The 111743-nt window shown below is 48.0% G+C and overlaps 2 protein-coding genes across 3 annotated transcripts; both read left to right on the top strand.

Moving 5' to 3' along the window:
* Window positions 1–13910: 13910 nt before the first annotated feature.
* On the top strand, window positions 13911–26366 carry R3HDML (R3H domain containing like). Its single transcript, XM_073309244.1, has 5 exons — window positions 13911–14171; window positions 20662–20780; window positions 22066–22198; window positions 24212–24327; window positions 25656–26366. The coding sequence occupies exons 1-5, from the start codon at window positions 13911–13913 to the stop codon at window positions 25786–25788; spliced, it is 762 nt and encodes a 253-aa protein (XP_073165345.1). The 3' UTR covers window positions 25789–26366.
* Window positions 26367–31212: 4846 nt separating this feature from the next.
* HNF4A (hepatocyte nuclear factor 4 alpha) lies at window positions 31213–98363 on the top strand. Of its 2 annotated transcripts, none has more exons than XM_073309581.1 (10): window positions 31213–31280; window positions 74475–74649; window positions 77735–77829; window positions 81381–81487; window positions 85646–85801; window positions 90218–90305; window positions 91283–91438; window positions 92655–92891; window positions 94215–94337; window positions 96156–98363. In XM_073309581.1, the coding sequence occupies exons 1-10, from the start codon at window positions 31232–31234 to the stop codon at window positions 96296–96298; spliced, it is 1329 nt and encodes a 442-aa protein (XP_073165682.1). In that variant the 5' UTR covers window positions 31213–31231; the 3' UTR covers window positions 96299–98363. The 2 variants fall into 2 exon arrangements, with proteins under 2 accessions (XP_073165682.1, XP_073165681.1); XM_073309580.1 differs by lacking the exon at window positions 31213–31280 and adding an exon at window positions 65141–65386.
* Window positions 98364–111743: the final 13380 nt, after the last annotated feature.

A 111743-nucleotide genomic window follows, 5' to 3' on the forward strand; every position in this document is an offset into this window, starting at 1 on the left:
ATGCACTGAGATCATCACAAATCAAAGTCACTGGGCTAAAAAAGTAAATTGTTAGCAAACAGTAAATGGACGATTGACTCTTATGACTTGTGTTGTGAGTAGCTCCCAGGTTATTTATGAAATGAATTCCTAAATGTAGACTTGTTATCATAAAAAATATCTTTGAAGAAATTACAGTCCACGACATTCCACCCTCACAGATATTTATTTCTTGAAACCTCAGAAAAATTTCTCACTCTTCAAAGCTTCCAATTATATCTTAGTGCCTGGGTGGATACAATATGCTCCACAGCCTCCTTAATATCAAAATATGGCTTATGGAGACTACAATACCCAGCACACTGTGCTGCCTCTTGATCTGATCCACATTGCCCAGAGCCAGAACATTGCGTGGAACCTGCTGTTTCCACAGACTAGCCCCTGTATTAAAGTCACTTCTAATACAGACATTACAACTAAGATTAATGCAGGCAGAAACTTACAAACATTATGTAAAGCAGATGCATCCCTGGGGATTCTGGCAGATTGGGAGTGTTGCTCTGAGATCGGCAATGTGTGGGCACTTCTGCTAGAGTAAGGATCCCAAACTCAATGGTTGTTGCTTTATTCCACCAAGGCCCCAATCCTGCAAGGTGCTGAGCTCCCTCAGCTGAAGATCCACTGAGCTCAGTGGCAGTTGAGAGTACTCATCCCTTTACAGGCCAGAACCCAAGCCAGGAGTTGGTCTACTGCACAAGACCAAAGGAACAGAAGGAAACATTTTCAGTACTTGGGTGCCAGCTCTGCCTTTGAGAACGGCTTTAGTAGCCACGCTTTGTGCAAACACAAGAGAGCTCCAAAACCCCTTTGTGAAGTTCTCATCAAGCCCCCCTCAGGTGGCCATAAACACACACACAGACTCACTGCAGAGTCCTCAATGGCAGCACTAACTATAAACCAGAAAAGGACTTTCTCACATTTATTTTGAGGTTTTCTCATGCTCTAGCAAATATGTGAGCAGAAATGACATGGTTACAGGAGAACGTTTTACCTGATCTTAGAGGCAATAGCAGTCTCCTGAGCTACTCCAAAGGCATGTAAAAATGGCTCTAACAATGTAGGATTTGCCACACAAGATCAGACCATTTGGTCCCTCCAGTCCAATATCCTGCCTCTGGCACTGGCAACAATGCACAGCTCTGGTATCTGTTTTTATGGTAACAGCTATGGCCTGGGCTTTTGAAATGGTAACATCATTAATTACATTAGGTGTGGAGAGTCTTAGCTTGGAAACATTAGTAAATGCTTTCAAACCCTTAGATGAAGAGACAGCAGAGAATAGCAAAGTATTATTCATTTATTTAGGTAATTACCCTCAGTTACTAGATACACCTGATCCTTTCTTCATTTAACAAAACCCCTTGAGGTTTGAGGAACACATTAGCCAAGGCCTTATCTAAATTAGGATTTGGAAGGTGCTAGCTAGCATGTATTAACTAGCATGTGTTAACAGCCTAGTGGAGACAAGGTAGTGTACTTTTAATGTGTTAAACTGGTTCCATTAAAGCCTAGGCACCTCCTAGACAAGTCTAGACCAAGCTCAAGGCTATCCTCTCTTTTGCTGCCTGTTCAAGTCCCTGTGCTCCCAGTTAGTCAGTATCTCAGCTGTTTTCCTTGATTCTGAAGGAATCCTTTATTCTGAAACCCACTCTGTTTCTACACCCCTCTGAGTATATCCCACAGAGGTGGGTGAAACCTTGGTGCCGAAGGTGCCTGAATAGATCACACCACTCACTATAACACACACACATTCTTCAACACCTATTTGGTCCAGTGAGAAGCATTCAGGGAAATAAATAAATGCTGTACACCAAAATAAACACCCTCCATGGAATTGGCTTGGGTAGAGAATAAAGGATAATAAGCACTTTCAGGGCAGATGCCCTCATTCTGTGCCAGGACACCTGGAATTCAGCAGTGTAACTGAACTACCGCACTTGGCAGCAAGGTCAACAATGTGTCTCCCGGGGAGCATGAATTACGACTGCCTCCAGTGCATAAAATGGTACCAGGAAGCAGACAGAGCTGGGAAGAGCATGACCATATAGGAGGGGATTTCAAATCGATCTCTGCTTTCAGTGCTGGAGCCAAGAGTGCGCTCAGATGGCAGAAAGAGCTTTTCGATTTTTTCCCCTCCGAATGACTTTTGGGGAGGTCCCCCCATTTTTTTCTAACGAACTAGCCATTGAGGTGGTGCTATGAGCCTTCTAGACATGTGAAGGTCAGGAGATGCCCTAGACATAATATTAATTAATTAATTAATTAAAAGTTGATAGGAGCCTGTTTATTAGTATTATTATCATTTATTGGTATGATAATAGTACCCAGGAACCTCTGTCATGAACCAGGAGCCCATTGTGCTACACACTGCACAACCATTGTACAGCCACAGAACCACAAGACAGTCCCTGGGTCTTTGCAGCTCAGTTTCAAATACTGTTTCCAGAATTGTGTCCATTGCTGCTGGCATCTCAGGGGCGGTGCACTAACAAGGAGATAAACAAATAGGAGCCCTTTGAAAGAAGTGTTATTAAAACCTCAGGGAAAATTACCAAATGGAAAAGAATCAAATTGATGTGGAAAGAAAAATTAGCGCCAAGTTTCTCAGAAAATCATACAGGTAAGAGATGGGAATGACCCTGATTCAGGAACCTAAATCTCATTGCCAAAAGAAATGTAAGCACTTAGGAGCCTAAATCACATTAACTGTCAGTGGGGACTTGGTTAGGCCTTGCAATACTGAGTGCTGCAACACCTTAATTCCTTTAAAAAGCTGGGCCTAAGTGACTCCCCTGAGGTCCCACCGGAAGTCTGTGGTATAGCACAGAGCTGACCGTGGGTCTTCCGAGTCCTAGATTAGTGCCCTAAACACTGGACCCACCCTTCTTTTTACTTGGTTCCAGGGTCCACTCAGAGGGTGCCTGAGAGCCTGAAAAAAATACAGAAAAAAAAGAATACAGGCCATTTCCCAGGCAGGCCTCTATTGTTCCCTCATAGGGAAAGCTGATGCTGGTCATGAGTGGAGAGTACCATAGGCTGGGGAGGGCTGTGCCTCCCCAAACAGCCAGGCATGGCTCTGCCCACATGCCACCCCCAAACCTCTTGCTTCTGCTCTGCGGCCTGGCTCCAGGATCTGGGGTGACGCCGGCTGCCCTCATGGCACTCTGGGGCTAGGGGCAGTGCTGCCCTCCCTCACGGCTTTCCAGGGCTGGAGGGACTGAGGTGGGGAGGTCGAAGGAACAGGGCCTCAGGCGGAAGGGGCAGGGCTGGGGGCTAGCCTTCCCCCCGCTGGCGGTTCACACGCTGCCCATGACACTGGTAAACAAAGTGCCAGCTCTTGCCAGGGCTGCAGGCATTAGCTGAGAACTGACAAACTCATAGCTGGAGACCAGGCCATTTCTCTTATGTTACTGTTGCTCAAAATAGGTATTAGTCTTACAAGAATGTAGTTAATGTTTAGGCTCTACAGAATGTTTGTAAGTTTCTGCCTGCATTAATCTTAGTTGTAATGTCTGTATTCCATGCTGTAAGGAAATATGTAAATTTTGCTTTATAACTTGAAAAATGTTTGCTCTAAACTTGTGAACTCATATTGTTGGTGTCCCCCTTCTACACCCTCCCCCCATTCAGAAGAACTATCAAAATCAGATGGGCCTTCAAAGGAACATCACAGACCCAATACAAAGGATTGGTGAACGACCCTGTCACACTTTGGAAATGCTATGTGCAAGAAAGATGGTCCTATAGACTTGGAGGCTGAATGAAGGAAATAAAAACAAAGACACAGGAAAATATGTCATCTCTTTGCTCTCTGAACTTGCATAGGGTCAGAGATTCTAAATTGAGGCAGAGATCTCCAGGGATTACCCCTGGGTCTGCTTTGAAAGACATCTTGAATTGACAGATTCCCACATCTCTGTCTTCTTTAGAAATCATAGATGGTAACTCATTTCTGTGTATATTTCTGCTTGCTTTAACCTGTAAATAACTCTCATGTCTTTTTCCTAGTTAATAAACCCGTAGACAGTTTATTACAGGACTTGCTACACATGTTGTCTTTGATGTAAAATCCAGGGTAACAATTGATCTGGGGTAAGTGACTGGTCTCTTGGGACTGGAAGCAACCTGAATATTTTGTGATTTTTTTGGTATAAGTGACCATTTGTCACTAAGTCCAGCTTGTCTGGGCGGCAAGATACACTGTAGAACCTAAGGGGACTGTCTGTGACTCCATGATAAGACTATTACAGTGATCCAGGAGTTCACATTTGTCACTGGCTTGGTGCAATCTAATTATAGAACACACCACCAGCTTGGGGTGTCTGCCCTGCTTTCGACAGCCTGCCCTGAGGTATCAGAGTAGCTGCCGTATTAGTCTGTATCCGCAAAAAGAAAAGGAGTACTTGTGGCACCTTAGAGACTAACCAATTTATTTGAGCATAAGCTTTTGTGAGCTACAGCTCACTTCATCGGTAGGCATTCACGGTCATGAGCCACTCTAGACAGTGTGACACAGCTGTAGAGAGGCTTTCTTAGAGCTGTAATAGGGGGAGGCCATAGGGTTGCCAGGTGTCCGGTTTTCGACCAGAACGCTCAGTTGAAAAGGGACCCTGGCGGCTCTGGTCAGTACTGCTGACCGGGCCATTAAAAGTCTGATTCGGAGTGTAGGCAGGCTCCCTACCCAGCTCTGTGCGACTCCTGGGAAGCTGCGAGCATGTCCCTTCGGCTTCTAGGCAGAGGGATGGCCACGGGGGCTCTGCACGCTGCCCCCGCCCCCAGTGCCAGCTCAGCAGCTCCCATTGGCCAGGAACTGCAGCTAATGAGAGCTGAGGGGGAGGTGCCTGCAGGCAGTGTGCAGAGCCATGTGGTCATGCCTCCACCTAGGAGCCAGAGGGAGATGCTGGCAGCTTCCCAGGAGCCACCTGAGGTAAGCATCGCCCAGAGCCTGCACCCCAAAACCCCTCCCACACCCCAACCCCCTGCCCCAGCCTGGAGCCCTCTCCTTCACCCCAAACCCCTCATTCCTGGCCCCACCCCAGAGCCTGCACCCCCAGCTGGAGCCTTCTCTCCCTCCCGCACCCAACTCCCTGCCCCAGCCTGGTGAAAATGAGGAAGTGAGCAAGAGTGGGGGAGAGCGAGTGATGGAGGGAGGGGGGAATGAAGTGAGTTGGGGCATGGTCTTGGAGAAGGGGCAGGGCAGGGGGCAGGGCAAGGGTGTTTGGCTTTCTGCAAATAGAAAGTTGGCCACCCAAGGAGGCCATATCAAATGCACCAGCAGCAATAGAACCTCATGGAGCTGGCCCCCATAATCACCCCTGCCGTCATCCACCACTTCCTAAAGCCCAGGGCAATGAGGGCTTGGTGTCTGCCAGATCTGGGGGGGGAGAGACAGGGAGCAGGGACTCTGTACCTGGAGAAGACATGCATCTGTGACCTGCGACCCAGCCAGTTTGCCCTATTTACTGCAAACCTTTCTCTTCTGTCTAGTGACTGCCTGGGCATGGTGCTAAATAGAATAACCTAGTGATAGTCCTGCCTTCCCTTCTCTGAGTCAGACCAGGAATCTAGGAGGGGCTTTCTCAAAATCTATGGCTGGCGTTGGGCACCATGCTGTGGCTTGCGTGATATATGGCTTAGTTTGGTGTGGAGGCCCCTTTGTCTGGAACGTGGTGTCCCAGACTTGATTCTCTCTGACAGCATAGCATATGTCCCATAAACCTTCCTCACTAGCCTGGCCAAGGTCTGACATTCTTCGCTCCCCAACCTCCAGGAGTTACAGACACCGCAGAGGTGAAATGTTCACTCCCCAACGGTCTGGTAGCACACAACCAGACCCTCATCAGTCTCTGCCAGCTGGCTATGAGCAGCAGAAACGTCAGCCAGGAGACAGAATTCCTGTCCGAATGGGTGAGGAGGCAGTGACCACTAACAGGCTTTGGAATGTGGTGAGGGGTCCGAAAATTCAGTGCAAATCAATAAATGAATCCTGAATAAATAATCCTGCAAGCTCTGGCAAACCAGCTCAGGACATCTTGGCTCACACTCATTCCAAAGGCTCCAGGAAAGTCTGGAGTGTCTCAATTTATGACACAGTCACCAATTGTTGCAGGAGAGACAGGCCTCAGTCTGTGAGACCTTCGTTTGTACTTTAACAATTTGTCCCACCAGCCTGCATCCCCAGGACATTTATTTATGTGTGAAAGGATTGAAGTGATTTGATTTTACTCAAAGGTATTTCACAGAAAACTCTTGGAAACTAAGGAGGAAATGTGTTTAAAAGAAAAATCCACATAAACAGGACAGGGCATCAAATGATGACCCCATAAGAAACTTCAGGGGACAACAAGATACAAGATCGCTTACTCGTTAGTCTGAGCCAGTTTTTTCTATAGCTCATCAGCACTTCAAGGCAAGGACTCTTGTATCTGTATGGCATGTTTTACCTATTGCCCTATACTGCACACATTGATGATTCTGTGGTAATAATAATAAGTGTTATAACTATGTACAAAGTTAGCCAAAGAAATCTGAGAATGGTAGATTTGGAAGCAGAATTAACAAACATGTATTACTTATTTTTAATATTTTAGGCAAAATTTCAAACCAGCATCTAAAATCTGAATAGTCACTTGTTTGCACATGCCAAATTTCCACATGTAAAGCAAGCAGCTAGACATGCAAATAACCATTTACATGAATCAATATGTATTTCTGTATGTGTAAATTATATAGACTCAGTTTCAGAGGGAAATATCACTGTATCATACCAGTGTATGATTTCATACTTTGGTTAAAACATTATTGGCTGTTGCCTCTCCAGCATAAACTTTGGCCTGGGTTTTTTACACCACTTCCTTTAGACCAAGATTGGAAAAAGGGATTGGGCATTGACAGGGATATCAAGAATATTCAGAGTTTTCCAAATTAACAAGTTTGGAAGGGCTATTTAACCTCAAGCTTCAGGGCCTAACACAATCTCTAATCATTGGAGATCAGGATGAGATCTAACAGGGAAGGCAGATCATCCCTTACCCATGTCTATGGGGGTTCTTAACCATTCTTCTGAAGCATCCGGTGCTGGCCACTGTCATTAGACAGGACACAGGAATAGATGGACCTGGGGTCTGTTCCTGTCTAGCAATTCCTGTGTCCTGTGTTATATCCTTGAATCATTAAGGGTAAAATCCTGGCTCTGCCAAAGTAAATTGGAGTTTTGCAATTGACTTAATTACAGCCGGGTTTCACCCTAGGTGTTACCCGTAGTCAGCAGTATTCAATGTTTTCCATTTCTAATTTCAGTGATTTGGGGTGAAATATGTACAGTGAGATGTATCCAGGGCCAAACCTGCAAAAGAAGGTCACCTAATGGAAACTGCATTTTAGCCAAATGTTGAACAAACTTTGGGGGTACTTTAAAGGAGCCACTTAAGACAGGTGATTACACATAGGAGCTCGCTGGATTTCAATATAACTGTGTGTGTTTTATTCCAGAACTGTTCAAAATTAACTTTAAATTAGTTAAATCTAAGTGACCTCACATTACAGAACTCTGGTAATTGCTGGCATTTACAGAGATTTTGCCCCACTGTCAGAAAACATCCCTGGTGTTCTGAGAAAAGAACCCTGCTTTAATCCATTGCTTTTGAAATTTTAGACCACTGGAGGGTTCTAGACGGAAAAAAACTCTTAAGAATCAAATAAACCCTTTTTTTCCTTCCTTCATTTCACAGGAGCTGGAGTTAATATCAGCATTCACATCAAAATGAGCCATTTTTCCAATTGGCAGGATTTTTATAGAGACACAGAATTTTAACAATTTCTGGACAAAGAGGTCTAATAAAGAAAGGGTATATTGTTTTACCCAACCAGAAAGAAATATTCTCTCTCCCTCACCTCTCCCCTTTGTCTCAAAATAAACAGAAGACATCTGCTGATTACTGAAATCTCTTCTTTCCTGTCACTGGAGCTTCTCATGAAGGTCTGAAATCAGCAGAACTAGGAGCAATGGTGTAGAAGTGACAAAGGGGAGCCTGAGATGTGAGAGTGAAAAGGAAACATGTCAGAGACGTTACGTAGGTAAGGCTGCTCCAGGATCTGATCCAAAACCCATTGAATTAAATAGAAGTCCCTCTCATCTACTCCAATGGGAGCTTTGTCTCAGCCGCCAGTTGTGTCCTGTCTGACATGCAGATTGTGAGCTCTCGAGGTCAGGTACTGTTGCCTTTGTTATTTGTCTGTGCAGTGCCTAGCACCATGGGACCTGGTTCCTTGATTGGTGTTCTTCAGTGATACCATAATCCAAACAAAGAATAATAATAATTTCCACTGATTTGATTGGACGTTAGATCAGGTTCCTAGTAATGGTCTCTCGAGCTTCCAGCTGCTACAGGGCAGCACTTAAACAAATGTGCATGGAACTGCCCACTTAGAAGACGTACCCCAGAAATTCTGGAGAAACAAGCCTAGTCCAGAGTGGTAGTGACTGGAAGATGCTCTGACCTGGTGTGGCTTAGTGACCTACCTGAAATGAGTGGGTGAGTCTCCGTCATCTGGTTCCTAGTGAGACAGGAGGCAACATCTCAGAACTCCTCTGTACTCGTGTTGGCAGAGCAGAGCTATGAAGTGAATGGGCCTTGGAGCCCAAGTTCCCTCCATTGCCCGAGGGGCACATTAGTGGGGGAAGTTGGAGGTGCTGTGGCTGAGGTTTTACATGCTTTGGAGATATACATTTTCTAGAACTGGCACCGGTGCCTTTCACTGGCAGCACTTCACTTTGAGGAGAAGGGCCAAATTCAGCCCTGGTGTGGGCAGATCAATCCCACTGACCTCATCCTCTTACACCAGGGCAGTTTTGATCTACGAGGATGCCCAAGATGGAGCCTCCCTGGCAATCCCACAGAGCAAGGATAAGCATTGCACAGTGCCATGTAGTAGCATGGGGATCAGTGGCTCATAAAGTCATTAGACAACTGGATGGAGAGAGAAAGAAAGAGAGAGAGAAAATCTTCAGACTCCATTGTGTATTATTATGTAGCGAGTTGCTATGTGTGTCAGCATTTAAACCATTGGTGCACATCTTGTCTGAGACAATGCTGTTAACCCAGTGATTTATCTCCTCTCTTTCTTTCCCTCCATGCTCATTAAACTGAGAATTCATTGGCGTGGCTGCTGAATCCAGTTGAATGCATGTGCCTTTTGGCTCTCCGTGAGGTCCTCTCTGCAGATACCGTATGCTTTGGCAGACAGGACAGTGTAGGCTGCAGGATATTACGCCTGGCAGAGACACAAAACCCTACCAGTTCCTGGAATTTAAATTGTCTATCAGAGTGCTGATTAAGCAACACTTTCAATCTGCACCCAAGAAAAAACCTGTAACTGTCTCTGAGCATAGGATTCTTTCACCGTTAGCTCACTTTATGGTAGTGGGAGCTGCAGCTGGTACACTCTCTCCAACCCATTCAATCTGTCAAATGTCAAACAGGGAGACACAAAACTCTTTTCTCAAATGCAAAAGTTTGCCTTTCACAGTGTTAGATGGGTGTTTGCTCCCTAGGTGAGGGGAGGGGGAGCTTTTTAAAGAAAACACTAATACCCCCACTCAACTATGTATCAGTATTTTCTCTGTATGCCAAAGCTACTTACGAATACTCTGGTGGCTGCTTCTGCCAGTCTGCCCAGTCCATGTCCCTCGCTTGCCCAATTCATGCCTTCCAATCTGTTCACTTCTTGCCTCATTGTTGCTCATGTTGAGCGGTCACTATCCCTCATTTCAGAAACCGGGGGCTGAAAAATATGGTCTCACCAACAAACAGTCGCACCACCAATGCCCAAGGATGGCACTGGCTATTTCATATTACCAAACAGGCAGCTCCAATCTAGAGCTGGCCATACTGAAGCAAAATAGCCACTGCAATTCCTGTTCTTAGAGTGCGCACAGACAGGCCACCCTCTCCTCCTGTCATCAAGATGGTTCTAATCAAGCTGGATGCAGCATTGTTTCCCTGCTCACAGCTCTCATCCACGTGGGATTTCAAAGGCGAGCAGGAGTCGTGCCCAAACATTGGCTGGGGGCTAAGGCTTAATTGCGACTGTGTGTTTACATACCCATTTATCATCAAAAGTAAATATGCCAAGCACAGTCTTTGCTGGGACTTGCATCTTCCTGCTGCATGAGATCACCAGCAAGGAAAGGCCTGCAGCAGATTAGCCTTAATCTCACCCAGTGTTTGCAGCGACTGAGTGCTTCAGGCTGCATTATACAGGGCTTGTGACCTCTGTTTGCCTCTCTGGCCACACACTGAACACTCCTGGTCTAGATACTAAACTCAACTGCAAGGAGGTTTCCAGAGCCATTTCCTTTGTGTCTGGAGCTGATTTGGAGGATGCATTTGAAATATGACATTAGTCCCGAGGAGAAGCTCATGGGGGAAGGTTTTTCTGCTGCCTCTCTGGCTACCTCTTTATTCCCTCCGCTGTGCAAGGAGCGAACAGGAGTGTGTGGTGTCGGTGGCCCATCCACCACACATCAGTGGTGCTCTCCATCCACCCCCAGGAGCGCCAGGCAGCTGGATTCACTTTTCACCAAAGCAGATGCCAGGAAAAGTCTCAGGGGACAATTTCATTAGACAGAGTCACACAGGAAGATTTGGGGGGCTGGAAAGGAGGACTGCATTTCCTTCACACATCAGACCCACTTTTGGGGCATCATTAGGCTCCATGTCCCATGCCCCTTCCTCCTGGCTGCTGTTTAACTTAAGTGGGGCTGTGGGTTTGTTAGGGGCCCCCTTCCCCACTTAATTTCTGTTGCTGTTCTCACTCCAGTCCAATCTCAGCCATTTACCACCATCTTCCTCTAGACTAGCTGACTCCAGTCCAAGCAGAGATGTCATCATTGATTCTGGTAGGCTCAGATCATCCTATACTGCCGGGGTGCTTCAACTTTGCCCAGTGTCTGGTTGCACCCAATGGTCTCTTACCCGGAACCCAACATGTACAGAATGAAGCTGCCCTCATCTTTCGTTCTGAGATGCGGGCCATCGAAGGCTACAGGTGAGGTCAAGATAGAGTAGTGATGCTGGGAAATGTGGGCTACATGGGCCACATCTTCCATGGAGAAGCCAAGTGTGTGAGGTGCATTGTAAAGTTCTGTGGGACACATGTAGCTGCAGGCTGCACTTCGGCTACCCCTGCCATATTGAAAGGCCTGTATTATTACCCATGACTTGGAGGTATGTGATATTGCATAGCCTTCGAGATCAACTATGGGGGCTGGAGACTGCCTCCTTGGATGGCCCACTGCAGTGAGATTCACTTCTGCTGCTAGAGACCTGGTGCCATCTATAGGGCGACAGCCAGCTTTTTGTGTGTGCCTTTGCTTAAATGGGTTTCTGAAACCTCTGCACCAATATCCACCTATACCTGTTCCCTTCTCAAGTCATTGTGATTCTGGCTGATTGGAGGAAGGGGAGGATGTAGCTCCTTCTATGAGATTTTGAAGCATTGTTAATTTATGCAATGCACCCCTGGTCCACTGATTGAATCATTAGCTTCCCCAGCTTGGGCCAGGTACTGATGGAGTGTGACGTGAACACTGATCCATGCCCCCCCCGAGGAAGCACTATTGGGGTCCATCTAGCCTATCCCAGGGGACAGTACGCTCTCATGTGCATGCCTGAGTCCATTCTTCAATGTCTCAAGCAACGGAGCGTCTACAGATCCCATTTTCCCCTGCACAGAATGGGCCAAATTTTCAGTCCCAGCTTCTGTTTTGCACACCCATGTCTGCATATGCACCTGCAAATCTGGGCACTCCCTCCTGTCCTGTTTGTGTGCACAGACCTGTACGTGTGTGCACGTCATACTTGTGCAAATGCCAAGGCTATGCAATAAAACGGGCTGCGTGTCTAGTTCGGTGGGCCTATTCAACTATGTGCAAAGCTGGCTGAACATGGAGTCCCCATACAATATGTACTGCACTGTCTGATAACGCCAACTCTGTGTGAAATAATAGCAACAAATCTCAACACAGTTCAAAAAATACAGCCTGATTCTGTATAAAGAGAAGAGGAAGAAAGCATGTCAAACTTTCCTGGCCTGTAGTAATTCATTCAGTCCCAGGGAACTGTTACCATTCACTCTGTTATAGGAAAGCATGTGTGAGGCTCTCAGACCTGATTTATAAAGTGGTTTCATCTAACTAAGATGGAGATCTAAACTCCTGTTAAGCTGGATGAATGTCAGGGTTCTGCAGAAAAAAGCCCTTTCCCTTCCACCTGGGACACCGTGATTAGGCCATTATCACTGGCATGGATTCATTTCCATCCTACCTCAAATCTATAATACACTCTGATCAGTACCTAGGAAGCAGCTGGCTCTGAACACCAGGGTGGCCAGAGAACAGCCCAGGAAAAGTGCTCTCCAACATGGCCCTGTCACTCATAGGGAGAGGTGGTTTGCCAAGGTAGCAGATTGGGATGCCCATTTGCTCAATTCAAGATAGAGTGCTCAGGCTGGAACTCACGGTCTCTTCTGGGCACCCTTCCACAGGAGTGAGGACAGAATGCTGCGTTCTGCTCCATTTCACACCAGTTACGGGGAGCCCTCAGATTCCCAGAGAGCTGCCAACAGGGTCGACTCACCAGGGCAAAATACATGCCCCTCTACCCCTTTCAAAATTAAGGCAAATTTACTACCAAAGTCCTTTGGAGGGAGGTGAGGTCTCTGGAAATGTCTATTGTTAGATGTCTCACAAGCACAGTACAAGGGTCCCACATGCATATTGCAGCTAAAGAGAAGCCATGTTTGACTCTGATAAAATAGGCCCCAGGATATTAATTTTATACTGTTGGCTGCCTTACCGGGTTCATAATACACACCACTCACAACAAGCAGAGAACTCGGCAAAGCTGGGCTGTGTGTACACAGGGAAAAGGCCATAAATTGCCTAGCAGAGCACTTTTCAAACTGTAGGACATTCCCCGGAGGAAGAGTTAAGAAGTAGATTTTGCGTCAGATGCTATCAAAGGCTCCTAGAACTTGGCTAGGTTAAATCTCTCTGCCACATGTGCCTGAGCAGGTTGTTTGCAAAGGTCAAGCTCCCAGTCTGTTGCTGCAGCAGCGAACATTTCTCAGCTGTTCTTGGCTCAGTCCTCAAGGTATGTAGTCTGGGAAATGTCCTCTCAGCTTCTTTGGGGAATGTCTTTCACTGATGGTAGAAGGTGCATTGACTAAAAAAAAGAAAGAGATTTTTTTAAATCTTGGTTTTGAAGTGGTTGATTTTGCTTCCCCAAAGAAAAAAATTATTTAGACTCTCTCACTGATCCTTTTAGAACTTGCCGTTTGTTTCTTTGTCTGAGTAAGAGTTCAGGTTTTTTGAGGGATTTGCTCAACGTACCAAAAGCCTGTGAAATCAGAGGGGCTGGAACCTTAAGCTAGCGTAGCATCATGTAATTCATTAGCCTGGGTTTGTGAAAAGCGAAAAATTTGGGGAAGTTTTTTCACTCAAATTAAAAAAAAAAAAAAACAACTTTCTGCAGATTTCACAGCTGGTCCCAGGGAATTCGCTCTTATATATAAGCAGGAAATCCAGCTTATGAAAGAGACTTTCTTTTTAAATGTAGTTTGCTTGTGGAAAAGCATCTGTCAGTGTTTTATTTTTGTTTTGTTTTTCAACCTGGAAAAACTATTTCCATGATCTTTGGGGAGGTGGAATTTTCATGTGAAATGCAAAAGTAAACGGTGCCTCTATTGTCTCCTTTTTTAGATACACAATCAGAAAGAAGAAAATTTGCCTTATTTTTTCATTTCTTTTTGTTTTGTTTCATTTGACAGTAGACAGTTGCAAAAAAAAATAAACAAAACAACAACCTAAAATGACTTTATTGCACATGCACCTGTATTTCACTGGCCTGGTCGTCTGGATTATACCAAAATCGAGCTCTTTTGTGCTGCCCAATGCCACCGAGCTCCTGTACCCCTCCAGCCACACACAGGCTGGCTTGGTGTCTGGCCTCGGGGTGCCAAGGAGTCGCCGAAAGCGATACATCTCTCCGCGGGACATGAGCGCTCTTTTGGACTACCACAACCAAGTGCGGGCACAGGTATCTCCATCAGCTGCCAACATGGAGTATATGGTGAGTTTTTGCCATGCTTCCTGAAGGGAGAAGGAATGATCGTGGGGTCAAGGGCAGGTTTAATGCCTTAGCACCATCTGCTGAGGAAGTGGGTACAAAGCAAAAACTGCAGAGCTGCAGAATGGAGCCCGTTACACCAGCAGAGCGGATGCCATGCTCCGGCACTGGCAATGTATTGTTGTGATCTGTTATTTCTCAGCAACAAGCTGTGTGCTAGGCACTGCACAGCAGCGTGCAGAGTCACAGCCCCGGTTCCAATGCGCTTCCTACCCAAAGTCAAACCTGACACAAGCAAGGGTCATCAAGAGCCTCACCAGGTGTGGGGAGGGGAGAGGGTGCAGGGAAGTTAAACCCACCCTGGGTGCTATTAAGTTGGGCTTCTTTTGTTTTCTACGATTACTTCTTGTGAGACAGCAGAGTATCTAGGAGGGACCTGAATGAGGAAGGGGAAGGGGGATCTAAAGCTCTTTAGTGAGTACAGAGCTTGCCTGTCACATGTTACGCCCAGCCAGGCAGTGCCCGTCGGTTCAGTACAGTGTATGCCAGCATTAGCCCCCAGTACTAGCAGTGCCCTCTGGATCCGTTTGTTCATCGAAGCTCCAGCTCTTGGTATATTTCTCCCTCTGGTCTACACACAATGTTGCACCCATTTAACTAAGGGTGTGATGCTAAAGCGATGCAGCTCTGTGTGTAAACACTATGACATTGGCTTATATCAGTTCAGCTTATGTCTGTAAGGTAACAGGTACAAATCAAACCAACACAGGCCAGGTTCACACAGAGTTATGCCAGGTCAGCATCCTCCTTTTAGTTAAACCAATGCAACCTCTGTGTTAGACAAGCCCTAATTAGTCAGCTGTTTCCACCCCGCTGCAGACTGTGGGCACCTGGAAGGGGGCGGGGGGGCTAGACCTGCAGACAGGGAGGGGCCCACTTGGTATAGAGCTTATTTCATAAAGGAAAAAGTGAAGAGCTAAGGGAGGAATCCTTATGTGAGTGGCTGAGCGCTGCATCAGCCGGTACCATGCAGCCTGCAGGGCCCCGTGGAGACAGCCTTTCTGAACTCAGTGAGCTCTTTGTTCATAATAATTGTAGTAGCTGCTATTTGCTGTCAGCAGAGAAGATGTGAGAAGATGAAAAGCTGCCACATCACATTGACTTCCCCAGCTAGCAGCTCTGAGTGCAGCGGTTGGGGCCGGGGAGGTGGTGAGTCCAATGAAGGTAACTAATATTTCACAGCATCTTCCGGGAAGCCCTGGCTTGCTTTCCTTATGCAATTCCTGGCACACTGATTGCTAACTCAGTAGCTAATGCTAACCGCTGAGTCTGTTGGTTTTGTGCCTTTTCTTTTCTTACTCATGTGTCCAAAAAAGGTCAGAGTAGAAACCTGCAGTAACTAAAAAGCATGAATAAAAAATAACCAGGGTTCTGATCCAAAGCCCATTGAAGTCTGTCCAGTGGGTGTCTGTCCACTGACTTCAGCGGGCTTTGGATTAGGCCCTTGAAGAGAAAAGTGCAGCTGTGTTTGCTTGAGAAACTCCAGCTGCTGACAGATACTCTGTAGGGAAAGCACCAAGCTCTAGGTTCCATTCAATGCTCTGGAGATGGGCACTGGGGATCTGCTGGAAAATCATCAACAACAGACAGAAAAGAGACCTCCTATGGGCCTGATTCTGCAGAGCGCTGGCATCTTTAACCCTCTGAAGTCAGTGGGAGTCAGCACCTCCCATGACCAGGCCTGTGCTTGGTTCCACTCTAGAATCCTGGCAAAACCAAACGTCGTCTGCTGCAAACCAGGAACTGACATACCCCCTAAAATGGAAAGAGAAGCCCTGTTTGTGTGCACCTAGGGAGATCTGCCCCAGGCCACTTCCACCAGTGCTGCCCAAACAACAACGCTATCTGCTGGGGTTATCTGCCCCATGTGGAAATGTACCATCCTTTCCCCGGGGGCCTGGCAAAGCAATTGTTGGTCATTTCTACTCCTGCTCGGCTTTGCTATTGTTAATGTTTGTTAAGTGCTGACAGCATGATTGGTGCTGTACATACACAGAAGAAGACCTGTCCTCAGCCTCCAGGGGCTTGCAGTCTAATTCACACACCATCCACACAGGTCTGACCCAGCAAGTGATGCCTGGAGATAACTAGAGGCCTAATTTGCAAAGGTGCTGAAGCACCTCCAGCTCCCATTGATATCAGCACTTCTGAGAATTAGGGCCCATTTTCTGAAGGTACAATAGGAGTCAGAGTTACAGAGATAAAAGGCACCTCACACCCAGCTCCAGAGCTAGAGCTTCCTGCTGTAGGTGTGTAACAGCATCCATCAGCTAAGTACCAGTATCACAACCACAGTCCCTTTGTTATTAACGGCTTAGAGCAGCTGTTTTCTTTGTCCTCACTCACCTTGAACTGCTTTGGAGACAAGCCCCAGTCATGTCTGGGAGAGAAAAGGAAAGGCACTGGTCTGATTTTGGAAGCTACTAGTTTAGGACAAGCATGTGTGAAGCACAGACTCCCACACAAGCAAGTTTGATCCAGTCTGAGAACCACACAAGCAGAACTATCGTGTATCCCTTATGTATCAACATCTAGAGGCCACCCATAATGCCCCTTTCTGTTGGAGCCAACTTATGTCCTTTACCCACTGGCACTGAGAGCTGACCCTTTGTGTGTCACCCACCTAGTGACACCCAGAATCAACCCACGGTATCCCCTACCCAGTGAAATCCAGAATTGGCCTATTGGGAATCTGTTGCCCAGTGGTGGCCAAAATTGGCTCACTCTGTAGCCTCTGCCCTGTGATCCTGATGGTGATTCTGAGATGTCTGAGGACAATGGGTGATATAGGAGCCTTCCTTCTGTTGTCTACCACAAGCTACAAGTTCAGTATTTCTTGTCACTCCCATCTTTTCTCCCTTTGGGGTTGGCTTCCTGCTTCCAGGCAGGAGGACCCATGTGCCCTAACTTGTAAGTCCCCTGCACTGGGTCCTGGATTTTCAGCTGTCCACACGTGTTATGGAGGCAATGACAGAAAATGAAGCTGGAACCACTGCTGCAGCCTGCATCGCAGAGCAGAGAGGAGAGCAGGGGTTCAGCTGTTAAAATCTCTGAGTCTCCGTTCAGTGCCCACCCAGCAAATGGCCATGCATGTCACTGCAATGGGGGAGGGGAGCTTTCATGGGCTTATTGCCTCTGAATTAGTGAAATGTTCGTAATGGTGTCAGAAACCAGCTGAATTTCCCCTGGTCCAAATTACAGGTGTGGGATGTATTGGGCTGTGGCATGTCTCCCTGGTACTCTTAAAAGTTGGCTGGACAAGGCACTGGAAAACGGTCTATAGGGCAGAACCCATGAGAAAGACTGCATGAGCTATATACCAGCTAGCTGGAGTCTCTGGGTATGTCTACACTGCAGTGTAACCCCGAGTAAATACAACTTGAGGTAACAGACCCTGGGTTTGTTAACCAAGTTCTTGAGCATCTACACTAGAGGTCGGCAACTTTTCAGAAGTGGGGTGCCAAGTCTTCATTTATTCACTTTAATTTAAGGTTTCGCATGCCAGTACTGCATTTTAACATTTTTTAGAAGGTCTCTCTCTATAAGTCTATATATTATATAAATAAACTATTGTCGTATGTAAAGTAAACAAGGTTTTTCAAAATGTTTAAGAAGCTTCATTTAAAACTAAATTAAAATGCTGATCTTACGCAGCCAGCCTGCTCAGCCTACTGCCGGCCTGGGGTTCCATTCACCTAGGCTGGCAGCGGGCTGAGTGGGGCCTGGGGCTGGGACCCCGGCTGGCAAGGGCCTGGCAGCCGGGACCCCAGACCGGCAGTGGGCTGAGCGGGGCCATCAGCCAGGACCCCAGACCAGCAGTGGGCTAAGCGGGGCAGTCAGCCGGGACCCCAGACAGGCAGTGGGCTGAGCGGCTCAGCCCGCTGCCACTCAGCTCGCTGCTGGTCTGGGATTCCATCCACCGGCTCCTGCCAGCCAAGGTCCCAGCTGCCGGCCCCACTCAGCCCGCTGCCAGTCCGGGACCCCGGCCCTGCCCACATAGAGTGGGTACCTATCGTCTCCCTGGTTCTAGCCCATTCTCTTCCTCTCTCTCTGCACTGAGATGAGGGTGGGAGTGCACTGAGTACAGGACTGGGGGTGAAGGAGCAGGCTGGGGGTGGGGTGTAGGGTCTGGCCAGGAGCTAAAATGAGGGAAGGGGCTCAGGGTTGGGGCAGGAGGTTTGGGTGTGGAGTGATTACCTGGGCTGCTCCCATTTGGTGCGAGGGGTGCAGGTGGGAATGTGGGGTGGGGGTGTAGGAGCTCCCGTTTGGTGCTCAGGGTGGGGGTGGGAATGTGGGGGTGCAAGAGTTAGGGTATGGGGGGTGTGGGGGCTGTGGGTGTGTGGGGGGTGCAGGAGTCAGGGCAGGGGGCTAGGGGCATGTGAGGAGGGTGCAGGAGTCAGGGCATGGGGTGTGGGGGGGCTGGGTATGTGTGGGGGATGCTGGAGTCAGGGCTGCGGTCGTGGGGGGTGCAGGGGTCAGGGCAGGGGGCTGGGGTGTGTGGGGGCTGCAGGGATCAGGGCAGAAGGCTGGGTGTGTGTGAGGGGAGTGCGGGGGTCAGGGCAGAGGGCTGGGGGGGTGGGCTAGGGTTGTGGGGGTGCTCACAGAGCGGCTCACAGCAGGGGGCTGGAGGGGATATGCCCTGATTCCACCCCCACTCCCCAAGGCCCTGTCCCCACCTCCTCTCCGCCTCCTCCCCGAAGCAGTGAGCGCACTCTGGCTCCGCTTCTCCCCCTCCCTCGCAAGGGCCATCAGCTGATGGGTGGTAGGGAGGGAGAGGAGGAGGGGCAGGAACCCAGCATGCTGCGGGAAGAGGCAGGGGAGGGGGAACTTGCCTGCCCTGCAGCAGCAGCCGGCAGAACCAAGCTTCTTCACCCTGCCCCCATGGGGGGGGGCAGAGAAGAGCGGGGTGGGGCAGGCAGGATTTTTAATGACATGCTGTTGCCTGCCGAGGTCCCGGCTGCCAGCCCCGTTCAGCCCGCTGCCGGCCTGGGTTCAGCAGCAGGCGGAGCTGGGCCAGCGGCTGGGACCTGGCAGGCAGCAGCATGCCATTAAAAATCGGCTTGCGTGCCGTCTTTGGCACCCTGCCATAGGTTGCCGACCCTTGATCTACACTCATTTGTAACTCCAGGTTAGGAACAGTTGAATTCTGGGTCCCAACCTGGGCCCAAGTCCAACCACCCATATCCCAGACTTCCAAGTGCTTCCCAAAATAAGGCCGTTCTAGCCCTTTGCTCATGGTGTAATGTGGGAAAACTTGACTGTCCAGAGGACAAAGAAAGTCAGCCAGCGGGATTGTGGAATATGATTGGCCGGCTTCCAACGCATGAGTCCAGTGCGGCTGTGTCTTCACTACAAAGCAATGGGAATTGAACCCGAGGTCCTGACTTGACTAATGCTCGGACCCTCCATGGGTGGGGGGTCCCAGGACCCTGATCTGAGACCTGGGTTAGTGAGATTTGTGTGTAGACAGAAGGGGGTTGGGCTTGAGCCTGAGTTTGAACCGTGGCCTTACACTGCAGTGTAGACACACCCTATGACTCTCTGACCAGCTGGTTTTTAGAAAACCTCCATCCTTTGGTTTTGCCCAAAGCTGAACATCAGGCAGGGTTTGTTGAAAAGTACCACAGACCAGGCCCATTATTTAGAAACACAGGTGAAATTCAGGGGCTTCAATCCCAAAGCTCAATCGGGGGAGGGGACCTGGACTCCTGACCCATGTGCCACAGAGCCCAGCAGAGCTAAAGGGTCACCAGACCTTCACATCAGGCCTGATGCAGACACTACTTAGGCTGTATTTCATGCTCTCAGATAAGATGGGGTACCTGACACTTTGTGATGGATGCTAGGAAACATTTTCAATCTGTGAGGGTGATTAGGCCTTAGGAGAGACAATAAAGGAGGTGGCTGAAGCAGCAACGCCGGGAGAGATGGTGATGATAACAATATAAAGATAGTACTTTGCCTTTCTATAGTGACATCCATTTGAGGATCTCAAGGCAACTTCCAAACACCAGGGAGTTTAGTCTCACAGTTGCCCTGCTCAGCATCTCCAGACCCATTCAACAGATAAAGCAAGTGAGGCACAGAGCAGGAAGTGACTTACTCAGTGTCACCCGGTGTGTCAATGGCAGAGCAGAGGACAGAGGACAGGCCTCCTGATGCCTAGTCCTGGGCTTTAGCTGCAAGCCCACTGCTCCTCTCCGAATGAGTACAAACACGAGTAGGAATGATGTAGGGAAGTGCCCTGCATAATGCAGTAACCTAAGGGTCCTTTCCAGGCCAGCTTTCTTGGATTCTAAGGTGGTTCCCCTGTACACATGTCATGGTTAAATGGTTCTCTTTCATTTTTTCAGGGAATGAGTCACTCTTTCCTGCTCTGGGCCGTAGCCTAATGACATATGTTGTTGCACCATTTCTTTTTTCCCTCACTTAGGTGTGGGACAAGAGACTAGCCAAGTCTGCTGAAGCCTGGGCCGTACAGTGCATATGGGACCATGGGCCGCCACAGCTGATGAGATACATTGGTCAGAACCTCTCCATTCACTCTGGCAGGTAAGTGATCCACAGCCGTGCTCTGATCATGCATGTTGCATCAAATGAGGTCAAAGTCCTCATTCTCTGCAGACACAGGAGGAACTGGGGAGTCTCGTTAGAACCCTGCCTAGAACAAAATTTGATCTATTTCTATGGACATCATTATTAGCAGCTTTGTTATTTAGGACCCGGTTGTCACCCCTAATTCACACTCAGTAGCACCTTGCTCCACTGAGAGCTAAATGAAAGAAAGCAGCAGGGGGAGTGAGGTGTAGTTCCAAGGGAGCAAGGGACAAGCCCAGGACAGACAAAACGAGTCTGGGCCAGGTTCACTGTTGCTCTAAGGAGGTGCAGCTGAATCCATCGCACAGGCAGTGAGTCTCAGTCACAGCCTAGAGAAAACGCTCCACCTTTGTTTGGGGAGGAGTGTGACTTACCACAGAATGGAATCTGAAGGGCACGTTTCAGCTTGATCTGCAGACCTTGAGCCACTCAGCTGTCGGTAGCAGAAAGAGTCCATTAATATTCAGAGAAACCCACTGGACCAGAGCCATGTTCCTGTTGGTGTTAGTGAAGAGATTTGTATTTAGAGCCTTTGCAGGATGCAACTGGAGCAGGGGATGGGCCATGAAGGAGAAAAGCTCTGGTTCAAAAACAAAACACTTTGGGTAAATTAGTGAATGTGGCAAGAAATGGAGATGAAAGCATCCAGAGATAAATGAGTCGATGTGTGAGTTGGATCAGTTGAGAAGTTTTCTCCTTGCTGGTTAAAGTCCCCTTTTATTTTGCACTGACAACACGCAGGGGGGTTTAATGGGAGTAAGGAGTGATTTAATGCAGCCAGAGGGGGCCAGATTTTTAGAGTCACTGTTGTATATGCCCCTGGCATGCACGAACACAGCTCACAATGCAGGAGAGCAAAATTATGCTGCCCCAGAGTCCTTAGCACCTGGAGAGACCCGGGGGAACTTGCACTCACATTTCAAACCCCTGTCCCTCTTGCTCTGTTCCCCGTTTCACTCACTATGAGCACAAAGGGGCCTCCTCCTCCTCCACTCTCTGATGTCACCTCCCAGCCCCTTGGGAACTCAGTTCCATTCTTGGTCCTTGAGGGAGCAAGGCGAGCACCTGCTCGCATGGCTCCAACACAGCTAAGGCAAAGCACCTCTCTAGCAAACATACATGAGTGCACCTGGGAGCAAGTCTCTGACAGGCCTGCCCTGTCAGGTCTCCTTGGGGTTTGCTTCCTTGGTCTGGGTAGTGTGGAGGAATAACAGGGGATAACATGTGTGATCTTCCACAGGTACCGGTCAGTTGTGGATCTTGTGAAATCTTGGTATTATGAGAAACAGCATTACTCCTTCCCCTACCCTCGTGAATGCAACCCCAGCTGCCCCTCCAAATGCAGTGGTTCTGTCTGCAGCCATTACACCCAGGTATGAAGCCAGAGTCATGTGAGGCAGGGTAGTGGTATTACTAAGTATGCTGACATGCCCAAACGAGGAGCTAGATGGTAATGTACCAGGATCAGATTGCTTTCTGTTGCACTGTGGGAGGTCTGGGCAATCCTCTTTTGTGTTGGCGGGATAGAATGCCCTGCAACTCTGTGTTTGTACGGCGCCTGACATAATGGGGTCCTGGCCCATGAGGAGGACTCCTAGCCGCTACAGTTTAGCAAAAAATCCCAGCAGACTTCCTGGGAAGCCAGTCCTTTTGACTGACCAAGGTTTGTGTTTTGTGGCAAAGGATGAGAGGCCTGAGGAAGGCAGGTTCAGGCATTGCTGAGCCTTCTGTAACACATCTGGATGGGGACTCAGTGAGCATCAGTGGTATTATCCTGCTGCTGCAGCTTCTTAGAGCAATGAGCCATATCACCTAAAGCAACCAGCAGAGTCCCTTGATCTGTCCCTTGCCAGGGCTGTCAGTCTGGCCCCCTTTGCTAGCGCTACATTCATTGCAAACAAGCACATTAAAAAACACACCGTCTAAACACCAGCTCTTTTCCTAGCAGCAGTGCCTGCATTTTCCACTGCTCCATCTGCCGGCCGGGGAGATGTTGTCTGTCGCAGCTGAGCTAGCTGGATGGAAGGAGGAGGACCAACTCTGGGAGGCTGTCTGGTTTAAATCATAAAGACAAGGCCAAAGGAAGGCAGGAGTTAGCATTCCTGACAGGCTGCCTGCCCTCAGCAGTATTGTCCTGGGATACCTTGCAGAGCATTTGCCAGCATGAGAGGCAGCTATTCACGGCGTTGTACGCCCAGCGCTGCTGCCCTGTAACACACACATTGCTTTGAGGTGGATCAGTTTGTTTACATCAAAGAGCTGTGGCTGTATCTGCAGAGAGGTTTCTCGCCACGTTCTGGAGCACAGACAGGAGATTTTGGCCAATGGGCTGGAATGCTCCTTTTTTATTTGGCCTCAGCTTCCCCTCTTTACACCAGTAGCCTCTCGAAGTCTCCAAAACGGGGGAGAGGGAAGCCCCTTCCTGCCTTGCTGATCATGAATCAGCTCCTTCACAACAGAGCGGCTATTTAGTGTGCAGAAATGTCTGGCTGCTCATGAAATACGGCTCCCTCATCCCCCAGAGCACATCCAGGAGGAGCGCCGCCAGCACAAGGTGGAAAATGTTCCTTTACTTCTATGGTTTGTGGCAAAGCATTTCTACCCTTTAATTAACAGTGCGCCGTATGGCTCACTGCTCTTCTCAGTCTGCTTGGCTCCTGGCAATCCCCAGGCCAGTGTTTCCATGGGTGTCTGCCACTTACACAGACTTTTCATCCCCTTTCCTCCTGACTTGTCTGAGAGCTTGAATATGGCTCAGTCCCCGTGCAGCTGTTGTTATTGTTGACACTTAAGCACCGTCTGGATAGTGGCTTTAGGGAATCTGGGAGTGAACTCGAAAAATAACAACTGCTTTTTATGAAGAGTTCAATTCAATGACCTGAGCAAGTTGGATGGTTTTCCTAGTTCTGATCAGTGTGTGAAGACGTCCATGCACAAGGCTCTCCCAATGGGATATGTATTCAAAAGGGCTGAGGCTGTACCCCTTTTTTGTGGGTACAATCCTGCAGTGCGGGCATTGCCAAGTCCTTGCTCTTCTGTTTGATGTGTACCTATAATTAGGGAAGCAAATACTCAGATTTGAGCAGCTCATTTCAACCTAAAGTGTGACAAGGCAGGTATCAATATTGCAGGCATGAATTGTGCCCACAGAAAGGAAGTCATTTGGCCGGAAAACTGGCCTTACAATCGGTCAGCAAAGCACAAGGCAGATGCAGCAGTAGGCATCCACCAAGACAATCAGGTGGGGGTGTTTTTATTCTCTGTAGAATAAACAGAGGTCCATTTGCCTCTGCTTGGCAGGCTCCATGGTTCTCCACCTCTGATGCTTCTGCTTTGGTGTAGGCCGCACAATCCTGATAGCTTCTGTTTGACTGTCTCTGATGCAGATGGTGTGGGCCTCCTCCAACAAAATTGGCTGTGCCATCAACACCTGCACCAACATGAACGTGTGGGGCACCACGTGGCAGCAGGCGGTGTATTTAGTGTGCAACTATGCCATCAAGTAAGTGAGCTAAGGAAAGGTTCTCCCTGACCACAGGCAACTTCAGAGAGAGGATGGGAGCTGGGGGTTAGTGAGCACTGCCTCCCCTCTCCCAACACACCTGCCTGATTTTGCCGTTCACATAACGAGCTTGCCCTGTGGATCAGGTTCCATCTCAGCCTGCTCTTGGTTTGCCTGAGGGACCCCTGCAGGAGGGGAGGCAAAATGGGAGCTGGGAATTCTCTCAGCCTTACCGGTGTGCTCACAAATACAGTGCCCCACCGTGTGTTGAACATCCTGGCTCGGCAGCAAATGAGTTGCCCCAGCCCAGCCAGGAGATAGCGTAACCCACACCCTTATTGCTCTCAGCCTTTGCTCAGTCTGGGCTCTCCTCTGGTGCCTGGATTAGCCCTAGAGAGTGTTTTCTTTTGCCTCAAAGGCGCTTAGGAAATACATGCATACAGAGTCCCCCTGGGGAAAGCCAGAGCTGCAAGCACTGACCATGATGCAAAACATTCTTGCTAATCAGCCTCAGGTAACTTTTTCCCTATGCAGCTGTGACTCCTTGGCACCAGCGGGGCTGGACATGAGCCATCCTACACTGGTATGCTGCTGGGACAGTGGAGATACCTTAGTAATTTGAGCGTGAGTTAGACTCAGTGTGTGTCCAGCTCCACCTTAGCCCAGTGATCCAGAGTTGAAACTCCTTCACCCCCCCATGTCAGTAAACAGATGCACACTCACACTGTTGCATGCACGCACGTGCAAACAGACACAGAGACACACTGACCAGATTGCACGTGCACAGGGCATTGTGATGCTTGTTTAGGACTCTATTACAGCGAGAGCCAAGACAGTGCAACATTCTGGCTTTATTCCTTCCTCCATGTGTATTGTCCTCTCCCATCAAGCACTCCCTGAAAATGGAGTTACCCTCCAGACAAACGTTCGATCAGACTCTAGCGCCCCCAACTGGGAAGTTATCTATCATAACAAGTGCTATTTGCAGTCACTTGTTTTATCACATGCATCGCCAGCTGAACAGACTTCCTGGCTGCTCATTGGGGATACAGAGCCCAGGATTCTTCTGCTTCAAAAGTACAGACCTCTCCCATTTTGAGGTAAAGAATCTCCCTGGGCTGCAATGGTATTACAGTTCATCGCACCTGTAGTCTACAGCACTAGAGGGCAACATGGTCAGACACTGTTGAACAGATGTGACTTTATCCAGTAGGGGGCAGTGTGGCCTGTGTGCACACATGCACGCACACACACACACACGTTCTCTGAGCACAAACAAGCACAATCCAGAGAGTGCTGCGGCTCCCATGCCATGCCTTCCTTTCCAGGGGCAACTGGATAGGAGAAGCTCCTTACAAGGTGGGGAGACCGTGCTCGGCCTGCCCACCCAGTTACGGTGGCGTCTGCAGCAACAACATGTGCTTCACAGGACTCAAATCCAACAAAGTGAGCTGGTTCTGAGGCTCCGCGAGCTCTTCCCGGCGGCTGGAGAAGCGGAGCTGCAGCTGGCGACAGAAGAGCGTGGGAAATGCCGTGTACAATGTTGTGTAAACTAGGAGAATTATTTATAACGGTGACATTCCAGGCTGCTTCCCCTGAACCCCTCAGCTGCATTTAGGAAGCTTTAGTCAGTAACGGCTCTGAAGAGCTGGCAGTGTCTTTCCCTATGGTTATTCTATTCTATCCCGGCTGTAGCCCATTCCCCTAATGCTGTGTAGGGAATGGCTGAGCTGTCACTTTGTCTCTGTGCTACACAGCTCCTGAGGGAGCGCGTGGGGTGGTGTTCCTCTGAGGGCAGTAGGTGCGGGTAGGTTCCCAGGGTAGCAGTCGTAGTGGGATGTCTGTCCTTTTCCCAGCTCTGTGGCGCCCCCTCCCCCCAGCTCACGAGTAAGGCAGATGATTGTTGTAAATAATGCTCAGGCTTTCCTCTGAGCGTCCCCCATCACTGAGGGTCCAGGGAAGAGCTGGGACTCGGGGCTGAGCAAGCAGTGGGGAGGACACTGCGCACCCACGGCCTCCCTTGTCAGTGGCTCCACATTCATTCCCCCCGCCAACAATCAGCCTCTTTGTCAGAACTTTACAATAAAAGTCTTGGGTCCGTCACCAGAAAACGCGCCCTTGCAACACAGAGCAAACCCCCTAGGCTTCGTTGTCCTCTTTGGAGCGAGATGCCATTTATCGTAGCCCAGATGGTGCTGGCAGCCCTGGCAGAGATACAGCTGTTCTTCCATGAGGGGAGGGCTGGGGGGGCCAGGGGCAGAGTATCTCCAGCCACACACATGCGGGGAAGCAAGCCACAAACCTGCAGCTGGGGCATTTCCTTTTGCTAACCCCCACCAGCCCTATTGCCAAAGGTGGCTGTTGCAGCTCCCATGTGGAAATGCTTGCGTAATTTGCTCCACCTTGTGAGGGAAGGAGGGTATTGCAGTGAGGTCAAATCACCCCTGAGTCAAAAGTGAGATTCTTTCCTGAAGTCTCTCATTGGGCTACTACAGCTAGATGGGGGAGAGGATAAGGGGCTGCTTTGCTGGGAAGAGAGCCCAGGAAGTCCACACAGAGTAGGCATAGTTTCTTGCTGGCTGGCATACCCCCCTCTGCCCTGCCCATGAATTTATCTGACCCAAAGGCCCAAATGCGTGAAATTGGCCAATTTGCCCATTTGGTTGGGTCAGGGAGGCATAGGCACCAACGCTGTGGGTTCTCCGGGGCTGGAGCACCCACGGGGAAAAAATTAGTGGGTGCTCTGCACCCACTGGCATCCAAGCTCCTTTTACCCCTGTCCCACCTCCTCCTCCTCCTCCTCCTCCCCCTCCCCTGAGCACACCATGTCCCCTGCTCCTCCGCCTACCACCCAGCATTTCCCGCCTCGCCGCCACCAAACATCTGTTTGGCAGCGTTAGCATGCTCCGGGAGGGAGGAGGAGGAGCAGAAATGTGGCACACTCGGGGAAGAGGTGGGACTGGGGCGCAGATTTGGGGAAGGAATTGGAGTGGAGTGGGGGTGGGAAGGGGCGGAGCCTCATGGAAGGGGTGGAGTGGGGGGCGGGAGCAGGGGGGGTCAAGCACCCACGGGAAACAGGGGAAGTCGGCACCTAGGGAGGTATCCTTGGTCTTCAGGTGGGACTCAAGCACAGCAGCAGGGGGTGCTGGGAGGGGCTGCAAGCACTTTGGGGGACAGGATTGGAATTCAAAACGACCTTGACAAATCGGAGCATTGGTCTGAAATCAACAAGATGAAATTTAATAAAGACAAGTGCAAAGTGCTGCAATTAGGAAGGAAACATCAACTGCACAACTACAAACTGAGGGACAACTGGCCAGGTGGCAGCACTGCTGAGAAGGAGCTGGGGGTTACAGTGGATCACATACTGAATATGAGCCAACTCTGTGCTGCTGTAGCTGAAAAGGCGAATACCATTCTGGGGGTGTATTAATAGGCGTGCCGTATGTAAGACCTGGGAGGTAATTGTCCCTCTCTACTCGGCAGTGGTGAGATCTCAGCTGGAGTGCTGTGCCCAGTTCTGAGTGCCGCACTTTAGGAAAGGTACGGACAAATTGGAGAGAGTCCATAGGAGAGCAACGAAAGTGATAAAAAGGTTTAAAAAACCTGACCTTTGAGGAAAGGTTAAAAAAACTGGGTATGTTTAGTCTTGAGGGCGTACTTAGACTGTGTGGGGACTTGATAACAATCTTCAGATATGTTAAGGGCTGTTTTAAAGAGGACAGTGATCAATTGTTCTCTGTGGCTGCTGAAGGTAAGACAAGAAGTAATCTGCAGCAAGGGAGGTTTAGGTTAGGTATTAGGAAAAACTTTCTAACTATTCAGGTTATTTAAGCTCTGGAACAGGCTTCCAAAGGAGGTTGTTGAATCCCCATCCCTGGAGGTTTTTAAGAACAGGGTGGACAAACTCCTATCAGGGATGGTCTAGGTTTACTTGGTCCTGCCTCAGCACAGGAGGCTGGACTTGCTGATTTCTCAAGGTCCCTTCCAGCCCTGCATTTCTGTGATTCTATGGGTGGGGATGAGGTTAGCTGGAATAGCTCCCTTGACCCGGGAGCAAGAATGGGCTCAAACATCTGAGATCTGGACACACGAAGGTGTGCTGTGCAGCATGGAGGACACGGCAGGACAATGATAGGAGGGAATCCAGTGGCACATTGCATGAACTCCCTGGCTTATCCACCTGGCAATGTGAGGGCAAATCCTAGGTCATCGGTGACATGAGTGTGGTGGGTCTCAGCCAGCTCAGATCAAGACCTCTCCTCTGTGAAGACACACCGCTGGTGGTGAGTGACTCTCCTCGAGTTGCTGCACAACTACTTCAGGCCTAAGGAAAAGTGTCTGGGCAGTGGCCACTGAAGGGCAGATAACGCTGATTCCCCCTGCTAAGCAGCAAACAAAGGGCAGTGCCTCTCTTATCTGCACTGACAATGGGAGGGTTCAGCCCAGCATTCAGTCTGGCTTACTCAGGAGGCTGTGGGGAAACCCTCTTATCTCAGCTCTCTGGTGAAAGACAGACAAGCCAGAAAGGAGCAGAGCGTCTCGTTTTCCCCTCTCTCCACTGGACTGGGGAAGCCCAGCAGGAGCATTTTGGGCCACCAGCCCCCACTCCCGTCCCCCTCCCCATGCTGCCATTCTGAAGAAAGGGAAGGGGGACAATAATGCAAAGCAAAGAAGGTAAAAGAACTCGGAGTCGTTGTATAGACCCCGTCCCCCTAAACTGCAGCCCCACATCCTCCATATCACACCCCTAACCCCATATTGTGGGGGCCTGCACATCACACAGCTCAGCCCCAAGCTGCTGGAGATGCTCTATCCCAGCCCAGCCCAGAGGGTCTGGGTAGAACCCTCTCTCCCAATAGATGGAGCCACTTCACATCACCCACCCCTGCCTGCACCGGCCTCCACATGACACACATCCCTGCCCCAAACAGGGCCCATCAGTATCAGACACTCCTGCCTCAAACTCAGAGGCCCCTCTATCCTGCCCCCACCTCAGACACACCATTCCCCAAACTGGTGGTGTCTGCCCGTCTCCCACACCTTGCCCTAGGCTGCTCGGCCCCTTCTGTCATTCCCCTCCCAGTGAGCTGGCGCTGGATGTGACTATGCTCAGAAAGTGAACAGCCTGAGTTTCCCCTCTCTGGCCCCTCCTCGTCTTGTGGCCCCCTGCAGAACTCTCCAGGTCATCACCATCGGCCAGCTCAGAGGTGTGGCTACCATAGCCTAGGAGCAGGAAATGAATCCTGTGGTGACTCTTGGTGCCTGGCTCCTGGCACGGGGCGGCTGTGGGGCTGTAGCACACTGGACTGAAGGGGACGCACAGATGAGCAGAAAGATGCTGGCGGTAGGTACAGATCAGAGATCATGCTGTTGATTTCTGCGGGGCAAGCACTTGTTATTCTGGCCTGCCATTTGACCCTTGGAGACTTGGGTGGTTATGGACTCAACCCTTTACTTGCAAGCTGATTGCTTTCTTAACCCAAGCCTGACTTCCCTATCTCCCCATCATCTCACCACTGCCACCAGCATCTACTATGCAGCAGCACCAAGCCTGGGTGTATTTGTGCAGCGAACACAGCCCTGCCAGGGTGATGCATCCATGCAAGATAACTTGGGTGCAGAACACTCAACTGCACCTTCCGAGGTGCAAAGTGAGGCGCTCCTGTGTGGAATGTATCCCAACAAGTCTGCTAGGAACCCACAGATACTGCACACAAGCCAGGTGACACAAGGTGCCCAGCAACTGGACACAAGGTGCCCAGCAACTGGTTACAAGGTGTAGCCCAAGGTCCAGTGTGCTTCAGCAGCAGCAGTGAGAACTACAAACTGCTGCAAGCTGGGTGAACTTCCTGGTCCCTGCAGGAATATACCCACTGCCCGCCCAGCAGAAAGTCTGAGCCTTGAAGCTGGGAGCAGGAGGCAAGGAAAGGGAAGGTGGCTCGTCTGGGGGGAAGGAACGGAGGTGAATACCCACGGGCGCCAACACAGAGCCCATGGAGGAACCCCCAAACTTTTACACAACCCCCAAAGTTTCCACCTCTAATTGGTGGTCACTGATTCTGTATTTGGGGAGAGTCTGACTTAGAGTTGTACATTTCCCTGCCCTGAGGTAACCGGCTAATGGGATAGTTCTGTGGTAGATGTGATTTGATTTGCACACACCTGCCTATAAACACAGCCATGTTTAAACACACCCTCATACACAGGACACACATTGGACACACGTCTTGCACCCCCTCCCATAAATGCACTTATGTGCATATGCACATTCACCCCGGCACAAATGCAAACACACATTTACACACACATTGCATATGCACCCCCTGCCCCCCCACACACATGCCTAGGGATGTGTCCCTGGGCACACATGCGTGTGGCATGCACCAGTCTCACCCATGTACACAGACACAGAGCCTTTGTTTTCTCTCTTTGTTTGGCAATGGCAATAAAAAGGGCTGTATCTCAGAGGCTGGGTTGGTTCTCCCCTCCCTTCCTCTTTCAGCGCTCCCAGCCAGCAGGGCTCTGCCATCAGCCCACTTTTCCACCACTGCCGGGGAGAGTAATGAGAGAACCCCCTGGCCCTGGACTCAGCCTGGCGTGAGTGGGAGCCCCAAAAGTGAGCAATAAAAGCCATGTTTGAGTTTCTAGCTTGGCTGCAGTTACTATAGCTACAACAGCAGCACCTTGCAGATTGGTTTCCATAAGAGCTTGGTTACTATTTAACATCTCCACCCACATTAGCCCTGATTAAGTGAATCAATAAGATAACAGGAGAGGCAGGTTTCCTCGCCCTCCCTCTCCACAACCCCTCCTGCCTTCACCTCGCTCCTTGTACATATATTTATTATTTTACGCATTCTGTTTTCTGGCCCGTGGTTCCTATAGAATTAGTCGACGAGACATGGTCAATGTAATCACCCAGCTAAGCGCTAAGATGGAGGCTTTGTACGGTGAGTATGTGGGTTATCATCTTCCTTGCTGCGACTCTTGGCTCCAGGCAGTCATTGCTCGTGGGAACAAATGTCAGGGAAGGTAGGAGGCTATGGGCTGGCAGTGTGTGTGGCAGTTACACTTCTGGGGCCCAATCCTTAGGGCCCTGCTCAGGCAAACTCCCACTGACTTGAAGAGGAGTTTTGCCTGAGAGAGGACCCCCAGGATTTGGGCCTTTATGGACAAGGATTTAGGGGGTAGGAGGAAGGTCTCCGAGCCTGGAAACTGGCATGGAGAAGAGAAGCAGGGTTCTTTCTGGAAGTCTCTTCCCTCTGCTTTGCGTGAGGCAGGAGGAATCTGTGTTATTGTCGTGCTCGGAGCAGCGCAGTCCAGCCGGAGGTGTCCCCTCCCTCACAAAACGTCAGCGTGCTCGGAACAGGGCCTGGGTTTCTGTCTGTGAGCCCCATTGATGTGACATGTTCATTGCACCAGTGGGAGAACAAATCAAAATGAAAGCCAGGCCCCGCTGTGCGTTGGGCAGCGCTTGGGTGGCGTGCGGCAGGTCAGTAACAATGCAGGCTTTCGTCACAACAAGGCCTGGTTTCCCCAATAACAGGCAGAGACGGCTGACCATTGAGAGGGGCTGGTTTGTTAGTATTGCCTAGTGAGAGGATTATAGGCTGCGGGCTTAGCCCACAAGGAGAAAATGGCATGAACGAGGCATACACCAGGAGGTGTGTTATTGGTTAGGAACACCTGGGTTCCATAGGAGAAGCCAAGAAGGCCCCATACTGTCCCTGCATGGCCGGGAGGGTGTGAGCCTACTTGTGCACACAAAACAGTTAGGAATGAGCAATTCCACATTATCCCCAGCACCAGGAAACTGTTTTGCTTTGCCAGATGCTAAATGCCAGGAGCTTCACTGTAAATAGAGGATGATGGTCACTTTCCTCCTTTGGATGCTGGTATCATTATTATTATTACTACCCCTTTTTGACCCAAGCGGTGTAGCTAAAATTCAGAGTCCTGTGGATTGTTTCCATTAGGAGAAGAAATTGATGACAGAGTCAGGTATTTCTTTAGTGCAGACCTGTTTATTTACAAAGAATGTACAACATTCTGTTACCCTGAACACAGCAGGAGCCAAACAACAGAGGACAGTTTCTTTACTCACAGTTCCAAGCCTCAGGTCGAAGCCCGCACTCTGCCCAAAAGCTCTTCTCTCTCTTCACTGTTTCTCAGGATCCCGCTCCCAGGGCTTCTGTGGCTGATTGGCTGTGGTTTTGGCTTTCAGCTCCTTCTCTCAGCTTCCCTGGTTTTTCTTGCTGCTTCTCTCACACATAGAGACACTCATAGCACTACCAATCAATACCCTGTGTTTGCTAAATTTTCTTTTCTGAGGCAACCCCTTGGGCCACATGGTTCAGCTTTTACTCAAGCCTTGTTTTGGGTGGAAGATTCTATTAGCTCAGCTCTCTACAAAGGAGGTCAATTGCTTTTTGACATTTATCCTGAATAAAAGACAGCTGTTACACCCACCAGCTTCCACGAGGTTTAACATTATTCATTCTGCAGCAGGGCCTAAGGGACCCAGTGTTTCTTTGTCAAAGCTGCCCAGGCCAAGGAAGGTGAAACAACCAGTTTGACTGCCAGTTGAGCCTGCCCATCCAGCCATCCTGCTTATTCCTTGTGGTTGCATGCGTACACAAGGAGCGTGGCACTAATAGCTGGTCTCTGGCCTGGCACTGGCTGGACACTGGCTCTGTCACTCTCCGGTTTGTCCCTGTTCTGTGGAAAACAGAAGCCTCCAGAGCTGTTCAGTCTGACATCTTGTGCCTGCCCTATAGTCACTATTAGGAACAAAGAGCCAGTGCACTCTGGCATGGGGTTGTTTTAAGATGCCCATATGCCAACAAACACCTGGAAGCTATTTATCAGGGTGGGATTTTGTCACACTCTTTTGACCAGCCTGGAACTGGATGCAAAGATGATCACTTAAATAGTCTCCAGATAGGTTTTCTCTAGACATGCACAGACCTCTCTCCAGGACCTTCTTATTGGACCCGGTCCTGAGTCGGTGCAAATCCATGTCACTCCGTTCGCTTCATGGAGCTATGGCAGTTTACGCCAGCTGAGGATCTGGCCTATTGTTACACTGCTGCTAGGATAAGTTAAATACCCTCAGTGAGATTGGTGGAGCAGGAGAACTGAAGACAACTCATAAAGTACGTTTAGGGGGTCTGGTCTGCTTGTCCGACTGTGAGTATCCTGTCCGGGCCTTGGTCTGTATGGCTGCAGTTTTCAATTGGTAAAAAGCCCAGCTGATTTCACAGAGCCGTAGAAGTCAGAGGACGGAAAGGATCTCTTGGGTAAAAGTGAGCTCTAAATTGGGTGATAAGTTTTGCATGAACAGTATTTTGTTGGTCAGCCATGCTTTTGAATGCCCAGTCCCGCTGCATAGGCAGATAGGGTCGTGGGATGTTCAGTGACCCAGTCTGTTCTGTGAGCAGCTCAAACAAATGCTTGGCACCTCCAGAAACAATGTGCACAAAGGGGCTGATCCTGCAAGGATTCTATCGATCTCAAGAGGGGAAAAGGGCACTGAGCACCCTGCAGGATCAGGCCCGAGCTCATGATGATTCTTGCTGGGCACACAGAACACTCAGTGCCCTCCAAACACCTCCGGAGACATGGCCCCTTCTCCCGAGGAGCTTTCACCCTGGCTCAGACACATGCAGAAGAGCTGGCCCCATACAGGGATGGCACAAGCCAGGGCCTGGGCTGGAATCTCAGAGGGGTTATCATCAAAACGCTTGACATGGCCGGTATGTTTGAGGAGGCAGGAGAGAGAGGTGCCCGGGGAGAAGCAGGGAGTTCCAGGCACAGGGGCAGCATGGGGGAAAGGTGCAAAGATGAGAGCAGCTGAAGGAAGCAAAAGGAATAGTTAGGAGTTGAGGGTGGATGGCACAAAGGAAACAAGGTGATAACGGATCCTTGGTCTGTCTTGTCTCTTTAAACCCTTTGGGCAGGGGCAGGTCTGTTACTATGCGCCCACCTCTAGGTCCTACTGCAACAACAATTCGTAACGTATGGCCATCTCATTGCCCACCCTCACCCTCCCAGCTAATGCAGGATCATTCTCCTGGTGCATCTGCCAATACAGCTTTATCCAGGCTAGTTTTCAATGATTCAGGCAATTTTCTCCCGCCACCTGCTCCTCATGAATGAATCCCCCCATCTGTTTTATCCAGCAGGGATCAAGCTGTGTGTTTCTAGCTGCAGAACAGGAAGGATTAGAGTGATTCTCTCATGGGGCCCTGGCTAGGAAGCTTGGAGGTGCAAGACACCCCCTTTTTGGGTCTCCCTGCACTCAAAACGTTTATGACACACATTTGACTTGGGATTCAGAGCTCTCTCCCATCCCGTAATGAGCAGGTCTTTGCCTTCATCCCTGCTTGGCTGATAGTATTGCAAACGGCTGAATGAGCTGTTAAATCACTTATTGATAAAGTCACTGTGTCCCCTTGCATCTGGCTTTAACATGGGCAGCAGTTTGCCAGCCTCAACTTATAGAAGATTTACTGGAAACTTTTAATCAAGCTGAGTCAAATATTGCTGCAGCTAATTTTCTCCTAGAATCCAGCCCCGATCAAAAGCAAATGAGAGGCCGAGAAGAGCTGGCAGGTTGCATGCAGGACACATGTGGAAGGAGAACGCTGCCATATCAGCTAGACTTAGGAAGAATTGCTCCACATCCCACCTGCAGGGTTGGTCTCCCCATCTGTTTCATGGATAAACAAAGGAGATCTCACAACAGACACTCGCTGTTTGAAAGTCTGTCACGGGAAAGACCTGCCAAGTCTAGCTGAGTCCGAGGCTTTTGAAAAAACAACAAAAAAGGAGCCTCCGAGACCACAGCAAGAGGAGCCAATGAATGCTGGCAGAAGAAGGGGAGCCCTCGTACACCGTTAGGTTAAAAAGTTATCCAAATACAAGCAGAGGAAGGTTTGGCTGAGAGCAGGGACCCAGGGAGTGTCTGGCATGAAATGGAGTTTGGGAAAAGGATTCTTTAGACGAAAGCTGGAATCTCAGTCCTGCATGGACACACTTCAAATGGAGCTTCAGGCTAGCCTTTATGATAGATAGATAGATCGATAGCTAGATAGATAATGACAGGTTTCAGAGGAACAGCCGTGTTAGTCTGTATTCGCAAAAAGAAAAGGAGTACTTGTGGCACCTTAGAGACATCTGATGAAGTGAGCTGTAGCTCACGAAAGCTCATGCTCAAATAAATTGGTTAGTCTCTAAGGTGCCACAAGTACTCCTTTTCTAGATAGATAATGTTCAAGTGGTGCAAAGTGCACAGGAACTGGCCAGAAATAGCCACTGAAGAATTGCCCCTGGGCAGGGGAACTCCTTCCCACTATAAAGCTGGTGAAGGTGGCATAGGTGCCTCCTGGAACAGCCACCTCTTCTTGTCCCCAGCACTGGGGGTTGGGTGAGGAAATGGGCGTGTTGGAGGGGGTGCAGCAGAACGGAGTGCACGACACTGAGTCTGTGCTGGTGCAACTTGGCCAGTGGCGTAAGTTGCGGCTGTTCCTTATCAGGGTGGCGCAGGATCTGGGAGCCCCAGCCAGCTTTCCGGCAGCCCACCCTCCGTGTTGTCCTAGGGGAGTTTGCATGCAGTGGAGATCTGGAGATCTTTTGGGTGACATTTTCAGGCTGTTGAAAGGTGCCTCACCCACAGCCTTGATCCCGTTTGTCCCCCAAACAGGGGCAGCACCGACAGCAGCCACGTGCACCAATATGCGCCGAATTGCTCCCCACGTCTTGAAGCAACGTCCTGCAGGATGAGAGGTGGGGTCAGCCTCCATGTCAGTCCCTGTGCTCCCTTTCTTTTGTCAATTGCAGTGGAATTGAGGAAAAATCCCACAGCAAAGTGTTCCGATAACATCAAAACATCTGGTTCAATCTTCTCGAAATGGAGCGTTTTGATTTTTCATTTCAAAACCACTTGTCAGACCAAAATTCAGTTTTTTATATAAACCTTTTTTTAAAATGTTTTAAAAGGCCAAAACTGGAGCAAAATGTTTTCGTTTTACGTAAACTAAATGTTTCAATCAACCCCAAATTATTTTTCCCCCCAGAATTTCATTTCGTAGGAGAATTCAAAGGTTTGTTTGTTTGTTTCCTTTCCATTTTGCAATGGCAAAAAATTCTAAATCAGAAAATTTCCCAAAATTCAAAATTTCCCCAAAAAACAAAATAGAAAATCTAGTTTCTGCCCAGCTGTATTTAAAAGACCCCAGTGATGCCTTGGCACCTCTATTTGGGGGCTGTTTGGTGGGGGGGCTGGCAAGGCATCCCCTGACTTTTCACAGAGTAGGGCACACTAGTTTTCCACATTCCAACTCTTCCATTTTATAGGCCATTCCTCAGAAATGGGTAATGCAGAGTTGGAAGGATTTGTCCAGCAGGGCTGATGAGAGAGGGGAGGGCAGAACAATTGTACCAGGGACCTGAGCTCAATGGGCCCCCCCAGAATATCTGTATTGTCTGTGTAATAAAGAGACATGGCAGGTGATTGGGCCCCAGGGAACATGATGTACCAGGGCCCCATATTTCTCTCGATGGGCCTGTCTGCACCTTCCTAACTGTAACTCAGGGGAAAGGGGTATGTGTTGAAAATACCTCTCCAGCCAGCATGGTGTCATCCTGCTGGTGCTGCTGGAGGTTTGTGGTAACAAGGAGGAATTGGAGGCTGTTGAGAGGGTAAGCAATGGAGAGATAGACTAAGAAGAGCGCTGGCTACCCTTATAGACAACGTATAGGTCAGGGATAGGGCAGAAGGCCCATCATTCTCTGGACAATGAAAAGGAGCCGGGGTCCTTACCGGGGTCCTTACCGGTGCTCCATTGCTAGGAGACGAGGGAGGAGCCAGACTAGTCCAGCCAAGGCCATTTCTTTGCATTTTTCCTCACAGGGCAGTAACTATTATCACAGCATCTCTCTGTCCTGAGAGTCAGCGTGGGCTAGTGGTTAGAGCAGGGATCTGCAACAGAAGTCAGGAGGCCTGGAGTCTGTTACTGATATCGCCACTGCTGAACTTGGCCATATCCATCTGTAATCTGGGTGTAATGCTAAGTGAAAGGCTGGGAGACCCTTATGTGAGAGGTTCTAGAGACTGCTAAGTATTATTAGGTTTGATAGTTGTGTCAAGGGTTTTCTTTTTCTTGTATCAAGGGGAGAGAGGAAGAACAAAGTGCTAATGATGTTGGCAATTACCCCTTTTGCAGTTGCTGGCTCAATAACTGTGCACAAGATTAGGCAAACAATTGCACGTGAATTTGAACACCTACATTTTAAAAAATATGGCTACTCTGATTATGATTGATTGTTGAGTGCATGAGCGACATTATGGTAGTGCCCTGAGGTCATGATGAAGATGTGGACCATCAGGTGCTATACAAATATAGGGGTGGATATGCTTCCTGCCCCAGATTGCTTATGATCCATTTCTTTTTTCATTCCAAAGAGTCAGCTGTCAAACTGGGAATGAGCACCCCAGGGTTTACATCTGTGACTGTCTGGGGCAGGATTTACCTGCCAGAAAACAGCTGAGTAAGGTGTCTTGCTACGTCAAGGAATAAGCAAAGCTACTTAAACACTAAACAAAGGGTAGTCCTTTACTTTAGCTGCCCTGGACATAGCTACCATGCTGTCCCTTGGAGCTCAGAGGCTCTTTATTCATGAAAACATCCACACCGTATAAGGAAATACCTGGGCGACGGAGCTGAGAACATGCAGCGCCTCTGTACAGGGACACAAGGAGAACTCATTAACTGCATTTGTAGGGTGCGTGGAGACCTTGAGATGAAAGGTGGGTTGTGTGCAGTTGACAATAGTGATACTGCCATGTTCTGAGCTAGTTCTACACAACTCCATGCCATTTTTATAAGGGGGTGAGAGAGCAAAGTATCCTGAGTCATAGACTGTGACATTTACCCCTGTGCTGAGGGCCAGCCTGAGGCCTGTGCAGCATTTAAAGTCCCATTTCAGGCCTACTTTGCGGTCTTCTTGTCTACACTTACCAGGGGTTCGACTTGCGGCCATCAATGCAGCAGTGGTCGATTTAGCAAGTCGAGTGAAGACCCACTAAATCAACCGCAAATCTCTCTCCCGTCGACTCCGGTACTCCACCAGAAGGAGAAGAGTAAGGGGAGTTGACAGGAGAGCATCTCCCATTGACATCATGTAGTGTTGACCCCGCAGTAAGTAGATCTAAGCTACGTTGACTTAAGTTATGCTACTAACGTAACTCAAATTGCGTCGCTTCGATCAACTTTCCCACGTAGTGTAGACAAAAGAGGATATCACCCTGAATCAGAAGAAATATCTTTTACTCCAGCAATGTCTGTTTTTAAGGGCAGGGCTGCACTACAGGGTTAAGTCGACCTAAGTTACACAACTCCAGCTATGTGAATAATGTCGCTGGAGTTGACGTAGCTTAGGTCGACTTATTGCGGTGTCTACACCATGCTAGGTCGACGGGAGAAACTCTCCCATCAACTTACCCTTGTGCTTCTCATTCCGGTGGAGTACTGGAGTTGACGGGAGAGTGATCTGCGGTCGATTTAGCAGGTCTTCACTAGACCCACTAGAGCAACCCTTGTTAGATTGATCGCCGCAGCATCAATCCACGGTAAGTGTAGACAAGCCCTAAGTCTCAGTGAGTTTCATTTGGAAGCAACAGCACTAAGTGGGTGGACAACGTGGCACGCTGATGGAAGTCCTAGTCAAATAGCTCTTTAAATATAAACTTAATAGCACTCAGCGTCTTCCCGAATGGTGGTCCCTCGGTGCACTTTACAATCTATACACAGAAATGCAGCCCACCTCCGGGACACAAGACAGCATAAGGCACAACAGCAGAGCAGAAATTTGTATTGCAAATATTTTTGCCTCCTAACAATAGCATTTCCCTATCCCCTTGGTGACTGTCTGGCTCCCGCTGATAGGCCTTGCTTGTACTGTAAGGCCCTGTCTACACTAGGGAATTTCTCTGCAAATGCTCCACCACTGGGGACACTGGCTTAGCACCATTCATGTTAGCAATGCTGGGACCTCTAGTGCAGCTGGATCCCCAGTTGCCAGTTTCATGTAACCCTGTTCAGAGCAGGCCTTATCAACATGGTGCTAAATGCTGGCAGTAGCCAGCAGGTCATCTATTTTGGGACTCTCATCATTGCTGGCACTGGTGGGTGGGTGGATGGAACCCATCTATCCTGTTTCCCTCTGCCTTTAAATGATGGGTCTCTAGTCTGCACTCGTATCCAGTACGCAGGAAAGTTCCTTCAGCCTCCATGTGTCCAGGCACTAATGGGGAACAGAATCACACTCTGTAAGCAAAAGTTACCCCTAAGTTATTAGGGAGTTTGGGTGGTTTGGGATATTGGGAATTGGGTACAAAGCTCTCCCCCATAGGTCAGCAATGTCAGCCAAGGCTGACAGTGATTGAAAGTCAGTTCAGTAGCATGTTTGAGATCAGCTGTCACCTGGAGCTCAAGTCCTGCCTCTAGTGGGCATGTGGCTGAAAAAAACCAACAATGCCAGTGACGGCACTTGTGGCCCTATTTGTCACACTAGCTGGCAGCTAGTCTGCTGCAAGGCCAAGGACTGAATGGTCAGGGAGACAAAACTCTCCTCTGGTGGTCCCAGTGGGTCCTGGAAGGGGGCACATTCTCAGGGTGGCACAAAGGAAGCTCACATTGCTGCTGCTTAGCCCTGCTTATTTTGTGGCTAGACAGAGGACTTCAGGCTGCATTACTGGCAGCCCAGCTGTGGTCTCAGGTCTGTAAATAAAGCTCACCAGCTGGACCAGGATGTGCTGCTTCGTGCCCTGCCACATCTCTGCTGTCTTTGTGTTGGTGCCGTGAATACCCCAATAGGCACCTCTCAGTGTATGTCTCTGTCAACTGTTGCCACACTCAGAACTGGGCAAATACTAGGGAAAAAATAGTGAATATTTTTGTTCAGGCTCCTTTTGTGTTTGCTTTCCTCAGATATTCTAGCAAACAAGTTTCCTGGCAGGAATGTCTGTGGAAACAGTGAATGTTGCAGAATATTCATGGAAGGCAAATTTCAGGTTTATGATTGCACCAGAAACTTGATTCGAAACAATACCCTGTCACCTACACATCCAACCAAACCAGCTGAGATTTTGAGTATCAACTCTTCTCAGGGAACTGCTTATGCACAAGCTTCAGCTCAAGAATTAGCCATAGAAAGTATTCAGCAAACCACTTCAGTAATAAAGAAATTTTAAAAACCTGTGATCTACTTTTAGATAATTTGCAAAGATTAAGAGAAGTGACTCCATGCAAAATGATTGACTTAGTGCTAGTTGAGAGGTTTCAGAGTAACAGCCGTGTTAGTCTGTATTCGCAAAAAGAAAAGGAGTACTTGTGGCACCTTAGAGACTAACCAATTTATTTGAGCATAAGCTTTCATGAGTTACAGCTCACTTCATCGGCTGCATACTGTGGAAAGTATAGAAGATCTTTTATACACACAAAGCATGAAAAAATGGGTGTTTACCACTACAAAAGGTTTTCTCTCCCCCCACCCCCCATCATGTGCCAGCAATGCCCCTCTGCCATGTACATTGGTCAAACTGGACAGTCTCTACGTAAAAGAATAAATGGACACAAATCAGATGTCAAGAATTATAACATTCATAAACCAGTCGGAGAACACTTCAATCTCTCTGGTCACGCGATTACAGACATGAAAGGTGCGATATTACAACAAAAAAACTTCAAAACCAGACTCCGGCGAGAGACTGTTGAATTGGAATTCATTTGCAAATTGGATACAATTAACTTAGGCTTGAATAGAGACTGGGAGTGGCTAAGTCATTATGCAAAGTAACCTATTTCCCCTTGTTTTTTCCTACCCCCCCCCCCCCGACGTTCTTGTTAAACCCTGGATTTGTGCTGGAAATGGCCCACCTTGATTATCATACACATTGTAAGGAGAGTGATCACTTTAGACAAGCTGGAGAGTGGGGTGGGGGGAGAGAAAACCTTTTGTAGTGGTAAACACCCATTTTTTCATGCTTTGTGTGTATAAAAGATCTTCTATACTTTCCACAGTATGCATCCGATGAAGTGAGCTGTAGCTCACGAAAGCTTATGCTCAAATAAATTTGTTAGTCTCTAAGGTGCCACAAATACTCCTTTTCTTTTAGTGCTAGTTGCTATGTAAAGGGCCATCTGCGGGGAATGGCCCCAGCAGCTCTGTATCTAAAATCATGAGCCTCTGATGGATTAGTAAACCTCTATGATTGGTGTAGCCATTCGAGGGGTACAAAGAGCCATGCTGTGCTAGGGTGGGTCAGGTTACATCTAGAAGTAGAAAACAATCCCAGAGAGACAGGGAGGAGAGAGGCTCCATTCTGACACACAACGCCCCCACAGCCACAGCAGCCAGACCTCCCAGAAGGACCCACTGTGCTCTTGGGGCAGTTATGAACAGCATCTCCTCCCAACATCACAAAGGGATGGGGATTAGAAATGTCCTTCTCCCCTCCCACCTGAGCATTGTGTAAGTGATGTTTTCCTGTGGCAGCTGTAAATAATGTTACATAGTACCTGCTTCAGGTTAATCCATAAATACATACACAAATGGCACAGGAAGGACTTACACTTTATAGCACTTGGTAATCCAGTGATTTTAACACAGTGTCAACAGCAGTGCAAAGGAGCAGGAGGTGACTCTCTTCTGGTGGGGGGGGGGGGAGAGGAGGAAAATAACCAAGAGGCCCGTGAGGCCCAAATGTTCAGAATCATGCATGTGTCGGGGCGCACCTGGCACGTCTGTAAAAATACCCTGACGTCTTGAGCAGCTACACTAAAGCCTCACCCCAAAGGCTAGCTACCCAGCCCATCAGTTTGGGTAGTGTCTACACTGAAGAGCTACAGCAGCACAGCTGTGCCCCTGTAGCGGTTGAAGTGTAGATATACCCTAACTATCAGAGGGTGAGGTTTGCCAAAAGTTGTGGGGGCAAACAACTTAAATAGATTTCAGAGACAGCTGGACAAATCTACAAGTGCGATTCCATGACGAGGTTGCTTGGGATGGGAAAAGGAAAGGAAAGGGCAGGGCTCAGCAGCCCTGGGGCTCACTTCCAGTTTATGTCTTATGTTCCTAAAAGCTCATGCTTCAGCATTTCAGCTGGCTACCTACAAGGGTCAGGAAGGGATTCCCCTCCCCACCCCCCAAGTGTATTCTGGGAAGGATTTTTTAAAAAAAATCTCCTTCCTCTGAAGCATCAAGGACAGAGGTCCTGGAACAATTTTGATAGTAGGGGGGTGCTGAAAGCCATTGAACCAAACTGTAAACCCTGTATACAATGGAAACCACTTTAAGCCAGGGGGTACGACCCTGTATATAATGGAGACCACTTTAAGCCAGGGGGTGTGGCAGCACCCCCAGCTCCCCTAGTTCCAGCACCTCTGATCAGGGATGGCCACAGCTGGAGATGCACCATTGGCCAGGTGGGCCAGGACTCTGAGGTGGCACCAAGCATTTCCTGTCTGCAGTGCTTGGCTGGCTGGTTCGTGCTCACATGCTGAGGGTCTAACTGATCGCTGTATAAGGAAAGGAATTTTCCCCCAGGTCAGATGGGCAGTGACCTTAGGAGTTTTCACCTTCCTCTGCAGTGTGCAGGTGGAGGTCACTTGCCAGGATTATCTGGGTGGATCTTTTCATTTCCCTGCCATTGTGGGGGCCTCGGACACTGGGGCACCGTTCAGCCCCACCTATTCTCTGCCTCTGGCACATAACAGTCGAATTTCCTGAGGGCTGTAATGCTTTGGTCTCATTTCCATTGTTGGGGTAAGTGTGAGGGTGCTGGGTGTTGGTGCTGGCTTGTAATATTCGGAGACTAGACTAGACGAGACAGATCTGCTGGTCCCTTCTAGCCTTAACTCTCTGACACTGCATGCTTGCAGGTGACAGGTACCTTTCACCTGCCTTCTGCACAGAAAACCTCCTGTGGCTGAAAATGGGCGTGTCACAGATTTTATAGCCTCGAGGCAAGGGGGAGGTGTTGGGAGAGCCATACATTCAGCTTCCTGGGATGGCATTGACACTCTGCTCAGCAGAGCCAGTGTCAACAGAAGGCCTGGAGGAAGAAGGCAAAAACCAAACACACGGGCACTTCTCAGAACAAGAGCTGTAAAACCTGTGCAAACCTGAACAAGTGGCACGACACTGTTTTTATATGTTCAGAATCAATAGTTGGGCCCACTAAGAGTATTTGCCGACACATAAACTACATCCACCACCCGGGGTTTCCCAAGGTTTATGACTCAAGGCCTGGAGTCTTCAGTGGAGTTTGTAGGGCTCAGGTACCTACCTCTACATCTTGCTTTACTGTGGCTCTCAAATCACCAGCCTGCAGCCTCTCCACCATATGCTCTTTAAATCTTTTTTAAAGGGTGTTTGTTCCACTGCAACCTGAGTACACTGATAAGCAGCCTGTGCTGCCCCCCACTCCCACCCCCAGTCATGGGAGGTGTGGTCAGAGCATAGCATGTGAAATTGGGTGTGCCAATGCTTGTTACCAACAGCAAGCGTCATGGCCCTGCTTTCCGGCTCGCTGAGTGAGTTCTGCCCCCAGATCAGTAACATCCCTGGGGATGCATCCCAGCCACTCCTGAAATAAATGCCCCAGCCCAGAAAGTGGATTCCATTCAGGTTAACTTCACTTACCCACACTCAGCTAGTGGGGGCAAGGAGTGTTAATACTGGAGATCTGGGTCGGCTGCTGGCAACAGTCACCACTCAGATAGGCTGTGGACACTGAAAAAGCAGCTGCCCAGAGTAAAATCACCCAGCTTGATGCTGGGCCCACAGTGCTGATGGGGAACAGGAGCAAACCCACCAGCGGGGCCCTGGATCTCGGGGTTCTGTGCAGCTGGGTGTGCTGTAAAGAAGAAGCCACCAGAGCAGTAGAAAGGCCACCCCAAGGGGATGATCCAAGTCTGTCCACAGCAGGCAAGAGATTGTGGAGGAGGCCTCAGCTGGAGCTTTCTGTGATGGTTGGGTAGAATCATAGAATATCAGGGTTGGAAGGGACCTCAGGAGGTCATCTAGTCCAACCCCCTGCTCAAAGCAGGACCAATCCCCAATTTTTACCCCAGATCCCTAACTGGCCCCCTCAAGGATTGAACTCACAACCCTGGGTTTAGCAGGCCAATGCTGAAACCACTGAGCTATCCCTCCCCCCAGGAACAACAGCGAGCAGCCTGAAAAGATCAGTGGCATAGTGAGAGCAAGGAGGGGAGCGGTGGGTGCTGGAGACAGAGGCAGTGTCAGGGCAGGAGTGGAAGATGAAGCTGGGAGAGGAAGTGACAGCATGAACCCCGGGCACAGATACCCCCCAACACACATCTCCAGATGGTGCCTCAGGCTCCACTCTCATCGTTTCTGAGGTCACTGTAAGCTCTCGGTGGAGCCCCATAATTCCCAACTGCCTGCTCTGCGCTGTCTGTGCACCTGGGAGCAGTTCCACTGGCTCGAGATCGGCCTGTGGGTGTGCAGCATTCAAGCCTGTCTGGAGAACTCTCTGTTGATCTAGGTGGCAAAGCACTACATTTCAGTGCAGAACACAAGGGGGAAGGCGCTTTCACAAAGTCAAGTGGAGTTCACATCTGGGCCCCTCCTCCATGCCATACAGGAATCCACCCCACCAGGACAAGGGAGTGTAACAGAGTAGGGCGTGGCATGATGAGTCCCTGAGCCGAGCAGGGCTCCTGCATATCCATGCCCCCTCAGGGTACACAGCACAGAGGATGGGCTCAGAGGCTCAGGTGGGGGTAGGGGGCTGCGGGAGAGAACAGTTCTGGGGACTGACCACAGGGCTGGGCTGAGATTTATCATGGCTCTTTGTTATTTATCCCAAAGTGCTGCTAGACATTGCAGAGCTGGACAAAGCCATGGACCCTGCCTCAAAGAGCTTCTGGTCCAACCAGAGAGACAAGATGAGGGAACACAAAGCAGAGGCAGGAGACAGGGGAGATAGTAGACAAACCCAAGGGTGCTCCAGGACAGCTCTATGCCAGCTGCTTCTCCTCTCCTTTGCGCAGGTCATGATCTGGGGTGAGCAGGGGAGTAAAGCAAGAGTGCATACTGCTCCAGGGATCCTGGGGGACAGACTGGCTCCAAGGGGACTGTTCCAGCTGTTTTAAAGTAGAGAATCTTTACTGCTGCTCTGTCTGGCTCCAAGATCTACCTCTGTTTTCCCCCTCAACTATGCTGAGTATGAGGATGGAGCACATTCCATAGGCACACGAAGGAAATACTTTGTTCAGCCCCAACTCCCCAGGCACCTTAGCCCCTATACCATTCCCCTGATATTGCCTCTCTTTCTGGATCACAAAATCTGTATTTATCACAGAACCTAGGGAGCTCCTTGGGGCAGGGCCTGGCCAGGCCTAGCCCCATGGGGCCCTCCATTAGGAGAGTGACCCCCATGTCTCTTACACATCACCCCCGCCAAAGACCATTGCATTCGCTCTGTGGGAATGAGCGGGGCACTCCTGTGAGGCATTTAAAGACTTGCAAAGGAAGGCCCAGCTTATATTGCTGCAGAAGGCCACAGCAATGGGCTGTCCTCCAGGAACAGTGATGCAAGAGCCATGGGAAGCCAGCACATCTCTGCTCAGCTTTAGGCTGAGTCATGGGGGTGAGGTCGCTCCGGGTCCTCTTCTGGTCCTAATACAGGTGTCAGGAGCAGAGTAGGTCTGTCACTCCCCAGAAGTTGGTGCGACGAGCGTTTCCTTTGACTTCTGTCCCGAGGGGTACAGTTGGCCCCTCCTTGCCCTGTGTTTCTTGTACCTTCCAGATTTCAGAGCCCAACTCAAAATCGATCTGGTTTCACACTGATACTGTGGATTCTGTCTGATCAGGGCACAGAACTGTCAAACAGCCCCAGGTCTGTGAATCTCAGGGATCCTCTCTGGGAAGCTGCTCTTAGTTTGGCGTTTGTGATGAAATCCAGGGGAGCAGGCGAGATTCCTGTGGGGTGGGGACCTAGTGGAGAAGAGAGAGGTTTGGAGCTCCTGAGCCTGCAGACTGAGTTTCAGTGGTTTCTAGTAACAGGGAAGCCTCTTTACCTGGGCTCTGAAATCCCCGTGCACAAGAACGTGACTTCTCAGATTCAGTGACTGACCACTAGGAGGAGATTAGCAGGTTCAGCAAGTGTAGAAGGGAGCATCCCTGGAGACCTCCTGAGAAGAAAGCATGGTCTAGGCTTGTCCCGGAGTGGGAGATTTCCAGCAGCCCCAGCCCCAGGATCATGCTGAATACAGGGACATTACAACAGCTTTTGGGTATGAGCATTAAATCCATTGCCCTGAAACACCTTCGCCCGCCCGCCAGGGGTCTGGGTGACTTCACTGAAGAGCTGCCCTGTTGCCTGCCTCTCTTGCATCATCTCTCCTTCCTCCAGGAGTGGGTCAGGATCCCCCCACCACACAAACAGCTTAGGCGGTGAAGTGTCAGATTGCAGCATTTTCTGCCCTGTACTGCTGCGCCAGGCCGCCAGCATGGAAAGGTCATAGCAGCACTGCCGCCAAACAGGAATAGAAAGATCAATAGGGGCCATAGCATCCCAGTTCCTGGGATAAGGCTGGCAATGGCTCTTTCAAGGTCTCGTTCTACTTTGCCAGCCAAAAAATCCCTTTATTTGCTACCAGGCCTGACCATGCCTGTCCCTTTTGCACGCCACACCACAAAGGGCCCCCGGAGCAGGAACAGCCTGAGATCACTCCAGCTGAAAGCTCTTGATTGTGTTGCATGTTGAAGGACCTGGATTTCAGCTCTACCATCACCTCTGATAGATTCACTAGGGAAGGGACTGGCAGTTAAACCAATGCCCGGAACTTGCTGACAAATGTCAACCTGATAAGAGTCCTAGCCCACAATAAATACACCCCGTCAGCCAGCAGCCTGGGTAAATAAAGGAGCCTTATTCTGCGCACCTGGCAGGTTCTGCTGGAACAAAGGGCTAATTCCAGAACAAAAGGCGACCCCCCCTCAAGAGCTCCCTGACACCCCCCCTCCCCAAGATGTTTGGATGCAGGGATTCTTAGCCGAGGTGCCCCTGCTGATTTCACCTGTTACAATAGTGCAGGTAGCCACAGCCACGTATGGCTTTGTAGGTCAATATCAGCGCCTCGTGTGACACTTGGGAGTGAACAAGAGGAAACCCGTTCAGCGAAACATTCCCCATCTGGCTAGCAGCACTGAGCTGCAGCTTGTGTAGCTTTCAGTAATAGCCCCATATAGAGCGCCCTGCCGCGATAACGAGACCAGGACTGTATAGCCCACAGGAGGTCCCAAAGGTGAGCTTATTCCCAGGGGTACATCCAAAGATGGAAAGCTACATATCAAGCGTGCTCTAATGCACTGACAGTAATAGTGCTAGTAACACTGCCCATCTATATAGGGCAGCCCAGTGCATTCGATGATTACATCACTCCCTATCCTTTTATAATGGGGACTGTGGAACATGTGCCCCTCTGTGCAGCACAGGAGACTCAGGCGCAGGCTGTTGTACCAAGGTATTTTATTATGGATGTTTGTACAGAAACATTTTCAAATAAAGGACTTTTGCTTCCCCCTTACCTTGCAGAGACGGACTCCCACCGAGTCGTTTTGCTAAACTCAGCATGCCATGTTTTCAAAAGCAGCCTCTGCATTTGCACACGCAGTTGTGAACCCCCAAAAGCTGCAGCTGTGTGTGTGTGTGCAGATATGTGGATGCCAGATCAGAGGCCAGGGTTAGGACCCTTTGAAAAGGTGGCCCAGAAGGCACAGGGCACCCCTAGGGGCATGGTCGCAAGGTGCAGAGCTCGGGCCACCTTATAATTCATGTTCAAGCATTCGTCAGAACTCTTTAAAAGCCGTAACTCCATTGTGTAAACTCCGGCTTCCAATCAAATCTCATTGTGACCAGCATTAAGAGATTAGCTTATCCCTGCAGCCCTTACTCCAGCTGGCTTCCCGGTTACTTGCGCTGAACATGGCTCCTTGTTCACAGCCCTTGTGGTACTTGCTGGGTAGAAATCCCTGTCTGGGGGTGACACTGCTCTAGCTTCTTCCTGGGGCCCAACGGATCCTCTGGAAAATGAATGGCAGCAGCTATAACTTGCTCCAGGAGATGCCAGGTACTGGTAGTAGGTCTTTAACTTTACAGTCAGCCTAGTGGGGAAAGAATGGTATTTTCATAGCAAGCATTGTGAAAGTTCATCCAGATGAATTCAGCAGAGCTGTGCTAATGACCCTCCCCCACATCTGCTGTCCACATGCCGGACTGCTCTGAAACCCCCACCGGAGAGAACAGGAGAGCACTGAGAAAGCTCCTGGGCAGTGGCTTTGGGAAAACATCCCTCAGGGTCAGTGCATTAAGGGATCCTTCAGGGCTAGGCAGGGGGGGTTCTGCCTGCCTCTGAGGTACCTCGTGTGTAACCACCATGGCACTCGTCTGGTTTAAGAATCTCCCAAACCAACATTTCTCCTCAGCCCCCATCTGCCCCTTATATTTTGCCAGCTGTTTATGGGTGACCAGAATTTCGGCAGCCAGCACTGAATTCTCTGTTACCCTGAAGTCTCTGGGGCAGGGCCTGAATCTAGTGCCACAGTCCTGTTATCCCAGTCACTAGGCTACTGCCTGGAACCTGTACTGAATTGTCTGTCCCCTGGAGGTCCCCCTGCCACTGGCCAGAAGTAGTCTGCATTTCCTACTAGTCTGGAGTACCCGGGACTAATGCATTCTCCCTTATTTACAGTGATTGAAAAATAGGTTTAGGACCCTCAGAGGATTCACCCCCATGTTACTGATCCTATCTCAGGTCTGCAAGGGTATGTCTACACTGCAGCTGGGCGCGAACCTGCCAGCCCACGTAGAAAGACTCATGCTAGCAGGGTTCAAGCTAGCATGCTAAGAATAGCTGTGTGGCTGTAACCACTCTGGCAGTGATTCGGACTAGCCACCTGACCCCCTGGGCTTGAGCTCTGGTCTCTAGCCCAAGTCTCTGCACACACAGCTATTTTTAGCCTGCTATCTCAAACCCCACTAGTGCAAGTCTGTCTGGCCAGGCTTGGCGATTCACTGGCAGCTGCAGTGTAGGCAAAGAAATCCCTGATTACTCTGCGATGCATTTTGCCTTCTTGAGGGTGAACTGTGTAGTGAGATCATGGCCTGAATTTTGGTGACCGTGATGTCTCTGCTCCTCGGGAACGATGGGACTGCTAGAATAGCAATACAAACCACCAGGCACTCTGGTCAGCCAAAAGGGACTTCTTAGGATTCCATTTCTGCATAGCGGAAATCAGGGACTCTGCTTGGACATCACAAGTCCTGCCAAGTGGGTCTCCCATTTCAGATGAACATGTATCATTTCAAGGTGACATACCGTGATGCGTATAGTTACAGCATCTCCTCACATAAGGTGGGGCTTTGTTAGGATAATGTGTTTGAGTAACAAGGGACCTCTTCTCCCCTGGGTGCATGGGAAAACAGCCTCAGACCAACCCGAGGGGCACAGAAGTCGCAGGAACACAGTGTAAACTGGAAGCTGCTCACTCTTCAACCACCCCGAGGCTGCAGAATTCAACCCCAGCTCACTGAGTGGAAAATGTATCTGCGAGCTGGGACTAGCTCCTTGTCACAGTGGGGCTGCTCCATAGCATGCGTCATTGGGCCAGGCCTGGTACTGCAGACTCTCCCTGCCTTACCCCACAAGTTATGGCTGCCTGCTCGGAGCAGGGCAGCCTGGGCTGTAATTTCAGCGTCAGGCTCTGTGCAGTTACAAACACAGAATTTGGCTGCCTGTATGTTCAACAATCAAACATCAAAGGCATATGCTTGGTTGCAGCGCTTGAAAGCAAGGATCTGACCTGGCCCTGGCATTCTGGGTTAGCACTGGGTGCTCCTCCTCTGTCCCAGTCTCACCCCACGCTTGTCCTGAGAGGCAGCAGGCAAGCCTTCTTAACTGGCCTGCTGGCTCCTGATTGGTCAGCATCTCCTCCTGGCCCTTCTAGGCCACGAAACGACTAAGTCTTATTGGTAGCCCAGCCTGAGACAGTGGGTTTGCCTTGAGCAGAGTGTTGTTAGGGTGTGAACATCTCTATCAGGGGGCGCAGAATGCCTGAAAGACTCCATTACACTCCCTCTATAACACCCATGGGCTGGGATGTTCGCTGAAAGGGAAGAGGACGGGAATGTGTTTGAAACTCACTTTTGAACTGAGACTTGGCAATCCTCCCGGTCGTTTGCTCAGCTCTCCTTACCTACGCACCTCCTCTTGTCACCAGAGCATTCTTCCTGTCTGCCGACAACTCGGAGTCAGGAACTTTGCCGTTCAGGGTCCCGCACTCACTCTGTGCTACACCCTACGCAGAATGCCAGGCCCAGAAGCTGGTGGGCAGAGGAAGGCAAACAACCCACAGGACTACGGGGGAGGGTCAAATAAATGCAGTCAAAGGGGTTACCTCTAGCCCGTCTGGCCCAATATCTAAACAAATACTTTGCCTCAGTCTTTAATAAGACTAAAGAGGATCTTAGGGATAATGGTAGCATGATAAATGGGAATGAGGATATGGAGGTAGACATCACCATATCTGAGGTAGAAGCGAAACTCAAACAGCTTAATGGGACTAAATCGGGGGGCCCAGATAATCTTCATCCAAGAATATTAAAAGAATTGGCACAAGAAATTGCAAGCCCATTAGCAAGAATTTTTAATGAATCTGTAAACTCAGGGGTTGTACCGTATGATTGGAGAATTGCTAACATAGTTCCTATTTTTAAGAAAGGGAAAAAAAGTGATCCAAGTAATTATAGGCCTGTTAGTTTGACATCTGTAGTATGCAAGGTCTTGGAAAAAATTTTGAAGGAGAAGGTAGTTAAGGACATTGAAGTCAATGGTAAATGGGACAAAATACAACATGGTTTTACAAAAGGTAGATCGTGCCAAACCAACCTGATCTCCTTCTTTGAGAGAGTAACAGATTTTTTAGATAAAGGAAACGCAGTGGATCTAATTTACTTAGATTTTAGTAAGGCGTTTGATACTGTGCCACATGGGGAATTATTAGTTAAATTGGATAAGATGGGCATCAATAGGAAAATTGAAAGGTGGATAGGGAATTGGTTAAAGGGGAGACTACAACGGGTCCTACTGAAAGGTGAACTGTCAAGTTGGAGGGAGGTTACCAGTGGAGTTCCTCAAGGATCAGTTTTGGGACCAATCTTATTTAATCTTTTTATTACTGACCTGGGCACAAAAAGTGGGAGTGTGCTAATAAAGTTTGCAGATGATACAAAGCTGGGAGGTATTGCTAATTTAGAGAAGGACAGGGATACCCTACAGGAGGATCTGGATGACCTTGTAAACTGGAGTAATAGGAATAGGATGAAATTTAATAGTGAGAAGTGTAAGGTCATGCATTTAGGGATTAATAACAAGAATTTTAGTTATAAGCTAGGGACGCATCAACTAGAAGTAACGGAGGAGGAAAAGGACCTTGGAGTATTGGTTGATCATAGGATGACTATGAGCTGCCAATGTGATATGGCTGTGAAAAAAGCTAATGTCGTCTTGGGATGCATCAGGAGAGGTATTTCCAGTAGGGATAAGGAGGTTTTAGTACCGTTATATAAGGCACTGGTGAGACCTCACCTGGAATACTGTGTGCAGTTCTGGTCTCCCATGTTTAAGAAGGATGAATTCAAACTGGAACAGGTACAGAGAAGGGCTACTAGGATGATCCGAGGAATGGAAAACTTGTCTTATGAAAGGAGACTCAGGGAGCTTGGCTTGTTTAGCCTAACTAAAAGAAGGTTGAGGGGAGATATGATTGCTCTCTATAAATATATCAGAGGGATAAATACCAGAGAGGGAGAGGAATTATTTAAACTCAGTACCAATGTGGACACAAGAACAAATGGATATAAACTGGCCACTAGGAAATTTAGATTAGAAATTAGACGAAGGTTTCTAACCATCAGAGGAGTGAAGTTTTGGAATAGCCTTCCGAGGGAAGTAGTGGGGGCAAAAGATCTATCTTGCTTTAAGATTAAACTCGATAAGTTTATGGAGGAGATGGTATGATGGGATAACATGGTTTTGGTAATTCAATATACATGGTAAATAGGCCCAATGGCCTGTGATGGGTTTTTAGATGGGGTAAGATCCAAGTTACCCGGGAAAGAATTTTCTGTAGTATCTGGCTGATGAATCTTGCCCATATGCTCAGGGTTTAGCTGATCGCCATATTTGGGGTCGGGAAGGAATTTTCCTCCAGGGCAGATTGGAAGGCCCTGGAGGTTTTTCGCCTTCCTCTGTAGCATGGGGCACGGGTCACTTGCTGGAGGATTCTCTGCTCCTTGAGGTCTTCAAACTACAATTTGAGGACTTCAATAGCACAGATATAGGTGTGAGGTCTTTTTTAGGAGTGGTGGGTGAAATTCTGTGGCCTGCATTGTGCAGGAGGTCAGACTAGATGATCATAATGGTCCCTTCTGACCTAAATATCTATGAATCTATGAATCTATGAATCTATACTCTGACATCAGTATGAATTGCTGCTACATTCTCAGGGTCTCTCTGCTCTGCTGAGCCCTGCCAGTACAACCACATGCACTAAAATTCCCTCTAGCTCTGTCCATATGGAGCGGAGACAGACTTTTTAGGAACTGAATAGGGCGCTCCTAGTCTAGGGAATATCAGACTCTCCAGATGCAAACTTCATAGGCTGAAACTGGCCAAATCCCTTCTGAAAGTCAGAGACAAAGTAGATGATGATGGAATTATTTTTTACTAGCCCTTACCCCCTATGCAAGCTTCACAGGGACAGTCCTACAGTCAGGAAGCCTGGTGAGTGCCACATATGCAAATTCCTAGCTAGCCAAGTCTGAACTAACTAGCCTGGGACTCCCTGTGTTTTCTCTCATAGCTCACTAGGGAAAAATTAGATTTCCCCAGACAGTGCTAGGGAAATCCCAGACTGGGGCTCTGCCCTCCTCCTGCCTACAACACTTCCTAGCAACATCCCTGAACTTAATTCTGACATTTTGTAGACCGCAAGGCACATGAATCCAAGACTGACACTATGCCAACGCACATGGTATATGTTCTTAGATTAGGATAGACAGATCGACCTCCACAACACCTGATAAAGATATTGGTTCTGTAGTCACTGCCATTGAGCAATTTGCTGATACCTTTTGTGAGATGGGTTGGTAGTCTGCAGTGCAATTCCTGGTTTGTTGGTCCCCCTCAGGAGAGAGGCCAAGGACTGAATGGGGCATGGAGATTGAACTCCCCACTCTCCATAGAAGCAGACTCTCGTGTTCAGTTTTGCGCCTGTCCTTTGGCTAAAGGGTTCCCGTCTGCAGAGCTAGCAGTTTCTCCCTTTTCATTGGCACTAAAATCCATTTGAATCAAACAAGAGAGAAAGAAATTATGGAGGGATGTGTTTTTGTAAAACGTTCCCATCTTGTTTCTGCTTCTGACACATGCTGTTGCTTCTGAGAAGCAGCCCGGTCCATGCCCTGTCAGCCATCTCTCTAGATAAAGTCATCCTCTGCCAGCATGTTTTGATTAAACCTGCTTTGGGGGCACTTGTACTGGGAGTTATACCCAGTTAATCATTGCATTCTTTATCAGTTGATGATTGATTTAGAAAAGTTCATGACTTCGGTGTTTGAAACATTTAGTTGACTCAATGTATGCAGTTTATGGTCATAATATATTTTAAAGCTTTTATGACAGAAGAGGCCATTAGCCCAGGGTGCTGGGGGAACCAATTGTGATAAATAATAACGTTATTCTGCCTTTGAGTTCCGGGTTCAGCTTAAAGGGGAACTAATGATTTGCAGTGACGTGCGTTATCTTGGAAGTTAGCCAGATGGCGCTACAGCATCCATGTCTGTGTTGTTAATGTGACTGTTTGGATTATAAACCTCTCCTGCTATGGAGTTACTGGTGATTCTTGTGCCCTAACATTACATAGATGACATCTTTCTTCAATGAGAGAATCAGAAATATTAGGGGCAGGAATATGAGGTCATCCAGTGTATTTGCCTGTGTGGATGAGTGCCTGGGGCGTTGCCTATTTTTGACCAACTCCAGAAACCAGGATTATCCCAGAATCTCACTTTTGAGACTTTTTTTTTTAATGTCCAGCTTGATATTTCCTTTTGCTCTAGTTCTGTTGATCTATTCCTCCACCTACACAGTTCTGCTCCCTCCTTGATACTGATACCCTTGAAATATCTCTGAACAGTTCTCAGTTCCCATCAGACCCTTTCTTGCTCTTTTCTGGATCCTTTACAATTTCCCCATCCCTGTTTTTTGTATTGGGATGCCCCAAACTGCACATGAAATCTTCAGGTGTTTTTGGTGTCAACCTAATACAAAGAGGCTTTGAACAGCAAATAGCACAATGTTATTTCTGCTGGGAATGGTTGGAGAAGATGGATGCGGTGTCAAGAGATGAAATATTGTTCAGTATCATGGTGCTAGTGTAACGTAGGCTCGCTCAGTGTGGGGCTCTGTTCCCCTCTAGAGGTGGCTGGGCCACCGCCAGAGTTTGACGAGCCTGCTACCATCTTGGATAATAGAAAGAGCAGTACAGAACGCCGTACACATCTTATCTTATGTCTTATAGACACAGGCTACCACAGCATATAAAACCTCCCAGTCCTCTCCTCCTTACACTGGCTTCCCACAGAATACCACATCAAGTTTCAGGTCTTGGTGCCTATCTTCAAGGCGCTCCATGGCCTGGGCCCAGTATATCTGAAAGATTGTCTAAAACGGTGGGATGGACACCCATGGTCAACAACTTTGCTCCTCTGGCACAATGGAACTTTCTTCAGAAAGTGGAAAATTCGTCTATGTGGGAGACAGAACTTCTCAGAGCTGGTCCCAGACTGTGGAATGAACTCCCACAGGAACTAATGACCATCCCACACCTCTCTACCTTCCATTCCAAGCGCAAGGCACATTTCTTTGACCTTGCCTTCTCTCACATAAACAAGTAGCAACGTGAAAACAAACACGTGGCAGATGTTACCCACTACTGGGAGGCCTTCAATGGACTAGAGCTGTGTCTTTTAGCTCAGGCAGAGAAGTTCATACTTATGACCCAGAAGTCACAGGTTTGATCCACATTGCCAACAACCACCAGGGTATGGCATTACACTACCAGGATAAATTATAGTACAAGGCAGAAACTGTAGTTTAAGAAAGATGTTTGTGGTTGTGTCCCCATGGAGTCATGTGGTGGAATGTGTCAGATCGATCTGTCCTTCTGAGTGGCCCCACCCCTGCAGTACCTGAGTACCCCACGCAGTTTAAATGAAGTCTTACAGATGGGTAACTGAGGCACAGAGAGATGAAGTGACTTTCCCATAGTTACACCGGGAAGCCATGCAGTGCCAGGAATTGAACCTAGCTCTCCTGAATCCCTGTCCAGAACTCCCACCACCACCACCATAAGACAAACCTTACTCTCGCATGAGCAAAAAGGCTCTTCCAGCTCTTCATTCATTACAGCTCCTTATTGGCTCAGACAGAGAGAGGCTAATGTTTAGTTCAACTGGGCGAGCTGCTACTGCGGCCGCTGCCTATGAATCATGGAGGTCTCATTTTTTAGTCTCAGTGTGTGAACATGTAGGATGCATCCAGAGCATTTCTGGGCCCCAGATGAGGGACTCCACTAATTGATTAACTCCATTTGACAGGTCTAGAGTGAACAGCCCAATGCCCAGAAGAAGTCTGCCATGCTATCCTGTGCAGGACATCCATCAGGAAGGCTTTTGTTTCAGGAAGATGCTTTTTGTCCTTTGGGAAATCTCCTATCTAAGCAGTGACTTTATCTCCTCTTTCCTTATCTATGCTAGGACTGAGATTCTCAGCAGGACATAGTGGTCAGTGGATCCCCTACTTTCCTACACAGCCCCAGCTCCTAATCCATTTGGGCTTCGGAGCAGTGTACCATCTCTTATGGTCCCTTGCAATTAGCCCCATTTGTCCATTTCCCAGTCCTAGCAGTGGATGATGCAAATGGTACAAACAGTGAATCAGGGCCCTTTCCAGCAGGCAGGTCGTTCCAAGGAATTGTTTTGCAAAAAAAAAAAAAAATTGCTTTGTAACCTTTGTTGATTTTGGCAATTCTCCTCCTCTGACAACAGCGATTCTGGGTATCGCTCCACTGGCTGGAATTATCCAGGAGCTTTTTCATGTGTGTATAATGAACATGAAGTAGAAGCAAATGAAACCTAAATGAACTGCAAATGGCCTGCAGGGACTAGTGGCAAGGCGCTCGCTGTGTCTGCTGAGCTGTATGCTGAGCAGGGATCCCTGCATTGCAGAGCTGCAGGGATTCCCTGAGTCAGAATGGGTGGCATTTATCTCCCACAGGCTCCAGACTTGCATCACTTCATTCTGGCCCTTTTGTTCTCCTCGAATTTTCTTTTCCACTAAATGGTCATTTTGAAACTGAAAATCTGCCAAAATGTATACACTGTATTTTGAACATTTCCCTTTGAAACCACCTTTCCCCTCAAGATTGGCTCTTGCTTTGCTCCAGAATAGGCTAATTTTCACTGGAATCAAGTTTGTAATGAACTATTCACAAATCTGTGGTGCATTTGGGGGCAAAAATAGGTCCATTTGCAATATTAAAATAAAACAAGAAATGGAGTCTGCAGTTTTTAGCTAAGCTGGCGGGGCGCTGTATAAAAGTAACTACATGGAACTTTTCAGTTCTCTTCCCAGGTGTGCCAGTGACTCACTGCATGATCTTGACTGAGTCATTTCAGCCCAGATATTCAAAGCGGCACACATGGAATTGTGTGCACCAACACATATAACTGACCATTTGCACATGCAGTTACCATGGCTATAGTGCAGACTCAGTGACTGTGCATACAGATTAGATGTGCAATTGCACTGGCATATCTGTGAGTGCAGTTGTATGCAATTCTGAAAACCTGGGCCTTAGCTCTCTGGGTTAACTGTCTTATTAAAAAATGCAAACCAACCAACCAAACAAAAAAATGGCAGTAACAATAATTACTTCCTGGGGGTGTTTAGAGGCTTTGTCAGCATTAATAAAGCCCTTTGAGATCCTGGGATGAAAGGTGCTGTGTGGGCTAATCTTACCATGGGATATGTTTAAACGGTCTGAGTGTCTAAGTGTTGACAGTTCTCTTTCCCTATCCCTTTTGCATGGCAGCTGTTTATTATCGTTCCTTTAATTAGCTCAGGCTCTCTGAGAATGTCCTTTGCAGCTTCCAGTTCAAATACGTGGATGGAGATTTAGTGGAATCTTTTCCCTACTCCCAAGCATGCCTTATTCCACATGTTCCAAGTGCTTTGGAATACTCGATACCCTAAACCATTCCCAGTGGATCCTTGGCAGCAGAGCACATTTTATGGACAAGTGACTGATTTTTCCTGGGCTTGGACATTTTCAGAGAACTCCTCTTGTCTGCAGTGGTGAACTAGCCTGAGGTTAATTTAAGCACCTTGCAGTGTGTTTAGTTTGTTGTGCTCTGATCAAGCCCCAATTCCTGTTAGCAGGCAACATGTTACAAAATGCGCAAGTAATGGCATATCTGTCACAGTGTGTGGGCCCCCCTGGGGCCCAGCAACCAGTCTGACTTGGCTGCCTTAACGTGCCATATGCCAGCCCCAGGCGATGCAGGCATGGCATCATCATCTCCTGTAAACACCAGCCCCCAGAAACAACTGGCCCAGGTGCCAAGACCAGATCTACAGATAATTCCTAGGAATTTAAATACTAGGTCTACCCTAGGAGCCTGAGTCTGTTGTGCTTCTTACTCGTCACTTTCACCACTTCACAGACTATGTAGCTTTCGGATTATGCCTTAGGGGTCAGTTCATCCCCCTCGCGATGCCATATATATGTCCTAGTGAGAGTTATATGTGCAGATCAAGGGGAAAATAGACCCCTAATTAATTCTGCTGAACCTTACAGCTCCCTGGAGGCTTCTCCCACCTGTCAAGAATATTTCCAGGAAGTGTTACTAGGCCAGAGCTTCAGCTGCTGTATGTCAGCTGATCGACACCAGCTCTTTACCTGATGCTTGTTTCAATTGGCTAGAGAACCATAGCTCTCTGCGCCCCAGACTGACTCCAGTCAAATTCCTCAGAGCTGCTTATTAACACACTGAAAACTCTGCTCTGTAATTGTTTATGGGACAAATTCCGGCAAAAGGCAAATGGGATTTGACAATGTGGCCAAAATATCCCTGTTTACAAAAAGTATGACAAAATACAAGCCCTTGGCTTTATCTTTCCCATTTGGAAACAGCCACAGAGCAAATATACTCAGGGCACAGAAGGGGGGGAAATTGATATTGACTTTAGAAAAACTGTTCTTTAAAAAAATAATCTCTCTAGATGCCCAGATGCAGTGCTGGACCCCAAAGTCTTGCATAAGGGTTTAAAGCCTGCCTGCTAGCTTGCAGGGTTTGTGTGTGAGCAAGTCATGCAGTAAACTATTCTCTGTTAATTTTTTAATGCAAAATAAACAGGCCAAGAAATGATTAGCATGCAAGCAAGTTCAGCCGAATTGGGGAAATGAGAGAGTGAGGAGGCTAGCTGGAGTTATCAGTTAACCACATGAAGTGCTTCTGCTTCCAAGAGCTAATTCTGCCTGTTGCTTTCTGTACCCTTTTAAATTGCCTTTTTTAAAATTAAAGTAATGACCTAAAATGGCTAGTATAAGCACAATGGGAACTCTTGTTTTCTCCTCTCTTTTTCTGTTTATAATGGCTGTGCACAGGAATTGCAGGTGGTAAGGGTCCTACCTGGGTTATTACAGATGATCAGCATCTTCTTCCCCATTCCCAACTTCGAAAGGAAGCTGTTAGATTAAGACGAAAATGTGGAAATCCACTTCGTATGTGCGTGACCGTTCTGGTGAGAGTTTCAGTATGATCCCAGCAGATCCAGCGAGTGAACAGAAGAGACTGCGAGGCAGGGAAAAAGCATAACTAGGTAGTTGCTTGGAATGGAGTTTGGTCAGTGGTCGGAGATCTATATTCTCAGATAGACAGGACTTTGTCCACAAACTGGAATTTGAAATTTCAAAGGGAGAAAAGCAGAAGAGACCTTTCCGGGTGTGGAGATGACTATGCTGATGTCATTTCCCCAGGACTTTTGTTCTTTAGCTTGTAACTCAGGCGGTTTGCGCTTCTCCCTCAGCTTATTTGGTGAATGAGAGACTGAAAGATCAGACAGAGAGAGAGAGAGATGTTTGTTGATGAAACACACGTCCCAGCTGTGAAGCCGGGAATCCAGTACAAAACTTTTCCAAAATTTGGGGTGGGTTCAGACCTAGTATTTTGGGTTTGAACCCAGCTCTGGTTTACATACACTCATGGCAAAGCCACTTTGGTCACAGTGGAGGCCTGGAGAATGTAGGCCGAAATGTTTAGAAATGGCCTCTACATTTGCACCAGCTGTGAATTATTCCTGCGAATTGTAGCAACTGGACATCTAGCTCTAGGCCTGAAGGTGTAATGCAGGATCTTAGATATCCAGTTATTGCCATTTGGGCTTGAAATTTGTTGTGGGTACAACATTGTGCATGAAAAACTAGAGGCTAGGGGGAGGCCCAGCTGAAAAACAGATCTTGAAGGTGAAGCCTGGATGGTTACTGTAAACTTGTATGTGTTTGAGATTCCATGCTCCAGGTACTACTCACTCCAAACCATGTGGCTGCAGCCCTACCTGCTGCTTTGGCAAAAGTTCACCAGGGACCTTAAGGATGTTTATTCTAGGTCTTTCTGATCCAGGGTCTGCTTTAGGGACAACAATGCAACTGACCACTTGAGGACACACTTTTCTGAGGGCTCCCTGGTCCTATTCTGATTTTCATGGCTCACCCATCTCCCTCTCCAGTTGTGGGACTGGGGATGCAAACACTCACTACTCATCATGCCATCTCCCACTCCTTCCAGCAGCCCAGAGCCGTAACTCTTGCCTTAGTCCTTTTCTGATGCCTCTTCAGCTAGCTCTCCTGCAGCAGCGCAAAACTTCACTTTTTCTGGTCTGCTAATCTGACTCTGCATGGAAACCTTGCAAGTGAACAGGGGGCCTTGGGATGGCCATTGGGGTCTGTAGGGAGTGCAGGACAGAGCATCTGTCTTTGGTTCTGGGGGAATCAAAGCTCACCTTTGGAATCCTATTTTCAACAGATTATGGAGCCTCAATGCAGTGCTTCTGAGGCAATACTCCTCACAAAATTATTCTGCCATATCATTTTCTGCTTCCAATGGCTTCTGCTTACTACAGGCCTCAGGCTTCCTGGATGTGAGGAAGGCCATCTCCATGCTGAATGGAAGGAGAGGCCTGAAGAATTGCTTCCCCTGCTTCCTTCGCTGTCACAGATAGCACTTACTGGATAATAAAATGCCTTGAGTGTCTATCAGCTAATACCTTCAATCAGCCAATGGTCTCAAGGACTTTACAAACATTAATTGCTTCAGCCTTTGTCTGTTTTACAGATGATAAATCAAAGCACAGAGGCGAAGTGACTTGCTCAAAGTCACAGAGTAAGCCAGCAGAACGGGAATCCTAATGCCCAGTCTGCTGCTCTCACCACTAGGAACACTGCTTCTCATGCCTCCCATCTTGCTGTGGCTTCTGAATCATGACAGATTGTGTTTTAAGAAGTCACTGGGGTTTTCCTTTCTCCCTAAAGAACAACAATGATTTTTCAATCCACTTTCAATAACTCCATTGACAGGACAAGGTATGGAAGTGCTGCCAAAGGTCACGTCCCTAAATATCTGCACATAGAAAGGGGTCCCACTTTAGTCATAGGGCAGTGGGGGTTATGCGGCCAGGGTCATGTTCTCTGCTGGTATAGCTCCATCGAATTCAATGGGTTGCCACTTCCACTGACTGTGAAGTTAGTTGTGCATCCCTTTCCCTTCTTCCAAATTTATTCTTCCTTGCTATTTAGAAGGGGGTTGTTACATTTATTTGTAATAGAATTAACAATGTAAAATTATCAGTATATGCCTGTTATAGATTTTGGGCTCAGCCACACCACACATATAAGCAGGCCAAGAGACCCAGTTACAGTCAGCAGCGTGGACAGGCACCATCTATGTTGGAATCTTGTCGTGTTCACAGTATAAACTGTAACTGGATCAGCAGAGAGGCATGTTATAACTTCAGTGGCTCTGTGCAGGTAGTACTGACAGACCCTGTGTCTCTCTGACTGCGTCTCTCTCTGTCTCTATGCACACAGGAGTGGTGGATGATGACATCTTTCCCATGCCTGTTTATTAATTGCCCTGTATCCTGCTCATTTAATGAGGCGCGTATTTTATTTGCTGGGAATCCCCTTTCCTCTTAGTGAAATTGCCAAGCCTGTCAGTCTGTATATGGGCCAGGATTAGTCTCATATCAGCCTTGTATGAGGAAAAACACAGGAGAATTTACTGCTCTCTGATAAAACTGAACGATTGCCCCATATGCCGGGTACTCTGGTTCCTGGAATTCTAACAGTTTCCTATTACAGCTGTCTCATGTAGTATGAAGTCCTGGGAAGGCAGGTGGGGAGAAAGATTGGTGGGGTGGTAGGAGGAAGTTTCCCAAACCAACTGGATTCTGTCTGGGGCTCTGCTCGGCGCATGTGGAGCTGCCATCCACCGGGACTCTCATCGCCAGGACAGAACATGGAGAGACCCATCGTCCAGCCCAGATTCCACCCTTAAACCCTCCATAGCTTCTGCCTTCTTTCCTCCAGCTGCTGCTACTTGCTGAAACTGGGCCAAATTCTCCTCTCAGCTGCACTGGTGTCAATGAGCCTGATCTTGGACCCACTGAAGTCGATGAGAATATTTCCTGTGACTTCAAAGGCCATTTTGTCAGCCCCAGTGTGGGTTTACTCCTCTGAAGTCAGTGGATTTGCTCTGGATTGTTACTAGTGAAATCAGAATTTGTCCCTCCCTCTGACTGTACTAAAAGGGAAACATCTGCTAAGTGGGGCAGAAAAATTCAAATCAGCCTAAAAAGGAAGAGAAGATTTGTCCATTAAATAATGTTTTAAGGGGTCCCCTCTCAGGCCACCCATTCGCCGGTCCTGGTCTATGTGCTTAGCCCAGGATGGGTCGGTGTGTCATTCAAAGATGCCATCATGCAGGGACCAATTTACCACTGATTCATCAAGGGAGTCTCTCCTAAACTCTCAATAGAGAAGTTGTCAGTCTCTCAGGGAGAGGGGAATCCTCTCATACTAGACTGGAGCTTGGGTAACTTGACTAATGAGTAGGATGGTCTATTGTTGATGGGAGCAAAATCAAGCATTGCCAGTCGGGTACCCCATCCCTGCTTTGGTGTGACCATCCTCAAGGATGCAGGAAGTGTGTAGTCTCCTTGTCCCAGTCAGTCTTTGACCTCTCTGCTGAGATAAGGGTTTTGTGATATGGGAGTTAGGTATCTTTGAAGATCTGGGCCTTGTACACGAGGAACTGAACTGAAAACACCAGTAATGGTGAATTGCAGTCACCATCAACCTAGAGGTGAAAGGCTCCTATGTCCTGTTGACAGTTCCCAGCCTCCTGTGCCATCTAATTTTCCTCAAGCTCCCCCGTTCCCGTTTCGCATACATCTCTTCGTTTTCTATTCCTAGCATTCTGAACCCTCCCTGCCATATGTCCTCCAGACCTAATGGGAGCGAGCAAGTATTTCAGTCTTATTTAGTCAGCAGCCTAGCTGAACAAAGACTTGTTTTGCTGAACTAAGCAAAATGGGCCATGCTTTTATGATATTTTACTAGACACTATGGCAAATCCTGCACATATTTGACTTAGTGTCTGAACCATTTATCTAATCAAAGGGATCACTCTGGCCAAGCCTGGATTGGGACTGAGGTCCCAGGAATGAGGCTGTTAAGGGGCTGTATTCTACCACCCTCACCTCACACACATTGTTTCAAACAAATGAATTCCTGGCTCAGAATCCTCCTTGCTGAAGGGGAAGTGATATATCAGCCATGTGAGTTCAGAGTGGGGGTCCTTTGTATCTTTAATGATCCTTCTGCAACCACATCAGGGAAAAACACTAGACATCAATCCCAAGAAAGGAATGTGGGGCTTTCCCATACCTCCAGCAACCAAGCTGAAGCAAGGTACCCTATGGAGCATACTGCAGTAGCCTCAGGGTATGGATGGTGTCTGTGCCTTCAGATATAGACTGTCAGTGTCTTGGGGCACAGACTTTGCAAAACAGCATGCGGAGGACATCACCATGATTTTCCGTTCATGTGTCGAATGTCACAGCCCAGTGGCATGTACCATTTCGGAATCCGAGGGCCCCGGATTTCAGTGTTGAGCTGTCATAGGGAAGCCATTCCTATCAGTCAAGTCTTTTTGACTCAACGTGGCCCAGCCTGTCCTGTGTGCCTGTGAAGAGTGATTAAAACTAGTTCAGGGCCATTAACTCGCAGTGTGTAGATTAAATCGCCCTGCATTGATTGAGAAATAAACTGGGATGTTTTGATTACACAGAGAGCTGACACTAATCGTTAATTACTGGCCCTTCTATGCAATTTCAGCTGATGCTGTTAAGTGATAAATTGATTTTCACTTGTTGATCTTGTGTTGTTGTGCAATGGAAATTACAGTGGATTGTACAAAACCTTCCCAATGCAAACCACTGCCACACACTGGATAAACTGGCATCCCATAAAACCCCCAGATGAAGCCAGGAGCTCAGAAAAAGAGCACCTCTGTTTTCTGACATTTGTAACATACATTCTTACTGTCCTGTATTATTCGAAGGTCTGATCCAAAGCCCATGGAAGTTAATAGAAAATCTCCCATTGATTTCAATGGGCTTTGGATCAGGACTTAACTCTACCGCATGTGTTGCGTGCTATAGTATATAAGAAAGACACCCTGCAGAATAAAGTTCTGTTGGATTGTAAAATGCCTGGTGGAATTTTTAAAATACAAACACACAGGGCAGATTTTTCAGACTGGCCCTTGAAAATCAATTACAGGAAAATGAGCTGCTCTTCCGGGGTGAGATTTTTCAAAAATGTTAGACACACAAAAAAAATGTCAGTGCAATTTTATGTCTAATCCACCGTGCGCTCAAAATGCACACAGAGTCACACTCGTGCTCACATTTGACACGTACCTTTGCATGCCAGGCTCTTCTGAAAATCTGTCCCTGAAAGTTGTTGGGAATGGCTGTGGAGTGAGAAGTGTTTATAGTGAGCTCTGGCCCTGTAAAACTCAGTTTATAGGGAAGTAAAATGAAAGTCCCCCATTGTTACCATGTGTAAATGGCAATTCCGGTTAAAGTGACCTTCTGTGAAAGGAAAGCGAGAGAGAGAAAAGGGTGTGTGGGACGAGAGAGAGAGAAAGCCGGAGAATATTGAAGGGGAGGGAACAGGGCAAGAACTTCTTTCTCCAGGAAGGGTTTTTCCAAGTTCTTACACTTCAGCTAAAATTAAGACCCATGATAACAATTAAGCATCAAGATCAATAGCCCAACAAATGTACTTCACTCATGGAGAATGCTCCTCTTTCTAAGTGCTGCTACCCCGGCATGTGCCCAGAAGCTGAAATCAGCAAAGTGCATGTAGATTCAATAATAAACAGTCAACAAAATCACTGCTGCCCCACCAAAAAAAAAAAAAAACCAACCAGCCAGCTTAGCGTTCACCAGTGGGTGAGATGATTAAAGATTAACCCCCCCGCCTCTTGCCTCCACCCCTCTGGGGAGTATAGGCCTTGAAGCTCAGCAAATCCTTTCAGAGAAATATTTGAAATAAAAGACAACAGATAGGGGACGCAGTGAAGGCAGCGGGAGGCTGAAGGGCCAATAACCTCCAACGAGGGAATTGCTGCAATCTGGCCCGTGTTTGCTGATGATAATGCGTCTCTCCAAAGCCCTGATAGACATGGAGATGGCAGATTATAGCGCAGCTTTGGACCCAGCTTACACCACTCTGGAGTTTGAGAACATGCAGGTGCTGGCCATGGGCAACGGTAAGTCTGCCTCCGGGTTTGCTTTCGCCAGTCAAAGGTGGGATCGGTGGTAGAGCCAGCCAGTGCCTTCGGGAGCACAGGTCATCTGGCAACAGGCATGTAGCTGGTGCAGAGGGCACGGGGGAGCTGAAGCACCAAGTCAGAGGGGGACTTTTCCTGCTCCTGTAAAGAAGTATTTCTGTTTAACTAACACGCCACGTGAACTGACCGAATGACATTAACTCAGATACCAAGGCAATGGGTGTAGTACAAGAACCTGAATAGAACAGAATTTTCCTGCTCAACATCTGGCCCCGGCAGACACAGCAGAGGGACTGCGAGCCCGAGCTGACAGCGACTGTCTCTCACAAGTCCCTAACCCAAAGGAAAGGAGACTGCAGAGTGAAGTGTGTTATTATTCTTTACCTCCCTGCTAGGCAGGGCTTCTGAGTAAGGAGCTTGCCATGGCTTGACAGAGGTACTGTGAAGCCCAAAGTTGGGATAGTGAACCTGGACAGAGAGCAGCCCCTCTAGCAGTGAAGTAGAATGAAAGCCCCAGAAGGTTTCAAAGTGCATCGCACCATACAGATTGTAATACCTCTACACAGAGACAAGCTGCTCATGTGCACAGGTGGTATGACATTTCTCTTTACAACAGCCTGACCGCAGCTAGCTTGAACCCCGTTGCATGGCATAATTGGTATGAATTGAAACATGTGGGCTCTGAGGAGCAGGTTCAGTCCTTTAACTGGAAATAGTATCAGCGTATCTTATAGTGGTGATAAAGGGGCACTTTCACCCACACACCCTGGAGAGAATCACAGTTCTATCAGGATTTGCAACATTGTCCCACTGATTATATTTTGGGACTTGTGAGGATTTCTTTTTATTAGACACTCAGAGACACAGTCAATGAAAATTCCTCTCTCAGTCCCCCCCAAGTCCTCTCTAAATACTGGGTTAATCGCTAAGCTAAGTATGCTGCAGAAAGCAACTAACTCGCTCTCAGGGCTACCAGAATGACGTCCCGCTCCCTGGTCAGCTCCCTGAACACGAGCCTGCTCTGAAGACACAAACAGCTTTTACTTACCGAATCCTGTCACTGCTCTCGTCTCACTGTGGCTGCAAGAGAGAACTTCTCCTGCCATAAACCATCTATACAGAGTTGGGCTCCCCCTGTATATTGTTCCTCTGCTCAGTACTCCATGGGGTCAGCATCTCCAGAGCATGGGAATCCAGAGGGAGCAGACCTGAGCGGTGGGTATAATCTGCCTGAAGTGGGGCATGAACTGTAACTCCCATTAACTGCATCAAGGCTGTTCAGTGCATCAAGCCCCAGCAGGCAGAGCTCCCCTCTCCAGTGCTGTCTCATGCAGCTTGGCTAAGAATGCTGTCAGAAAATCTGACAGCTAGAGGTGGGAAAGACTTATTAAATCTCCAGCCTCTGCCAAGGGGCTAGTTAGGGGCAGAATGGGTGAGAGAGAGAACATAATGAGTTATGCTATGGGAACTAATTCCACAGCCCTGAAACATCCCTCATCTGCTGTAACTCCTCCAGCCCTTGCTTTGGGTCTTGGTCCCACATTTGCACCTTGGCAGGCTGAGCGATTTGCCTTGGAGAGTTCAGGGGATACAAGGTGGCGGGATGCACAGAGAGGCAGCTGCCTTCACACTCCATCACCTTGAATTGCATGGAACCAGTTGACTTGCAGAGATGCCAGTATTTATTCTTACAGCTGGGCCTAAGCTTTACTACTAAGCTTAGGCCCCCCATGTGGCCCTTGTACCATCTATCTAATGTATTGAACCTTCTCATCTGTGGGGAGTCATCACAACCTCTAAGGCCTAGAAAGCCTGTTGAAGCTTTGTAGGGCCAGAGCAGACACTATCTGTACCGAGTTTGCTTAAATACATTTTAGTGGAAATGGCTGACAAATTCTACAGGGATAGCCCTGATTTTATAAGCTGTAGCAAAGGTGATCACCATGCCACAGACCCTGTGGGGAGAGGAAGAGGGTATCAGCTTCATTTCCTACAACTTTTCTCTTCCAAGAAGTTTGTGTGTTCAGGCCGAGTGGGAAAAATGCCCTAGAAACAGTCTGCTAGTAACCCAGCCAATTCATCTGAACAGCTTCCCTCTTCTTGATATGTGATACTTCGGGGTCTTTGAGCTATAATGGAGAAGATTTTAGTAAAAGTCTACATCAGTGGCTTTCAACCTTTCCAGACTACTGTACCCCTTTCAGGAGTCTGAGTTATGTTGTGTACCCCCAAATTTCACCTCATTTAAAAACTACTTGCTTATGAAATCAGACATAAAAATACAAAATACAGCACACTATTACTGAAAAATTGCTGACTTTCTCATTTTTACCATATAATTATTAAATAAATCACCTGGAATATAAATACTGTACTTACATTTCAGTGTATAGTTTATAGAGCAGTATAAATAAGTCATTGTATGAAATTTTAGTTTGCACTGACTTCACTAGTGCTGACTTCACTAGCCTGCTGTAAAACTAGGCAAATATCTAGATGAGTTGATGTACTCTTGGCAGACCTCTGTGGACCCCCAGGAGTACCTGTACCCCTGGTTGAGAACCACTGGTCTACATCTTTAGAAAGGATGGGGACATGAGGGTTAACTCCACATTCTGACAAAATTCCCACTCAGGCAACCACAACTGGGTCTCTGTGAAGTGCTGCTGTGTACTGTTAAACAGACATTATGTTCTATTCCAGAGGTGGCTGCATTTCAATGGTGGATGCAGTTCATACCTCCTTTTATAGTTTTGATGCTTCTAGTTTTGGAAAATGCTTTGGGATTGGTCAGGATAAAAATTGCTACATAAGTGTTAGATTACTTTCAGTTTGATTAGTTCCCTGGCTTTAAAAGGGAATTACCTTTTCATCTTGTTTTTCCTAACTTCGGACTAATTCCCATTAAACAGGCATTGTTGGGACAGCCAGGGATAGAGGACAGTCATTTAAGTTTCTGACACTATACAAATAATAATAGTTTGAAAATTATCCATTAGCAAATAATTCTGTTTCCGTTTCCAGCCAATAAGAATAGGAGACCGGTAGACTGTAAGCTTTTTGGGGTAGAGACTGTCTTTTTGTTATGTTTCAGAGTAGCAGCTGTGTTAGTCTGTATTCGCAAAAAGAAAAGGAGTACTTGTGGCACCTTAGAGACTAACAAATTTATTTGAGCATAAGCTTTCGTGAGCTACAGCTCACTTCATCGGATGCATTCAGTGGAAAATACAGTGGGGAGATTTATGTACATAGAGAACATGAAACAATGGGTGTTACCATACACACTGTAACCAGAGTGATCACTTAAGGTGAGCTATTACTAGCAGGAGAGCGGGTGGGGGGGCTTTTTTAAAGTGACAATCAAGGTGGGCCATTTCTAGCAGTTGACAAGAATGTCTGAGGCACAGTGTGTGTGTGCGGGGGGGTAAACATGGGGAGATAGTTTTACTTTGTGTAATGACCCATCCACTCCCGGTCTCTATTCAAGCCTAAGTTAATTGCATCCAGTTTGCAAATTAATTCCAATTCAGCAGTCTCTCGTTGGAGTCTGTTTTTGAAGTTTTTTTTTTTGAAGAATTGCCACTTTTAGGTCTGTAATCCAGTGACCAGAGAGATTGAAGTGTTCTCCAACTTCAAAAACAGACTCCAACCAGAGACTGCTGAATTGGAATTAATTTGCAAACTGGATACAATTAACTTAGGTTTGAATAGAGACTGGGAGTGGATGGGTCATTACACAAAGTAAAACTATTCCACCCCCCCGACCCCTCCGCCCGTTCCTCAGACTTTCTTGTCAACTGCTGGAAATGGCCCACCTTGATTATCACTACAAAAGGTTGTGTGTCCGTCCCCCCCTCCTCCCCCCCGCTCTCCTGCTGGTAATAGCTCACCTTAAGTGATCACTCTGGTTACAGTGTGTATGGTAACACCCATTGTTTCATGTTCTCTATGTACATAAATCTCCGCACTGTATTTTCCACTGAATGCATCCGATGAAGTGAGCTGTAGCTCACGAAAGCTTATGCTCAAATAAATTTTAGTCTCTAAGGTGCCACAAGTCCTCCTTTTCTTTTTGTTATGTGTGGGTACAGGCCCAGCACAAAGGGGCCCTGATCCCTGATTGGGGTCTTTGGGGATTACTGTCATTCATGTAATAAATAATGAGGTGATTGTGTGCAGCACTTTCTGATGTTTTTCTTCTCTGTTGCCATGTCTTTGTTTTATGTCATATGTGTTTGGAGGAAATTGACATATACTAATTTTTCTGACATGATTTTCTCTCTGACTGTCTGAGACCCTGTGAACTGTCACACCAAGAGGAGGCATGTTTATAGGGCGCAGCCTTGCTGCAAAGCATCATATAGGCTACTAGCCGAAAGCTAACGAGACGGGACTCACTCGCTCAGGGGGAAAGTGCCAGATGGGGCAGCACAACTGTGAAAGCGACCCCTAAAATCCAGAGTACCAATGAGAGGGAACAAACCTCAGAAGGGTAGAATGCATGGGGACAGGTAGATATGAGCTCAGAGAAGGAGCAAGTTCATGGATGATATCGAAAATCCAGAGGGTGATCTGGAATTAGAATCAGAGATGGAAGCCTGTAAAGGGGACAAAGGTTGCAGGGAAGGACAAGAAGGGAGTGTAAAAAATAACCCTCCTTAGCCCACCACAGGAGAGATCATACCAGCTCCAAATTTCACATGGCAGTGCAGGCTGATACTACAGCCCCCCGCATATACCTTGATCCAGGGGGCAGGGGACATTGCATGCTCCGTATGATCACCTTTCCCTACTCGAGATGAGGGAGGCTGCAATTTATTATGTTCCGTGTAAATTCAGTATGGTCCTCTCATTCCTGGCAAGATGCAAAGACAGCCTGCTGGACTGGACAACATTTCAGCCTCAGCTGCTGCTGCTGCAGGGGATGGATCGAGCAGACCCAAAGCCTAGGGCTTGTCTGCATGGGAGATTTGCCCAATTATCAGTATAATTATTAGTGATATAACTAAACCACTCTGGTTATACCAGTATAACTCCCCCATTCAAACACTTTTATTCTGAAATAGACTTCCGCTGAGTTTGAGTGACATAAGGCAAACCAGAAAAAGGCCCTCTGGTAGCAGAATAAAGGTGGCCATCTGGGAAGTAGAACTCCAGTGCTTTAAATTCACACCCCAGCTTATACCAGTATATAACTTCCCCACACAGACAAGCCCTTACTCAGAGGTAAGCAAGGAGATGTTTTGCTGGGAGTTTTGGTACCATATATCTCTATGCAGTGGGGCAGGGGAACAGTTTCCTCGGCTGTAGCAGTCCAGTTCTCTAGCCTCCCAGGAGCCTGGTTAAACAAACAGGCAAACAAAAGAAACTTCCCACAAGCAGGGCTTTAGACAAAGGGCTCACGAGGCTCCTTCAGCCTGGCCTCTAAATGAACTCTGCAGCAACAAAGCCTTGCCAGCAGCATTGTCGTACCCTTCTCTCCGCCCCAGGGTTTTGGCTCCTGCTGCCAGCCCCAGCCCTTCCGTGCACAGCCCTCTTATCATGTACTGGTGAAAGGCCTAATTTGCCCAGCCTTGCTTCCCCATGGATCTCTGCACTAAGGCAGCTGTGGCCTGTCCTGAGAGAGTCTTAACCCTCTTCCTGCCAGAGCCTGTGGGAGGTCTATACATCCCTTCACAACAGGAAAGGAAATCATGGGTAGACCTCGATGGTGGGTAGTATAATGGATTTCTTCCTCTCAGAGCAGACAGATTCTTTGTGGGGATTAGGGCAGAGAGTCATTCACAGTGTAAGCCCAAGGAAGCCAGTGGAGTTACCCCAAGGATGGGTTTGACCCCCCCAAGTCCCATGAGATCCAGTGTCTGCAGTGTGCAAGGCAGAGGTTCATTCAAACCTTTTTTAGGATTCCAGTTCAATTTTAGTTTACGCTCCCTGAGTTTTTGCTTTGAGTTTCACACCTGGGTAGGGAACAGAGACTGCATCACCATGGATGGTTGATGATGGCCTTCTAGAGCCGCGATAGAAATTCCAGCAGTCTCCATTAGTATCCTTCGGGTAGCTTTCTAGGGTTTTCTCATGGTCTCTCCTAATTCCTACTGGCCTCTATCAGTGTCAGCTGCAGGACAGTGATGGTACCAGCAGAAATCAGAAGACCAGCAGACTCATTTCTCTGTTTCTATGGCCATCTGGAATCAGTAAATAATTTTAATCTGGAATTTCCATTGGGAAAGGCGAAGGTGTCTGTGCAGCACGGCTGTACTGCCCCCAACCCCACCCCCAGCTCTGTCCTGCGGCGTGACTGTATGGACCACAGACAAGAGATGCAGTCACGCAGACAGCTGCATAGCAGGGATGGGGCGGGGATGGGGGCAGTACGGCCACATGGGAGGAGCTGTCAGCGCTGGCTTCTGGGAGCGGTGGCCCCACATTCTGCACCTTTCGCTGCTGAGGTTCCCGGGAGAGCCCTGCAGTTCCATGGATACCGATTTATATCCGCAGATAACAGATCTGATGATTATCCACGCAGGGCTCTAGTTGTGGAATCTCCTTCACTGGAAGTTTTTGTGAACAGGTTAGTCAGGGCTGGTCTAGAGAATACTGAGTCCTGCCTCAATGCAAGGGACTGGACTAGATGACCTATCAAGGTCCCTTCCAGTCCGACATTTCTATGATATCATCTCCCCCGGGGGCTTTGCATAAACATTGACTGGGAAGGATGGGAGCCAACCAAACCTTAAGGCTGATGGCATCGAATGCTGCTAACTCTGTAACTATGACTGACGCTTTCATGTGCCATGTACACATGGACACAGTGCTCCAGTTCATGTCTTATCAGTGCTGAACAGAGTGGAAGAATTACTTCTTTTGTCTTGCTTACAACACTCTTGCTAATACATCCTAGAATGATGTTTGATTTTTTTGCAACAGTGTTACATTGTTGACACATATTTAGTATCCATTATAATGTATGGATCTGGGGCATTATAATGTTGACACATATAGTGTCCATTATAATGCCCCAGATCCTTTTCTGCAATACCTTTTCCTACGCAGTCGTTTCCTATTTTGTATGTGTGCAATTGATTGTTCCTTCCTAAGTGGAGTACTTTGCATTTGTCCTTATCGTATTTCATTCTGTTTATTTCAGACAATTTCCCCAATTTGTCAAGATCATTTTGAATTTCAATCCTGTCCTCCAAAGCACTTGCAAACCCTCCCAGCTTGGTATCATCTGCAAACTTTTTAAGTGTACTCTCTATATTACCATCCAAACCATTTAGGATGATATTGAATAGAACCAGATCCAGGACAGTTCCCAGCAGAACCCCACTCAATATGCCGTTCCAGCTTGTCTATGAACCAGTGATAGATACTCTGAGTATGGTTTTCCAACCAGTTAAGCACTGACTTTATAGTAGGTTTGTCTAGGTTATATCTTCCTAGTTTGTTTATGAGAAGGTCAAGTAAGATAGTATCGAAAGTCGAGATATATCACATCTACTGCTTCCCCCCTGTGCACAGGGCTTGTTACCCTGTCAAAGAAGGATATCAGGTTGGTTTGACAAACCCATGTTGACTGTTACTTATCACCTTATTATCTTCTAGGTGCTTACAAATTGATTGTTTGATTATTTGCTCCGTTATCTTTCTGGGTACAGAAGCTAAGGTGACTGGTCTGTAATTCCCTGGGTTGTCCTTATTCCCAGATGGTGGCTTGGAGTGTAATGTTCTCAGAGACTCGAGGATGCCCAGATCTATGTCTCCCAAGTTCTACGGTCTCACCCCTCTCTTTCTGGGCTGGATTGCACAACCCTTGCTCAGATGGGGGGAGCACTGACTCACACAAGTCAATGGGGCTCATCATGTGGGAAAGGGCTCCCTCACCTCAGTAAGGACAGCCCAATCTGTATCTGACTGTGCTAGGGATCGTCATGAAAATGAACTGTCTGCGGCCTATCCTGACAACCCAGGTGTGGTGCCTGTTGACAGGAAGAAGCATTTAGAGCAGTGGGCTCAGGCTGCATTTGAGGGAGTTTGTCCACACTTTCCACCAAGATGGCTGATGCCCTCAGAGACCTTTTGGATTAATTGCTGCTCCTGGATTGCCGGTTGGAAACAGTGACCCATAAGGTATTTTTCCATCAGCAGTTGGCCAAAAGACTGTCATGCAAACCTCACAATAACTATCCCTGTGTTGGTCACCACACTCCTCTAATACATTCTACTTAGGGCTAGTCTGGGCTCTTTGAAGGCTACAACTAGTGCAGAATGCAGCTGCTTCCCTATTAAATTGGGTGGCCTACACTGAGCACGTGACACCTATGCTCCAAGCACTGCCCTGACTAGCTGTCTGCTTCCAGGGGCATTCAAGGCATTGTGCTCAGCACCGCAAAACAGAAACTGAAATGTGAAAATCCCCAATGAATAACAGCTCTGTGCAGTGCTAGCTGTGAGCCGTGCTGCCACAAAGTTTGAGGCTGTGTCTGGATTCCAGACTGTTCGGATGCTAATCACCCGGTGTGTGTAGAGTGACTCTCACCAGAGGGTCTCGATACACTTTGCAAACATGAAGTATTTACTATCCCCCTTAAACTGAGCCATTGGGTGGCCTGATTTTAAGGGGTACTGAGCACCCAACCCCCTAACTGAAGTCCACGGGAGCTGTAAGTGTCCTGCTCCTCAGAAACTCAGGCTACTTATTTGGGTGCCTAACTTTAGGAATCCAAGCTGGAACATTTTGACACCGGGGCCAGATTTTCCAAGGCGCCAAGCACCCCCAGCTAGGTACATCCATAGCAAGATATTGAAGTACATGCATGTGTGTGCGTGCATAGGTACTGGAACTAGGGGTGCTGCTGCATCCCCTGGCTGGAAGAGGTTTCCATCATATACAGGGTTTACAGTTTGGTTCAATGGCTCTCAGCACCCACACGATACAAATTGTTCCAGCATCCCTGCGTGTGTGTACGTGCATGCAACAGGGTCCCCCTGGTTACCTCCTGCCTCCTTGGGTAAAGAGCGGCTTCTCTGACTCTTCATTGTCTCCTCTTTGTTCTTCCCGATGTAGACACGTCTCCATCAGACGCGACAAACCTCAACGCCGCCAATAGCATTGGGGTGAGCGCGCTGTGCTCCATCTGCGGGGACCGTGCCACGGGGAAGCACTATGGGGCCTCCAGCTGTGATGGCTGCAAAGGCTTCTTCAGGAGGAGCGTCAGGAAGAACCACATGTACTCTTGCAGGTATGAACTGAGGGCACCAGGGCATCGTGCTGTGCGAGGCTCCAGCTGCAGCAGGGCGTGTGCCATAGACAAAAGGGGGAACGAGTCTACCAGGAACTGCACTGAGAATCCCCCAGAATTTGGGGTCACTATTCCCTGTTGTCTCCCTTTACCCCAAATCTCACAGTACTGGCCTGTCCCTCCAGCTGAGGAGGGCTGGACACATCTCCCAGCAGAGCTCCTCACCAGCCTCAAACCAGGGGTCACTTGAGAATAATAGGGAATGACGGCAAAGCAAGATAGGATGGTTCCTACTGCCGGGGGCTGAGCACCTTGCCTCCACCAAACTCCTAGTCTGAGGGGCAGGCGTGGTGCTGAACTCCCATCCCTCCGTGCGGGGCAGTGCAACAGGCCATTGGGATATTACTCCTGCATCGATCCCAGCAGTCTGGTCTGGGGTAAAATTTCTAAAAGTACTGAAATAATTTTAGAAGCCTAAAGCCTATTTTCAAAAGTGACTTAGGCACTTGGGGAGTCCAGATTTTTAAAGGGACGTCAGCTGAGCAGAGCTACGCTTAAACTCTCAGCAGCCCTCTTCCTGGTGGAATTTTCAGCCTGGAGTGAGGTAGCTCCATGCCGCCTAGGCTCCCTATGGAGTGCGTGGGGATAGTTGAGCAGCTAAGAAAGCAGAAGTTGGCCTGCTGAGCAGGGAGCTGCCTAACCAAGCCAGAAATGAAATGCTGGAGAGAGGAGTAGGACTTAGGGGCCTAAGTGGCTGAGCTGGTGCACCTGGCTGATGGGCCAGAGATAAACACCTCCTTCCGCCTGGGAATCCCAGCTGTGAACCCTCTCCTGGAGTTATGCACCTAAGCCTAGATAGCCCATGGCCTAGCAGCCAGAACCACCTCGCTCTGGCTCCTGTTCACGTTCAATACCTCACTCACTCTCGCCCAGCGTATATCTGTGACCCTGGCTGTCTCGTGAGCAGGTGCTGAGCTTCCCTCACCATCTGCAGCCAGCCCTCCTGCTTTAGGGGGTAGCAGACATCAGGTCTTAGGCATGCTCAGAGCATGTCTATGGGATGGGGCACCGAGTTTGAGAATCCTGCTTTGGGGCCTCTGGGGTTTCCGTTTGAGCTGGGGCTCTGAGCAGCTTGTTAGCGGTGGGGCAGCAGCAGCACTAGGCTACCTTGAAAATGCCGACAGGGAGAAACATAGACACCATGGGGGTTTAGGCACCACCTGACCGGCAGCTTTGAAAATGTCAGCGGTGCCCCCATGGCGACTGGAAGCACCTAAATCCTTTTACAAATCTGGCCGTTGGGTGCCTAAGTTTCACTGAAAGACAGTGAGGCCTCAAAGTCCCTTTTGAAAATGGTACCCTAGACCGCGGGGAAGCTGGCTGGGGAATGTGCATGGCGGTGTGAATGCAGTACCTGAGGACCAGAGAGGAACCCCAGATGTGTGACAGAGATGTAATCTGAAGTGTAGCTTGGAGCCTAGGGCTAAGCTTTTCAAAACTGGGTGCCTAATGTTAGACTCCTGCATCCATACTTAGACGCCTGAATAAGTGGCCTGATTTTCCAAAGGGATGAGCATCCAGCAGCTGTGACTGACTCCAGTGGTCACAGTGACTCTCTCAGTAATTTGGAAAACAAGGCCACTTATTTGGGTGCCTAAACATGGACTTAGAAGGCTACTGCTAGGCACCTATCCTGGAAAATATTGGCTATGGGCTTTAATAGACACAACGAAACCTGCACTCTCAAAAGCTAAACAATTGACATGGCGGGGGCCCTTTGTCCCTACACGCCATATTCACAGGTTTAGTAACCTGACGTGATCAGCCAGCTGAAAACTATATAGCGAGCATGAGACGTGACAATAAAATCTGTACTGCAAACGGCTGTTGACATTGTGCTACACACTAGAGCCATAAACAAGGGAGTGTCATGGATTTGGATATAGCAGTGGGGAAGGAAGAAGTTGCTTTGGTTCTGATCAGTAAATTTTGGGGGTTATACTGGGAGATGATGTCAAGTATCAGGGGGTAGCCGTGTTAGTCTTTAAGGTGCCACTGGACTCGTTGTTTTTGTGGATACAGACTAACAGATTTCTTTGGGCATAAGCTTTTGTGGGTAAAACACCACTTCTTCAGATGCATGGAGTGAAAATTACAGATGCAGGCATTATATATTGACACACAAAGAGAAGGGATTTACCTCACAAGTGGAGAACCAGTGCTGACAGGGCCACTTCGATCAGGGTGGATGTAGTCCACTCCCAATAATTGATGAGGAGGTGTCAATTCCAGGAGAGGCAAAGCTGCTTCAGTATATAATGCCTGCATCTGTAATTTTCACTCCAGGCATCTGAAGAAGTGGATTTTTACCCACAAAAGCTTATGCCCAAATAAGTCTGTTAGTCTTTAAGGTGCCACCGGACTCCTTGTTGTTTTACTGGGAGATGGGTCTGTTCAGGCTTTAGTGCAGTGTTGTGTGGTGACAAAGAGCGGGAACCTGGGGGTCAGGATGCCTGGATTCTAAGCCCAGCTCTGGGAGGGACTGTGGTGTAGTGCAGTGATTCTCAACATATTCCATACCAGAGCACCCATCCACCAGGATCTCTCTCCTATCTAGCTGTGTTCTGCTGGGGACCTCCCACTCATTTAGCAGTACAGGGGGGCAGGTTGGTTCTGACTCACCTGTGTGTGACCCTGCTGGAGGCTGTGACCCCCATCTTGATCAACCTTTGTCTAGTGGTTAGAGCAAAGGGCTAGAAGTCAGGACTCCTGGCTCGTATTCCCACCTCTGCCATTACCTTGCTCTGCAACCTTAGGCAGGTTTCTTGGCTCCCACAGAAATGAATGGGAGTTGTGTGACCGAATTCCTGAATTTCCCTGCACTGCCTTACCTGCGATAATTCTTCCTCCATTCCTGGGGGAACTGTAGGTTAATTGAGAGCCTCATAGTAAAGCAGCCCTGGAAAGGCCAAGTGTTCTTTCCTCAGGATCGGGGACTCTGCTCTGGTTTTGTATCTCAGACCACAAGGATCTCTCCTTAGGCTCTAGGCTGTTGCTGCTGCTCATCCCCCTTTCTCCTCCCCAGGTTTAACAGGCAGTGTGTTGTAGATAAGGACAAAAGAAACCAGTGTCGATACTGCAGGCTAAAGAAGTGCTTTCGAGCAGGGATGAAGAAAGAAGGTAGGTCACCGCATGCTCTGTCTGTTCTAATGCCAGCCACTGGTTGGGTTGACACCAATTACACAGCTGGTTTGGTTGCCTCTACCCTGCCAACCAGACACTTACATACACCTCCATACAACTTCACACAAATACATACCAGCCCAATTATGTACACTTCCAGAGATACGCCAAGATGCTACAGACTCCCACCTGCGCACCAACATCTACTTACACTCACAGACATACAAAATATTTACAGGCACTCCCTCCCCCTGACACACACACATACCTTGCACTTGCACACCCAGTGTAGCTGTATATACATGTATAGGACCAATATCGCTGAACCATTTAAAGCTTCATAATGTTGGCAAAAGCGCCAAGCTTCAGAGCCCCAGTTAGTTTGGATACCAAGAAGATCGTCACATAATTAAGACCCTCAGTGCATGAAGCACATCAGGTCTGTTCAGTGTGAAATGAGGTGTCTCTCACTTTATATTAATTATTTTTGAGGGGGTTGGGGTTGGCTGCAAGTTCTCTCCCCCTGGAGTATCTGATCATTCTGGAGTCCGGTGATTAGTCACTGGGAATTGAGTAGCCACCAGTGTGTCCCACAGGGCCCAGCAGACTTTTGGCCTTTCCTCATTTGGACTGTGCCCTAAACTAGAGGATAGGTTACCTAGTTGATTTCCAACTACTTAAGGCCTTCTCTGCAATGGAGAATTGTTTCAGTAGAACACTACAGAGCCTATACCAGCATAACCACCTAGTGTAGACACAGTGTACACCAACAGAAGGAGTTTTGTTGCTTGGGGGTGTGGTTTTTTCACACCCCTGACTGACAGTTATGCCAATATAAGTTTTAAGTTTAAACCAAACCTAAGGTGTGACTTGAAGTGAGCTGTAGCTCACGAAAGCTTATGCTCAAATAAATTGGCTAGTCTCTAAGGTGCCACAAGTACTCCTTTTCTTTTTGCGAATACAGACTAACACGGCTGTTACTCTGAAACCTGAAATAAATCAATATAGTTATACTACTCTAAATCCCTGTGTGGACACTCTTATTCCAGTGTAAAGGGGTCGTCTTTGGTTTAGCTTATGTCACTTGGGAATCTAAACCGAAAAAGGGTACGTCTGTAGTGGAATAAAAGTATCCACAAAGGGAGTTATACTTGTGTAGCTGTATAATCAGTAAAACTTTCCCGTGTAGACAAGACCTCAGTAGTGTTTTGTATCTGCTTCTTTCTGGGATGAGTCACTAGGGCTTGCTCTGTGGCATGGAACTTTTCTGCTGATGAGGGAACATTTTTGTGTTTCAAAACACTGGCCAACAATTTGTATGTCATGGCAAAGTTAGAAAATTCTTGATCCTCCTTCCCTGTATAAGGATTGGTGCAAAGGGCTATTTTCAATAAAGAGCATTTTTGAATGAATTGCCTGCTATATTTTTTTATCCTGAGGAAGTGCTCGTGGCTTTTATATAAGGAACAAATAACCAGGGACATTTTACACACACAAAGAAATGCCTTTTCACAAGTTTACCAAAAAGCAAAACTTTATTCATTTTTGCTCAAAATTTTCATTAGTATCCAGAGAATTATCCACAGTGTGGGGCATTCTGAGGGACCCAGCAAAAGGCCCATGTACCACTTAACTCGCACTTAATCCCAAGTGGTGCATAGACCTCATGCTGGCCTTCTGCACAGAGATCAGTGTTGCCCTATACACAAGCAATGGGAAAATGTCCACTTCAAAATGGTGCATTTCCACCTTCAAGAAAGACCCTCGTGGAAAGTGCCTATCATTCACCGTCAGTAAAATGTGTGAATGGTCATCAAAATATCCACTGTCAGGTGTGGCTACTCACCACGGCCTTAATTCGCTCCACACACTCCCTGCACAGCTATCTTTGGGACCTCTGCAGTGTTTCCTGCATCTGTAACACAGACACGATGGGCCGGTCAGTGGCGTAACATCAGAGATGAATTTGGTTCTGCAAATGCACAACTTAAAACCCAGAGTTCTCCTGATTCCAGCTTGTGTCCTCTCTGCCTTCAGCCCGTAGAATAAAGCGACCTTCCAGGATAACAGACTCTTCAAGCTCCTGCAGCCAAAACATGGGCCCTTTGAGAACACCCTAACCCTGCCTTCCATGAGGAACACTTCCTCAGCACTAATAGGGACTAGGCATTGCTAAGAGCTTGCCTTAAGTTTGTCTGAAGGACAGAGGAATCCTCTCTTTTCAGAGCCTACTCATCTTGTGCTCAAAGCTCTGCTTGTGTCTGTTAATATTCAATAGAAGTTACATTAGGTCCATGACCAGCTAATACTGAGCAAACATTTAGAAAACATCTTGGTGTGACTGAACCCAGGGCCCGGCTGCTGATAATGAGCAGCGTAACCTTGAGAGCTCCTATTTACAGCTGCTGACTGCAGGGCTTTTATTTCAGCCGAGCCTAGTTATTGCTTTTTATCAGGCTGAATTATACATTCGGAAAATATAAATCCAGGGAGCCACAAGCATTGTGCAGAGATTTTCATGATACAGTAGATCGATAGCCTCTTCCAGCATATTGCTCGGATGACTGTATCTCTTCCAGCGTAGTTTGCCTACCATGGGTCACAATCGGCACAAGTGCCTTTCAACAGATACTGGAATTAACCCCTTCAGCATTATTGCTCCAACAGCAGCCTGCCGACACCCCTTAGACTCACAGCCTAAGCCCTTCAGAGGAACAAACCAACCGGGGAGGGGGGGGGAATATAGGACAGAGAAACATTCCTGTCACTGTGACTCTCTTTAGTCTCAGATATTCTGTGTCATACCTAACCGAGAGCTTAGATACACTGCTCAGCTGCACAGTAACTATTTGCAGTAACACCGTCATTGTTTCCTTTATCATTCACGCATACAGGTGGTTCCCCACAGCACTATTGTACATCTCTATGCTGCATCAAGGCAAAGCCGTACTGGCCACATTTTTCAGGGCTTCCAAAATTATGTCCACAAAATCTATTTGCACCAGCTTTTGTGTGTACAGAGTGAATAGCTGTGTGTATGACAGCCTGTTGTCACAAGTCACTGGGAGCGGGGGCTGTGAGTGTTAACGAGGTACATGGACATTTTTCATGCATGGCTTAAGAGGTTCCTTTAAAAAACTGGCACTGTAGCATGGGGCCAAGTGAAGACACCCATTTCTGCACTGGGGAGCAGGTCCACTACCCACTGAGGTCATGGGGGGGCTTTCCATTGACCTCAATGAGCACTGGTTCAAGCAAGCCCTTGCACTCTGATATAGCTCAATACCAAGATGTTTTAGGCACCAAGGAGAGCCCAAATGTTGAATTTTGCACTACATTTTGGTCACCAATGTGTGAAAATCAGGCTCCCTGTGTTTAAAACTTGATTCAGCCTCATACTGACCTGCCTCCCACACTGAATAGCTGTGAAACCTTGGCTAAAGAAAGCTGAGGATTTAATTTGTAAAGGTAACACCAACAGAGTGTGAGGGCGTTTGGTAAACACATTCCTGACTGAGCTTTGGCTGAGCAAAAATACTTCCTTGCAGCTGTACAAAACGAACGTGATCGAATCAGCACCCGGCGATCCAGTTATGAAGACAGCAGCTTGCCTTCCATCAACGTCTTACTGCAGGCAGAAGTCCTTGCACAACAGGTACCCCTTACTTCCTGTTAGCCTACTGCTAAAGCATCAGTGCCAAACGTTCAGCAGCGCCAGGTGAATAACCCATCACTCTTTCTAGGGTTACCACCGGGGGCGGGGTGGGAGGTTGTTACTTAACTGCAGACTGAACACCATTGTTCTCAGATGTGGTTGTTATTTGAAACCATTCGCGATATAATGGTTGGTCTGAAGCTGATTTGTGAACAGGCTGCTGCAACTACTTGACATTTCAGCAATTTTGACCGGACACAAAAGGCCACATCTTCAGCTGATGTGAGCTGGTGTAGCGTCACTGAAGTCAATGGAACCATGCTGACTTACACTCAATCAGATTAATAGGCAGCAGATTTAAAATAAATAGAAGGAAACACTTCACACAAGGCACCGTCAACCTGTGGAACTCGTTGCCAGGGGATGTTGTGCAAGCCAAAAATATAACTGAGTTCAAAAAACAATTAGAGAAGTTCATGGAAGATAGCTCCATCAGTGGCTATTAGTCAAGATTGTCAGGGACGCAACCCCATGCTCAACTGTCCATACCTCCAACTGCGAGAAGCTAGGACTGGACAAAAGGGGAAGGATCATTCAAAACTGCCCTATTCTGTTCATGCCCTCTGAAGTATCTGGCCACTGTCAGACACAGACTATTGGGTTAGATGGTCTGACCCAGTATGGCCATTCGTATATTCTTACACCATCTGGCCTGTAGATCATATGGTATGTTTCTATTCCCTGTTTAGACAAGAATAAATCTTGGAATCAGGCTTCCGGTGCAAATAGTTGTGATTTATGAATTCAAGGTTTGCTTTATGCAAATATTTTTGCCAATGTTTGCTTAAAATTCTCTGCTTCTGTAAACATTCCTGCCAGGACACTCATTTGCTAGAATATTCACAGAAAGGGGCCCAGGAAGAGGAAGCAAATTTGTTTAAGAATTTGAATGAATAGCCACAGGCTTAAAAAAATTGACTTTGTCTGGGAAGAACTGAGCCCCAGAATTCCAAGAAAGGCAAACACTAGGGATGTTCTTATCAGGCCTCCAGGTCAGAAAGCATTTCAAACAATCTCCTCGCCATCAGACAACCTGAATCTAAAGCACTGGCAATATCCAGCTGTGCAGCCTTCAATCCAGTGACATAATGCAAAAAAGTCATTCAAACCATGACCACTACAATGCAAGAAAGGTCATCTTGCAAGACCATGCATCACCCAGCCCATCTCAGACCTGTTTGCCTTAAGCACACTTCCTGCCCTCTCTGCTCTGCCAATGATGCCAACCTCAATCCATCCAGGGTCTTTATCTCCTTTGATAAGCATCACCACGTCTTGTGCCATGTTGCTGCTTCTACTTGAAATGATCTTCCCAAATCTCCAAGCCAAACCACCTCCCTCACCTCATTCAAATCTCTCCTAGGAAGGGCCGGAGGGAGGATAGGTAAGAAAGGAGAAAGAGGGAAGTTAACAGAAGCATTGAGGCATTTCCAAGCACAGCAGGGTGACAATTTTTGTCCAAAGCTTTTTTTGCTGATAAATGCAGATTTGGGGTATTGAAATATTTCATACATTTGTGTCAAATTTGCCATATGGTTTCAGTCAAACCAACAAACAAAACCAATCCTGCCAAAAAAAAAAAAAAATCTGAAAAAATTGAAATTTTATTTCAATTTTTAAAATTTGAAATGACTTTTTGTTTTGAAATGTATTTCAATTTCATTTAAAACACATATAAAAACTTTGTAAAAGCTTTAAAATGAACAAAATGTTTAATTTGACCTGAAACTATTTTTTTCCTTACTTTTTGGGTTACCACAAATTTTGAAAACTTTTTGTTTCAGGACAGTTTGAAACAGTGTTTTGTTTTGCTTTTCGGAACGGCCAGCAAACCGGAAAAATCACATTAATTTACACAGCTCCATGTCCAAGCTCTAGGGCTTGATCCTGAGAAGTGCTGAGCATTCCTGTCTTCAAAGGGAGTTGAGGGCATTCAGGATCCCAAAGGAGTGCTCAGTAGCCTACAGGATCGAGGCCTAGTGGGTAACCATGTGATCTTTTTAATTGTCCCCCTTGTCCTTCCTTTCCCCTTCCACCACCTCCTGTCTGGTGCTACTCTCAGCGGTGCATTGGGTAGAATGTCTGGCCAAGATTTTCTAAAGCCACTAGTGATTTGGGGTGTCTCTGTCTCAGCTTCCGGGTGCCCAACAGGAGACGATTTTCAGAGTCGGGTTCCCAATTGATTTTTCTCAGCATAAAACCAACGCTCTCCAAATCATGAGTCATTTCTGAAAATCTTGGCCCACGTCTTAGCTCATTCTGCGAGGCTCCTAGCACATTTATGGGCCCTGTAAAGATAACATCACACTGTGCTGCAAGGTGAGATAAGGGTCCTCTTGCCACGAGGCTTGCAAGGGAAGAGCATTTTACAATGAGACTGGATGTTCTGAAGCAGCATGATCCTCTGTTGAGTCAGGTCTGCCGATAAAGCCAGCAGCCCTGAAGAAACTCATCGAGGCTGTTCCATTCCAGCAGAGCACACGCAGACTCATTAAACACTGGGGACCCTAGCATGCTAATCGGTAACTTATATATGCCTGGCTAATTAGAACAAGATACTGCTGAGGAGCCGCTTTCTCTGGGATCTCAGGTCACTCACCCAGAGGTCTGTGTTTATTTGCTAAGCCTTCCCAGCTCCCTGATTAGGGTAATACTTGGTGAGATTTTTACAATCTTATTTATTCAATAACAGCTCTAGAGCTGGAGAGGTTCCAAGAAATGCAACCTGGGGAAAATGCTGGTGCCTTTCAAACCAGTGAGGCCGTGAAAGAGGGAACCAGGTCTGAGGTGAAAGTGCTGGAATGCACAGGACAGGAAGCGCTGATGCTGTCCGGGATTCCAGAGGGCAGAAGGAAGAGAGTGGTGGGTCTGGTTAATCACTCACAAAGTCATAAGGGAAAACTGGTGATTAAAGCCAGATTTTGAAACAAGCTGAGTATGCAACTGTGCATGCAACATGTGCAAGCACTTGCGCATCTGATTGGCATGGAAGTTTGCTGCACCTTTGCATGCAAATAGGGTCCCTGCACATGAAGAAGTGCCAGATCAGACATTTGCAAGTGAAATGGCACCATCTGCCTTTGCATTAACAGTAATTCTGCATGCAAATTGGACACACAGTGTATTTTCGTGGGCATATTTGCACATGTACAGTTTGGCAAAATGTTTCTGACTTTAAACTGGGGCTTCAGCATTTCAAATGGGGATTTTAAATTTAAATGTTCTGATCTCACTTAAGCCAGCTCTACCGCTGGGTAACTGACCTCAGTGGAGAGACTCCTGATTTATTTCAGCATGAGTAAGAGGAGAATCAGGTGCTATGTTCAATACATTAATGAAAAAACCTCGGCAAAGGCAGTGATGGCTCTGTTTGGTTGGGAGCAGGGTATGGCTGGCATGGCAGGTAGGGTAGTTCTCTGAACCCTCGCTGGTGAGGAGAAGTTTTTTCTCTAGCACCAGCACTAGCCTTGATGAGCTTCTGCTGAAGGGAAACTGGGTTTATATCAGTGACCGTGCCAGAGAAAGAAGGAATGACAGCTTCGTGTATAGGCCACATTGGGCTCTGGTGTAAATCCATCAAAACCTGACTTACTCAATGGGAGGAAGAACTCTTGACACTGGACGTGTTTCTCACATGCTTTACAGACCACTCAAGTCTGGTCAGGGACATTTTGACATTTTGATAATGGGGGTATCTGGGCTTTGCCTCTGTTTGTCATTCCCTTCCTCCTGCGATAAAGAAAGAAAGCGAATCTCGATCCAACTCCTAAGTTTCAGGGGGGCATATATACTGATCCAGGCTCCCCGTTCAGGCCTATCTTAGAGATAGATCAGTTGCTAGTACAGAGCATCATTCCTGACGTCTCAGCTATACATAAGAGGAAAAAGCTCCTGACTCCATTGATATCTGCCTGCCTTTTGATCTGTTCTTTGATTAATCTCTGTAGAGCCACAAACCTACATGGAGTATCAGAGAAGGCAGAAAAGATGCTGCCCCCACCTTTCATGGGTCTTCCCAGCTTCTGGGACTTTCATATCTCTGGCTCTTGCAGCTCTGAAATATGAAGATCCTACATGGGTCCCTTCTCATCCTTGCAGATATCATCCCCAATTTCTGTGATCAACGGAGACATCCGAGGGAAGAAGATTGCGAACATAACAGATGTGTGTGAATCCATGAAGCAGCAGTTGCTGGTGCTGGTGGAGTGGGCCAAGTACATCCCGGCCTTCTGTGAGCTTCCCTTAGATGATCAGGTTAGTGCTGCCATTTGACTTTCCCTGGCTCTTTCCAGTGGAAATTAATCTGTGGCCAAGAGGAATGGCCCGATCTGCAAAGAAGTTGTACATTGTTTATGCAATTATCATGACTACACAAGCAGCTCAGATAACTGCACGCATACAATACTAGCACTGGCCATTTGCATGTGCAGTTAAGCAGACTGTTTGCACAATGGCTGTAACAATGTGCTCAGCTAGACAAATAATCATGCACACATTTTGCAAACAAAATTTTGCATGGGCAGATGGTTGGTGAATCATTGGTTAATGCTACTGCAGCACTTTGAAAACCTAAAGCACTATACAAATGTTCAGGATAATTAGACTGATTAGGTACTGTATACTGGCCTAACTTTTGAAGGCCTTTCTGTTGCCTAAGATTAAAAAAATCTATCTTTAATTCATTCACCGGGGCCTGTGGTTTCATGGTGTCAGTGGTAACTGTTATTGATAGTGATTTATAAATTATAATAAAAATGCGTCTAAGCTCCCAAACCAACAGCAGCATCTCTGCAGACTGAAAAAGTTGCAAATATATTTGTATTTAAAGCAAGATATTAAAGTAGCTTACTTACCAAGACCAGGATAGAGGGCTCTGCATTCCCTTTGTAAGAACTGAACCATAAGATCTAAGGGTATGTCTACCCTGCCGGAAGAGTATGATTTCAGACATACCCTCGCTAGCTTTAATCTAGCTAGCTCAGGTCCGTGGCAGCCCGGGCTTCAGCACAGGCCGGCCACTCAAGTAAGAACGCAGGGTTCCAAGAAGGCTTGCATACTGCTATTGGTCCCCCCACTAGCTAGATTGAAGCTATCTTTGGCATGTCTACACAAGCTGCAATCATACTTTAGACATGCCCTAAAGCAGCCACAGTGGCACAAGGAAATGCTCAGTGTTAAGGGCTACATTTCAAAGTTGCGTGCAACTGCTGAAGTGGTGAAAATGCACAAATACCTATGTATAGGTACTCTTCCTCAAAATTCACACACATGGAAGTGGGGGTATGCAGGGAAAACTAGTGAGAGTCCATTTCTGAGGAGGGCTCACAGTGCCTGTGATGGGGCAGGAGGATGTTTCCAAGTTAATTGTTTTTTGTTCACAAACTTAAAAAGGGTCATTTTCATTCAGGATCAGGGACCAGTCCAATGACCTCCGGATCGGGAGGTAGTTTTTACCGAATAAGAAGATTAGGATATTTAGAAAGTGAGAGTGCCCAGCTAGTCAAGAAAATCCACAGTCATCTCACAATGCAGATCACTGGGAAGTCTGCATATTTTACAGCCTTTAGGAATGCTCCCATCTCTGTCCATTTGGGTGCTAGCTTTGAATTATTTACAGTGATAAACAGCATGCTAAATTCCTAAAGCAAATACACTGAGAAATCACAAAAAAAAATGGTGTCCAACGGCAAATTATATTTACCTAGCAAACAGGCTGCAGCATATAGAGGACTAGATGCAGCTATTGTTCTATGAAGTCTTTCACTGCCACTTGGAATGGATGTTGTAAAACCCAGTTAATGCTTTGTAGGATCTACAGCAGTTTGCACATGGACTGTCCTCACCAAGGGTTTTTGGCTCAGTCACGGGAATTTTTTAGAGTAACAGCCGTGTTAGTCTGTATTCGCAAAAAGAAAAGGAGTACTTGTGGCACCTTAGAGACTAACCAATTTATTTGAGCGTAAGCTTTCGTGAGCTACAGCTCACTTCAGAGGATGAAGTGAGCTGTTGCTCACGAAAGCTCATGCTCAAATAAATTGGTTAGTCTCTAAGGTGCCACAAGTACTCCTTTTCTTTTTGGGAATTTTTTAGAAAGGAAATAACCAAGGAGCAGATTGCCTGCCACACTGAAGAGAGGTTTTTCACATGCCCCCTGCCCCAGTGTGACTCCTGGTCTGAGTAATTGCTCGTCAGTGTGAGTAAGGGGCTCACAGTCTGGCCCAATATGTCAGGGAAGAATCCAGGAGGAAAACATTAGATTTTTTTTTCTGAAATGCACATTAAAAAACAAACCCATAATTAGACCCACATTTTCAAAGGAAGATGAACCACATGACAGTGTGGGAGCCACAACTAGAAAAACATGGCAGCAAAAATGTGTGTGAGTCCCTGAGCCGGCTGCATGGGAGACAATAGAGAAGTTTTCCATCAGAAAATGCAGTTTTGTGGAAATCAAAATGTATTGTGAAAACGTCAGTTTCAGTGAAACTTGCCGCAGAAAGATGTCAAAACAAATGAATGTTGAAACACTTTGTTCTGATAAGATAAAATACTTCATTTCAGCTTTCTCATTTTTGATTCATTTTGTTTAGACTTTTATATTCAATTAAAATATTTATCTTAATATTACATTGGTATATGTTATATATAATATTTTAATCAAATATAAAGTCACAATGAATCAACAATATCAAAACAAAACATTTCAACATTAACAACATAATTCAAAGTTATTGAAACAAAATGTTTCGATAGTTGTGAATCATTTTCATTTCACAGGAAATTGTGAAACTTCAGCTTTTCGTTCTGATTCAGAACTATTTATTTTTTAAGTTCAGAATTCCCTGAGGAATGACAGGTTCCAGTTTTGACCAGCTCCAGTACACACAGATAGCTGTAGTTACACAACAAACTGGGCGACTGCACACATCTGGCCATCTGCACATGCACTTCACATTGTGTTGCACAAATGGGGATTTCACAACACCTTGAAGCATTCACCCTTTTTGAAGAAGTCCCTGTTCTATTTATTTGCATAATACCTTTGTCCCCTCAAGTGTCAGCATCTTTTCTAATCAGAGCTTTGTTCTAGCCCATTTGCATTCTCTTGACACTTATGGTAGAGTGAGGTTTTCCCTGGCTTCATCTGGTACTGAAAGATAACACCCTGGAAAACTGATATGTTCCTGCTCCGTTGCTTCATTCTCCTTTTCTCCCTCTGTTTGTTAAACACATAGAACATAGGCTGGACCATCCTCATTAGGACACACTTTTCCAAGTCTCTCCATTAATGTTTAATAGTTGTTTTCTTCGGCCAACATCCCTGGCTGGCTATTAAGAAGCAGCTTGGCCACATTGTCCAATAGTTAACCTTTATTTCTACCAAAGCTTTGAAATTGTTAACAGAAGTGGGGCGAAAGATCCGGGACATTCTCAGGAACCACTGAGGGGTGTAACATGAAGAACGTCAATTATTAACATCAGGGCAGAAAAACATCTCTGTGCCTTCATTGGTCTAAATGGTCCATTGCCACTGGGGGAGCAAATGACCAGAAGATGACCCCACCCACTGGTGGGACATAGCACATGGCATGGTGACCCCACCCGCTGGTGGGATGTAGTGCGTGACACGGTGACCGCCCTCTTGGTGGGATGTAAGGCATGAGATGGTGACCCCACTCCTGGTGGGATGTAGCATGTGAGATTGTGACCCCTCTCAGTGGTGGGACAAACGGGGGACATGGAAATGATCCTACTCAGTGTCATGATGTAGAATGTGAAATGGAGACCGCCCTCTCCCCTGGCATGAATGCATTATGCAGGAGTGACCCCTGCTCCCCCAGCTCTCTAGCATGGCACGTATCATGCAGGAGTCACTCTGCCTCTCTGGTGTGAGTGTCCAATTCTTTTCCAGTCAATGTGATATTATTGGTGTGACAGGTTCTGTGAGAAAAAGACAGACATCTCAGGTGTCTGTCAGAGGCAGGAAGCCCCCCGCCAGGCTGGGTCACAGACTCTTTGGGGTTTGATCCCTGCTTTTCACGACTATCCGTTCCTGAGCCAGTGGCTGGCTGCTCTGTGGGATGATGCCATCTCTCTCTTTTCTCCCAGGGTCAGTCACAGTTTCTCCTAATCACTTCTTGCCCTTCCTTATACTTGGGACACTGGAGCAGGAAGTGTGTGTGTCTCTCTCAGTCTCTGCTGCCATTCTGGGTGCACAGTTGCTTCTCAGACTGGGCTTTGTGCCTCCCGATTTCCACCTCTTGTGTGTGATCAGCAGTTGTGAGAGTCGGCCTTAGTGCTGCACAGTGAGGTGGGTGAGAATTCTGTGCAGGGATCTGGACCAGTCCAGCTTGCTGCTCGCTTTGATTTGTTCTTCCCAGTGGCTCGTAATTGGGTGTTTCAGGTGCTGGGCTAGTATCTTGAGCATCTTTTGGTTTAGATTGTTGGCTCCCTGGCCAAGGGGTTGGAGGTGCTGCACCTGAGGAGCAGTGAGATGGAGGAGTACATTGTGTTTGAACCCTCACATATAACAGGAGTGAGGACCCCACTCCTCTGCCCTGATGTGCGCAATGCAGGAGTGGGCACTTCCTCTACATTCTACTTATGTGGAATCAAAGCACTTGCCCCCCTTTTCCCAGTCACCCGGATAATACGTCTCTGTCCTTGCAGGTGGCACTGCTGAGGGCACATGCAGGAGAACACCTGCTCCTGGGAGCTGCTAAGAGGTCCATGGTGTTCAAAGACATCTTGCTATTAGGTAAACCACTTCTCCTCTATGCCAGGATGCTGCTGCTTCCTCTAGTAAAGCAGATACACTCACACAGGAGCATCCTATTTGTGGATTGGAAGGGGGTGGGCATTTTGTTTTGTCCTGTGTCATTTTTGCTGAATGGCGCGTTGGGTCGGAATTCTCATGTATCCAGGGAACCCAGCATTGCCCTGGGGTTTGGTTGGTGTGTCAGATCTAAGGGCTCGGTTCACATTTCCACCATAAAGCTCCATTACAGTGCTCTAGCAGGGTAGAGGAGTCTACAGGTCATTGACCCCCCCCCCATTAAGATCCCATCACGCTGCCAGAGAGGTGAAAAGAGGCCTTAGCGTAAGTGAGAAGCAAAGCCTCCATCTTCATTCAGCTTTTCCTTGTTGCAATGATCTTCCTTTGCCCAGTAATAGAGTGAGAAGAGGCTGCTTGAATAACATAGGTCAGCATTTATGGCCAGCACATCCCTTCTGCTACAGGAGAGGAAGGCAGTGGATGTATATAGAGTCAGGCCCATTTGCTGCTCGGGGATGAGTGGAAGAGGAAACTTCACTTGTCCCAGGTAGGTTTACTCCTGTTCTGAGATAGAAAAAAGCCCAGTTGCTAAAGCCCAGGCCTGTTGTGCTCATTAGGAAACCACTAGCATGTTGCAGCATCCTGTCCCAAAGTAATGATACCTGTCCCATGCATGGCCTACCCATGGGGAGCAGCTTTGTGATGTCCTTGAAGTCTACAAACGATCCTGCGTGCTTGTTGATTCAGGAGGCCAGAGTCATGTGTCTCCACTTACACTCATACCCACATACCACACTTAATTCCAGTCTTGGTCATGTGAGGTGAGGAGTGAATGTGTGAACCCCTGGTCAGCATTGTAAGTCTTGGTGGATGTAGTAAAGTCTGAGGCGCTCAGGTGCCTCTTTGTTCCTGGTTTGATCATGAGCAGCTGGTGATATAGTTCTATTGTGTTCCTAAAGGAAATGACCACATAATCCCCCGGAACTGCCCTGAGCTGGTGGAGGTGATCCGTGTGGCCGTCCGAATCCTCGATGAGCTGGTCCTGCCATTCCAGGAGCTGCAGATTGATGACAATGAATATGCCTGCTTGAAAGCCATCATCTTTTTTGACCCAGGTAGGCCCAAACCTTCAACAATTAATCACCGGAAAAGATCTCTTCTTACAAAACCCAGAGTAGCAACCACACAAGAGCTTCGCCCTGCTCTCACATTAGCCAGTGCCCCAGCAATTTGGTACAGTGTTGGTGGGATGGACCTGGTTTTCTCAAGGTGGTTTCCTCAGTGATTTCAGAGCCCCTACAGATCCCCAAATCCCTTCTGGGACCCTGTGTTTCCTTGCAGGGTGCTGGCATTTGGATACAGTGAGATAGTGCTGGGCCTATTATGACAGAGGAATTTGACCCCCTGAATACAGTTAAAAAGGCAGCGGCCCTGGCGGGCAAGACAATGGGATTGTTACTAGCAGAGCTTGGAGCTCTGGGAAGGTGCTGGTTCCACAGTGTTCCTGTGGGGTCAATGGCCAGACTACATCCCTAGCTTCCTTCATTTGTAGACTTTTACTATACAGGGCTTCTTGGTGCAAAATGCAACATATACTGGTGAAGCTAATTCCTGGCTGATGGTGGAGTTGGCGCCTATGCAGCCCGTGTGCTTTGTGTTTGAGACCCCTGGTCTAGATAATACTTAGTCCTGCCATGAATACAGAGGACTGGACTAGATGACCTCTGGAGGTTCCTTCCAGGCCTATGATTCTATGATTCTCCAGGATGGTATTGTCACTTTGTGCTGCTCAGGTGGCACAAAGAGACTAGATCCAGGCCTTAAATAGTCAGCAGAGAATTCCCCTTGTGGAAGGGACCTCTCTTCTCATCTAAACCTGGAGAATGGGGCTCCTATGCCAGCTCACCCCCTCCTCATTCATGGCAGGGGCCTGCCAGGTAAGGAAGGGGACATGTCAAGGCAGGCCTGGAGGTGACAGAGTAGAGTTGTGCTACACTGAACCTCTGTTGGTGATACGTGTATTAGGGACCTTACACTGGTGGTGTTAGTTAGCACAGTCCTTAGGCAGCACCTATGGATGCTGGGGCAAGGTTGGTGCAGAACAACGGAGGCATAACTGGCTTATGGATGGCTCCCGTCTCTGTGGCAAGCCAAGTTTGGATGCAGGGGAGAACTCAGCCCTAGAAAAAGAACCACAAATGTCTATAAAACCAGATTGCAGGGAGCCAGAAAGACAACCCAGGCCAGGCTGAGCCCACGACTAGTGGCACTGGAGAGGGGCTCTCCCTTGGGGAAACAGCCCTCCATTTTTTGTTCCATGGTTTGTTTCAGATGCCAAAGGGCTGAGCGACCCCACCAAGATCAAGCGGATGCGGTACCAGGTGCAGGTCAGCCTGGAGGATTACATCAACGACCGGCAGTATGACTCGCGGGGCCGCTTTGGCGAGCTACTGCTCCTGCTGCCCACCCTGCAGAGCATCACCTGGCAGATGATTGAGCAGATTCAGTTTGTCAAACTCTTTGGCATGGCCAAGATTGACAACCTGCTGCAGGAGATGCTGCTAGGGGGTGAGTATCTGTGCTCAGCCTCTGTAACCCTAATCCTCAGCACAACCTCATCACCCTCTCGTCACTGGGAGGGAAAGAGCTGGGATCAGAATGGGGAGTGTCCTTGATTCCCAGTCCTGTGCTCAGACCTCCTGATGCAGGGAGCTGAGCACATCAACCCAAGGAGATCATCTACCTTCATTCAGAAGCTGCAGCTTGTGAGAGATGTAATTAATTCCCTCCCCCTGCAGCTTGCATTGTGTTTCGTGTACCATGTGCTGGGTAGTAACAGGAGAGCACTGTGCTCTTATTACACAAAACTGGCTGTTTCTGCTGTAGGCGCCGATTCCGTGGGTACTCCAGGGCTGGAGAATCCACGGGAAAAAAGTAGTGGGTGCTCAGCACCCCCCGGCGGCCCCACTGACCAGCTCTTCTCCCTCGCCCCAGTGCCTCCCGCCCACCGGTGATCAGCTGTTTAGCGGCGTGCAGGAGGAGCGGGGGGCAGGAAGAGGCAGAGCAAGGGTGGGGCATGCTCAGGGGAGGGGGCAGAATAGGGTGGGAAGAGGCGGGGTGGGGTGGAGCCTTGGGGGAAAGGGTGGAGTGGGGGCGGGGCCTGGGGCGGAGCAGGGATCAAGCATCCCCGGGGAAACCAGGAAGTTGACGCCTCTGGTTTATGCAACTATTTACAGAGCTTCAGGTTAGTATTCCTAGCCATGAGCACACAGACTGACTTCCTTGTGCCTCCTCCAAACCCTTTCCTCCTGCAACCTGTGCTCCTCCCAGGTTCCATGCAGGTTGCTACATGGTGCAAAGGTGCTGCTTCCCAACAGAAGCAGCTGCTGTAGGGATGACAAGCTGCCCCTCTGTCCTTACATCACCCCCATGCACATTGAGAGGATGCATCTCCCAAAAGACAGAGTCAGCTACTTACCCATGTCCTGTTTCCCCCTAAGAGAGTCATGGGAGCAATACGTGCACTAAAGGGCAATGGAAAGGTTTGGTAAAGCATGGCCCAGCTTTACCACTAGCTGCTGAAAGCTCAGATAACCTCCTGTGATGTATGCAGTGGAGCAGCAGTTTGCCCCTTTGCTGCTCCTGCACTTAGCTCTTCCCCTGAAGCCCAAGAGGAGAGGAGAGTGACACTGCAGCCGGTGTTGCTGTGGCAGAGGTGTGGTCTCGGTGGAAGACAGGGAGGGAGCGTGTCCTGATCATTTGCACAATAGTGCACCTGGAACTCCTGGCCTGGCTGTGAACATTTGGCCTTCCCGGGCTATACTCTTTTGGACTGTCGAGTGCTTTCCCCTTCCGTCCTGCTCATGATGACTTACACTGAAATGGTTCTAGGCTCGTCAAGTGAAACGTCTCATGCTCACCACCCTCTGCACCCGCATCTGATCCAGGAGAATCTGGGGACGAACGTCATAGTAGCGAACACGATGCCCGCTCAGATGCACAATGGGCAGATGTGTAAGTATCCCTAGCAGGACTGACAGCTGCCAAAACAGACCTTGTTTGTTTGGAATAAAGCTAAATGAAATTAGTAAGAAGTGTAAGAATCAGGCTGGCATTCCAGTGACATCCCTGAGCCTCAAGGGCCACCCCAGCATATTCTATACTGCAAAGCCACAGTGATGCAAGATGGGTATTATGGTGCTAGAAACTCCTCTGCAGAAAGACACACAGTGGGGCGGGGACGTTAGAGGAGATTAGATTGAATGCTTGATTCAACTGAACACTCCCTAGCAGATTGTAGTTTTTACAGTAGCTCTAATTTGGGGACAAATGCTCCAATCCAATGCATGACTCCTGAGTGCTGATTAGATCAGGCCCTGAAAGACTAGCCTGGTATGTCTGGGGGAAAACCAGTAAAACTTCTGTTAATGTTTTCCCTGTCTTGGCCTCCCCATTGTCTTTCTGTCCAAAGAACCCAGCATGAGGGGGTTGAACACTAGGGTATCACGCTTGGCCACAGCACAAAGCTAGATCTCGGAAATGACATTCAAACGCAACCTACCAGTCGGGTTGCCAGCTGTCGAATGGCACAAACCCAAACATCCTTGCCCTGCCCTATTCCCCACCCCTTCCCCAAGGCCCCACCCCTGCCCTGCCCCTTCTCCGAGGCCCCGCCCCCACTCACTCCATCCCCCATCCCTCCCTCACCATCACTCACTTTCACTGGGGTGGGGCAGGGGGTTGAGATGCGGGAGGGGGTGCAGCCTCTGGGCTGGGAGGGTGGGGCCAAGGGGTTAAGAGTGTAGGAGGTGGCTACAGGCTGAGCCTCAGGCAGGGGGTTGGGGTGCAGGAGGGGGTGCGGGCTCTGGGAGGGAGTTTGGGTGCGGGAGGGGACTCTGGACTGAGCCTGGGGCAGGGGGTTGGGGTGCAGGGGCTCTGGAAGAGAGTTTGGGTGCAGGAGGGGGTGTGGGCTCTGGGAGGGCGCTTGGGTGCAGGAGAGGGTGAGGGGTCAGGCTCTAGGAGGCAGTTTGGGTGCGGGCTGGGGCAGAGGGTTGGGGTGCAGGAGGTGGTCAGGGGCTCGGCGCTTACCTCGGGCGACTCCCGAAAGCGACTGGCACATCCTTCCAACAGCGGCTTCTAGGTGGGGGGTGGGCAGGGGGTCCCCGCACGCTGCCCCTGCCCACAGGCACCGCCCCCACAGCTCCCATTGGCCGCAGTTCCCAGCCAATGGGAGCTGTGGAATCACTGCTCAGGGCGGGGGCAGCGTGCGGAGCCCCACCTGCCTCCCCCAGGAGCCACAGGGACAGTGCCAACCACTTCCAGGAGTGGCACAGGGCCAGGGCCACAGTAGGCAGGGAACCTGCCTTAGCCCCACTGCCGCGCTGGACCTTTAACAGCTAAAATCTCCCGGTTTGGCTGCAGTAGACTCCAGGAGATAGAGCGTTATTCCGGGAGACTCCCAGTGAAACCAGGAGGGTTAGCAACCCTACCTACCAGATGAATCTTCAGTACAGAATAAAAGGCAGGCACAGAACCCCTGATCCTGTGCTTCTTGCGGCTGTCTGCACTGGAGACTGTGGTGCAGCCTAAACAGCAGCATGTGTATAGCCCACTGGAAACCATGTTTTCATTTAAGAGCAGTTGGCCTCTCTTTTGCATCTGTAACCCTTGTGCCAGGACTAGAAGGATCCAACCATACCCAGATCCTTAGCCCTCCCCCAAACTCTGGGGTATATGGAATTGGGATCCAGATCTGAATGTTGCATCTTGAATCCTCATAGCACGGTAGCATCTGCTCCTTCTGCCTTTGTAACATAGTGTTTCTTTCTGCAGCCACTCCGGAAACACCTCAGCCTTCCCCCCCTGCAGGCTCAGGATCTGAGCAATACAAACTACTCCCTGGGGCCATCGCTACTGTAGCAAAACAGCCAGCCTCAATCCCACAACCCACCATCACAAAACAAGAAGTCATCTAGCATCTCCCAGAAGGAAACCAGCCTGTTTTAGAAAGACTGTATAGAGGAAAACAGACTGACTGTCCCAGTGAAGACGGACGCTATCGGTGGATTCACAGGCACAAACGCATCGGCTTGTTTATTGGAATAAAACCAAAGGCTGTCTTTGTGCAGCTAGGGAGAGCACATGCCATGGTCCAGCTGAGAGTTACATATCTGGGAGTTAAACATAGTGAAATCATTAGTCCTAATATGAAGGGCCAGAACCGAAACTCATGCCGGCTGGTGACTCTTTTGAGATTTGCATTGACTGGCTGTGAGGTTGCGCCTGGCCATTTCTTTACTGCCTCGGAGTGGGTTCAAAGCAAACCAGACACTACTAAAAAGAAAGGACTTGTCCAATACAGACGTTGCATTTGAAGGAAGGGCGGAGATGTCTGCTGCTGTCTTTAACGCTTCTCAGAATAGTCCCAAGTTTCAACCGATGTTAAATTCTCTGGAAAGCATCATTCCGGGGGTGGGGGTATCATAACCCCTTGTGATAATATTTAGCCAAAGTCTGGTCCACATGGTGAGTGAGTTGGGCTGGGAAATCACTGGTGCTTCTGGATTCCCTGCCATTTCAGACTTTCCGTATGTTGGGGTGCTGCTGGGGTTCCTTATCCCAGCACCATTATTCCCTCCCCATGGCAGAAACTGAAGGAGGCAAAGACAGCAAATTCTTCTACTACGCTACCACGGCATCTTTGCTAATTGCAATGGAATGATGGTGGAGTTGTGGGATTCAGCTAATGGGCTTGGGAAGTACAGAGATGGGGGGAGGGGCGGGACGATATTTGCTCAGCACCCTGAAATACTGCACAGATCTCACTAGGATGATTGCTGGGATCCTGTGCATGTCTGTGCCTCCTAGTGGTACTCACACAGGTTAACTATAAGCAAAAGCTTATCTGCATCCTGTTCATGGGAGATTATTGTGGGAGGAGGCATGAAGGGGAGTGGGGAGGATTCAGAGGTAGACAGATGAGAGATGGACCCAAGACACAAAGGTTAGACCAGAACCTCATGTTCCTCAAGGCTTAGGAGTAGCTGGACCCAGCGGCTTGGTCCAGGCCCATCTTTAATCCCAAATGATGAATTAGAGCCATGGCTGGTGCCATGTGGACTTCTCCTACAGAACAGTACAACTGGTTGATCACAGATTTATAGGGTTTTATATCATGACAGAGATTAGTCGTGACAGTCCAAAAGATACAGACTGTCAAAGCATGAAGACGATTAGAAAACCAGGGAACCTCAAACTCTGCTGTGAAGTTCTCAAGGGGTCAAGGAGAGACGTTTTATTATGTCCCATCTAGCCCATGGCCTGTACCCTCGCCATAGAAGCTCCTGGGTTTTACTTTGCTTGTGTTTTTTTTTTTGCTCACTGAAGCCTATTGGTGCTATTCCCTGCAGCTCCCCCCACCACAGGGAAAGAAGGCCATGAAGCTAGCGATTTTTCTCTCCCTAAGAACTGAAATCACCTCCTGGGGAAATACTAGCTTTTCCTTATCACACACTGTATTTCTGCGAGGTCTTGGCCTTGTGGGAACATCAAGAAGTGGTGGAGTCACAACTGCCAGAAGCTCTTGGGACAAATCCCCAGCTAGTGTAAATGAAAGCTCCTCTGATTTACGCCTGCTGCGGATATGGCCCCTGGATTTCAAATGCAAAAACCAACACCCCGCCCCTGTTTGCGGGTATCAAAGTATTGTATTGTCTGTCAGACCCAATAGCATTTTGCTGAGTAATTTATTGCAATGATGAATCTAATCATTTTCTATACATTATTTTGTAAATCACATTGATTATTTATGATCAGGAAATTAAATGCAAACAACTTAATAACAAGACCATCTTTTTCCAACTGTATGTAGAGATAGTGTGTGGGGAATATGTCTCAGTGCACATTTCATTCGCATCAGACATCCCCAGTACAGTACACTAATTTTTTGCTGGTTACTGCCTTCCAATGGAAATAGAGGAATATTTCTTCACTAGAGTTTGTATTAATAAGAAAAGAAATAAATGCAAAAATATTTTCTAACTTTTCCTGGACAGATGGATTTTTTTCTTCTTCTGGGAGCATAGTTCTAAACCCCCAGGCCCTAGTTAACTCTGGCAAAAGGGAGCGTGCATACCTTTGTTTTCCCAATTACACCAGGGCTGAATTTGACCCATAAACCAAATGGGTCTTCAACAATGTTGCCAACTCTCATTTTATCACAAGTCTCTCAATATTTGGTATTTTTCTTAAAGCCCCAGGTGCTGGAAGCATACGATTGCATGAGAATTTCATTTGAAAAAGTAACTTTCTAGACATCGTGGTTGTAGAGAAAAGCTTGAACACATGTAACTTAAAAATTACGCAGTGAAGGCTCAGAAACCAGAGAGTACAGGAAAAGAAGCCTAAATTTATTTCTCTTAAATCCCAGGATTTTTTAAAGGAAATCACATGATTCTTGGGGGGGTTGACTCATGATTTTTGACTGTTTTGAGGAGGCAATGCTGCTTTAGTTCTACACCCCACGCCCACTAGTTCCAGGGGGGTGTAAATGAAGGCAGAATTGGGCCTACAATGCCCAAAAGGACGACAAAGTGAATTAATCTGCCACATGTTTAGAAAACATGACCTATGAAGGAAGATTGAAAAAATTGGATTTGTTTAGTCTGGAGAAGAGAAGACTGAGAGGGGACATGATCACAGTTTTCAAGTACATAAAAGGCTGTTACAAGGATGGGGGAGAAAAACTGTTCTTCTTAACCACTGAGGATAGGACAAGAAGCAATGGACTTAAATTGCAGCAAGGGAGGTTTAGGCTGGACATAAGGAAAAACTTCCTAACTGTCAGGGTGGTTGAGCACTGCAATAAACTGCCTAGGGAGGTTGTGGAATCTCCACCATTGGAGGTTGGACAAACACCTGTCAGGGATGGTCTAGATAATACTTAGTCCTGTCATTCATGCAGGGGACTGGACTAGATGACCTCTCGAGGTCCCTTCCAATCCTACGATTCTATGATTCTATGGTTGTGAAGGTGAAGAAATACACTGACAATTAGGGAAGGCAGTTAATGACCTGCCCTTCTGATCAGATGAGTTTAATCTAAGCTATAGTGTGCACCGTAAGACATACATCCCAACATTTCCGATGGCTAAAGTAGGATGAGTCCTGCTCCCAGTTCGTGGGGTTGGGGGGGGATCAGATGCTGCCCTTTGGAGGTGGGGGAAGTTGTAGAGTGAGCCCCCTCTGCACTCACCCTGCAACAGCAGCTCCGCAGCTCCAGTCCCATGGAGCAGGCTGGGATCAGCTCCCTGGTTCGAGCATTGTGACTTGGGCCCAGACTCATGGGGTTGCAGCAATGCTCAGGTTGGCCTGGCCCCTCTGATGGGGTGTGACTGGGCCAAATTTGAGTGAGTGACACTGCAACCGCATGCCCCAAGTCGCAAAATCAGAGGGGCTGAGCCAAACCTGCGTGGTACTGCAACCCCATGCTCCTGGGGCCAGCTCACAATGCCTGACGTGGGGAGCTGAGCCCAACCAGCCCCACAGAACAGGAGCCACTCAACCAGACCAGGCGGTTTGGGGGAGCAAAGTGGAGCAGTCCTTTGAAACCCAGGGCTAGGGTTGCCATCTGTCTAATTGCACAAACCCAAACACCCTTGCCCTGCCCCAAGGCCCTGCCCCTTCTCTGAGGCCGTGCCCCCACTCACTCCATCCCCCTCCCTCCGTTGCTCACTCTCCCCCACCCTCACTCACTTTCACCAGTCTGGGGCAGGGATTTGGAGTGGAGATGGGGGTGCGGGCTCTGTGAGGGAGTTTGACTACAGGAGGGGGCTCAGGGCTAGGACAGGGGGTTAGGGTGCAGAAGGCAACGCCCCCACAGTTCCCAGCCAATGGGAGCTGCAGTGTCGGCGCTCAGGGTGGAGGTAGCGCACAGAGGTGGCCGTTCCTGCCTGCACCTAGGAGCCGCAGGGACATGCTGCCGCTTCCAGGAGCTGTGAGGAGCCAGGGCAGGTAGGGAGCCTGCCTTAGGCCCACTGCACTGCCCTCTTCAACCAGACTTTTGGCCTATTAAAATCTCCCAGATTGCTTTCAATAGCAACCAGGAGATTGAGGCCAAATCCAGGAGGTCTGACAAGCCCCTGTTGGGAGGTTTGGCAAGATAATAGAGGTTGAGAGATTGAGGCCTAGATTTCTGTAATAACTGAGACTTTGCCAAAGGAAAGACAATCATGCATTGGTGAGGGGTGACTGAGGCTTTCAGTTGTAGGCTTCCTCAGATAGTCACCACAAGCCATTCCCAACAAAGGGCTGCTCAATGGCCTATGTGAAATGAGGTAGGGGGTTCTCAGTCTATTTCCCAATGGGGACAGGCACTCACCTCACCTCTGGAGCTGCTTCTGTTGTAAGGCCACCTGGAAACCTGACTCTGTTTTAGGTGGAAAGTTGACAGCAGGAATTCAAATTCAGAGCTAGCTTCCCCATACTTTAGGGTTGTTCATGTCACATAGAATCATCTTCAAAGCTTTTCTTTAGCTGGAAAATAGACAGTCCTGGAACCTGAACTCCACTGTTCAGTTACAGAACAGGTTCAGCAAAGGAAGTAGCAGGGCAAGTTCCCATCTCCCAGTCAGGCACCTGTGCGGTTAGCCTGCTTTGGTCCAAGCAAATGGGGTCAGTTTCTTGCCTCTAATAATGTGCAGCTAAGCCCAGGCCTCGCTCAATCTGGCCCAGCAAATGTGTAATGGTGCCGTTGTTTTACCTTGGTATGTGTTCAGTAAACCCATAGACAACATCAAATCTGTGAAGCAATAAATTCTCCTGGACTGCTGCCCACAAATTGCTCCACTGAGGTTACCCTTTGCCTAGTTAATCTATTTTAAATCAGCGTAGTCCCTACCTTGCTACCTTCAGTTTGTGCTGGAAAAAACCACAACCTCTCTCAGAAACAACTCTGGCCTCAAGTCAACTCCACTGTTACAACACTCCCTCCTCTTTCACCCCTGACAAGACACAACCAGGGAAGCTTCAGGCTGTCCCAGGCCCAGCAGAACAATGTTTTACCCTTTCTAAGGCTCTTGCCACTAAATGGCTCCCATGGCCATGGTTCATTTTGTTCTCTCTAAGATCATTTTCTTACACTATCTCTGACCAGGAGTGTGCTTTGTTCCCCTTTACTGGCCCTTGGATTTTAAGCATTTTCTGGACAGTAGCAGCATTATCTCCAGCAGTGAGGGTTTACCCTGACAGCCAAGCCACGTTGTGAGAAAGTGGGATTTTTAGTTGTGCTGTAAAATGGGATCTCATTCATTCCTTATGTCAGCCAGCTCCGAAATAGCTAATGGGCCTCGGAACTTTTCCCTTTTCCAAATGCTTTCATCTCTCAGTGGAACATAGGAATGGTAACTTGAGTTTTACAGCCCATAGATCACAACTGACAAAAGTAACTATTGCTGCTATTAAACCCTCAAGTACACACACAGCACTGGTAGCCATAAAAGCAGGAGCCTGCAGGGACAACGTGGCACTGCTGAGACAGGCATTTCCTTGTGCCAGGCTGTACAGTCCCTTCAAGGCTGATGGCAAGAATTGCAGCTCGATTTCGAGCTCCTCTGTTCTGCATCACGAAGACCCTTTCCATTCAAAGAGATGGCACTTGTGGCCGGAGGCTAGTGCGCGGACATTCCAAATCCGCCTCCCAGTTCCTAATGATAAACTGCCTGCAAAGGTGGGACCCTGTCAGTAGTAAACACAGTGAGAGAGCTGCAAATCACCAATAAAACACCACTGCTCTGTCAGCCTTGGCAGGTACAGAATAAACAGACGAGCACCGTGCTGTCAGGCTTCACATTCACTTCCTTTAACTCAGCAAGGCCAGCTCCTCAGCTGGGGTAAAGCACTACAGGCCCATTGAAGTCACTTTACACCAACTGGGGATCTGGCTCTGAAAGAAGCCTCTTCTGAGCTTCCCTTGGAAATGAAGGCAAGTTGGGAACTGAACTTCCAGGGTTTGCCTGCCCACTCTGTTACTCTTTAGCTCAAGCTGCAGCAGCTCCTGCTTTTCCTTCTGGAGCTCCTGGGTTCACTCCCTGGGGTGTTGTCTAAAATGGCTGCCATCACAGATGCACGATCTGAGGCTGTGCCCTAAGGGTACTGCTGCAAGTTGGCAGCAGAGTCAGGACACCACACCCTGCTCTAAACCATTAGATAATGTTCTCTCTCTGGAGAGTGTCAAGACATAAATAGGGGCATTTGAGCCTAGGATGACCAGAGAGCAAGTGTGAAAAATCAGGGCATGGGGCTGAGGGTAATAGGTGCCTATATAAGAAAAAGCCCCAAATATCAGGACTGTCCCTATAAAATTGGGACAACTGGTCATCCTATTTGAGCCCCTCAGTTCCATACTGTTCTCATCACTCCACAAAAATCACCCTCAGCTGTCACTTAGGAATTACCCCTGGAGTCAGATGTATGTGAGTCTGATACTCTTAGTCCCTTGGGGTTGTAGTCCACTGCACTCCCAGAGGCTCCAGGCCTGGAGGAGGGCCGGGCACCTGGTTACAGGTTTGCATTCGAGTGTGATTATTTCCTGTATGAAATGCAGCTCTTTGCCCCAAAGCTCTCAGTACTGCGGAGCCCACAGGCAGAGCATTCCGCAATCCTGAGGCCTTGTGAGAGGGGAGATCTTCATTCCAGTGTTGGCTTCTCTCTTGGCGCTGAGAAACACGGACCGTTTGCCGAGCAGAGGCAACAGGCCGGGATATTAATTAGCTGAGATGACAAAGAGCCCAGCAAGTTTCTCGCAGGGCTCTGCTGCTTCTTTCCTTTCCAGTGAAATTTGGGCTGGTGAAAGCTGCCAGATTGACAGCCTCAAGCCTCTCTTTTTCAAACCAGCGGCTACTGTATGGGCATCAGCAGGGCAAGCTTCCCCCTACTCTGCCCCTCTTACTGGAACGCTCTCCTCTAAGAGTCAAAACAGAACAAACTCTGTTTCTATAATATCCTGGGCCTCTTTGCTGAGGCTGCCATCAAGGTACTGGCAAGAGGCACAGATTCCTGAACAGCCTAGTCACTGCCCCCAAGATGACTAATCTTCCAAAGGATCCACAGAACCGTGCAGCTAGCTTTGCTTTCATTCCAGGGTGCTGGAGTGTTGGGAAAGACTAAGTCTTAAAGAAAAGTAAATTAGACTACCGGAATCCTGTAATATTTAATGTGTTTTGGATTCTCCCACCCCCACTCCACTTACAATCTATTCTCAACCTAATTCTTGCAAAATGCTGGCATTGTTGCAGACCTAGACGCTGGGGGAAAAGGAGGGATGATGATTCTTTTCATGTAATACACTACCCTTTGCATACGTTTGCAGGGCTGCGTTGCATTGTGCAGTTGTGTATCACGTTTGCTTACGTTGTATTTGTGTATGCTTACATACTTGACTGTGTACTTGTTTACAGTTTCCTGTTTGCATGTTGGCACGAGTGGGTGTGTTTGGGCAGGTTTGTGTATGTGTGCATACAATTGCCTCCTTGTGTAAGTTAGCAGATTTGTGTGTTTGTGTGTGTTTGCGTAGGTTTGTATATTTGTATGTGTTGGTATATTTGTTGCCATTGTGCTGTAAATGAATGGCTGTTGGTGTTGAATTTGCACTGTACTGTGTGTAGTTGCTGACTGTAACCGTTTGCATGTTTACACGTTCGTGAACTGAACTACGTATTTGCATAGGTTTATATGTTTGTGAGCAGAATGTTTACATGCCTTCTCAGAGTTAAAGTTGTCATCTTTATGTAAGCGGGGGAATGGTCCCACTATTGTGGGGAACTTTCCTGGCTTCTGCACTACCCCAGTGAGGTGGGCTAGCGAAAGGATCTGTGTCCTCGCTCCCACTTCCTTTATCCAAAGGCCTCCCTGCACTTGAGGACTCCCCTTCCACTCTCCTGTCTGGCAGAGTCCTCGTAACCCCAACAAGGCTGGGCCCAGGATTCCTGGGGGGCTCAACCCCCAATCTTGCTGCAGTCACCAAGGACAGGGGCTAGGGTGTCCCTGCTCCGGGGTACTCTCTCTGCACTAGGCACTTCCCTGATCCATTGATCATTTCATACAATTTAAAGCAAATGCAAGTTATTTAATCAACAATTAATTAAAAAAATAATAAGGAAAAATGGGAAAGGTTAAAGGAAAACACATCACCCCGCCCTGTGGCAGGGAATATCACAAACAGTTCTCCAGAACGTCAGTCTGCTCCTTGTAGGTCCCAGGCCTCCTTCTCAGGCCCTGGCTGAGCTGCAGGGGTGCTGCGGGTTGGACATTTGCTCTGGTGGTGGCCACATGCCTTCGGGCTTTGGGTGGTGGGACCCTTCTTCCCAGCATCAGCCCCCCATCGGGTTAAGATCCCCCTCCCAGTCTGGCCTACAAGGACCCTTGGCTGAGGGTGTCTTTCCGCGCTGGACCCTTTGCCCAGGGTCCCCCCTTGGCTGGCCCCCATTGCTCACCACACCTGGCTCCAGCTCCAGCCCCAGCCCCAGCTCCACTCTGCCTCAGCACTGATGCTGCTACTTTGCCTCCAGCCCCCTGGGCTGCTTCTCTGGCCCCTCTGGCTCTGTGGCTGCAGCCCTGCTCCCAGCATAGGATCTGCTCTCTCTGCGTTGCTTTTCTGGCCCTGCTGGCTGGCACGGCTCTGCTCCCCAGCTCAGCTCGCGCCCCTGCTTTCTCCTTAGCTCAGCCCCACTCTGTCTGACCCAGGCAATTCCAGCTCACAAGGAGGACTGGACCCACTCTGGCCTCCTGACTCCCTGATTAGCCTGCCCGCCCTGTCAATCAGGCTGATCTGGAGCATTGGCTTCTCCCCATTGTTCCTGGGGTCTATCAGTCTCAGTGTCCTGATTTCCCATCGACCCTTCCCAGTTGTTTTGGTATTGGGAGCTAGCCAACCAAAACACCCCCACTGAGTCTTAGTAAGGGGACAACAGTCCCCTTACATTTATAAAAGTATCCTACAGGCCAAAACTATATATGGGATCATGGATGTAAGGACTAGGGGGAAAAGATGACTAAGTTCCCTCTGTGCTTCCTGTATTCTGGGGCAGTGCATGGGTCTTCCTCGCCCTCACTGATTTATGCTCCGCTTTCCAGGGCCCCCTATGAACCCTGGTAAGCAGAGAACAGATGCAGTGGGATGCACTGCAGCCATGCCCTTATCCATCCCCTATGCCATGGGCTCTGAGCAGAGCCAGGTTTACACCAAGAGGAGGCCCTCTGCGCTGTGGGAATGATCAGGATCTGTTTCCACCTACTTTAAGGACTCTTTACATTGCCAAAGTGGTGTAAATGTGGCCAGGAATACCTGAGAATCAGGCCCATGTTGCGCACAGGGTTTTCCTACCCAAACTACATTCTGGGCTCTGCTTCTTGCGACCTGGCTTTGCAGGTTGACAGGCAAAGCCAAGAATTTCAGGATGGGCAACTCCCTACTCAAATACTGAGCAAATTCATGGTGCTTGTATCATTTGTAGGCCCCCAAGGCTCAGCCTACATACCCTGGGAACCTTTGCCAGGCTCTCATGTGCTAGGCACTGCACATAGGTTATCTTTATTACCGGACTGTTATGTTTGCTCAGTTTAGTGATTAAACATCAGTTTAAAGCTTTCTCCTCTAGCTCTGCTGTTTGAAGTTGTGATCTATTTTTGGCTTCATACAAATCACCCATCCCACCAGGACTGTAAAATGTTTATTGCTAATGGTGGCAAACTTAAAGAAGCCAAGATAACTTTCCCAGGCTGGGCATTCAGATTGCTTGGATAAGTCAATTTGTGAAGCTCATTACATGAACCCATTAAATATAAACCAGCCCCAACAGCCATTCAGTTACAACACAATGACAACAAATATCCTAGGGCTGGGGAGAAGCCAGGGGCTGCAGAACTGAGAAAAGCATGAACTGTAAGGTACAGTCATAGCAGAGGACCATGAGATGGGTCAGATACACAAGCAGACACAATGTGTGGCCTCCGGAGTCATAAAATGCAGCCCTGAGCACTCTCTCTCACACACCCCCAGAAGCACAAGGGGGGGACAAAGCCCTTTAGCGACAGGATTTATTTGCTTGGGAGCTAGGAGAGCAGGCAGTTCTCATCTGTCTGCACAGGGAGACAATCCTGATTGGGCACACTTATATTCAAGAGAAACAATCATGCAAATTCTATATGCAAATTAGTCACAGTCCTTAAGCTCCAGGCAAGTTGCAAAAGGTGTTTCTCAGATGGTATCATGAAGCTTGGGTAGCCCTGTCTCACATGACTCTGGGTGAGCTTCACTTGGGGGCTGTGTGGCTTATGCCACTGTCTGTCTGGGCACAGGGCACCTGGCAGTGGATATTCTGCAAGGAGAAAGTGGCCACAGAATGCAGTAGCTACCTCTCTCTCCTTAGGGACCTGCAGGGGGCAGCGTAGTTGGAAAAGTGGGTGTCCATCCCTTCAGCAGCTTCTTCAGATGGGGCTCCCCTGGAGACCTCAGTGGGGGAGAGGGCGAGGGTAGAAAGCTGCCCTTTCTTGGCACAAACCCAGAGGGAGGATGGGAATAGGAACAATTAGAATGAAGTTTGCATCTCCCAGCTGGCATGAATCTAGTCCTCTGAGTCTAGGCTCATCTGTGCCTCGTAGGTTTAGAAATCAGTCTGGAAAGCTCAGGAAAACAGATCTCTTTGGGAGATTTCTGCTACTTACTATTTAAATTCAAACTGGAAATAGCATGGGAGCAGAAATTTTGGCATCCTGGGGCTTCCTAGCACAATGGGGCTTCGACCTGCTTAAGGTCTCTCTCGGTGCTACTGCAACATAAAGAATAAATAACAACGAGAAACCAGGCAGTGCTGAGGTGCAGGGCAATTAATATTTTGAAATTTCCCAAACATTTTCCTACATCATGAAACATTTGGGGGAGCGGTGTATGAAATGCAGAGACCATCCGAGCTGGCCCTTTCTCAGCGTTGCCACCTCTCATAGTATTATCCTGTCTCGTGACATTTCATCTGTTTCTGTGTGAGTCACGCCACTTTCATTTCAAAGAAAAAATAAAATGTCACAGTCTAGGCCTCGCTGTTGCAGAGAAATGCTTGGAAAGGTGACCCAAATGCTTCTACAAGGCTCAGAAAGCAACGAAATGTTGGGTTCTTCTTCTTCCTCTTTTTTAAATTTCATGATTTTAAAGCCAATTTCATGATTGTGCAGGCCTCGCCTCATGATTGTTGAATGCCTGGGACTAGCAAAACTGCTTTTCAAACCCTAATTTGCAAATATACTGCCTCACTATCCACAATCTGTGACGGCAAACAGTGAGCAGTCACTGCTAGCCCCAAGGTTAGATGTTTTGACACAGACACAGAAGAATAAAATTAAGTGCTACCGGTATGTATCCAAATTAGGGGGAGAAATTCTGAGCTGAACTGGAGAACAGCATTCAGATCCAGGTGAGCCTTAGCCTGGGGTTTGGGAATCTGGAGAAAGGCAAAACCAGGGCTAGAATTTGGGTTCTTATGCAACAGCCCCCAAATCTCATGAGCTGCTCTTGTCAGCTATCTGCCATCTTGGTGTAAATCTCATGCAGCCCTTGTGGTATTTCAGCCCTCGAGGCTGTCCTTGACAGCTTTCAGCCCTATCTGAACTAGAGGTGGAGAGTACACTCTCTTTCCAGGCTGAGAGGCGACCTAGAACCAGTCACAAGAGTGGGTTCAGATCAAGGGATTTGAAACACTCCTCCCACGGCATTCAAAATGTTTTGGATTCAAGGAACCAGCTTTGGTCCATCTCTTTAAAACAAATTATTTTTGCCAGCTGCATTAAACAAGCCTAATCCACAAACTATTTGGGAGGAAATATCCATATCCATTTATTTATTTGATATTTTAGGGCCTGTTATGCTTGGTATAAAAAGAGGCCCATTCACTGAAACAACCCAGAACAGACAGTGCAGACAATCTCTGTTAGCACCCCAGTGCCTCATAAGAAAATCTGGGAGGTCAGCGAATTGAGTCTTCCCTTTCTTGCTTTACAGTAATGTCTTGCAATTGCATTAACTCTGCACGTCTCCAAATGGCAGCACATCCCTCCATTCTGTTGCTGAAATGTGTGTGTCCCTGTGCTGGGATTCCTAGAATTGTATTTTATTTGTTTGTAAGATTTCCTAGTATGACAGCTGTTAAAGTAGTTGTTATTTTCATAGGTAGCAACCTACAAAGGTATCCTGTGCATTCTGTCTGCAATAATAACGTGGTTTCAATGTGATGTGATTTTCCAGAAGCCAATCTCATCTTAAATTAGACTTTCAGCAAATTTCAGCAAATGGCTCCTGGCCCCAAATATTTGGTTTTACATAAAGGATGTTGCAGAGGCTGCAGATCTTTTTTCACAAACCAAATCATCTTGAAACTGTTCATTGGAACGAGCACTTCCATGGGCTTTGATCCAGGATAGCATCTCTATTCAGGAAAGCATTTAAGCCCGGAAACTGTGCTTTCCTGAGTGGGGTCTATAAGGGTAGAACGGAAAAGTATCCAGAGATCCAGATGACTTGTAATGAGATTTACTGTAGATCCCTCAAATGGATCCAATGTCTTAGACGATGTGATCCCCCACTTTGTGTGCCCAGCCTCACCAGCTGTGCACCTACCTTTTTTCATGATCAGACCTTAACTTTTCACCTTCCTCTGTAGCATGGGGTGCAGGTCACTTGCTAGGAGCATCTCAGTATCTTTTACCAAATCAATTCCCTGCCATTTGCAGGTGCCTCTGCCATTGGTGCACGTTGGTCCCGCCTATTCTCTGCCAGTGGTACACAACAGTTTAGTCTCAAGAAGGCTGTAATATATTGGAATCAACAGTGGGGTAAGTAGGTGGTAATTAGCAGACCGTGATGTGCAGGAGGTCAGAGTGGATGATCTGGTGGCTCCTTCTGACCTTGAACTCTATGACTCTAACTACAGATTCTATTATTTTAAAGGTTTCAGAGTAGCAGCCATGTTAGTCTGTATTCGCAAAAAGAAAAGGAGTACTTGTGGCACCTTAGAGACTAACCAATTTATTTGAGCATCAGCTTTCGTGAGCTACAGCTCACTTCATCGGATGCATAAAGTGGAAAATACAGTGAGGAGATTTATATACACACAGACCATGAAAAAATGGGTGGTTATCATACGCATTGTAAGGAGAGTGATCACTTAAGATGAGCTATTACCAGCAGGAGAGTGGGGTGGGGGGAGAGAAAATCTTTTGAAGTGATAATCAAGGTGGGCCATTTCCAGCACATTTCCAGGAGTTAACAAGAACGTCTGAGGAAGGGGGGGGGGGAATAAACAAGGGGAAATAGTTTTACTTTGTATAATGACTCAACCACTCCCAGTCTCTATTCAAGTCTAAGTTAATTGTATCTTATTCCTTATTTATTGTATGATAAACACCCATTTTTTCATGGTCTGTGTGTATATAAATCTCCTCACTGTATTTTCCACTTTATGCATCCGATGAAGTGAGCTGTAGCTCACGAAAGCTGATGCTCAAATAAATTGGTTAGTCTCTAAGGAGCCACAAGTCCTCCTTTTCTTTTTATTATTTTAAAGTTGCTTTTCAAAAGAATCGTCAGCAAGAACAGTGCTGGTGAAAGCTGCTGGCTTGACAGCGCTGGAGACTGAAATCCAGAGCAGCTACAGCAGAGGTAGTAGCAGTGCAAGCTTCCCGCACACGTGCCATGTCCTGAATTCAGATCTCTGCCTTCCAGCTGATAAGTAGGGCCAGATCCTCAGCTTCCATAAATCAGCATAGCTCCATGGTAGCCTCCCTGCATTCCTTAAGGTGTCACCACTCCCTGCTGGGAAGACACCGAATCCTGAACTCAGGGCTTGGCCGAGGAGAGGAGAAGGAGCTGACATTCAAATTCTTCTTCTTTTAAAAGCATTTTCAGTAATGTTTTCAGCACCATGGATTCTTTGTTGCTGGCTTGCAATATTTTTTTTTATCGGTTATTATTGCTGGAGTACAGCATGTGGTCACAGAGCTGTGCAAAAAGTGAAGAGCTTGAATGTGTTTACAAAAGCCTCTGAGGTCCTTTTTAAAAGCTGACTTTGTTCCTAACCTGTGCTTTCTGAAAGGGGGCAAGGGACAATTTTCTTTCAATCTGAGAGAAAGTCTTAATAATTACATCGACTGTACAAGTGTAAAAAAAAAAAAAAACCACCAACAGCAAAAGGCAGTTCAGGCCTATTTAGGGGGGTTGCTATCAGATCAGATCCTGGATCTTTGCTGTTTTTGATTAACCTTGTGGGCGGTCAATGAGTCTGAACTGCAGTGTGCTGCTGTCATGCTTTGGAAGGATTTGGAATCCTGTCTGGTTTCCAGGGCAGTGTCATAGCAGTACAAGGACACCTTGTGTCACCCCAGACTGGGTCGGGCCTCTGACTCAGGAGGTTAGCAAAACAATATGTGACTGGAAAAACACCGTCATGTACATTTCTCCCCGGAAACATCAGGAGAACAGGCACAGAGGATCCCCACCCGCAGAACACCAGCATCCCATATTCTGCTAACTGGTCCCAATGTTGTTCATACATGTGGCTAAGGGACTGCAGTGAAGCCTTCCAGAACTCACAATCCACCCTCTTTGCCACACCACCTCCCAGACCCAACACTTGGGAAATGATCATAATCCAATTCCAAAGAGATTTAGGGGGGCATAACTTAGAGCCAGGGTGCTGCACAGGAAGAGTGCCAAAAGTGCACAAGGATTATAATGGGGGTAACTGTGTGGTTAAAAGTATATAAAAATGGATCCAAATACCAAAAAAGCCAAACTTGACTCCAGGCTTAACATTGGCCCCAGTTTTTCCGGTGAGCAATTTTGGGTGTATTTAGCTGAGTGGGAAGCTACCACTTCTGGATGCCATTAATCACATAAAATCCTCAGTACAAAATTGGAGGCTGGCTTGAGCCTCTTTAAACCTTCTGTCTTCCTGTGCAGATGCAAGCCAAGCCAAGCCATGCACCCAAGAGAAGAAGGAGGGGAAAGGTGAACATAACAGCATTCTTGCTTTCAGGAGCACCCCACCCCCATTAAGAAACAGCAGTGAGCAGTATAGTTCTTTTATGGTGTAGTCAGTTTAGCAAGCTCTGCTTGTCCCCTCCGCTTCACCCTGGAATTGACATGCTTGTAGACTGAAGTGCTCTATTATTTAGCCCAAGAACAAACACAGCATGGGCAGCAGCAGTGCAAACACCCCCACAGCTGAGCCGCCAATATACATAAAACCCTGGCCTGGAGGAACTGAGATAGGAGCTCAGTCTCCATGACCCATCCTTGTCCTCTAGGCTGAGAGTGCCATCAAGATTGCTAATCATGGTGGGGAGGACTTTCAGTTCCTACATCAGAGTCAGACCTTA

The sequence above is a fragment of the Lepidochelys kempii genome, chromosome 13 (genome assembly GCF_965140265.1).
Source record: "Lepidochelys kempii isolate rLepKem1 chromosome 13, rLepKem1.hap2, whole genome shotgun sequence".
Taxonomy (NCBI): Eukaryota; Metazoa; Chordata; order Testudines; family Cheloniidae; genus Lepidochelys; species Lepidochelys kempii.

What these genes read in the sequence shown, in the direction of transcription:
- R3HDML (XM_073309244.1), top strand. Translation starts at nt 13,911, where the DNA reads ATGACTTTATTGCACATGCACCTGTATTTCACTGGCCTGGTCGTCTGG. An exon ending in CTGCCAACATGGAGTATATG is followed by an intron (nt 14,172 to 20,661) that starts GTGAGTTTTTGC and finishes TCCCTCACTTAG; the next exon opens with GTGTGGGACAAGAGACTAGC. An exon ending in CTCTCCATTCACTCTGGCAG is followed by an intron (nt 20,781 to 22,065) that starts GTAAGTGATCCA and finishes GATCTTCCACAG; the next exon opens with GTACCGGTCAGTTGTGGATC.
- HNF4A (XM_073309580.1), top strand. Translation starts at nt 65,266, where the DNA reads ATGATAATGCGTCTCTCCAAAGCCCTGATAGACATGGAGATGGCAGAT. An exon ending in CATCATCTTTTTTGACCCAG is followed by an intron (nt 91,439 to 92,654) that starts GTAGGCCCAAAC and finishes GGTTTGTTTCAG; the next exon opens with ATGCCAAAGGGCTGAGCGAC. An exon ending in GATGCACAATGGGCAGATGT is followed by an intron (nt 94,338 to 96,155) that starts GTAAGTATCCCT and finishes TTCTTTCTGCAG; the next exon opens with CCACTCCGGAAACACCTCAG.